Source organism: Salmo trutta, chromosome 14, assembly GCF_901001165.1.
Source record: "Salmo trutta chromosome 14, fSalTru1.1, whole genome shotgun sequence".
In the NCBI taxonomy this organism is placed as follows: Eukaryota; Metazoa; Chordata; class Actinopteri; order Salmoniformes; family Salmonidae; genus Salmo; species Salmo trutta.
The window spans coordinates 66,646,785-66,768,797 of record NC_042970.1 but is presented as its reverse complement, the minus strand read 5'-3'; the positions used below and the strand labels follow the sequence as shown (position 1 = coordinate 66,768,797).

Below are 122,013 nucleotides of genomic sequence, written 5' to 3'. Positions count from 1 at the left end.
ACTATGTAAAGAAAAAAGTATTTAATAAGATTATTTCATTCATTCAGATTTAGGATGTGTTATTTTAGTGTTCCCTTTATTTTTTTGAGCAGTGTAGATACTTTTGTACCTGTTTCCTCCAGCATCTTCACAAGGTCCTTTGCTGTTGTTCTGGGATTGATTTGCACTTTTCGCACCAAAGTATGTTCATCTCTAGGAGACAGAACGCGTCTCCTTTCTGAGCGGTATGACAGCTGTGTGGTCCCATTGTGTTTATACTTGCGTACTATTGTTTGTACAGATTAATGTGGTACCTTCAGGTGTTTGGAAATCGCTCCCAAGGATGAACCAGACTTGTGGAGTTCTACAATTGCTTTTCTGAGGTCTTTGCTGATTTATTTTGATTTTCCCATGATGTCAAGCAAAGAGGCACTGAGTTTGAAGGTAGGCCTTGAAATACATCCACAGGTACACCTCCAATTGACTCAAATTATGTCAATTAGCCTATCAGAAGCTTCTAAAGCCATGACATAATTTTCTGGAATTTTCCAAGCTGTTTAACCTGATATGGATAGGGGGCAGTATTTTCACGGCCGGATGAAAAAATTTACCCGATTTAAACTGGTTACTACTCTTGCCCAGAAATGAGAATATGCATATTATTAGTAGATTTGGATAGAAAACACTCTGAGGTTTCTAAAACTGCTTGAATGGTGTCTGTGAGTATAACAGAACTCATATGGCAGGCAAAAACCTGAGAAAATTCCAAGCAGGAAGTGGAAAGTCAGAATTGTAGTTCTTTTGATTCTCTATCGAAACTACAGTATCTGTGCTGTTACGTTGCACTTTCTAAGGCTTCCATTGGCTGTCTAAAGCCTTCAGAAAGCGGATTGAGCCTTCTCCTGTCTCTGGGCAGTGTATAGGAGCTCAGTTACTGAGTGGTCTGCCTGAGGACAAAGAGATTGGATATGCGCGTTCCCGCTGTTTTTTCTTTTCTTCCTTGAATGAATACACTATTGTCCGGTTGGAATATTATCGCAATTTTACGTTAAAAATACCATAAAAATTGATTTTAAACAGCGGTTGACATGCTTCTAAGTACGGTAATGGAACATTTTGACTTTTTGTGTCTCGAATTGCGCTCGTGCGTTACCCTTTGAAGAGTGACCTGAACGCACAAACAAAACGGAGGTATTTGGACCTAACTATGGATTATTTCGAACAAAAACAACATTTCTTGTGGAAGTAGTAGTCCTGGGAGTGCATTCTGACGAAGATCAGCAAAGGTAATAGAATATTTCTAATACTAATTCTGAGTTTAGGTTGCCCCGAACTTGGCGGGTATCTGAATAGCTCACCGTGATGGCGAGCTATGTACTCAGACTATTGAAAAATGTGCTTTCGCCGAAAAGCTATTTTAAAATCTGACACAGCGATTGCATAAAGGAGTTCTGTATTTATAATTCTTAAAATAATTGTTATGTATTTTGTCAACGTTTATGATGAGTATTTTTGTAAATTCACCGAAAGCTTTTGGTGGGAATACATTTTCTGAACATCACACGCCAATGTAAAAAGCTGTTTTTGGATATAAATATGAACTTGATTGAACAAAACATACATGTATTGTATAACATAATGTCCTAGGAGTGTCATCTGATGAAGATCAAAGGTTAGTGCTTCATTTAGCTGTGTTTTGGGTTTTATTGACATATATGCCTGCTTAGAAAATGGCTGTGTGTTTATTTTGGTCTATGTACTCTCCTAACATAATCTAATATTTGCTTTCGCTGTAAAGCCTTTTTGAAATTGGACAACGTGGTTGGATTCAGGAGAGGTTTATCTTTCAAATGGTGTAAAATAGTCGTATGTTTGAAAAAAATTTAATTATTGGATTTTTGAGCTGTTTGTAATTCGCACCATGCAATCCCATTGGCTGTTGGCTAGGGGTTCCGCTGGCGGAACGCCTAGATGTAAGAGGTTTTAAAGGCACGGTCAACTTAGTGTATGTAAACTTTTGACCCACTGGAATTGTGATACAGTGAATTATAAATTAAATAAATCTGTCTGTAAACAACTGTTGGAAAAATTACTTGTGTCATGCACAAAGTATATGTCCTAACCGACTTGCCAAAACTATAGTTTGTTAACAAGAAATTTGTGGAGTGGTTGAAAAACGAGTTTTAATGACTCCAACCTAAGTGTATGTAAACTTCCGACTTTAACTGTAAATTTACTGTTGCACGTCAGTTTCTACAGACTGAAATCGCCCGATCTGGAGAAGAAAAATGGACTAACTTTATGCAGAGCATTTTGAATAGATACTCAGGGCCTCTAACAGCTACAGTTGAAGTCGGAAAATGCGTGGCAAATGTGATTTTCTTTATTGGCGTTGCTGCCAAGTCTACTGCTTGATTTCTGTGATGTGATTGGATTGGAAATGTTTGGTTTATAATATAATCGGATTGTTTTTCATGTTTTATATAGTAGAAGAGGTGCTTTGCGTTACATTGATGAGGGTAGGCAGACTTTGACCAATGGTTGAGTAACAATGTAGCTATAGTGTTGCCATAAACAACTCGTTGCTATGGAATAGAAATGTCTGTTATCATACGCAGCATAGTACGGAACTCTTGTGGGAAGACAGCTTGGTACCTGCGTCCAAGCTCCATTGTACTGATAAATCGTGGTAGTTCATTGTACATTATTGTTTGCGGTTCGCGATTGGAAATACATTGTTTTGGCATAGAGAAGTGTTATTATGGTAATTAGCAACTGTTTTGCATTGCATTGATGGGTATTGTGCATGTAGCGTTGTCATAACTTGCAATTTCTACAGACGGTTTTTAATTGTCCATGTTTGTAAAGCGGTGCAGTAGCCTGTATTCTTGCGGCAAGACAGCCGTGCGTGGCTGCAAATACATTGTGTGTAATTGTACTATGGATAATTATACATCCTGTGTTATCAGCAAGCGAAAATAGTTGTGCTCCCTTAGTCATTTCTGATGCCCCCTTGCCGAGTTAATCCTGCCGACGTGCCTGTAAGCATCACTGTTAGCTGTAAATCCTTGACATGCATTTATCTTTCATCTCAACAAGAAATACCGAGGTAATGGCAGTTTCGAGTTGGATATTCGACGGATATTCGCGCTTTCAAACCTCGATAGCTTTCAAACCACTTGAGCCACAGACTCCAAATAAGTGTCATGATGTTGGAAAAATTGCGCACAACATTGCACAGGTCTTATTTTCACGATTTGGACATTAATTCGCTTTCCAAAGCTTATAAACGTGGAAATGTGATCAGCGTTTTGTATTCCAACTTGAATTAGTTAGGGAGCGTAAACAAAGTACAAACTGTTTTTATTTCAATAGCTCCTTTGTCATGTGACCTACTTGACTCAAACAAGGTTCAGAATGTACACTCAGTGGGCCTACACATTGCACACCCTTTAGTTTGTCAATTTTCATCTCACATGTTTTTACATTAATTTTTCAAACTTAAAAATGTCAATAGCTCCTTGGTCATGTGACCTACTGACTTCAAACAAGGTTCCTTTAGTTTGTCCATTTTCATCTCACTTGATTTTATGTGTATTTTTTTATAAAAAATTTCAATAGCTCCTTGGTCATGTGACCTAATGACTTCAAACAAGGTGCAGAATGTTCACTGACTACCCTTATATATTGCAAACCTTTTAGTTTGTCAATTTTCCTCTCACTCGATTTTACATGAATTTTTCAGAATTTAAAACTTCAATAGCTCCTTGGTCATGTGACCTACTGGACTCAAACAAACTTCAGAATGTCCACAGACTAGCCTTATATATTGCACACTCTTGTTTGTGTACTGAAAATCACGCAATGTAACATACATTTTTCATAGTTTTAAATTTCAATAGCTCCTTGTTCATGTCAATTACACACCTAATAAGCGTGCATTGGATATACACCCGTATTGCATAACCTCTAGTTATGTCTCTGTCACGTTCTGACTAGTAAAGGGGTTATTTGTTATTGTAGTTTGGTCAGGACGTGGCAGGGGGGTGTTTGTTTTATGTGGTTCGGGGTTGTTGATAATATTGTTTATGTAGAGGGGTGTTTGTTTAGAGTATTCCGGGGTTTTGGTCTATGTTCTATGTTAGTGTATTTCTATGTTCAGTCTAGTCTATCTATTTCTATGTTTAGTTAATTGGGATTGGGCCTTCAATTGGAGGCAGCTGTTCCTCGTTGCCTCTGATTGAAGGTCCTATGTATAGGGGTGTGTTTGTTATGGGAATTGTGGGAGGTTGTTTTTGCATTGTTATGTTTAGCCTGCAAGACTGTCTAGCTGTCGTTGTTTTTTTGTGTAATGTTCGTCATAAAATACATATGAGCATTCACGTACCCGCTGCATTTTGGTCCCCTTCCTACGACGGCCGTTACAGTCTCTTCTACATTGTTGTACATTAATATTAGTTTGACAATTAGGGGGTTCAGTCCAGTCCACCCTTTTCTTTAATATTTATCTATAATAATTGGTAGTTCTAAGTACTTATTTTCCCTGTTTTTTATTTTGCCACTATATTCAACAGCGGTACACAATAGGAGAGAGACAGATAATATCTCCTTTCATCGTTAATATCAACCATAAAGGAAAATGGCAAAGTACAAGAGTCATGTTATTAATTGTCCAAAGCAGGGATGGAGAGTGAGCTAGTGAGGTAGTCTGCAGTGGGTTTGCTGGTCAATACATATACTGAACATGGTGGCCAGAAAATCAATGAATAAAAATGTAATATTGACAAATTAAACAGAAATTGTAGACCTTAAATCTTTTCCAACATGTCAACAGACACTTTACTTCAAATAAGTACAAAACATTTCACAGTGTTAACTTTCTCTTTATCCCTGGTTGATGTACCACTCAGAATTCAGAATGGATATGACAATGTGGCCAGCACAGGACGTAATACACCCTTACAACAATCTACTTTTTGATCTTCTTAACTTCTTATCTGGTAAACTGCTACTGTGTGTCAAGAAAAGAGCCCCAATTAGGGGTTAGATTTGGGGTTAGTGAACTCCAGTAAAAAAAGGGCTGGTTTAGATTAAAAACTATTGCCCTGTGTCCCCGTTCATAGGGTCATGAGAGACTAGTCAGTGGTAGAATTGAGTTGGCACTTTATTGGGCCAAACACCCACAGACCCACAAGGTTGAGGTTACTCATGGACAGTAATTACTATTTATTTTTATTGTTTTGCATTGACGCATTGTGTCTTCTAACTGTCCAAGAATAGGATCCAAAGAGTTAGGAAATATTTGTTCCCATAAATACAAAGGAGGATGTCTCTCCACATACCAATGGCACTATAGTCAGACGGCCAGACTGTGTAAAAACTTTATAATGGGGCCGGCAACGGAGTTCCCATTGACTAAGCACCATGGAGACCAATCAAGAGAGAATACATACAGGTCATGGGTGGTAATTGAAAGTCTAGGGGTGTGTCTGTGCCTTTTGGATTACTCTTTCTTTACAGAGAACCCCTGTGGTTCAAGTCAAGAGCTACCCTTTCCCTTTCAGTCTGCTCTGCGCATGTCTGAAAGTGACAGAGCCAGCAGCCAAGAGTTTTTCACAGTATGTCATAAAAAATTATTATACTTATGAATGTATGTAAAATGCTAATATGAATTAGATCCAGTACAATGGAATAACTATAGTCGAATGACTATATAAGTGTGACGTCCTGACCAGTATAAGGGGTTATTTGTTATTGTAGTATGCTCAGGGCGTGGCAGGGGTGTGTTTGTTTTGTGTTGTCGGGGTTTTTGGGTATGGTTCTATGTTTTTGTATTTCTATGTTTTTTCTATGTTGTGTATTTCTTTGTGTTGGCCTTGTATGGCTCTCAATCAGGGACAGCTGTATTTCGTTGTTGCTGATTGGGAGTCATACTTAGGTAGCCCTTTTTTCCACCTGTCTTTTGTGGGAAGTTGTTTTTGCACTGCTGTGGTTAGCCTGCAAAACTGTTTAGCTGTCGTTCGTTCGTTTTTTTGTTTTGTGTAGTGTTCTAATAAAAGTAAATATAAGCATTCACATACCCGCTGCATTTTGGTCTACTCACTACGACGGCCGTGACAGAACTTCCCACCAACAACGGACCAAGCAGCGGAGGAAGGAGCAGCACCAGGAGAGGAGCTATCTGGAATCGTGGACATGGGCGGAAATTTTGGATGGGGCTGGACCATGGCACCAGGCTGGGGAATACCGTCGCCCTAAGGAGGAGCTGGAGGCAGCCAAGGCGGAGCGGCGCCGTTATGAGGCATTATACGCGCCGATTGGACAGTGTGAGAGGCAGCCCCCAAATTTGTTTGGGGGGGGGCACACGGGGAGTGTGGCTAGGTCAGGCAAGAGCCCTAAGCCAACTTTCCGTGCTCTTTATGGGGAGCAGTGGATCAGGAGAGCGCCGGTCTATGCGGAAGTGCGCACGATCCATACTTAGGTAGCCCTTTTTTCCACCTGTCTTTTGTGGGAAGTTGTTTTTGCACTGCTGTGGTTAGCCTGCAAAACTGTTTAGCTGTCGTTCGTTCGTTTTTTTGTTTTGTGTAGTGTTCTAATAAAAGTAAATATGAGCATTCACATACCTGCTGCATTTTGGTCTACTCACTATGACGGCCGTGACAATAAGGGTAGTCAGTGGACATTCTGAACCTTGTTTGACGTCAATAGGTCACATGACCAAGGAGCGGTTTAAATTTGGAAAAATTAATTTAAAAACGTGTGAGATGAAATTGACAAACTAAAGGGTGTGCGATGTGTAGGCCCACTGAGTGTACATTCTGAACCTTGTTTGAAGTCAGTAGGTCATATGATCAAAGAGCTATTGAAATTCAAAAATGTAAATAAATATTTGAAAATAGTGCGAGATGTAAATCGACAAAAACATGTGTGTGCAATGTGTGTCTATGCCATCGGGTTAGCTACAACCAGTTTTGAAAACTTTAGGAGTAATGGTTAAAGAGCTATGGAAATGTAAAAAAAATTATTTGTCACTATGTTGACGGTCCCTAACTGCTGTTGGTGGACGTAAGGAAAACTATTTATTTTTTATTTTATTTCACCTTTATTTAACCAGGTAGGCTAGTTGAGAACAAGTTCTCATTTACAACTGTTATCTGGCCAAGATAAAGCAAAGCAGTGCGACACAAACAAGAACACAGAGTTACACATGGAATAAACAAACATACAGTCAATAACACAATAGAGAAAAAGTGTATATACAGTGTGTGTAAATGAGGTAAGATAAGGGAGGTAAGGCAATAAATAGGCCATAGTGGCGAAATAATTACAATTTAGCAATTAAACACTGAAGTGATAGATGTGCAGAAATGAATGTGCAAGTAGAGATACTGGGGTGCAAAGGAGAAAAAAAATAACAGTATGGAGATGAGGTAGTTGGATGGGCTATTTACGGATGGGCTATGTGCAGTGATCTGTGAGCTGCTCTGACAGCTGGTGCTTAAAGTTAGTGAGGGAGATATGGGTCTCCAGCTTCAGTGATTTTTGCAATTAGTTTCGGTCATTGGCAGCAGAGAACTGGAAGGAAAGGCGGCTAAAGGACGAATTGGCTTTGGGGGTGCCTAGTGAAATATACCTGCTGGAGCGCATGCTACGGGTGGGTGCTGCTATGGTGACCAGTGAGCTGAGATAAGGCGGGGCTTTACCTAGCAAAGACTTATAGATGACCTGGAGCCAGTGGTGTTTGGCGATGAATATGAAGCGAGGGTCAGGCAACGAGAGCATACAGGTCGCAGTGGTGGGTAGTATATGGGGCTTTGGTGACAAAACGGATGGCACTGTGATAGAATGCATCCAATTTGCTGAATATCCCTGACAACCCTGAATATCTGTCAAATATTCTAATATTCAACCAACCTGAAACTGTCTTTACCTCGGTACCAGAAATCCAGCTATGTATCATTTTTCCTTGATAGACAAAGGCCTAAAAAGTATATGAAGCTCTTATTGGGGCGGCAGGTGGTTAGTGTGTTGGGCCAGTAACCGAAAGGTTGCTGAATCGAATCCCTGAGCTGACAAGGTAAAGATCTGTCATTTTATCCCTGAACAAAGCAGTTAACCCACTGTTCCCCGGTAGGCTGTCATTGTAAATAAGAATGTGTTCTTAACTGACTTGCCTAGTTAAATTTTAAAAAATGGACCATGTGCTACAATGTCATCACTATAGCCTGTACAACAATCCTACCAGTTTCAAAAGTTTTCCAAGGTGGGCATTTGATGTCACTTTCTCAAGGGTGCAATGAACAACATTCATTGTGAATTGCTTGTGTCAATTCTTTGTTGTTATGTTAAGTTTTACCACAAATCAGCAGTAGGAGGTGGCATTGATCAAGGTAGGCTGACATGTTTTTACCTGTCCTTTGATGTCCTGCGACTGGAGAGAGATTGGGTTGAGGTCAAGCACCCGATTAGCCACCAATCACCCCATTAAAAGGTGTAAAAATCTTACCAATCACAATATGGTATCCCACACGTGGCTAATCGGGTGCGCCAAGGTGTGACCTCCGCATGTTTCTTGTACTCAACTCAGACGGGACGGACATATAGTCCTTTTAGGATATATTTAGTTTAGTTAACTGCCTAATAATTGCTAGGATTTTCCCCTAGGGTAGGCATATATTCTACAGAAGTCTTTAGAATGACTTAGAATGAAATGAGGAAGCGGAGGTGCGTCGATTCGAATCAACTGTGAAGAAATACACCTCGGTGTCATTTCCTGCCGGAGAAACTGCGTCCAGTTACGTCAACGACCGATACTAGTCTGATAACACATTTTAGCTTTGCGGTTATGTCTTATAATTTAGGTTAAAGGTAGATTGCTGTTGTTTTTTTTTTAAATCTACGAATAAGTATCCAATTGTTATTTCGGTTCCTTAAATTTCGTGGATTTGTATTTGAAACGGCATGATGTTGGCTTCTTGTGTTTCACTGACATTCCTGATGATTTTGGTCACAGCGGTTTCCACACGGGGTAAGTTGGTTAACCTGAATGAAAACTTAGAAAACTGCATTGCTTTGATTGAAGAACAATGTGGGTTGTTATTATTCTGATTACAAATAGGAAGGGATGATTTGCGGAAATAGGCTTAGCTATGTAATAATACTGCAATAACAATTTTGTCTGTAGGTTATCTTTTTAAGTCATGGTGTTTTGCCCACTTGTAATAATTCGACACACTATGTACTAAATCAGCTCACATCATCTTTTGTCAGTATCCTAACCTCGAAATGTCAAAGGATGTTAGAAAAATACAAATGGGCAGTAATTCTGAGAAGTCTGCATGTGTTTGAACCTGCCCTTAGAATAAACCGACTCTACAGTCACACACACACCCCTCCCTATTACATTTACATTTACGTCATTTAGCAGACGATCTTATCCAGAGCGATTTACAAATTGGTGCATTCACCTTAAGATATCCAGTGGAACAACCACTTTACAATAGTACATCTATATTTTTTTTTTTTTTGGGGGGGGGGGTAAGAAGGATTACTTTATCCTATCCCAGGTATTCCTTAAAGAGGTGGGGTTTCAGGTGTATTATGTCTCATCCGCTGTGTTTGAACCTGTCCTTAGAATAAACTCCCCATTATGTCTCATCCACTCCTCAATCCTAACTATTAAAACCACAGTTTGTCAAATGAGTCTTGTATTGAATTCAAGTAATTAAAGAGAAGCAGTAAAATAACAATAGCGAGACTATATACAGGGGGGTACCGATACAGAGTCGATGTGCGGGGGCACCGGTGCGGGGGCACCGCAATGAAAATGGTCTGGGTAGCCCTTCGATTAGATGTTCAGGAGTTTTTTGGCTTGGGGGTAGAAGCTGTTTAGAAGCCGCTTGATTTAACAAGGGTGGTTTAACATGGGTGTGGTGTGTGGTAAATCCCTGGACTGGTTATCTTCTTGAGTGCTTGCTTAGACTGTTAAAACACTCTTGACCTAACGAAGAAACGTTGTCAATAAAAGTGGTAATTCAGTGTGCAGACCTTTCTGTTCTTTTCAAGTAGGCTCATAAAATAAACATCAGTACTTTACTGTGATAAGCATGAGCAGGACAATGCTTAGGTATTTTCTGCAATTCATTGTGGGTAAGGCACTGTTGCAAAATGGGTTTAATAGTTTATGAGAAGGAATTTTGAATGAATGCAGATGGGCAACAATGTAGCCCAACTCACCTGGACAAAGTAACACTCTTATTTGCTTCCTCATTGCTGTCAATATTTACCTGGCATTTCAAGGAGGACAAAAACAGTGCTTTTGCATACATTACAATTGGCTCATTCATCCCCCCTCCTCTCCCCTGTAACTATTCCTCAGGTCGTTGCAGTAAATGAGAACGTGTTCTCAGTCAACTTACCTGGTAAAATAATGGTAAAAATAAAAATAAAATAAGTCAATGGAGATCTCTGGTTGAGATGAGAGTTGTGACGTGTCGTTTGGTTGAACATATAGCTGTCTAACAGAAATTGCCCAAGGTGCTGACATGAGGAAGTTCATGTTGCTCAATCACACTTTGATTAACAAATTAATTCATTTGATTTAGTGTGTATAGAGGGGTTGGTTATTTAGCAGCAAAACCGACGCTTGCAACAACTATGGGGCAAAAACAGACAGGGTTGGCTTAGATTGTTGACAACAAACTATATTCATCCTTCAAATGTTTCTTGAAAACAAACAAAATCCTATCAAAGCGCTTTCGCCTCCGTCGGTGGAAGTGCATCATTTTCGTGATGCGATTGATTGGGGCAGAAATCTGTGTGTTGTTGTGATACTGGATAGCCAGATAGTTAGCAACAATTACAAAAAGCTGCCATATGGGGATTCGTAGGTGGCTCGTTTTATCTTGTTATTGATACCATCCCTTAGAAAAAAGATTGCAGTTCTGAAACTGCAGGAAAAGTGCAGTAACTGCAGTCAACTGTGGTATTTTGGACACAGTAGTTGCAGAATAATTGCAGTGTACTGCAGTTACACTGAAAAATTACTGCAGTAAAAAAACTGTTATTTTGGAAGTAGTGTTTGCAGCATACTGCATTTATACTGCACTCTAACTGCAATTATAAATTGGGTGGTTCGAGCCCTGAATGCTGTTTGGCTGAGCCCTGAATACTGATTGGCTGACAGCCGTGGTATATCAGAATGCATACCACAGGTATTACAAAAAATGTATTTTTACTGCTTTAATTACATTGGTAACCAGTTTATAATAGCAATAAGGCACCTTGGGGGTTTGTGACATATGGCCAATATACCACGGCTAAGGTCTGTGTTCAGGAACTCTGCGTTGCGTCGTGCGTAAGAACAGCCCTTAGCCGTGGTATTTTGGCCATATACCACACCTCCTCAAGCCTTATTGCTTAATTATACCACAGTGTACTGCAGTTATAGTTATAGTGCACTCTGACTGCAATCTTTTTTTTCATAAGGGATGTTTTGAGGTGTTTTGACTGTCATGTCTATGCTAAAATGTGCTAGCTAGTTAACCATCAAGTGTAATGATGTATTTGAGAGACAAGTGCTCATTGTGGTTGCATCATCTCAGGGGCATCAACAAGCAGATACTGCATACATTCAATCTTCAAAGTTTAGATCACATATTGATTTGAAATTATACCTATGATTGAATACGTAACTTTACCAAGACAGGTGGAACTGTTTTGCCTTTGCTCCAAAGCTATTGCCATGAACAACCAGTCTACTCAATGTACTCTGGTGAAGGTTCCCTTGGTACTAACCCTCATGAGCAAAGCCTCAAGATGTTAACACTGAGACTACCTGCATGGCAGGTTCTTCACCTTGCCTGCATAAGCCCACTAACTAAATGTAATGTCTCTTTTCCTGGACAGTTCCACCTCCAGAAAATGTGACAGTGAGCTGCACCAACTTTAAGACAACTGTTTATTGGAACTACAGTGAACTGCTTAATCAAACTCTCTCCAAATTGATACTACATGGGGATCTCAAGTGAGTTCGGCTGGTATTCTAATGAGTAGTAGCTACTACAGGCTACTGCTGACTTGGTTTTGGATGACTTCATAATGGCTTACATATGACATATACACCATGGTAGGAGGCTGGTGGGAGGAACTATAGGAAGATGGGCACATTGTAATGGCTTGAATGGAATGGTACCAAACACACATAAAGAACATGTTTGACTCCGTTCCAGAATTCCATTCCAGCTATTACGATGAGCCCGTCCTCCTATAGCTCCTCCCAATAAGTTCCTCTGATATACACTATGAAAGAACAATGAGGGACAGTGTCCCAGACACAGATTAAACCTAGTCATGAACTAAGAAGCATGTTACAATGGAGATTCAAATATATTTTAGTCCAGGACTAGGCTTAGTATGTGTCTGGGAAACCGGCCCTGAATGTTTATTCATGATTGTAATATCATGCTTTAATTGTTGATGAAATATGAGTTTGTCTAACTATACTGAACAGAAATATAAACACAACCTGTAAAGTGTTGGTCCCATGTTTCATGAGCTGAAATAAAATATCCCTTTAATGTTCCATACGCACTAAAGAAAGTTTATTTCTCGCAAATTTTGTGCACAAATTTGTTAACGTCGCTGTTAGTGAGCAAGATAATCCATCCACCTGACAGTTGTATCATATAAAGAAGCGGATTAAACAAAATTATCATTACACATGTGCACCTTGTGCTGTGGACAATAAAAGGCCACTCTAGAATGTGTAGTTTTGTCACACAACACAATGCCACAGATGTCTCAAGTTCTGAAGGAGCATGCAATTGGAATGCTGACTGCAGGAATGCCCAACAGAGCTGTTGCTAGATAATTTAATGTTAATTTCTCCACCATAAGCCGCCTCCGACGTAGTTTTAGAGAATTTGGCAGTACTTCCAACCGGCCTCACAACCGCAGACCACGTGTAACCACGCCAGCCCAGGACCTCCACATCGGACTTCATCACCTGCGGGATCGTCTGAGACCAGACACCTGGACAGCTGATGAAACAGTGGATTTGCACAACTGAAGAATTTCTGCACAAACTGTCAGAAAACGTCTCAAGGAAGATCATCTGCGTGCTCGTCGTCCTCACCAGGGTCTTGACATTTTATCGATATATACTGTTACGAGATCCTGAGGCCCATTGTCGTGACATTCATCCGCTGCAATCACCTCATGTTTCAGCATGAAAATGCACGGGCCCTATGTCATAAGGATCTGTACACAATTCCTAGAAGCTGAAAATGTGCCAGTTCTTCCATGGCCTGCATACTCACCAGACATGTCACCCATTGTGCATTTTTTTGGGTGCTCTGGATTGACGTATATGACAGCATGTTCCAGTTCCTACCAATATCCAGCAACTCCACACAGCCATTGAAGAGGAGTGGGACAACATTCCACAGGCCACAATAAACAGCCTGATCAATTCTGTACAAAGGAGATGTGACGAGCTGCATGAAGCAAATGGTGGTCACACCAGATACTGACTGGTTTTCTGATCCACGCCCCTATGTTAAAAAAAAAGTTGTGACCATATCTCTATTCCCAGTCATGTGAAATCTATAGATTAGAGCCTAAAGAATGTATTATATGAACTGTAACTCAGTAAATTCCAGTGATTTCCTTATATGAACTGTAACACAGTAAAATCTTTGAAATTGTTGCATGTTACGTTTATATTTTTTTCAGTGTATATAATTTGATTGAAAAGAATAGGATGCATATGTTATGGGCATCAGATACCTTAACCACAGCCTGTTACCTGAAACGATATCCTAACAGAGCTATCTGCTTATTCAACTATGACACATGATCTATTAACAGTTTCTAACTCTGTTTGTTGGTTGAGTGCCGTCTTTCTGTTAAATGTATCTAACGCTCCCTGTTTTTAGTGATCATAGTTTTCTGCTGGATTCCACTAAACCGCATCATTATGACCTCCCCCCCTTCATATGGAATGCTAAATATTTGGATCGCTACTTTGTGACTGTAACGGCCAGTGATGGAACGGAGGAATCGGCATCTCTGGAGTCCTCGATATTCACATTTAGTAAAGACCTTACAGCTAACATCACGTGTAAGTACAATGTTTTCAAAAGTGGGTTTTCAAAGTGAGCATTGAAAACATACCTAGATTTTTCCTCCTTGTAAGAAATGTGATTTCTTTGTGACATAAAAATGACATCCATCCAAGCAACAGAGAGGTACAGTACCAGTCAAAAGTTTTGACACACCTACTCCTTCAAGAGTGTGCAAACTGTCATCAAGGCAAAGGGTGGCTACTTTGAAGAATCTCAAATATAAAATATATTTTGATATGTTTAACACTTTTTTGGTGTTATTTCATAGTTTTTATGTCTTCACTATTATTCTACAATGTAGAAAATTGTACAAATAAAGACAAACCCTTTCATGAGTAGTGTGTCCAAACTTTTGACTGGTACTGTCTATATATGACAAAATCGAGGTACTGTAGTCATCCTCCAGGTCAGTATATTCAGGTAGTCCTCCTCCAGGTCAGTATATTCAGGTAGTCATCCTCCAGGTCAGTATATTCAGGTAGTCCTCCTCCAGGTCAGTATATTCAGGTAGTCCTCCTCCAGGTCAGTATATTGAGGTAGTCCTCCTCCAGGTCTGTATATTGAGGTAGTCCTCCTCCAGGTCAGTATATTGAGGTAGTCCTCCAGGTCAGTATTTTGAGGTAGTCCTCCTCCAGGTCAGTATATTGAGGTAGTCCTCCTCCAGGTCAGTATTTTGAGGTAGTCCTCCTCCAGGTCAGTATATTGAGGTAGTCCTCCTCCAGGTCAGTATATTGAGGTAGTCCTCCTCCAGGTCAGTATTTTGAGGTAGTCCTCCTCCAGGTCAGTATATTGAGGTAGTCCTCCTCCAGGTCAGTATATTGAGGTAGTCCTCCTCCAGGTCAGTATATTGAGTCGAGTCCTCTTCCAGGTCAGTATATTGAGGTAGTCCTTCTCCAGGTCAGTATATTGAAGTAGTCCTCCTCCAGGTCAGTATATTGAAGTAGTCCTCCTCCAGGTCAGTATATTGAAGGAGTCCTCCTCCAAGTCAGTATATTGAAGGAGTCCTCCTCCAGGTCAGTATATTGAGGTAGTCCTCCTCCAGGTCAGTATATTGAGGTAGTCCTCCTCCAGGTCAGTATATTGAAGGAGTCCTCCTCCAGGTCAGTATATTGAAGGAGTCCTCTTCCAGGTCAGTATATTGAGGTAGTCCTCCTCCAGGTCAGTATATTGAGGTAGTCCTCCTCCAGGTCAGTATATTGAGGTAGTCTTCCTCCAGGTCAGTATATTGAGGTAGTCCTCCTCCAGGTCAGGATATTGAAGTAGTCTTCCTCCAGGTCAGTATATTGAGGTAGTCTTCCTCCAGGTCAGTATATTGAGGTAGTCCTCCAGGTCAGTATATTGAGGTAGTCCTCCTCCAGGTCAGTATATTGAGGTAGTCCTCCTCCAGGTCAGTATATTGAGGTAGTCCTCCTCCAGGTCAGTATATTGAGGTAGTCCTCCTCCAGGTCAGTATAATGAGGTAGTCCTCCTCCAGGTCAGTATATTGAGGTAGTCCTCCTCCAGGTCAGTATATTGAGGTAGTCCTCCTCCAGGTCAGTATATTGAGGTAGTCCTCCTCTAGGTCAGTATTTTGAGGTAGTCCTCCTCCAGGTCAGTATATTGAGGTAGTCCTCCTCCAGGTCAGTATATTGAGGTAGTCCTCCTCCAGGTCAGTATATTGAGGTAGTCCTCCTCCAGGTCAGTATATTGAGGTAGTCCTCCTCCAGGTCAGTATTTTGAGGTAGTCTTCCTCCAGGTCAGTATATTGAGGTAGTCCTCCTCCAGGTCAGTATATTGAGGTAGTCCTCCTCCAGGTCAGTATTTTGAGGTAGTCCTCCTCCAGGTCAGTATATTGAGGTAGTCCTCCTCCAGGTCAGTATATTGAGGTAGTCCTCCTCCAGGTCAGTATATTCATTACTGCAGGCTTTTTCTCTAACTCTACTCTAATACCCTTTTCATTTTATCTCAGGCAAGTTGGATTTCCCTGCTGTAAAAGTGTCAATGAAGGATATGGAGGTCACAGTTAGCTTCGACAACCCTTACCACCTGTACACAGAACTGAAAGAGTCTCGCATACGTGTAGATGACAAAAGCTTACTTTACCATGTAACCTATGAAAATGTAAGTATGATGAAAATTGCCCATAATTGGTTACAATCTACAGTATACATACAGAGGGTACACACTGGTCATATCCATTTAATTACTTTGCTCAGTGCATTAGTAATGAGGACTAATGGATACTTAACAATGGTGTTGACATTAGCTGATTTACTGGTTGCATATTCTTTCTTCTGTCTGCAGACTGATGGCCCTTTTGAGTGTCAGATAAAAGACAAAGTCTGCCGTCATCACTTCACAGTCCGGCAGAAGAAGGAGCAGTACTGTGTTAGTCTGGAGGGGGTTGCAAAGAGCCACAAAGTTATGTTCAGCAGAATAGGACCCATCTGTGGCTATGAACACAGTAAGTACACTACCTTTGTTGACGTTAGATTTTTTTGTTATATCTGGTCCAAGTAGGCGTTATTTAATTCTAGCGTTTTGTTTGTATGAATTATTGCAGTTTTGATGAATTATTATCGTCAAAATGAATAGTGGCTATGGAAAGTTATCTTACAATAACCTAGTATGCTAGTTAAATGATTCAGTGACTGATATGTTTATCTATCTGCAGAAACAATTTCACTGGAATCATCTTTGCTCATTATTTTGTCATTGAGCATCATTGGCATTGTGGCCTTTGTAGTCTTTGTGATAATAAGGCTCTGCAAGAGAAGCATACGGAAAAAAAACTTGTCCAATTTTCCAAATACTTTGGTAAGCGCATAATGTATATGGTGGGTAACATGCAATGTATGTATTATGTAGAATGTGTAAATATATAGTGTATATTATGTATACAGCAGTGTCGTATACTATTTTCCCCTCTGGGACAAGTTCATCCTATCCGATGCTTTTGCTTGTTGCTAGAACAGTATATGTTATCACTTTCTTTTCTGGTCCAAAACAGTAACCATACACCCTCTGAGCTGACTTATCTCAATTTAGCTATGTATTAATTGTTTCACAGGCTTCAAACCTATCAAACCCACATGACAAGAATATAATGGACCTGCAATGCGAGATCATAGCGCACATCAGTGGCATAGAACCAGCTACCACCACATCCCAGAGCACGTTGGAAACTTCAGAAGAGGAAGAGGAGGAAGCGACCACTAGCGTTGGATTTCCGGCTTACCTTCAACACGCCATTCGTTCTAGGCAGGTGGGAGAGGGCTTATTGGACAGTAGAAGCCAATTACAGTCTGAGCTTCTGGAGGTGACACAGCTATGCTCTGTGCTGCTGTGTGGAGATGACTCAGAGGAATCAGACTCGAGGACATTGGAGGTGGAGGACATGGATTTCACAGCCTCTGGCTATGACAGACAACACATCCCTCTACTGGAGGTGGAGATGAGTGCAGGAGATGTAGTGGTGGGCTATGGCCCCAGCTGAGCACCTCTGAACTCAGGCCTCTGTAAATCACACCTTTTACTGGATAGATGAAAGACAATGACTTCACAGATCTGGTTTACCGAGGTACACTGATACTGTCGTGCCTCACTGATTTTCAATCATGTCTTCAGTGGTGTAGCTCTTCATTCAAAGACTCAATCATGGACACGCTTACTGACAGTTGCGGCTGCTTCGCGTGATGTATTGTTGTCTCTACCTGCTTGTCCTTTGTGCTGTTGTCTGTGCCCAATAATGTTTGTACCATGTTTTGCTGCTCCCATGTTGCTACCATGCTGTGTTTTCATGTGTTGCTGCCACACTATGTTGTCATCTTAGGTCTCTCTTTATGTAGTGCTGCGGTGTCTCTCTTGTCGTGAGTTGTCTTATATTTGTAAATAACGATTGACACTTTGTATAATGTTATTTTCTGTTGTTGTATTTCTGTTTTTATGGTCCCTGTGAGATTTCTGGAAATCTATCGCCAGTCCAAATCTGTGGGCTTAACTAGTCTTCAGTAAACTTTACTCAGGCTGTAAAAAACATTTGGGTTGTTGGGCATTGAAATATAATTGAATGACACAATACTCCAAATCAAACAGACTCAGTATTTACTAAAGATATCCAAAGACTTTGATTTTCTGAAATTCTTCTCAATAAAAACCCCCCAGGAAGAATCTTTAGCTTTATTGTATAAGGTAGAATGGTTTGTGAACTGCACTCTGATGATTGACATGCTACCTTCAGAACAGTTGATCTATAAAAAAAAAAAACATCTGAATTGCCCTGGTCCCAGATCTGTTTGTGCAGTCTTGCAGACTCTCACAACCATAGGAGTTGGGGAGAGCACAAACAGATCTGGGACCAGGCTACATCAATCTCTGAACACTTTACAAAAAAATGTCACACGGCCCATAGTCCTCTTGTGTTGGGGTCCTCTGCAAAATGGCAGTTGCAGGGTTGTTGTCCATCAGTAATCCAGTTAAGAGGATGAGTACAAAGTCAGTCCCAATTCATCTTCCATCTGGGCAGCTAAGACAGCTTTAGACCCTGGATGTTGGAACGCAGGTTCAACATTTGTTTTTCTTGATAGACCTTTTCCTGTTTGAACGCCTCTTTGTTGGCCTTCTTTTCTGTTCTTCGCTCCTGTAGAAACATTCAAGCAATATGGTGTCAATGGTGAAGGACAAAAAGCTTTCTACAAGATATCTAAATACTTGAACCGTATTCATAGATGACACTTACACATTTTTTTTAATTTATAGAATGTGATATATATATTAGTGATATTTAAATGAAGCACAGTATTCCAACCTCTGACCATTGTTCCAGGAGCTTTTTCAACAATTTAGTTACCAAGCCAATAATAAATGAATTCTCCACATGAACACCCAGTAGGGAGGGCCAGACAGAACTATTAGTCGTGAGTATAGTAACCTACCGTGCGCTCCTCTTTGATGGCCTGTTTCCTGGCTTTCCGCTCCTCCTTGCTCTCCTCGCGAGGTCGGGGCTGTGTGGCGACGCGGGGCAGGTCTGAGTCGTTGATACGCTCCATGCGCTCAGCCTGCTTGGCTGTCAGGCCCCTCCCGGGAAGGACGTCCAGAGGAATGCCTGTCCTGGTGGATACTCGGATGGGCTTGGCCTGATTAGAGAACACAGAAATACACCACTATCGGTAAGTACTGTGTAGCATCTCATATCAACAGCAACAATGGCCCTGAGCTGATGCCTTGAATTCACAACTTATTAGCTAATGTTGGGTAGGAAGACGAGCTAAAAGCCTCTCAAAATGTTGAACGTTAGACATGCAACTTAATACGTGACAATGTATTTCTTTCTGTTATTGTCGCTCAAACAACCGACAGAGGAAAACATTTCTTACCTTTGGTGGATCTTTGATGATTTTTGGATGGTTATAAAAATTCGAATAGGTACCTTGGATAGTAAAGAAAAACAGAAAGGATTTAAATATTCATAAAAAAAGAAAAAATGTAATTATGGTAATAAACATCTAGCCAATTCGTATGTCATCAGAATAGAATTATGTCATCAGGCATGTACTACAATGACAATCTTAAAGTGTTAGTTACTGAACAGACAGAGGTAATAGCAACACGGTTAGTAGACTCACTTACTGATAATGGTTTCACAGTCCCATTTCTCTGCTGGTGCCGTCAGGACAATGGTCTCCATCTCCTGTTCCTCTTCGTCCTCATCTTCCTCCTCCTCCCTCACCACTGGCAGCTCTTTAGGACCCAGGGCGTCAGGCCTCTGGTAGCTGAAAGAATGCAGTTGATTCAATTACTGTCATTATCTATTGTTAAACACACATACACAAAGACTTATGGTAATCCATTGTGTCCAATGAGGACTTCCACTTCTGTCTTTATCTAAGAGTATTGCTATGGCTATAGAGTTACACACACACTCACTCTAACTCCTTCTGTTTGAAGTAGTCTTTGATGACCTCCTCCAGGCGAGCACTGTCTGGCTCGATATGCCCTTCCAGCTCAGCGTTGTCCAGGGCCCCAATCTCATCCTCGTCAAACTGCTCGAAAAACTATGGGAGACAGAAAGAAACAAGTTTTGAAAACAATACAATGATATTAATTGAAATAATTGTTTGAATTAAATGAATATCATTAGTTGAAATCAGCACCTGCGTGTAGGGCTGCTGCGGGTGACCATATTACCGCCACACCGGTGGTCACGAGTCATGAAGGCAGTCAAATTCCACATGACTGTTTAGTCACGGTAATTAGGCTTCTCCAAGCAGCTGCTGGTCATTAGTAGCCTAACAAACTGTCTGGTACTCAGCACTCTATTTTCCCTCTAATCACTCTGACATCAATGCAAATATATTCGAAAATGTAATCAAACACTTCATGAGAGCCCATGAGCTCATGTTGCAGCACATTTCTATAGGCTATGCAATTGGGGGAGAAAACAGCGTGATAGCCACTAATAAAAATAGGATCCCATCAGCATTCTATAGGCAAGGCCTACGATATTTATTTCTCAACTTTCCTAATATTAAGCACATTGCTTCTCTTTACAACAGGAGTATAGCCTACCTGGCTGGCATGAAAATTAACCACGGGAAAAGCATCCCCCATTCGTTATTTAAGTGCACAGATGACATGTATTTTTCCCGCTGCCCGTGTTGACACATGATAATGGTCAAATCTAAATAAAATAAAAATTCACACGTGTTATTTAGTATATGTAAAGACAAGATTAAATCAAGAATAGTCTGATGGGTGACAATATTAGCCTATCACTTGTGAACCTTTTTTGCGTGACTTGTTCGAATCATAGTCACACACCTCATGTAGCCTAGCCCATTGGCCTATATGTTGTAATAAGGTTTGTATCGCAACTAAAGTGGCCAAATAACTTCTTAAAATTAAGCACATTAATCCACTTTACAAGGGGTGTAGAGCCTAACTGGCATACATAAGCAGCGCGTGAGTTTCACGTTTGGGGAAGATAATTGACACCATAAGTATGCACCTTAACAATAAAAGCATTACATACATAATCACATTTGCGGTCACTTTTGATAAAAGGTGTTTTCCGCTAATGGAACATTTGCGCTTATAATGTGAAGAAATAGCTGAATAGTTTATCAACATTTTAAGCTAAACGTTCTGATCTGTTGCATCAGCCACATTGCATAAAACAGTTTTTGTTGATGCTAGTGGTTGTATTCATTTGGGATCTATCCCATCCCACAACTGTCCCAGAATATGTTTGGAATATTTATTGCACAAAATAGAATAGGTCAACTTTTGTACTATGGGGGATAGTAGATTGACATAGGCCAGTGCTTTTGCTGTTCTTTAGTCCTACTAATCTTGTTGGCTGACAAAAAGTAAATGTGGACAGCTCTCCCAAGATCTTCAATATGCACCTCGGAATTGGATAAGGACGCCCGCAGTTGCGTCTGTCTTAATTTGTAGCCTGTGAACAAGACCCGGTCACGTGACGGAGAGCCGTGTGAGTTAGAGACGCTTCGGATTGTACAGTGCACTCAGGGAGAAGGGCACAACGCAGCACTCCGGGCCGCAAAAGGCATGGATTTTTTTAGGGTGCATTACGGCCACAAAGGGGATGCTGCCGTGAAATTCGAGGCATTATCAAGTGCTTGTCGAATTGTCAATGAGAGGCTATTGGAGTGTGTACAGGTTGTGGGAAAAAACTAAGCAGAGCTCATGCATTTTCAAGCAACTTATTTAAAATCATCCTTAGAGTCTCATCATGCAGCCGTACAATGTATTAAAAATCAAAACATAAAACCCAACGTGTACTAGACTTCTTCAAATGTGGAAGCCAGGAGAGGCCAAATGTGTTTATGTCAATTACCATGAGACCAACAGTTATTTGCTTGACAATCAACAGCTGACTAAATTGTGATCGCCACAGCCCTACCAGAGTGTTTATGCTGTTAGATCAGCCAGTCACTCACAGTTTCTCTTTTACCAAAGGTCACAAAACGCAACCCAGGTCCAAACCCCAAAAGGATGTCCAGGGTTCACTGACCTTCTCAAAGCGGTCGTCCAGCAGCGTGAGCTGTTCGTTCCTCCTCATGACTGACGAGGTCATGGAGTATTCTGTGAAGCGAGTTTTCGTCTCCTCGTCCATGAACATGAACTCCCTGGGGTGCCCCTCGCCATCCTCATCACCAGAGACACCGCCCTCAGAGTCAACGCCCCCCTCAGAGTCGCTCTCCTCTTCCTCTGTATCCTCCCACTCTTCATCATCGTCACTGCAATGACAGAGACAGAGAGAGGTTTCCAACAGCACAAAGAGACTTGGGAGAGCACAGCCTTATTGTGACAGGACTTCAATTAGCAGATGTTAACCAGCTCTCAGTAAGAAACTGAAACCACAAAAAGCAATCCTCGCTCTCAACAATTGTAACTTGATTGGTATAGCCCAAATGAATGGGACTAAGGGCTGGTAAAAACAAATGAAACTGATATAAAGTATATATTCTTACCCCACGCCAACAGCTCCATTGACATTGTTGGCCTTCAAAATGAAATCGTCATCCAGCATGTTGTCTGGGTCTTCAAAGTCAAAGTCCTCATCGAGAGCAGCTACAATGTCTGGGTCCATGTCCAGCCTGGGTCCTTTGAGACAAAACATGAGGGACAAGAGTTAAAAACTTGAAGAATTCACTGATTTAGAATAATAACCTGGCCATAAAACAAAGAACCCAAAATGGCATCTTTCTGGAGTTCGATTTTGTTACTGACAGAGGCCTCTTACCTGAGATGGGGGCAGCTTTGTTCAACATTCCCACCTCCTCCTCAAACTCTGACGCAAACACAGAGGAGGGCAAGTTGAAGGAGACGGTCTGCTGAAGTTACAAAAGCATGTTTAATACTTTCATTTATCACAATTACTTAAAAATAAACTGCCTACCCTACTCACTGTGGCTATAAAATGCAAAGTGGTTATTCACAGAAATGTACTCATGATAGCTAATGTTGCCCCCTCACCCCATCCTACAGTCACTCCTACCACAACCTATACAATATGATTTTTGTTTTAATTGAACCTTTATTTACCTAAGGCAAGTCAGTTAAGAACAAATTCTTATTTACAATGACAGCCTACCGGGGAACAGTGGGTTAACTGCCTTGTTCAGGGGCAGAACGACAGATTTTTACCTTGCAACTCTCGGATTTGATCCAGCAAACTTTGTTACTGGCCCAACGCTCTAACCACAAGGCTACCTGCCACCCCATCATGAAAGCCACTGTCATGTGTTGACATGTCACAACTGGGGAAATGTGATCTCACAAATGCCAACCTTTAAAAACTACTCCAGCTAGCTACATTGTTAACAAAGGACCAGATTACTTCACCTTGTATTTACACCATAAGCGGTTTGGTCCAATATATACCCCAAACATTTACACAACCGTTCCACTCAGGAACAACCACTGGACCTCCTGCTAAACTTACAGGAGTAACCTTTTCCTCCTCCTCCTCATCTTCCTCATCGTCATCCCCATCCTGGAGGTCATGGGTACGTTTGCCTCTCTGTGATTTGCCAGATGAAGCCCACTCTACGGGCCGAGCCGTTTCTCTCAGGTGCTGCAGATAGTTGTAGTCATCGTCGAAAAACACCCCAAACTCCCTCTGCTCCTCTTGCCGCTTCTCCACCTCCACCTGAACACAGACAGTAGAGTAAGTGGTTACAGACTGACACAAAACATACAATTGTGCATATAAAGCAGGATTATATGCACCAAATATCTTGGTTGTCCTTGGCCAATTAATATCTTCAACAAATATGTTTTTGACTTGAAGTTTAACTCTTCTACTAGGATAAGCAGCCTAAATATTGTAACCAATGGATGTCTTTTGATGAAAACTGTGAGCATTTCTTCCATTGCAACACTAAATACCTTAGTAAAGCCTGGTACATGTACTAACACAGTGGTTCCCAATCAGGGGTACTAGAACCCCTGGGGGTACTTGATAAGACTCTCAATCAAATGTATTTATAAAGCCCGTCCTACATCAGTAGATGTCACAAAGTGCTATACAGAAACCCAGCCTAAAACCCCAAACAGCAAGCAATGCAGATGTTGAAGCACGAGACTCAAGATTCATGAGACCATAGGCCTACTGGTAAAATGCACACGAATGGGTACTTCAGCAGTACTCAGGGCAGAGCAAAATTCAGTTGATGGTACAGTGAGTACATTTTCTATGCAATACTCATGTAAACACCTTACTCTGTTTATCTTAATCGACATAAGGTCATAATCGATGTAAACATACGCCGATTAAAACACATGCTTTTCTGAGTAATCTTTCAAATTAGTTGGGCATGTAAAACAACTTAATCGGCGTTCCAGCGGTGTATTTGATCTGCGCATGTGCAAGCACCAGCGGAGCGAGCCTCCTTTAGCACGAATGAAGTGAGTTAGGTACAATTTAACGTATGCGTCTTAGAAGTAGTTTTCACATACAAACTTTACATGTCCAAACTCAGAATTAAATATGCTTCTCGAAAATAACATGTTCACTGTGGTAGAACGTTTATTTTGAATCGCGATTTTCGGCATTTATCAGAGCGCCAACAGGTAGCCTTTTCAGACGTGTCCATGTAAACGGGATTATTAGGGGAATTGTTCATCTTGCAAAACATGTATATGTTTTAATCAAATTTATATTAATCTTACTATCCACAATCTCATTATTTTGTGCATGTAACCATACGCAGTAACCACTGTACTAACACGTTACCTTTTGTGCGGGTAGGAGGACATGCTGCGGTGCTTTCTCGTCAGCAGCGAGGGGGTCCCTCTGACTTCTGTGGACCAGGTGGAAGGTCACCGCTTTTTTCTTGTCAATAAATGCCTTCTTCCTTTTATTAGGCTAGAAAAGAAAGGCATGTAGATAATGTAACTTTTTACATAGTCTTAGGGTCAACTGTATCAGGCTCAGATGCAGCAATATGTCAGTGACCTGTGTTGAGTGGTCACTGTTCATCACAAGCCCGTTGTACATGAGGGTAAGGCAGTACACAAAGAACTGTTTTGAAATGTAAATGTTGTTGATGGACTAGCTAGTTAGCTAACGACAAACACCAACACACAAGCTAGTTGGTTGGCTATTGCTAAAGCTATCAATCTCACCCACATTTGAAAGAACAGATATTAGCTAACTAACACATTTGGTTTAATTGTCATTGACAATCACAACAGTTGGTATTATATATGTAACGTTAGTAAGTTAGCTACCTATCCGTCGACATATATATAGCATGCTAAGCTAGCAAAGCTAAAACAACGATGGCAGCTGAAAGTGTGCTTACCATAGTTCAATTGGACCGCTGTGAACACACTTTAAAATAATTTTTACAAAAACGTTTGTTAGTTTATCTCGCGCTAAAATTCTAATTTACGGGGATTTAAATAGAAAAAATGGTCAATGTTGTTTATCCACGCCGACTCCTTCCTCACACGCTGCTTCTACCATTTTTGGAACAAACCATTTCACAGGACAAAAGGGGTGTAGTTTGTTCACTTCATACATTATATCAGATTGCTATACATTCTTGAGTTTGTATTAATATATTATGTTGTCAAAGTATGTATTCTCTGTATGAAATAATTGAAAACCAAGCAACTGGAATGTAAGTAGCCTGACGGGTAGGAGCGTTGGTCCAGTAACCGAAATGTTGCTCGATCGAATCCCCGAGCTGACAAGGTAAAAATCTGTCGTTCTGCGCAAGGCAGTTATTTTTTGTACATATATTATTATTATAATTGAGTTTTATTAACAACAAATCAATATAGAAAGTACATGGGGGAACACGAGTATATATATAAATAATATACACAGGACAATTGGGCTAGGGGGTACAATATCACATTACAGGACCTTATTAAGGGACAGACATACATTTATAATTCTAACAGCTTTTTTGTTAATAGAGTATTTAATTGTCTTAAAATATAGTTCAATTTCTTTTGTAAGGTAAGAAAATGTTTTGTTTATACATTTACATTTGTGAATATGAAATTTGGCCAAAAGAATAATGAAATGAATTACATAAAATTGTTTCAAATGATTTCTATCGTAGGTAAAGAATCCTATCAGTACATCTCTCAACAATAGTGTAAAATCTTCATAAATGTGTTCAATTATAAATATACTGATGTCTTGCCACAGTTTCTTCACATGAATACAATGCCAAATGCAACGGTTTCTGGGTGGTCATTACAAAAGGTACAATCTGAGTTTTTCTTAAACTTCTTCATATAATGGTTAACAGGATAGTATTTATTAATGAATTCATTTTAAAGGAAACTTCCTTAATTTAGTTAAGTAGGTATGTGTGTGGCAACATCCAAACTTTTTTCCGACAGATATTATCAATAAAAGCGTTCCAATAAGGCATGGCATAAGGTATAGATACAACATCCTGCTGAAACAAGGTTAAAATCGCTCTGTTGTTGAATGGACCAAATGACAAACAAATCTTTCCTACAGATGAGTCAACAGGGAAGGTAGGTTCTGAGGGTCAGGTCTTGACACGTTCCTGAATAATAAAGCAACACCTGAGCACCGTTCCCCGGGCGCCGATGACGTGGATGTTGATTAAGGCAGCCCGCCGCACCTCTCTGATTCAGAGGGGTTGGGTGAAATGCATTCAGTTGTACAACTGACTAGGTATCCCACTTTCCCTAATACATGTGTTCCCCATCTTCCGTTGGTATAGCCCAGACGACCAAACTAATCGTTAATGAACAACAGGAATCGATGCAAGCCAGTTAAGAACAAATTCTTATTTACAATGACGGCCTACACTGGCCAAACCCGGACGACGCTGGGCCAATTGTACGCCGCCCTATGGGACTCCCAATCACGGCCGGTTGTGATATAGCCCGTTTTATTTTATTGGCACAAAATCTACAAAGCTTTTGTAGTGTGAGATGAGCAATAGCCAATGAGAGCTCGCCAGTGAAGAATCCAGTGAGATGACTTTATTTCGCATCACCAACAACGTGTAGACTCTAGAGAAGAAGCGATGATTATGTTGTACTTGCCTTTAATCAAAGCCACATTGTCAAATCGCAACATCTCTGAAGTTCACAAGCAATGCTATTCAATTCTAAATGTTGGCTAGATATTTCAACTCTGGCAAGCGTGAATGTCTGACTGAAAATATTTGAGGCTGCTTTGAGCCACAGCTCCTTCTAGCTACATTAAATCTCATAGTTTTCTCGAGACAGCGTGGTACCGACAATCCTCAACACCAAGTGAAGAATCTTGCAGCGTGTGATATCCAATGGCGGTTCTAGACCATTTCAACTGGTGGGGCCAAGCTGGGGCCAGTTGTACTGTTAGAGGGGCCAGTTACATTAGACGTTATTGTTGTCATATCATTTTCTTCACTGCATTGCAGGCATTAGCAGGCAAAAGACCATGTTCATAATCACCATCGTTGCCACTGTCTAATAACAGATGTAAAAAATAAAAAATATAAAAAAAAGAATGATAGCAAAAATGTATGTTAAAATTATTTCATACTCCACATTTAGGGGGGGCCCCAGAACAGCTAGTGGTGATATCAGAGCCCAAAATCAATATCGACTCATTGGAGCGCCACCATAAATATTTGGTTATTTAAGTAGGGCAATTTGTTTAATTCCCTCTTACGCGTGCTGAGATACAGTATTCTACATGTTAATATTTACGGAGAAATCTAAAGCTCAGACACAAACAGCAGATATTACATTTTCATAATATATTTTAATTTTGTTTCATCCCAAACTGAGAAATCAACTGATAACAGGGTGTCAACATGATGAAACTTTAAAAACCTGATCAGTGCATCATTTCTTTTTGGAGCATCTCTGTAAACGGAATTTAACACAAATTCTCCTGATTGTCAAATACAATGGGCATAAGATCCAAACTGTGGCACAAGTATGTTGGTTTTGTTTTAAAACAAGAGTGAATTCAAGAGAGACAAAGGCATACAACATTAAAACGTAGCTCTGTTTTATGCATGGTTTATAACTAGTGTATTCGCTAACCGCGTTCCCAGCAGGAACGACTCGAGATCAGTGTATTTGCAAGCAACACATATTGCATCCCAAGCCTGTTATTTTACTTTGTTCTTCTGCTGGATCCTCTTCAGACGTTCATGGAAAGAAGGAGGAACTGAAAAGAGAAAAGTTGTTTCATAATCAAAAGCAAATCATGTCTTGGTGGGCACATCACACCGGATGGACTTTACAGTGGAAACATATACACATATTATACAAAATGTAATGTTCATATTATACACATTTTTATTATACCTGCAGTATGTTCATGTTGACCTGTCCTGTCTTGCTTTTGTCCAATGCTTGGAACACCCCTGGGGGAGGACAAATATATATTTTTTGTCAACAACCAATATAACATTGGGTATGTCCAACAACTCCAAAGCATTAAACATCTCTGAGTGTTTACTTGTTCCACGAAAATACAAGTTATTTGAGCAGCTACATCCCATAAGGTGTTACAGTCCCTTGGTACTCACTGAACATATTTTCCAGGCGGACGATGCAGGTGAGGTAGTCATCAAAGTCGATGTCGTAGTTCTCATCAGCGAACCTCAAGCCAAGCAGCTGGAGGAGCTTGGTGTTCAGATGCATGCCTTGGATGGTGGAGACAGAATGTTACTAGTTAGGCTCTGATTCACACCTGAAGTCACAGCTTTGCCTTTGTCCTTCTGGCCCCCTGAAATGTCTCCTTGAGAAAGCGAGGGAGTACTCACAGAGAACGAGACCTTCAAGATCAAAGACAGGATTCAACAGTAGCATTCTACCATTGAGATATGACCTTCTATGCAGGCATTCTGTTCTAACCCTATTTTTATTTTTTATTTCACCTTTTTTTAACCAGGTAGGCTAGTTGAGAACAAGTTCTCATTTACAACTGCGACCTGGCCAAGATAAAGCAAAGCAGTTCGACACATACAACAACACAGAGTTACACATGGAATAAACAAACATACAATCAATAATACAGTAGAAAAATCTATATACAGCATGTGCAAATGAGGTAGGATAAGAGAGGTAAGGCAATAAATAGGCCATGGTGGCAAAGTAATTACAATATAGCAATTAATCACTGGAATGGTAAGATGTGCAGAAGATGAATGTGCAAGTAGAGATACTGGGGTGCAAAGGAGCAAGATAAATAAATACAGTATGGGGATGAGGTAGATTGAATGGGCTATTTACAGATCGGCTATGTACAGGTGCAGTGATCTGTGAGCTGCTCTGACAGCTGGTGCTTAAAGCTAGTGAGGGAGGTAAGAGTCTCCAGCTTCAGAGATGTTTGCAGTTTGTTCCAGTCATTGGCAGCAGAGAACTGTAAGGAGAGGCGGCCAAAGGAAGAATTGGCTTTGGGGGTGACCAGTGAGATATACCTGCTGGAGCGCGTGCTATGGGTGGGTGCTGCTATGGTGACCAGTGAGCTGAGATAAGGCGGGCCTTTACCTAGCAGAGACTTGTAGATGACCTGGAGCCAGTGGGTTTGGCGACGAGTATGAAGCGAGGGCCAGCCAACGAGATCATACAGGTCGTAGTGGTGGGTAGTATATGGGGCTTTGGTGACAAAACGGATGGCACTGTGATAGACTGCATCCAATTTTCTGAGTAGAGTGTTGGAGGCTATTTTGTTAATGACATCACCGAAGTCGAGGATTGGTAGGATGGTCAGTTTTACGAGGGTATGTTTGGCAGCATGAGTGAAGGATGCTTTGTTGCGAAATAGGAAGCCAATTCAAGATTTAATTTTGGATTGGAGATGTTTAACATGAGTCTGGAAGGAGAGTTTACAGTCTAACTAGACACCTAGGTATTTGTAGTTGTCCACATATTCTAAGTCAGAACCGTCCAGAGTAGAGATGCTGGACGGGCGGGCAGGTGCGGGCAGCGAACGGTTGAAGGGCATGCATTTAGTTTTACTTGCATTTAAGAGCAGTTGGAGGCCACAGAAGGAGAGTTGTATGGCATTGAAGCTCGTCTGGAGGTTAGTTAACACAGTGTCCAAAGAAGGGCCAGAGGTATACAGAATGGTGTCATCTGCGTAAAGGTGGATCAAAGAATCACCAGCAGCGAGAGCGACATCATTGATGTATACAGAGAAGAGAGTCGGCCCGAGAATTGAACCCTGTGGCACCCCCATAGAGACTGCCAGAGGTCCGGACAACAGGCCCTCTGATTTGACATACTGAACTCTATCAGAGAAGTAGTTGGTGAACCAAGCGAGGCAATCATTTGAGAAACCAAGGCTGTTGTGTCTGCCAATAAGAATGTTGTGATTGACAGAGTCGAAAGCCTTAGCCATGTCGATGAATACGGCTGCACAGTAATGTCTCTTATCGATGGCGGTTATGATATCGTTTAGGACCTTGAGCGTGGTTGAGGTGCACCCATGACCTGCTCTGAAACCAGATTGCATAGCGGACAAGGTACGGTGAGATTCAAAATGTACCAAGCGGTAGTCTCTCACCTGCTGCTTTGAGAGCTATGCGGAGCTCATAGGAGGACATCTTCCCTGACCGGTCCGTGTCATAAGAAATGAAGAGCATCTGCAACCAACACCATAGACATCGTTATCACCTCCAATCCACACACGTTCAATATTAAATTGCCATCATAGGCTATTGTATAACAATGTATATGATATTGTAACTGACAGCAACATGTAGTCATGCTGTACTTACAATCCATTTCTTCATCTTTTCCCAGAAGACCTTAAACTCCTGAAACTCAAGCTGCCCTGAATTGTCAACCTGGATTGATCTGTCAAGGCAAATAACCTACATGACCAAAAGTATGTGGACACATGCTCGTCAAACATCTCATTCCAAAATCATGGGCATTAATATTGAGTTGGTCCCCACTTTGCTGCTATAACAGCTTCCACTCTTCTGGGAAGGCTTTCCACTAGATGTTGTAACATTGCTGTGGGGACTTGCTTACATTCAACTACAAGAGCATTAGTGAGGACGGACACTGATGTTGGGCGATAAGGCCTGGCTCGCAGTCGGCGTTCCAATTCTTCCCAAAGGTGTTCGATGGGGTTGAGGTCAGGGTTCTGTGCAAGCCAGTCAAGTTCTTCCACACACCAAAACATTTCTGTATGGACCTTGCTTTGTGCACAGGGCAGGAAAGGTCCTTCCCCAAACTGTTGCCACAAAGTTGGAAACACAGAATTGTCTAAAATGTCATTGTAGACTGTAGTGCTAATATTTCCCTTCACTGGAACTAAGAGGCCTAGCCCAAACCATGAAAAACAGCCCCAGACCATTATTCCTCTTCCACCAAACTTTACAGTCGGCACTATGCATTCCGTCAGGTAGTTCTTGCATCTGCCAAACCAGATTCATCCATCAGACTTGCCAGATGGTGAAGCATGATTCATCATTCTAGAAAACGCCTTTCCACCGCTCCAGAGTCCAATGGCGGCGAGCTTTACATCACTTCAGCCAATGCTTGGCATTGCGCATGGTGATCTTTGGCTGCTCAACCATGGAAATTAATTAAATGAAGCTCCCGATGAACAGTTATTGTGCTGACGTTGCTTCCAGAGGCAGTTTGGAACTCGGTAGTGAGTGTTACAACCGAGGACAGAATTTTTACACGCTTCAGCACTCGGCGATCCCGTTCTGTGAGCTTGTGGGCTACCACTTCACGGCTGAGCCGTTGTTGCTCCTAGACGTTTCCACTTCACAATAACAGCACTTACAGTTGACCAAGGCAGCTCTAACAGGGCAGAAATTTGACGAACTGACTTGCTGGAAACGTGGCATCCTATGACAGTGAAAGTCACTGAGCTCTTCAGTAAGGCCATTCTACTTCCAATGTTTGTCTATGGAGATTGCATGACTGTGTGCTTGATTTTATACACCTGTCAGCAACTGTGTGGCTGAAATAGCCAAATCCCCTAATTTGAAGGAGTGTCCACATACTTTTGTAAATATAGTGTATATTGTAAAAGCATGAATCCAATATTGATCACAGTAATTCATTTTCCAAAGCCTCGTTATAGGCATTTAGGACAGGTAAAGGATACATCCATCAGGTTGATGATGCTGTGACAGGTGTTGAGACTCAAACCGTTAAACTTGATCTCTCTCCCTGAAGGAAAAGAGAGGAACATCATAACAAATCCCTAAAATAATAATGATAATATTCTAAAATCTGTAATCCATGAAAGTATAACCTCAGAGTGTGCAAGTTTCTTTTTTTTTTTTAGCTTTAAAGAGTCAAGAGTCAACCTATGTGCGTGTGGATGTGTATTCAAATGACATTCGTTGAATTGCTCTTTATGCTAACGTCTGAGTTGTAATAAAACATGGGACTTTTAAGAGGAGGGCTGCTTACTCCTGCTAAGTACTCCATTCAACACCTGCTGAAGCTCCTTGGCAGAGATGGCCTGGTCCTAGGGAGAAGACACAATAGACAAAATATTACCTTCTGGTTATGACCAATAGGGGGTGCACACGTTTCAAAGTTTATTCGCCACAGGACACAACAGGTGTAAAACAGTACAGTGAAATTCTTACTTTGAGAGCTCTTTCAGTGACAGTACCTTATTCAATGCAGGGGTACTGGAGTGGTTGAGGTGGGTTTATACATAAAAAGTGACTGGTAGTAGGATATACATGTAAACAGGGCTGAAAAGTGACTGGTAGCAGGAATATATAAATACAGTACAGTACAGTATACAGTACTAATGGTAATATATACATGTATAGAGGAGTAACAGTGACCAGTAGCAGAGATAGATAGATACTAATGGAAATCAATAATCAATGAATCACAGCGTAAATGGTAGTAATAAATCTAATCATGAATCATTTTAGCAGCAGCGTAGGTGTGAGGGGGTGTGTGGGTGCAAGTGTGTGGCGTCAATAATGAGTGTGTGAGTAAGGCTGTATGCGAGTGTGTGCGCGTGTGAGTAAGAGTGACAGTGAAGGTGTGTGTGTCAGAGTGGGTAGCTAGTGTGGATCGTCTGTGGAAGTGGGATATTATAAGAGGGAGAGCAGTAGTTGTTAGCCATTTAACAGTCTTATGACCAGGGGATACGATATTACTGTATTCCTTTCGACATTCTCATAGTATCTGAATCAGTGACATTGCCAGTTTAGCAGAAACAGCTCTCCTCATTTCTTATAATATTTTTACTTTCTTACCGAACCAGCAATCTTTTCAAACATTCTCCTCAGTCCCTTCTCCTCATCCGTCTCCTCCTCTGGTAGACTGGGCATTGGGGGCTGAGAGATACATCACAATACATCATCAACAGGAAGTAAAGAGCATTGCAGTTTTGTGGTATTCAATAGCAGAGTACTTACATCGGGCAAATCAGCATCTACTGTGTTTCCCATCTCCCTGTTGATGTCAACATCCTGTGATTAGCTTTCTATCACATACATTAACTTGTCCAGTAACTCTTACATTGAATGACAATTTAAGCTACATGCAATATTAAAAGTCAAATAAATCTTAGTGTAGATTGGCTACAGCCATCAAGGGCTTTCATTCAACCTATCTGCTTGAAACTAATACTGATTCACAGACAATACTCCCAAACGTAAATATCCTACATGGTTCCAGCTGCCTTCTCAGAGAAGATGCGTATGAGGAAGTCGGCCTCGTCGTGGGGCTGGAAGGTGGTGGGCACCAGCAGGTAGTTCCCTGGGGGCAAGGTGAAGCGCTCGGAGATCTCCCTCACGTTGATGTAGGTCTTACTGCGAGCCTTGGACCCATTGTACCGGAAGAAGTCTTTCCCCAGGTGGTCCTCATCTGCAGGGGCCTGAGGGAGAAGAGAGAGGGAGGGACATGTTTTTAGAGACCCTTCAAATTCTAATGAGGAAATTTGTGATGAACCACAATAACTGTAACTATAGGTAGCATGTACTAGGAAATTGAAAACCAATGTATTCCTATTGTTTGTGCATATGGCCTCTTTGCCTGTTGTCTCTCTAACCTCGTAAAGAGCAAAGCCGATGGTTTGCAGGTCCAGTCCCTCTTTCCTCAGCGCACGGCGGTTCTTCTGCATCAGAGCGATGACCACGCTGCACTTATCATTATTATCGTCAGCATGCTTCAGGATCAGCTTGAACTGAGGGTTGGTCCAAAATGTATCTGGGGAAAACAGGTTTAAATGGTTGTATTGTTGCTGGGCTGGAACAAAAGCCTGCATACACTATCTGGCATTCCAGAATCAGGGTTGGTCACTTCTGGCATAGTGGATTCATCATAAAGATACAATTGGCATTCCTTTTATCTGGGTCATCAAATTTGTATGAACCAAGCTGTCACATTACAAAGCTCAGATGGAAATGTACTGTGTAGAACATATATGTTCATCTCTCATGTAGAATAGGGAATCAAGTCAAGTCTATTTATTACATTTCTGTCTGCAACCTTGTCCTCTCACCTATGAAGTTCCTGCAGCCGCCTGCGGTGGAGCCACGGATCCAGTTGCCCTCGAACATGTTCACCTCCCACTTCCGCTTGGTGTCGTCCGTCAGAGAGTCCGGCGTCAGGTTGCAGATCTCTATCTTGTCGTAGTTGGCCTTGAAGTCCTCAAACTCCATCCTGAAACAAGCAACCTTTTTGATTCAGAAAAGTCTTCACTGTATACACGAGTGGTCCCCAGACCTTGTCCGGTAACTGTTCAGGGCCACTGGAAAGCCTATTGCTGTTGAACATGCGGGAAACTTTGATGTAGTGCCAGATGTAAAATTATTACAATCACTGTTGTTACTAACCAGAATTCACCATCATCCATGGAGTTCTGAAGAATGCGTTTCTTCTCAGAACTGTCGATCACATTCCACTCCCTGGACCTGTAAAAGAGAAAACATGACTGAATAACCCACTCTCCCATAATGCATAGTGTATGCTGGTTTTTATTCCTACTCATCTCAGCAACACCTAATGGAAATGAACTGGACTCACTCGTCACTCCAGGCACCGTTCCATTCCACCTGTCCCCAAGGGTTCCTGATCCGGATCAGCTTGACCTTTTTTCCTCTGCAGTTAACCTCCTCAAGGCCTGTGATGGAGTAGGCGTGTCCCTTCACCAGTCCTGAAGCTGTCTGGGCCTCTGACTCAGCAGAGCTGGTGATCTGGAGAGAGAAAAAACCATAAACTGTATCAGCCACCAAAGACCAGGACTATGTCTCTCAAACCTGGACCCATATTCACAAAGTGTCTCATAGTAGTAGAAGTGCAGATCTAGGATCAGGTCCATCCTGTCTATATTATCTTATTCATTGTAATCTAAAAGACAAAAACTGATCCTATATCTGACCAGCACTCCTATTCTGAGACGCTTTGGAAATACGGGACCTGGTGTCTAAGGACCCCATGTGGCTCAGTTGGTAGAGCATGGTGTTTGCAACGCCAGCATGGTGTTTGCAACGCCAGGGTTGTGGGTTCGATTCCCACGGGGGGCCAGTACAAAAAATAAAAAAAAGAAGAAATGTATGCACTCACTACTGTAAGTCGCTCTGGATAAGAGCGTCTGCTAAGTGACTAAAATGTTAAAATAATGGTCTTCCATTGAAACTGGTTTGGAGGCCCTTACGTCGATAGAGCAGCCCATCATTGAGCCTCTGTCGTAGGCCTTCTTCATGATGTTGAAGAGGTCGGTTGGAGCACTTTTGGTCTCGTACGTCTCCCCCACGCCGCCGGTGAAGTCCTCCATGGCCTCCAGGGTAGAGCCTCCCTTCAGGGACTCATAGCTCCCGTTCAACCTGGCAGGACAAGGAATGGGAAGGAATGGGTTAACTAGGGATATAACGGGCATCAAATAGCAGGCATCTGAAAATTAACCCAAGCTTTGCGGAGTGTCTGCACGCATTTGGTGAAAAATTGGTTACAATCATCCAATACTCATGTTTTACATGAACTACACACTATCAAGCAAACGTGACGATAAGAACCGACAATAGTTGTACAAAACACCTATTTTAGTTTGCGTAAATGTTATCTGTACTTTTCAAAGTTTACAAGTTACACATACTTGGCATAGGCCTTCTCCAGCAGTGCGCTCCAAAACTCGTTGTTGGAAGCAGAGTGGAGCAGCACCAGGCGATTCCTCACAGCAGGCAGTCGGTCATCCACCACCACGTCCAGCCATCTGTTGTGCTGCCAGAACTGGAGGAGAGAGACTATACTTAAGCAATAAGGCCCGAGGCGGTGTGGTGTAAGGCCAATATACCACGGCTAAGGGCTGTTCTTATGCACGACGCAACGCGGAGTGCCTGGATACAGCCCTTAGCCGTGGTATATTGGCAATATACCACAAACCCTGAGGTTCCTTATTGCTATTATAAACTGGTTACCAACGTAGTTAGAGCAGTAAAAATAAATATTTTGTCATATCCATGGTATATGGTCTGATATACCATGGCTGTCAGCCAAATCAGAATTCAGGGCTCGAACCACCCAGTTTATAATTACGGATGACTTCCTTTAACTAAAGAATTGTGTAATCACTGATGTCAATACAGTAAGTACTATGTGCAGTGGGAAGAAAAGGTATGTGAACCCTTTGGAATTACCTGGATTTCTGCAGAAATTGGTCATAACATTTTATCTGATCTTCATCCAAGTCACAACAATAGACAAACAGTCTCAAACTAATAACAGGCAAACAATTAATTGTTCATGTCTTTATTGAACACACCGTGTAAACATTCACAGTGCAGGTTGGGAAAAGTATGTGAACCCTTGGATTTAATAACAGGTTCACCCTCCTTTGGCAGCAATAACCTCAACCAAACGTTTTCTGTAGTTGCGGATCCGACCTGCACAACGGTCAGGAGGAATTTTGGACCATTCCTCTTTACAAAACTGTTTCAGTTCCACACTATTCTTGGGATGTCTAGTGTGAACCGCTCGAGGTCATGCCACAGCATCTCAATCGGGTTGAGGTCAGGACTGACTGGGCCACTCCAGAAGGCGTATTTTCTTCTGGTCAAGCCATTCTGTTGTTGATTTACCTCTGTCTTTTGGGTTGTTGTCCTGACCTCTGTTGAGCTTTAATTGGCAGACAGATAGCCTTACATTCCCCTGCAAAATGTCTTGATAAAAAATGTCATTTTTCTGTTGATGATAGCAATGCTCCCTCCACCATAGTTTACAGTTGGGATGAGGTTTTGATGTTGGTGTGCTGTGCCTTTTCTTCTCCGCACATAGTGTTGTGTATTCCTTCCAAACAACAAAACTTTAGTTTCATCTGTCCACAGAATATTTTGCCAGTAGCACTGGAATATCCAGGTGCTCTTTTGCGAACTTCAGACGTGCAGCAATGTTTTTTTTTGGACAGCCGTGGCTTTTCCATGGTGTCCTCCCATGAACACCATTCTTGTTTAGTGTTTTACGTATTGTAGACTCATCAACACAGATGTTAGCATCTTCCAGAGATTTCTGTAAGTCTTTTGCTGACACTCTAGGATTCTTCTTAACCTCATTGAGCATTCTGCGCTGTGCTCTTGCAGTCATCTTTGCAGGACGGCCACTCCTAGGGAGAGTAGCAACAGTGATGAAATTTCTCCATTTATAGACAATTTGTCTTACTGTGGACTGATTTTTAGAGATACTTTTGTAACCCTTTCCAACTTCATGCAAGGCAACAATTCTTAATCTTAGGTCTTCTGAGATCTCTTTTGTTCGTGGCATGGTTCACATCCGGAAACGCTTCTTGTGAATAGCAAACTCAAATTTTGAGAGTGTTTTTTTACTGGGCAGGGCAGCTCTAATCAAAATCTCCAATCTCGCCTCATTGATTCAACTCCAGGTTAGTTGATGCCTGATTCCAATTAGCTTTTGGAGAAGTCATTAGCCTAGGGGTTCACATACTTTTTCCAACCTACACAGTGAATGTTTAAATGGTGTATTCAATACAGACAAGAAAAATACAATCATTTGTGTGTTATTAGTTTAAGCAGACTGTGTTTGTCTATTGTTGTGACTTAGATGAAGATCAGGTCAAATTGTATGTCAAATTAATTCAGAAATCCAGGTAATTCCAAAGGGTTCACATACTTTTTCTTGCCACTGTAACAATTAACATCTAAGACTCAAACATTCTGTGAATAATGTAATATTGTCATATAGATAAAATGCAATGTTCTGTCAACAAATGTGATGGGCAGTTGATAGCTTTGTAGTGGGCGAGTCTACCTGGAAGTGGAAGATGCCAGCGTAGCTGCGGTCAAAGCCCTGGTCGTTGGGCACCACTCTGGCCAGGGTCTCCTTATGGAGGGTCAGAGAGGCAATGGCTGCCAGGAGCCAGCAGTCCCCTGGGTGACACAGACAGTGACAGAGAAAGAGATTTAATGAGTCAGGACCTACACACTGAAATCCAAATCTTAGCTGTCGTATGTAATGCTATAGAGTCGAAGTCTTCAATTCAAGGCCCGGGGGCCACATCAGGCCCGCAATCTGCTTTCTTGTGGTCCCCAGACAAATATCTCATTGTTATTTCTAGTGTTTGGATACGGATGTATGATATACGATTCGTATCGTATAAGAAGCACTATGTATACAAACCTAGTGCTCCTTGACATATGTCTGTCCTGTCAGCCCCACCGACTATGAATTCGGGATTCTCGCAAAGTTCCTGTAAAAGAATAGGAGCAGGTGTAAGAGGCTTAGTGACAGTGGAGAAACAGGTTTAAATGGAGATGGGGTTAGGAGTGACTCTGCCGCCTCGGGTAGGTGTGTTCACATTCCTGGCGTCTTAATCAGTCAAAGTCCCCAGTCACTGGAACGCAGAAACACAGAGTGGTACAGGTATTCATTCACAAGGGTCACCCAAGAGAAAATGTGTAAGGATCATAAATAGGATCTTAGTTGGATCTTTCCCATTTTAGTCTCTAATGTTACAGGGAGAGATGGTTTTCTTGGAGGTTTGAGGTATGCTAGTTTTAATGGTTGATCACAGATCTTATTAGTTACACATTGCTGTGTCAACCTTGGCAAGGCACTCACTCTCAATGGCAGTGTGTGGTCAGCGGTATGTATTGAAATGCAGTGTGAATGCTGTTGTGGATATACAATGAGTGAAAACTGGCTAGCGTAAACTCTTAAGATTAGCTAACCTCTCTGAGCACATAACCTGTCAACCACCACTCCCAGCAAAGTCAACAGAGAGAAAACATTCAATGCATGCTTCAAGGCTACATTCCAGAAGACTGTGCCCTACACGTGAGACAGGCATGTACAATATCTCCAGCTTAATTTGTGTACATAGGACATTTTATAGTTCCAAGTTTCAAGACATGAACACTTCAGAAAGGGAATTAGATATTAGCCAGATAAAAGTATTGGCTAATACATTCCTTTCTTGCAGTACTGGTTTTAAAGGGATGGTTGGATAAAAGCTCGTCATCAACAGAGAGAGAACTGGCCAGGTCTTGAGGTTTGATATAATGTGAATAAGGTAAATATAAGGATTACAGTCTTCTATACTTTAACATTGTATAGTGTCTTGCCTTCAGATCAAATTCGCACAATCTACCTACGACAGAGACCCCAATCCAGACCATTCCTTCTCAACGATCAACTACAAATATTCTAATTACGCTGTAATTACCACTAATTACAGTATTTGTCACATTAGCGCCCTCGTAGTAGACCATTTGTACTATAGCTTACATACCCCAGGCCTCTTCCATTCAAAGTTGATGGGCACGCTCTGGCTGTAGTAGAGGGATGAGTCGCAGGCAGGGAAGTCTGGGTCCTCAAACAGTTTCTTCTTCTGTAGACACTCCTGCCTCAGCTGCTCAAATGTCTTCCCATCCCCTTGGGTGCTGATCGACTTGGCGGACATCTTGAGGGCTCAGACTAAAGGGGAAACTAGGGAGAGATGGAGAAGGACGGTGTGTGTGTGTGGGAGAGATGTCCCTTGTTTGTGAGCAGTGACAGAGACTGGGAGAGAGAGAGAGGGGCGTTGGTGTTTTGCCTGTCCTGTTTCTTTGATATGTGGTTTGGACGGAGTGACAAGCTTGTCAAGCAGGTGGGTAGATAGGTACACACCCTCCAGACATAAACTGGTTTGTCCACTCCCATGGCAACACACCTGACCTCGCCCACTTTCCCTGCCCAACTGGCTGTTACTGCTCGCCCTCTGATATGAGAGTTCACTATAGAATGTGTTCTAGAATGTCAGGTTTTAGGTAGTGACAGATTTGAAGTCACTGCTAACATGTTATGTATATTTGAAGTGGAACAGCACAAGATTTAGATCTTAAAGATCAGGATCAATTTGTGGAGAAATAGTTGATTCTATGACGTTATTAAAAGGCCATTTAAAAAGAAACGATCGTTTACAAATAAAAGGCTGATATGAACAGAAAATGTATGTCAACTGACTAGAGTGTCCATTTGTTTTATCTTTACCATTATAGATATGAAACAATATAAACACTCCAAGTCCAAATCTTTCTCTTAACTTTCTCAATTCATTTTCACCCACAAAGAAAAACATGCAACAGGGTGCCATCTCTCTTGAAAAAGAACAACCAGGTACAGCCAGTCAGAGATTACAAAAATATATTTACACTTCTCAGCATATTACAAATAATGCCACTAACAGAATGGTAAGAAACAAAGTACAGCTGTCATTCACCTGTGACTACTCTCATATTGATCACAGTTCAGCATTTCATAGCATGCCAACATTCTCAATTAGCGGTGATGATGTTTAACAACTGTATGAGGACAAATTCTGGGGAGATGCTGATTTTAAACAACTCAAGTAATCGAATAGCCAGAGACCCATTTTTTAGATCAATGTGAATTTTGTGCGTGACCGAATAAAACAGGTGTTGACCATCAAGGCACTAGACCCAAAATGCAATCCTCATCCGTAATCATGCCAAGCTAACATTCTACTTTGATGTACATTTATTGGAAACATTTCGGAAGCCTGAACAGTTGAGGTCTCACTAGTAGGACCCATCAAGTAGTTCTCAGTGAAAATGCCATAAATCATAAGTCCTTTCCTATGAATCTACCCTCTTCCATGTAACTTCTCATTTTGGCATTGTGGATATAAGCGTCAAAATAAAACCAAGTCATTTTTTGCAGTATGTTCAGATTAACAGCTCGTATTCTACTCAGAGATCTTGTCAAAAACAACCTTGAGTGGGCAATTTTAGCAAGTGACCTTTTGACCTGAAATTAAGCCTCTCTGTGATTGGCTTAGGGAAGAAAACATGTATGTCTCCATGGTGAACATGTTTGAGATGGACATAACAGTCTTTTAAACAAAACTAAACAGACAGGCCAAACGGCTACTGTCCATGTTTCTCCTGCGCTGTTCCCGTCACCAGGAGCAAGTTACAGGCCATGAACTGGACGTTGAGCACGTTGCTGGTGTTGCCTGTGTAGAGCCCCACCAGCTCGCTGGATGAGCCATCGACGTGGGTCGTCCCGTGGGAGTTTCGGATGTCCCACACCCTGACTGAGTTGTCCATGGAAGAGGAGGCCACCAGGCTGCTGTCGGGGCTGAACGACAGGCTGGTGACACTGTCCGTGTGGCCCCTCAGGTCCTTGACCAGAGCCCCTGAGGCCAGGTCCCACAGCTTCACCCGTTGGTCCTCGCCCGCCGACGCCAGGTACTTCCCGTTGGGCGCGAAGGCTACAGACAACACAGGGCCGCGGTGGCCTGTGAACAGGCGCACTGACGCCCCCTGCTGGGTACTCCAGAGGCGGACGGTTTTATCCGTTGAGCCTGTGGCCAGGTAGTTTGAGTTGGGGTGGAACTTGACGCAGTCCACGTCCGCTAGGTGGCCGGCGTAGAGCCTCAGGGGGTAGGTCCTGGAGAAGGTCCAGAGGCGGGCGGTGCGGTCGTGAGAGCCGCTGGCAAAGTAGAGGCTGCAGGGGCTGACGTCCACGTCCCAGACGGGGTAGGCGTGGCCCTGGTAGAGGGCCGTGTTGGTGAAGCTGCCCAGGTCCCAGTAGCGAATGGACGTGTCCTCCGAGCAGGATAGCAGGCCCGAGCTGTCTGTCAGGAAGGCTGTGCGGAACACCGGACCGCTGTGGCCACGCAGGGTCTTGATCTCGCTGCCCGAGCCGTCCTCTTCATCTGCCTGAATACAAGGGGAAAAGAGCGCATTGACATTTTCAGAGGAAACACCATTGTACTGCCTAGATATGTAAAAGTTTCCCATACTTGGCGGCAGAGATACTAACAACCGCCATGTCATTTATCTAACAACTGACTATTTCTGTAAAAATCGTAACCAAAGAAAATCCTCTCACCTCCTCTTCCAGCACGTCGCATGCTAGGCGGATGTGTGACACGTCAGTCCGGTGTGGCCTGGCCTTCAGTTTCCTGGCCCTAAGACTCCATAGCTTGACGACCGAGCTGTCGAACCCGGCGGCCAGCAGCTTGCTGTCGGCCGACACCTCTGCCGTGTTCAGTAGCTGCTCCGTGTGCTGGAAGGCGTAGAAGCACACGGTGGTGAGTGACGGCGGCCCCTCACGCACCTTCTTAATGCAGTCCTGCAGTGCCTCCAGGGCCGCCTCGCTCTGCGGGATCCCTGTGGGGACCTCCACCCCCGCCGCCTCTCCTCGCTCAGGGCCATCCGTGCCCGACCACGAGGAGGTAGAGTTGGGGGCCGTGGTGGCGGCCCCGGTAGCTCCCACACCCGTCGTCCCGTACAGCTGGTAGTCAGTGCGTGGTGAGGAGGTGACCTCTACCTGGACGTGGGTGCTGAGGGCCCTGCAGACGGTACTGTTGTCTTCGCTCTGCAGGTAGCGTAACAAGTAACTGTAGGCCGGCTCCGTCAGGTTCACCACGTACTTGTGGTCGAGGAAGGCCAGGAGCTTGGGGTTGGCGGTGACATCCTGCTGGGTGAGGACATGGCGAAGCTGCTCCACGGTGGAGCGCTGCTCGGCGTCCCCCAGGAAGAGGCCGTGGAAGCGGCTGTAGAAGCCATCCACCGCCCCCTTCAGGCTGCAGCGCACCATGTCCAGGTGGAGGTAAACGAAGAGCGGGTACAGGATGCAGCTCACCTCCTGGCCCCATGGCAACACCGCTTCTGGACCAGAGAAAATAAACAAAGAGTAAGGCCACGATCTTATGCCAACAATAACTAGCATAGCATTTACAATACATTGCTTCATACTAAGTGGTAAGCTAGTATGGACACTGGAACATAGCCCAATGTTGCATAGCAGCGTACATATCATCAGTCTCCATTCTCTATGCAATTGTTAAGTACCTGAGAGAAAATTGCGAAGTCTGGAAAATTGGGTCTCGTACTGTTGAGGGTCAGCTTGGCAAGGGGCAGCAGAGACAATGTTTGCACACCCCGACTCTGTCTGCACTGCTCAAAGAAAGAGACAATAAGATTAGGTATATGTCCATGAGTAATCACCTGGTACTACTCATCCTAAACTAAAAGATAATGCTTGAGCTTCTCCATAAGTGAGATTTGCTGAATCATGTCTGCAAAAAAATAGTTGGCATCATTCACCTATTACATCTGTGATACTAGTTTAACTTGATTTGGTCATAAATCTTAGCACCAGATACCGGCTAGCTGCCACTTCAAAGCCTCACCTGTGAGGTTGGCAGCCATCTCCTCTGCGGAATGGGACAGTTTAGTCCCCTTCAGGGAACTTTCAGTGTCCACATACTGCCTCCGCTTCAGGTACTGAGCTACAGTGTACTGGATCTGCTCCGTGCGTACCCGCTTCATAACCTGGGAAAATATTAAAACAGTATAACACCATGGGCAAAAGCAAATGCTTTACCTGCGCTAAGACGTTGTTTAGCTGCTGTAACTCACTGCATTGCATTTCCATAAATTAGTTAACTCCTTACAAACACTGCTAGAAATTAGATAGCTATATTAATAACTTGCTGGAATAACATAGACCCATGAGTAACTCACTTCAGCGCTGTTGAAGATTAAGATGTGTTATATGGCTAGCTAGCTTGGCTAGCTAACACTTTCCAACAACAACCATTAAATAAAACTGCTAGCCAGTGTTAGCAAGGGTCACCATGCAAACTTGGGAGAATCATAAATGACATGTCCGTACAAGTGAGCAACAAATGCACTGGTAAAATGATGCACCAAACAGTTTAAGTAAAGAGTATTGCAGTCCTGTCATTAGCAAACTAGCCAGCAGCTAACGTTAGCTAAGCTAGCTAATCGATAGAAGGGCCACACGGACCTTTCGGGAACTTTAAGCGGGTTTAACGAAAAACATCTCATCAACAACAACTTGGCCACTCACTGCATATCGTGCTGATATTCTTCGTTGTCAGTTACAGCTATTAAGGAGATTATATTTATGCAGTGTGATTGTTTTTTATCACAAATATCCCGTTGCCTATCGTAGCAACCCCATCATGTATGTCCACCCCTTCCATCAAATAGCAGCTCGCTCTCATCTTGCAGTCATCGATCGATTGACTCATCTTGCCTGAATGTGATGGCAAGAAATCAATTTTGTGTTCTGTTTACTGACACCCAAAACACTACAACTAGCTACTTGCAAAAGCCAATCAATCCACAATCAGTAATAGTGTAATACAATTTTAATTGAAGGGATTATTCATCAATGACAATGTTATTCGTAAAAATGTGTGTGCAAAGAAACGTTTTCAATGGCACGATCTAGTGGATCAACTATGTACTGCGAATTTGATTTTGTATTTCATGACGTATATTTCATGCGCCTGAAGTTTCATATTGTGCGCGCAAAATAAGAAGAGCTGTCTGAAGTTGAATTAATATTGAGCATTTTGGGACATAGCTACGATGTTTAGCCCTCGTCCCACCCCTTGTTCAGGCCGCAGGCAGTCCTCAAGGGTCACCGGTAGAAAGAGTCTCGCCGGTACACCTACAGGGCTTCTCTTTTCCCCACGTAGGACGTCGTTAGCAGCGAGGTGAGTGTCCATGTTCCATCATGCCATTGTCAACAGTGTCTCTTCAGGCACAGTCAATCTTGGAGTGTTTTTAAACAACTGCTGGCCCTCTCATTTCCAGATCAACTCCCACGCGTGTGCAGAGCTACTCAACTTCAGAAGCACTCCACTTCGATGTCCAGACGTTTGGCTCTTCTCTACCTGTCAAAGTCATGGAGGCTTTGACTATGGCTGATGGTGGGTCATTGACTCTTTCCAGTCATTATCTCTCTGCGAGTTCTACAGGCTGTAGAATGCATTGTACAGGTCATCCCGATCAATGCTCTCCTCTCCCACGGGTTCTGTGTTTTGTGTCCCACAGATGATGACCAGATCTCTGTGAAGGTGGATGAGAGTGGCTGGGCATGGATGGTGTGTGGAGAGAGACTGATCATCTGGAAGATCTGCCAGACTGCTGTTGCAAAGGTACAGATCAGTAGGTCACACCGTAGCAAAACGCTTTGAAACGGAACACAAAATGAGCCCTCCTTATTGGGCAAGTCCAGGTAGAACCCTACCACTTTGTGTCACTCCGTTTCAACACTGGATACACAACCCTGGTTGATAATGATGAGATATGCAACGCATTGATACAGTGTGTCCTATAATAAAAAAACATGCAGTGCCAATGCGTGAACCTTCTCTGTTGTGTTTCCTAGTTGTCAGTATGTAAGGGCCTCCAGCTGCCCACTAGTGAGTTTGTCTACTATGCTGATCTCATCTCGATATCATCTCCCAGCCCTCTGGAGACTGCCACTGTTCAGGTAATCAATGACTATATCACTAATCAGGAAACTAAACTATTCAACCTCCGAATGTGTGACGAGTTCCCACCTGTCTGCCTAATGACTTAACTGTTAGCTGTTGAGCAGCTAATCTGAGTGTCAGTCTCTTTCTGCTTTAGCCTACTTGTTGTTGTCTTTGACAAGGCATTCCTGACTGAATAAGCTGACACCCAGGCTAATAATCAGGAACAAATTAACTGAAATTCCAATCAACTCACCATCAGTCATGGTTGTTTACTGTTGTGGGACTTTGTCTTGAATGCTCAGTCTATCTCTGTCATGGCGGTGGCTCCGGAGGGAACAGCCCGGTTCTGGCCCAGTTTGGCCCACGAGGGGAATTACGCTGAAACTGTGGTCGACATGGGCAAAAACCTCTGCAACTTTGTTGTGGCTGTTAGGGTAAGTTGGTATGTTGTGGATGCATTGTTCTTCAAATCAAATTTTATTTGTCACATACATATGGTTAGTAGATGTTAATGCGAGTGTAGCGAAATGCTTGTGCTTCAAGTTCCGACAGTGCAGTAATATCTAACAATTCCCCAACAACAACCTAATACACACAAATCTAAAGGGGTGAATGAGAATATGTACATATAAGTATATGGATGAGCGATGGCCGAGCGGCATAGGCAAGGTGCAATAGATGGTATAAAATACAGTATATACATGTGATATGAGTAATGTAAGATATGTAAACATTATAAAAGTGGCATTATTTAGTCTTGCATTGTATAAAGTGACTAGTGAGCCATTTATTAAATTGGGCAGTGATTGGGTCTCAATGTAGGCAGCTGCCTCTGGTTAGTGATTGCTGTTTAGCAGTCTGATGGCCTTGAGATAAAAGCTGTTTATCAGTCTCTCGGCCCCAGCTTTGATGCACCTGTACTGACTTCGCCTTCTGGATGATAGCGGTGTGAACAGGCAGTGGCTCGGGTGGTTGATGTCCTTGATGATCGTTTTGGCCTTCCTGTGACATCGGGTGCTGAAGGTGTCATGGAGGGCAGGTAGTTTTCCCTCGGTGATGCGTGGAGAGCCTTGCGGTTGAGGGCGGTGCTATTGCCGAACCAGGCTGTGATACAGGATGCTCTTGATTGTGCATCAAAAAAGTTTGTCAGGGTTTTGGGTGACAAGCCAAATTTCTTCATTCTCCTGAGGTTGAAGAGGCGCTGTTGTGCCTTCTTCACCACACTGTCTGTGTGGCTGGACCATTTCAGTTTGTCTGTGATGTTTACGCCCAGGAACTTAAAACTTTCCATCTTCTCCACTGCTGTCCCTTCCATGTGGATAGGGGGCTGCTCCTTCTGCTGTTTCCTGAAGTCCACGATTATCTCCTTTGTTTTGTTAGCGTTGAGTGAGAGGTTGTTTTCCTGACACCACACTCCGAGTGCCCTCACCTCCTCCCTGTAGGGTGTCTCGTTGTTGTTGGTAATCAAGCCACTACTGTTGTGTCGTCTGCAAACTTGATGATTGAGTTAGAGGCGTGCATGGCCACGCAGTCGTGGGTGAACAGGGAGTACAGGAGGGGGCTGAGCACGCACCCTTGTGGGGCCCCATTGTTGAGGGTCAGCGAAGTGGAGATGTTGTTTCCTACCTTCACCACCTGGGGGCGTCCCGTCAGAAAGACCAGGACCCAATTGCACAGGGCAGGGTTGAGACCCAGGGCCTCCAGCTTGATGATGAGCTTGGAGGGTACTATTGTGGTGAATGCTGAGCTGTAGTCAGTGAACAGCATTCTTACATAGGTATTCCTTTTGTCCAGATGGGATAGGGCAGTGTGATGGCGATTGCGTCGTCTGTGGACCTGTTGGGGTGGTATGCAAAGCAGTCCTTGTTAGCAGTTAGCAGCAGTCCTTGTTAGCGGGCCGCTACACTGGCACTGTGTTATCCTCAAAGCGGGCAAAGAAGGTGTTTAGTTTGTCTGGAAACGTGACGTCGGTGGCTGGTTTTCTTATTGTGGTCCGTGATTTGAAGTAGACCCTGCCACATATGTCTCGTATCCGTTGAATTGCGACTCCACCATGTCCCTGTACTGGCATTTCGCTTGTTTGATTACCTTGCGGAGGGAATAACTACACTGTTTATATTCAGCCATATTTCCAGACCTCTTTCCATGGTTAAATGCGGTGGATCGCGCTTTCAGTTTTGCGAGAATGCCACCATCCAGCCACGGTTTCTGGTTAGGGTAGGTTTTAATAGGCACAGTGGGTACAACATCTCCAATGCACTTGAATACAGCGCTGCTCCGCAATCACAGATAAAGGGTGTATAGAGCAGGTTCTCATTATTAGTGGATTGAGAATTACCAACAAATTCTGTCTAAAATGGTAGCACACAGATGCATATTTATCTGATTAAACATTATGTGCTGTTGATTTCATCCCCTTTCCTCTCCTCCCTCATCCCACCATCCCTCTCTTCCCTCAGGGGGGTAGTTTCATCGTGTCATCCTATAAGGGCCAGTTGATGCGTCTCGGGGCAGACCCCTCCGGAAAGCCGCTGCAGAGGGCGCTACAGCAGGGCCAGGGGGTGCTTTCCGGCATCGGACGCCGCGTCTCCAGCCTCTTTGGCATGCTCGCCCCGCTTACCAACAACAATGCACGTTTCTTCTAGTGGAGTCCTAGGAATCCCCAAAATATAGTCATTAGTGGGTAATATGATAACAGCTCACATACCCTCTTCTCCCTCTATAGCTCCACAGTGTTCTGTGGGTGGGAGAGACGGGCTGCCTATATACTCTGACCTCCTGTGGGCTCAGTAAATGGGAGGTGGATGAGGTCACAGAGCACCAGGTCCTCAGCTGGGACTCCAGCCGCGCTCTGACGGAGAGTGTCGCCGACGCCATCTGGGTAAGCAGAACAACACTTTACATGAATGTCGTGTTGCGTTACTTTGTCAGGTTGCGTTAAATCAGGGTGCGTTACTTTGTCAGGTTGCGTTAAATCATGGTGCGTTACTTTGTCAGGTTGCGTTAATCAGGGTGCGTTACTTTGTCAGGTTGCGTTAAATCATGGTGCGTTACTTTGTCAAGTTGCGTTAAATCATGGTGCGTTACTTTGTCAGGTTGCGTTAAATCATGGTGTGTTACATTGTCAAGTTGCGTTAAATCAGGGTGCGTTACTTTGTCAGGTTGCGTTAAATCATGGTGCGTTACTTTGTCAGGTTGCGTTAAATCATGGTGCGTTACTTTGTCAGGTTGCGTTAAATCAGGGTGCGTTACTTTGAGGTGAACTGTCCCCTTGGTTGTACAGGTCTCTGCAACAATAAAGGAAACACTTGAGTAAATGAGGGACACAAAGCATGTGCTTCCTGAGTTAATTAATAAATGAACATATCATCGTGCTTAGCCATCATGGCAACCATGGCTAGAAGAGATCTCAGTTACTTTGAAAGAGGGGTCTCAAAGGAGTATAGGGGGTTTACAGCGTGTGTGTGTCTGTCACCAGATCTCCACCCAATTGAACACTTATGTAAGATCCTGGAGCGACGCCTGAGACACCACCACCATCAACAAAACACCAAATTATGCAATTTATTGTGGAACAATTGTATTGCATCCCTCCAATAGCGTTCCAGACACTTGTAGAATCTATGCCAAGGTGCATCAACGCTTTTCCGGCGGCTCGTGGTGGCCCAACACCCTATTAAGACACTTACGTTGGTGTTTCCTTTATTTTGGTAGTAACCAGTAGATTGGATGATTGTCCTGAAGGCATGACCTGTTTTTTTTTCTCTCGCCAATAATCAGGGGTCAGAGAGCAACTATGAGGAAATCAAGGAGGGAGTGAACGTTACCTACATGGACATGCAGCTGAGCCAGTAAGTCGAGCTCTCATCTAGGTTTCTGGATGTGTATTAATCTCACTACGTGATTTGATGTAATAGTCAGCTGGAGAGTGTGACTTTTTATGATTCTACATACTTCTGACTATAATTTTGTGTTCCAGGGATGGCCTGGTAGTGTTGGCAGCAGCCTGGCACCCCTCAGACTCCCCCTGCCTGGCCTACTTCTGCCTGGTCACCCTGCTGGACAATGGCAACAACATCTCTGAGGAGCTCTCTGTGGAGGTCACCAAGTACAACCCCCCCTTTCAGGTCAGTTTTCACTCAACCCTGGTCACTGTTGGGCTTCAACTGAAATGGTGTATTATGGTTCATTTTTGTTTTGTTTATGAGTTTGAAAGTGGCAATAGGTTCCCTAAGTAGACTTGCTATGAATACGCTCAAGGCTTCATGGCTTTCTACATTTTCATGAATTTCATGCATTTCGACAAAATAGAATGCTATTTTTCGGACATGAAAATGATCAACCATATTGGTCTTCCTTCAGTTTAAATGTCGATGTTTATTTGTCTAATGGTTGATATGTTGTGTTATTCCCCTCAGAGTGAGGATGCCCTCCAGGCCATGAGGCTGGTGTTACCACGGGCCTCCAGCCCTGCTGCCTTCCTGTACAACGAGGAGCTGGTGTTTGCCTGCTCCACCGGTACTGGCAGAGGAGGTCTACCTGAGGAGAAGATCCCCTTCAACACACCTGGTAAGAGACATGGATAATGGACTCAAGGTTAGAGGACATTGGGTGCCTCTCAATAGTTTAAAATTGTCCCTTTTTCCTCATCTCCTTTTCTTAATGGGAAAAAAAAAAAATTGACAAGAAGAGGAAGCCTTTAGAGACTGTTGACATGCACCCAATGTTTTAAACTGAATGGTATTGATGAGTGAATGGTGTATTTGGCTACAACAACAGCTCTCAGTATTTCATAGTTATCATAATAATATCAACAACCTTTTGTCTTTTTAGATCATTATCCATTTTCATGAATGGTCAATTTGACTTGACTCGCCTCCCATGTTCCCATTCTCACCGTCCTCCTTCATCTCTCCAGGTGACCGTCTGCGTGGTGGGGGCTGCTGTGCCAACCTGCCAGTGTTCTTCTCCCAGAACAGTGGTCTGGTGGCCGTGGTGGCCAGGGAGAGTGCCTCCATGCTGCCGGAGACTATGGAGGACTCCCTCTGCTTCTCCTTGGCTGGGGCCGGCCCTGAGGTAGGGAGTAGAGTCAGATTAAATAAAGCAGTGCTAGGTCTCTGATATGGAACTGGGTCACCAATTGGGTCATTTGACTTGTATGAATAATGAGATGACATTCAATTGGTGGACTAGCAATGTTTTTATTTTTTCATTTTCATTATTTTTACATAATTGGTGAGTTCACATTGTTTTATGACGTACGTTATTTATGAATTCACACTTTTTGGTTTCAAGGCAACTCCTATGGAGACTCCGACTAGGATGGAGTCTGTAGCGCAAGAGGACAAAACCAAACTCCTAAAAGCAGCGTTCCTGCAGTTTTGCAGGTAAGTCTGCAGAAAGATTGTGTGACGTTGGCCCCAATTGCTCAAGTTTGAGTTTTATTGACAGTGACACAGACCCCCTTTGTAAAACAAGGGAATTTGTTTGTTTCTCCCGTGACAAAAATGTCCCTGTGTTGAGGACGATGTGTATTTCGGTCTGTGTAATTACTTGCTCTCTGTGATTGCATCTGCCCTGTTGTTGGTAAGCTCGAGCAGCTGTTACTGCCAAATGAGGATGCAGAGCTCTGTGAGAGTTTTTTTACAGAAAGAGGGAGGGAGTGTTTGTGAGTGACTGTGTGAGAGAGTACATGTACACATCGAGTGAATGGGGTGTGTAGACTTTAAATGAGTAATTCTGTGAAAATATTTGATGTGTTTTCAGGAATGACCTGGTTAAATGATCTAAGCAATAAACATGGTTACTATTGAGTTTACCTTACAATGTTGTGAGTAGAACGTAACTGTTGTGTTTGTCAGGAATGACCTGGTGGGGGCCCAGACCATGACAGATGAGCTGTTCCCCCCGAAGGGGGACGGGGAGCTGGGCGGGGAGCTGGATCTGGTGGTGACCCGGATCAACCTGGACCTGGTGGACGACTACCCAGCCTCAGACCCCCGCTGGGCCGAGTCTGTCCCTGACGGTGGGAGGGAGGGAGGGAGGGAGGGAGGGAGGGAGGGAGGGAGGGAAAGAGAACAGGAAAAGAGGGAGAGAAATGTAGACAGGCGAAGACATGGAAACCTGTAGTTCTTTTCTATCAAAATGATTGAATATATTGTTCCACATAGAAGTGACCTTGTTTCTGTGTTGTCGTGTCCAGAGAGTGCTGGCTTCCCCCTGACCTCCCTCATCATCCTCCACCAGCTGGAGGACAAGATGAAGGCCCATGGCTGCTTCATGGACTTCCTGCTACAGGTGGGTCACCTGCATAGAAATCTATTTCAGTCCCGAATAATTCTAATCCTGTGGGCCACCTGCATAGAAATGCATTTCAATCCCGTTTAATCCAGAATAATTCTAATCATATGGGTCACCGTGGGATCGGACTTCACTACAGGGCTCCTCACAGATTTCTGAATAAAGATCGATATGTCATGACTGAGTTCAACAACCTTATCTCGTTACTCCACACCCCGATTTCCAAACGAGCTTCAATGCCATACAACACTCCTTCCATGGCCTCCAACTGCTCTTAAACGCTAGTAAAACTAAATGCATCCTCTTCCACATATTCTAAGTCAGAACCGTCCAATGTAGTGATGGTAGGCGGGCGGGCGGGTGCGGGCAGCGATCGGTATCGCTGCCCGCACCCGCCCGTTACCTCTTTGCTAGGTGACACTCCGCCTTATCTCAGCTCACTGGTCACCATAGCAGCACCCACCCGTAGCACGCACTCCAGCAGGTATCTCACTGGTCATCTCCAAAGCCAATTCCTCCTTTGGCTGCCTTTCCTTCCAGTTCTCTGCTGCCAATGACTGGAACGAATTGCAAAAATACGTCTCCAAATTCAGCGATATCTCCCTCACTAACTTTAAACATCAGCTATCTGAGCAGCTTACTGATCGCTGCAGCTGTACACAGCCCATCTGTAAATAGCCCATCCAACTACCTACCTCATCCCCATATTGTTTTTATTTACTTTTCTGCTCTTTTGCTCACCAGTATTTCTACTTGCACATCATCATCTGCACATCTATCACTCCAGTGTTAATTTGCTAAATTGTAATTACTTTGCTACTATTGGCCTATTTATTGCCTTACCTCCTTACTCCATTTGCACACACTGTACATAGATTTTTCTACTGTGTTATTGACTGTACGTTTATTTATGTGTAACACTGTTGTTGTTTTTGTCGCACTGCTTTGCTTTAACTTGGCCAGGTCGCAGTTGTAAATGAGAACTTATTCTCATACTGGTACACCTCCCTTCTCCCACAGGTGGGTCTCCTGGACCGGCTGGGCCAGACCGCTGTGCGCTCGTCTCCCATGGCGACGCGCCTGTTGCTGTGTGAGCACGCCGAGAAGCTACAGGCGGCCATGACGCTGAAGAACCACCACGCCAAGCACGGCGAGCTGGTCAATCGCGCCATCCTCATTGCCTTGAGGAAGAGCAACGCAACCGTGTCCACCAGCCTCACGGCCGCCGACGTTTTCTTCAGAGAGGTGACAATGACAGAGATAATATCCCCAGCAGGGCTGGGGTCTAGTGACAATGACAGAATAATATCCCCAGCAGAGTTGGGGTCTGGTGACAATGACAGAGATAATAGTTGGGGTCTTCACACAATTTAGATGATTTGAGATTCCAATTTAAATCATAAAATCATGTTTTCAATGTCAAAACATTATCTTTGGGATTGTGGGAAGCTTCTGTCTTATGCCTCAGGTGAGGTTATTATTAAGAGGGGTGTGTGTGTGTGTGTGTAGGTGTCTCAGATCTCCTCAGTCTTTGAGTGTCTACTAGAAGAGGAGGAGAGGACTCTGAAGGAGAACCCTGTGGACTCTGTGAAGTGGGCTGAAGTGGTGCTCAGTGTCAACACCATCATCAAGGTACACAACACAGTCAGTGCGGGCTCTCAGTATCCACATCCATATTGTTAGTCACGTATCTCCCATGCATGTGTATGGTTGCCTTTTGATCATATGGTGTGCTTATATATACTGTGTATCTACAGTGCATTCGTAAAGTATTCAGACCCCTTGACAATCTACACACACTACCCCATAATGACAAAGCAAAAATGGGTTTTTAGACATTTTTGCAAATATATGCAAAAAAATATCACATTTACATAAGTATTCAGACCCTTTACTCAGTACTTTGTTGAAGCACCTTTGGCAGCGATTACAGACTTGAGTCTTCTTGATATGACGCTACAAGCTTGGCACACCTGTATTTGGGGAGTTTTTCCCATTCTTCTCTGCAGATCCTCTCAAGCTCTGTCAGGTTGTATGGGGAGCGTCACTGCACAGCTATTTTCAGGTCTCTCCAGAGATGGTGGATCGGGTTCAAGTCCAGGCTCTGGCTGGGCCACTCAAGGACATTCAGAGACTTGTCCCGAAGCCACACCTGCATTGTCTTGGCTGTGTGCTTAGGGTCATTGTCCTGTTGGAAGGTGAACCTTCGCCCCATTCTGAGGTCCTGGACGCTCTGGAGAAGGTTTTCATCAAGGATCTCTCTGTACTTTGCTCCGTTCATCTTTCCTTCGATCCTGACTAGTCTCCCAGTCCCTGCCGCAGAAAACATCCCCACAGCATGATACTGCCACCACCATGCTTCACCGTAGGGGTGGTGCCAGGTTTCCTCCAGATGTGACGTTTGGCATTCAGGCCAAAGAGTTCAATCTTGGTTTCATCAGACCAGAGAATTTTGTTTCTCATGGTCTGAGAGTCCTTTAGGTGCCTTTTGGCAAACTCCATGTGGGCTGTCATGTGCCTTTTACTGAGGAATGGCTTCAGTCTAGCCACTCTACCATAAAGGCCTGATAGGTGGAGTGCTACAGAGATGGTTGTCCTTCTGGAAGGTTCTCCCATCGCCACAGAGGAACTCTGGAGCTCTGTCAGAGTGACCATCGGGTTCTTGGTCACCTCCCCTCACCTCCGCCGATTGCTCAGTTTGGCTGGGCGGCCAGCTCTAGGAAGAGTCTTGGTGGTTCCAAACTGATTGAGGCCACTGGGTTCTTGGGGATCTTCAATGTTGCAGACATTTTTTGGTACTCTTCCCTAGATCTATGCCTTGACACAATCCTGTCTCGGAGCGCTACGGACAATTCCTTCGACCTCATGGCTGGGTTTTGCTCTGACATGCACTGTCAACTGTGAGACCTTTTATATAGACAGGTGTGTGCCTTTCCAAATCATGTCCTATCAATTGAATTTACCACAGGTGGACTCCAATCAAGTTGTAGAAACATCTCAAGGATGGTAAATGGAAACAGGGTGCACCTGAGCTCAATTTCGAATCTCATAGGAAAGGGTCTGAGTACTTATGTAAATAAGGTATTTTATTTTTCATACATTTGCTAAAATGTCTTAACCTGTTTTCGCTTTGTCATTATGGGGTATTGTGTGTGGATTTAATGAGGAACAATAATGTATTTTAATACATTTTTGAATAAGGCCGTAACCTTACAAAGTGTGGAAAAGGTCAAGGAGTCTGAATACTTTCCGAATGCACTGTATATATGCTGAGCAACAATATAAGTGCAACGTTTAAAGTGTTGGTCCATGAGCTGAAATAAAAGATCCCAGAAATGTTCCATATGCACAAAAAATGTATTTCTCTCTAATTTGTTTACCTTTCCTGTTAGTGAGCATTTGTTCTTTGCCCAGATAATCCATCCACCTGACAGGTGTGGCATATCAAAAAGCTGATTAAACAGCATGATCATTACACAGGTGCACCTCGTGCTGGGCCTGGCTCCCAAGTGGGTGGGCCTATGCCCACCCATGGCTGTACCCCTGCCCAGTCATGTGAAATCCATAGACTAGGGCCTAATGAATTTATTTCAATTGACTGATTTCCTTATATGAACTGTAACTCAGTAAAATCATTGAAATTGTTGCCTGTTGCGTTTATATTTTTGTTCATATACGTACAGTTGAAGTCGGAAGTTTACATACACCTTAGCCAAATACATTTAAACTCAGTTCTTCACAATTCCTGACATTTAATCCAAGTAAAAATTCCCTGTCTTAGGTCAGTTAGGATCACCAGTTTATTTTAAGAATGTGAAATGTCAGAATAATAGTAGAGTGAATGATTTATTTCAGCTTTTATTTCTTTGATCACATTTTCAGTGGGTCAGAAGTTTACATACACTCAATTAGTATTTGGAAGCATTGCCTTTAAATTGTTTAACTTGGTTCAAATGTTTCAGGTAGCCTTCCACAAGCTTCCCACAATAAGTTGGGTGAATTTTAGCCCATTCCACCTGACAGAGCTGGTGTAAATGAGTCAGGTTTGTTGGCCTCCTTGCTCGCACATGCTTTTTCAGTTCTGCCCACAACTTTTTCTATAGGATTCGGGTCAGGGCTTTGTGATGGCCACTCCAATACCTTGACTTTGTTGTCCTTAAGCCATTTTGCCACAACTTTGGAAGTATGCTTGGGGGCATTATCCATTTTAGAAGACCCATTTGCGACCAAGCTTTAACATCCTGACTGATGTCTTGAGATGTTGCTTCAATATATCCACATAATTTCCTCCCTCATGATGCCATCTATTTTGTGAGGTGCACCAGTCCCTCCTGCAGCAAAGCACCCCCACAACATGATGCTGCCACCCCCGTGCTTCACGGTTGGGATGGTGTTCTTCGGGCTTGCAAGCCTCCCCCTATTTCCTCCAAACATAACGATGGTCATTATGGCCAAACAGTTCTATTTTTGTTTCATCAGACCAGAGGACATTTCTCCAAAAAGTACGATCTTTGTCCCTATGTACAGTTGCAAATCGTAGTCTGGCTTTTTTATGGCGGTTTTGGAGCAGTGGCTTCTTCCTTGCTGAGTGGCCTGTCAGGTTATGTCGATATAGGACTCGTTTTACTGTGGATATAGATACTTTTGTACCGGTTTCCTCCAGCATCTTCACAAGGTCCTTTGCTGTTCTTCTGGGATTGATTTGCACTTTTCGCACAAAGGTACGTTCATCTCTAGGAGACAGAACGCGTCTCCTTCCTGAGCGGTATGACAGCTGCGTGGTCCCATGGTGTTTATACTTGTGTACTATTGTTTGTACAGATGAACGTGGTGCCTTCAGGCGTTTGGAAATTGCTCCTAAGGATGAACCAGACTTGTGGAGGTCTGCAATTTTTTTTCTGGGGTCTTAGCTGATTTCTTTTGATTTTCCCATGATGTCAAGCAAAGAGGCGTTGAGTTCGAAGGTAGGCCTTGAAATACATCCACAGGTAGACCTCCAATTGACTCAAATTATGTCAATTAGCCTATCAGAAGCTTCTAAAGCCATGACATCGTTTTCTGGCATTTTCCAAGCTGTTTAAAGGCACAGTCAACTTAGTGTATGTAAACTTCTGACCCACTGGAATTGTGATACAGTAAGTTATAAAAGTTAAATAATATGTCTGTAAACAATTGTTGGAAAAAGTACTTGTGTCATGCACAAAGTAGATGTCCTAACAGACTTGCCAAAACTATAGTTTGTTAACAAGAAATTTGTGGAGTGGTTGAAAAACAAGTTTTAATGACTCCAACCAAAGTGTATGTTAACTTCTGACTTCATCTGTATGTCATGTTGTATTTCTTGTAATGGCAGAGTCAGTAATTTGTGTACGTTTGTGTGTTGTATTCCAGGACATGCTGCAGGCTGCTGGTCAGTACAGAGACACCAAGGCCTCACTGTACAGAGCCTCAGAGAGCACCCCTGCTGAGCCAGAATACATCCCATGGACCGGTACGTTCCCTGTTGAACACACATAGTCGTCTAAAGTAACTTCTTGTAACGCCTTGTCTCCTTTTGTTAATGTCAACTGATCTGAAAAGACAGGATAGGTGAAAGTGATACGCTAGATCCCTTTCACTGCGATGAAGGAGAAGAATTTAGAGTCTCCCAAATGTAAGACAATTGAGATGCACCCTTAATCCCTAAACCTGTCTCTTTCTCTCCCCACAGCCTCTAGCGGTCTGGGCGGGGTGCGCACCGTCATCGCCCGCCAGCACGAGGTGATCCTGCGTGACGTGTACCCTCACGCCGACTCGGAGCTGCGCAATGGCCTGAACGAGCAGCTGGCAGCGCTGCTGGACGTTCTCCTGGGAGGCTACGTTTCCCAGCTGACCTCACTGAGACCGGGCCGGCCGGGCCAGCAGGACCGCTACAACACCCTGGAGATGGAGTACACGCAGCGCCGCTCTGAGCTGCTCGCACCACTGTGTGAGTGGAGATTGAACGCAAAATACCGGGCGGACATTTTGGCTTGAGTGTTTGGTTACCGGGTCAAGCCATTTTGGAATACAAAATAAGTGGAATTACAGTTGAATTACACATTTTATAGCTAAATGTAGCTGATATTTTTCATAAATTATAAGCCTGACTGCTTATTGCATCCATTATAAAGGTATTATGTACACTTAAATAATATTAAGGGTGTTAACTTTTCTTTATGTTCCAGTGGAGCTGGGTCAGTACCAGTGGGTGGCGGCACTGGCAGAGAAGTACTGTGACTTTGACATCTTGGTCCAGATGTGTGAGCAGACTGACAACCAGAATAGACTGCAGCACTACATGGCCAAGTTCGCCGACCAGGTTAGACACTAATCCTCTAAAACCAGGGTGGTGTTCATTAGTTGGAGAAATTTTGAAATGGGGAGGTACTACTTGAACTGGTCCAATAAGAACACAGATTTTTGTTGTTTGTAAAATGTTTTGCTACTGTGTGCCGTACTGAACACGGCCAAATTTTATCATTGGTGTTTTATCAAATCTGTCACGAACAAGGGATATTTGCATGTTACATTTTTATTTATTTAGCATACACTCTTATCCAGAGCGACTTACAGGAGCAATTAGGGTTAAGTGCCTTGCTCAAGGACACATCAACAGATTTTCACCTAGTCGGCTCGGGGATTCGAACCAACAATCTTTTGGTTACTGGCCTAACGCGCTTAACCGCTAGCCTACCTGCCGTTACTAAGACTGCACACGTAAATCATACATTGATAACCATTATGGGATAAAAATGTTGTTATTTCTCAAGCTAGGACTAGATTAGGATTCCAAAGATGCTGCGTGTTTCATTTAATTTCCATGTCACTTCCTGTAGAACTTTGCGGACTTCCTGTTCCGCTGGTACATGGAGAAGGGAAAGCGGGGCAAGCTGCTCTCCCAGCCCATCGCCCAGCACCGGCAGCTGGCCAGCTTCCTGCAGTCCCACGAACACCTCAGCTGGCTGCACCACATCCACGTACATGACTTCAGCAGTGTAAGTGGAACACACACTCTCTCACACATACACACACACATCAGTTGACCTTAGTAGCTAACTTGTGAACATGCTGCTTCATATGAAAAGACATACAGTAGACATAGTTTAGTTTCCCATGTTAATATAAACAGTGTTGCATTTGTGATATTTATTTGACCATCTCTTTCACTCCCCAGGCCCACAAAACCCTGTATGGGCAGGCCAACATGGAGATGCGTTACTTTGTGAAGAAGAAGACCCTGCTGGCTCTCAGTAAACTGACTGCCCTGGCATCAGACATGCCTGAGGCTGTGATGAAGAAACAAGTAGACAGTATGGGGCTACTTGAGATACTGCTGCTTAATTTTCACTTAAATCATACATTATTGTCAATGGGAGTTATGAACATGTATTTTAAACTGTGTTAGTATTTAGCCCTAAGACTGTTTGATGCAAAAGAAGCAAGGAAACCTCTGTTCACTGTGGAGTGTCTAATTGGTGAGTTCTGCAGGGATATCACCAGTGTTTTCTTTGTCATCCTACAGACATGGTAGAGCAGGAGAGGTTCCTGCTGCACCAGGAGACTCTGCCCAAACAGCTGCTGGAGGAGAAACAACAGAACCCAGACACCATGCCCCTGCTCAGCGCTCACAACCTTATTCATGTAAGAACACACATCAGTGGACCCTTCACATTACCACATAACCCAACACAGACAACCTTATCAATGCACCATTATAAACTGGGTGGTTCGAGCCCTGAATGCTGATTGGCTGACAGCCATGGTATATCAGACCGTATACGGGTATGACAATGTTTTTATACTGCTCTAATTTCGTTGGTAACCAGTTTATAATAGCAATAAGGCACCTCAGGGGTTTGTGATATATGGCCAATATACCACACCTAAGGATTGTATCCAAGCACTCCGCGTTGTGTCATGCTTATGAACAGCCGTTAGCTGTGGTATATTGGCCATATACCACACCCCCTCATGCCTTATAGCTTATGTAGACCACACACGCACAGTCGCACAACCAGTAACTCTACATAAATCCACATACCTGCCACCACACAGACACACGATGACAATACAACACACACATCTATCCTCCTGTCACCAACTGAACCCCAAAATACAACTCCCACAAATACCAATGGACTGACCTCATTTTTCGCTTTTCTCACCAGCTGTATATTTGTGATGACAATCGACGAGCCAATGAGTATGACTTCAAGAAGGCTCTGGATCTACTGGAGTACATAGACGAGGTAGTCCTACTGTCGCTAGCATGAATCATTAGCTCAGGGTTGATTAATCAGGTCTGTCAGGGTTCACTGATATGGGCCATATTCTTGTTGCAGGAGGACGCTGTGGACATTGAGGGACTCAAGTGTGAGATCTTCTGCAAGGCCCTCAAGAAAGACGAGTAAGTACCGCTCAATGGCCCTAATCCTTCTAATATCTCACTCTTACTCCCTTTCTTGCTAATTTCCTCATTCTAAATTTGAAAGGTGTAAATACGCTGTTTGACACTTATCTTATATTTTTGTTATTTCTTTACGCTGTCAATGAATTAATAAGCATTATTGTTATTACTGTAAGTTTGCATTGAGCTTCCTTTCCGCTGTGTTGCTCACAGCTGGTCGTCTGCTGATGGGAACGATGACCCTCTGGAGGCAGCCAAGGACAGCATCTTTGTCAAGATCCTCCTCAAGCTCATACAAGAAGGTAAGCACTGCAGTAGCCATTTATGCTCGGTGTCTGACCAAAGGATTTCACTGTATTCTCATCAGTTAATTTGTTTGTTAACAACACATTTCAAGAGTTACTTAAGAGATATTTAGGAGATTGTTGAATTGTTGTAATATGTTTGTTATTAATTACAAAGTATTGAGTGTCACTGCTCTGTTTATGTACCTCTTTATGACCATTCCAACCTATTCAGAATGTCTTCTCTTGTTGTTTTCCAGGTGTTTCTCTACAGACCTACCTTCCTGACTTCAAAGACCTTCTTCAACTGGACGAGATGGAGGCTTTGAAATCAAAGCCCACTTTTGAGTTTGTACTGCGGGCCAACTATGAACATTACCTGCAAGCACAGATCTGATGACCCCTGACCCCTTTCACAACTGTGTCTCCCAGGTTGCACTTGGTTTGTTCCTTACTTTCCATTTTTACTGTTTGTTTGACAAAAAGATAACGTGTTGCATTTTCTAAATAAAAGTCATATTTCTGTAAATGTTCTTTTCTTTTGATTTTGGCATTCACAAGACTCCTTTAAGTTTTTGAAAAACAAAATATATTGTTTTATTTCCTTACCTCAATAACCTGGGAAAAAGCAACATATGTAGTTACAAATCCTGAATCTCCAATACACCTATATCTCCTGTGATAATTGCTTGAGTAAAAGTCAGGAGAGTAAATGTCATGGATTCAACTGGAGCCGTTAGGCTAGGACCAGATAGATGAAACAGTACACACCTCGTGGAAAATATACCTATACTAGCTGCTCAAAATTAACACAACATCCAACTCAACAACAAGCCACACTCATTGACAAACATGCCATAATAGGCTATTGGATTTCTGCAGCAAGCCATTGGGTGCTGTAGCCTACATTGCCAACTGTATTGGGTTCTTGTTTAAATAGCGGGGCCTGACTCCTCAAGTGTCTCCTCCAACCCTTCGAGGAGTCTGCAACTGATCCACTTTCACCGATGGCAGAAGCAGATGGCCACTGTGTCTTGTCCTAAAAATAGAAAATAGAGGTTAAATTAGGGACATACACAATAAATTACCACCACTGTCATTATGGGGGAGGGGGATTGAAAGTTCAGTAGCCCTATATGGGGGGATTGAAAGAACTCCCTCAGAGAAAGTGTGCTTTTGATAGGCTTCTAAGCATACTCTTTCAAACCTTATCAATAGTCTTGATTGACTATTTTGAGTAGTTGTCATATGGATGCTGACACTACTTAGTAGAGACTTTCACTGATCTTTGACAGATTGTTTGTGTGGGAGCTCTAGGTTTGGAATATTTTATTACAGGACTTCCTGTCTGGTTTGTAGAATGCCTCCGTGGATGGTGGTGTTGTGTATGGTTGGTATGGAGATTACATTTACGAGCCTGAGCATTGGTCCCGCATGGCGCTTGCAACGCCAGGGTTGTGGGTTTGATTCCCACGGGAGACCAGTACGATAATGTATGCACTCACTACTGTAAGTCGCTCTGGATAAGAGCGTCCGTGACAAATGTAAAAAATGTTAATATTGGTATATGAAGTAGGCTATCCCATCAATAACATTCCTATCAAAGCTAAAAATAAATTATAGGGACCAATGGAAGTTGGATAATGCAATTTTAAACATTTCGTTTTCTTGTACTAAAATACCTTTCCACAAGTATGTTTAGTTGGATACCTTGGCAGTAATGAGTTAGCAGTTGGACAAACATATCAGTTTATAAAGATGCTTTTTTTAAACGCTGGGGCTACAAAAAAGGAATTGTCCATGCCTTGGTGGCTGGCTGCAGCTGTTGGACTGTGCATGGCTAGGGTCCTATCTGCTTTCACCTACCCCCCGTTCAGAGCTACCCCCTGTTCAGAGAAACTAGACCATGGCAACTGTAGTAAATGCGGAAGTTACAAGTGACCAGCTACCACAAACGCCCTCATCTCAAACTTGACACACCCCCCCCCCCCCCCTCTATTTGCTGTTGTTGATGCTGCAGAATAAAGTCAATGTTAAATCATGACCCTTGTGAAAAGTTTGAGAGAGATTTTTATTTTTATTTTAAATGGGTTTTCAAACTTTTTGTAAAAAAGATATTACTAGACTAACAGCTACACATAAACACACATTTGAAAGACCATTTGAGAGACAATTCCCGCCCCCCAAAAATGCTATACTTGACATGTTCTTATCAATTAAAATAACATGCATCTGACAAAGAACCGGGAAAATACACGGGGATATTAACTGTTTAATAACTTGTAGTGTTCCATTAAACAACCCTTATAAAGTCGCACCTGCTCTAGCTGTAAAGGAATCAACATAAACCAATAAAATAACATGAATAGAACATGGGCTACCTTGACGAGGTGCGCTCGGAAAGCAAGTCATTTGCAAAGAGATGAAAAAAATAAAGCAACAATCAATATCCTTGCATCATTGAATGATTTGGCATTGCATGCTGTCATAGCACGAGGAGTATGGACGTGTGTAGTCCTGCGTCGAAGCGCGCCTGTGTTCAAAATGCCATGCAGGAGTCCGACGGATTACACCCCTCGGCTCTCCATACACGGGCCGAGCGCTACAGTTTGGATTCGGGACTACCTCTCCATATATGGACCGTCCTGCGCATTACGAAGTGCGACCCTGAGCTCTTTCGCGCTCGTCTACGGGAGTGTCCAGTGCGCACCCGTCCCAAGAACCAAATATGGATGAAGGGGTCGGGAGAATTCCTGTGGAATAGATGGACATTCCTAATGGTTGTCAGGAGACGAAAAAAGGTGGATGGCGTCGGGTATATAAGGTTGACGGCAGTTGCTATCAGTCCTTAGCTGGAACCAGCAGTGGTAAAGTTCTGCAACTGAGCTTCTTCTAAAAGAAAACCAGGTAAGTGAACGGGTCCGTGGAATATTACACCACGCTGCTGCACGAGGAGGTCAATACGAGGAGTGGATTTTTTTCTCTTTCTGGGACATTACATCATGGACTCTGAATAAGGAATTAAACAAATCAAAGATAATCTACACAGTATTGTGACAGTCAGTGAAACTTGGCAGCCAATCACCGGCTCAGTTTAACTTTTAGCCTACTATCGTAAACTAAACAGATTTCACCTCTGTCAAATTATTATTATAATAATAGAAGAGATTGGATTAAAATTAATTTGATTTGATACCTTAGTCTACCTGCATAATATAGGCTAATGCGTCTATGTAAAAAAATATGTTGATTTAATTAATAAATGATAATTGGTCTTTGAGATTAAAAAAAATAGAATTATATTTTGGTAGATCATTTGATTTATTAAGATAATGTCAGACAGAATATTGAATAGGTCTACTGGATATTGGAAAACCTGTTATGTCAGCAGGTGCGAGCAAGAAGAGAAAGAGATCCACAACTTTGTATTGAATCAAAAATTCCTGGAACGACTGCATTACATGCTTATAGCTACCCTATAAGATAGGTTACCCAATATGTGTATTGATTATCAATCTATTTAACCAGATGATGTGCATTATCTGAAATACTTATTAATATAAAACGTATATGTAATGTAAAATTACTCCGTGAAACGATCTTTGAAATGTTTGTGGTCAATGTGTAATGTGTAGCCTAACGTTATCATGATCACTTTGGTAAAATTACCGAGACCACCGTGTCAGACTACGGTGTCATTAAGCCTTAAGGCATGAAGGGTGGGGTATATGGCCAATATACCATTGCTAAGGACTGTTCTTATGCACAATGCAACGTGGAGTGCCTGGACACAGCTCTTAGATGTGGTATATCGGCTATATACCACACACCCCCGAGGTGCCTTATTGCTATTATAAACTAGTTAACAACGTAATTAGAACACTAAAACGTTATTTTTGTCATACTCGTGAACACAACTCTTACTTTTGAGTGCGATAAAATGGCATACAAGCAAGTTTACTATGACTTCTGCAGTGCATTGGCACGGGTGAAATAATTCTGCAGTATGAAGCTTAAATATTGCATTTATGTTCCAAACAACATTTTTGGAGAAAACAACATTTTTTGTGAATACAATAATAATTTTGTGAAAAATGGATCATTGATGGAGTACTGTGGATACCAATATCCCTGTGAGCATCCCAGGCTCATGTAGTGCATCTAAGGTAGGAGGGCCTAGTGTCTGCAGGTTTTGTTTTTTCCTTTCAATTAAGACCTAGACAACCAGGTGAGGGGAGTTATTTACTAATGAGTTACCTTGATTCATCAATCAAGTACAAGGGAGGTTTGAAAACCCGCAGACACTCGGCCCTCCGTAGAATGAGTTTGACACCTGTGATCTAATGGTTAAGAAAATACATTGTGGATCCCACTTTGGGAACCACTGATGTAGGCAACCTAATATGCATTCTTGGTCAACTCTCAGTGTAATGTGATTCATTCTGTTTGATCATTTGTTACGAGTGGATAATCTTCAGTGAGTATACATGATGCATCAGCAATACACCCGAAAGTATCGTTTTTACGCACAGAATGTTGTTTTTACGCATAGAATGTAGTTGCGTAATGTCAGTGAGAGATCTTGCAGTAAGTAGGCTACTTACAGTATACTGTATGATAAATGTGTGTTCCTTTTGCACCTTGTCTCAGAACCCACCAAGATGTGTGACGACGACGAGACTACCGCTCTTGTGTGCGACAATGGCTCCGGCCTGGTCAAGGCTGGCTTCGCCGGCGACGACGCCCCCAGGGCTGTCTTCCCATCCATTGTCGGTCGCCCTCGTCACCAGGTACGTAAAAACACCACTCCTAGCTATGGCTAGTCATGTGAATTAAGGCATCATACCTTGTCTCATGATATAGCCTACTATGATATCCAAAGTACAGATATGCGTAAAAGCATATTGGCAAATATATACGAATTCAAGTAAAAAAAAAAAATGCATTTAGGGATAGTGTACTAGTGCTAACGTGTAATGTGTTAGGTGCGACGTGCCGTTTTAGTGTCCAAGGTGTAGTGTACCGTTAGATGATAATGTGTAGTTAGGCATGTGCGCCATGTCCTTGCAGGTGTCTCAATGGGCTTGTTCTGTCTCTTCCAGGGTGTGATGGTGGGTATGGGTCAGAAGGACTCCTACGTAGGAGATGAAGCTCAGAGCAAGAGGGGTATCCTGACCCTGAAGTACCCCATCGAGCATGGTATCATCACTAACTGGGACGACATGGAGAAGATCTGGCACCACACCTTCTACAACGAGCTGCGCGTTGCCCCCGAGGAGCACCCCACCCTGCTCACTGAGGCCCCCCTGAACCCCAAGGCCAACAGAGAGAAGATGACACAGATCATGTTCGAGACCTTCAACGTTCCCGCCATGTATGTGGCCATCCAGGCTGTTCTGTCCCTGTACGCTTCTGGTCGTACCACCGGTAAGAACTTTTCCCCCTCGCGCCTTTTTTCGCACACAACTCGTTATTTGTATTTCAAGTTGTTGATGGTTGGGTTGTCTGCTTTACTGAATTGTGGTGTTTTCTGTGTTTAGGTATTGTGCTGGACTCCGGTGATGGTGTGACCCACAACGTCCCCATCTATGAGGGTTACGCTCTCCCCCACGCCATCATGCGTCTGGATCTGGCTGGTCGCGATCTGACTGACTACCTCATGAAGATCCTGACCGAGCGTGGCTACTCTTTCGTCACAACCGGTGAGCATGAACTTTGTGTTTTTGCATAGAAATGCTTGTTTGATCAATTCCAAGTATTATAACGTGGGGGGATATACGGGGATATACTTTTACGCATTAACGGAAATGTCTCATTTCAGCCGAGCGTGAGATCGTGCGTGACATTAAGGAGAAGCTGTGCTATGTCGCCCTGGACTTCGAGAATGAAATGGCCACCGCCGCCTCCTCCTCCTCCCTGGAGAAGAGCTACGAGCTTCCCGACGGTCAGGTCATCACCATCGGTAACGAGCGTTTCCGTTGCCCAGAGACCCTCTTCCAGCCTTCCTTCATTGGTGCGTATTTACCGTTATAGGCCTATAATATAATCCAACATAAAATCTTCGGCCTAAAGAGTGGCTGAATATTCATATTGATCTTTGTATAACTGCACAGGTATGGAGTCCGCTGGTATTCATGAGACTGCCTACAACAGCATCATGAAGTGCGACATTGACATCCGTAAGGACCTGTACGCCAACAATGTGCTTTCCGGCGGTACCACGATGTACCCTGGTATTGCTGACCGTATGCAGAAGGAGATCACTGCCCTGGCCCCCAGCACCATGAAGATCAAGGTAATTACAAATAAACAATACTTTTACGCACAGTAAAATAGTTAAAAGTGATGACATAGGGCTGCATAATTGTTTCATTGTCATTGTGTTACCTGTGCTACCTATGGTACCCAGTATCTAATACTCCTTTTCTCACTTGGCATAGATCATTGCCCCACCTGAGCGTAAATACTCCGTCTGGATCGGTGGCTCCATCCTGGCTTCCCTGTCCACTTTCCAGGCCATGTGGATCACCAAGCAGGAATACGACGAGGCAGGTCCCAGCATTGTCCATCGCAAGTGCTTCTAAATGCATTGTCAACATCTCGCTCAGGATCCAAGCAACAACGGCACACCGACTTGCGATCAAGGGACAACTTTATACAACTGTTACATTGTAACAGCGAAAGCTCAGCAAACGGAGAGAATGACGTCAATATCACGACGTGTGAGGAAAAAAATACCAACATGTGAATGTAAAATGTACATAAATGTTATTTATTGATCGTCCATCATTTGGTATTTTTTGGTGAGCACAGTCTGTTTTGGGGACAAGCAAGAGGGACAGAGGGTGACCACAACGTTGTTTTCTCTGGTTACCCGATAATGGCTCAGAAGTACGTGCTATCTGTACTCGAGCCAAACATTATCAACTACTAACCATCAAGAGATCCACATAGGAAATAAAAACCATCTATTTTCAAACGTGTTTCTGTTATTTTGTTCTTTTTGAGGTGCATTACAACACAACCAACACTTAAAATAGGCCTTGGTGTGCGTTTTATGATGCGCAACCATTAAATACCCATTTGGGCAAAGATTAATTCATTTCTGGCACATAGCAACATAAATATCCTAAACATTATGAGACACTTTCAATTTGGATGCCTTTCAATGTTTTGAAGAACATGACTACCTGGAACTGGAAGGACAAACAATGAGCTCAAGTAGGCCGCCAAGTGTTTAAGGAAATTGTTCTAAAGGTCCCTGACAAGACAAACAATGTCATGGATATAAGGTTATAAATCATTGAGCAGACCTCCTTTGTGATATTAACTCTATTTTACAATAATATTATCAATGTGCCTAAAATACGAATTGTTCTCCATAACTATTTATTCAACAAACATTTGCCCATATTTTATTGAACTGGGAGGGAATTAATGTATTTTCTGTGTTAGATTCATACTAAACAATGACATAGCATTCTTTCACCAAGGAGGTAGTCACAGCAAATCCATGCTCACAGCAGATCGTATTTGTCATCAAATTTGGCCATTCGACTACAATACCAATACTGATATTGATTTTAAATCACATGAGCAAGCTAATCATTTGATATTTCACAACTGAAAAAAATACATTTGAGGCTGAAAACCCCCCCACAGAATTTGCATTACCATGTGTACTCGTTTCTCAACAAAAAAAGAATACACACTTGTTGAAGCAATTACACGCTGTAGAATAAAATACGTCCTAGGAAGAGACGCGCGCCAGTACCATGCAGTTCTGGGCATGCGCATTGCACTTCCTATAGCTTTTAATGGAGAAACATCTTTAATGCCAGGTTTGAGATGGCTATATTCTGACGACGATTCAATGCCAAGATATGCGCAACAACAGACTGTTATAATGGCGGAATACTTGAAGTGAAAATGATGTTGTTCTGTAATTCTCCATAATGAAGTCCGGGTGAGGGGTAAGCTTATATGCACCGGTAATAACCTGTTCTGGTCGTGTTTACAACCACTATAGTGCGCAAGTAGAAGCAAACGTCGACGCCACCAGCTGTGCATGTTTTCGTCACCCTATTACCTTTAAGTATTTACATTTAATAAATAACTTTTGGTATGTGGACTAACAATAACATTTCTGTATTGATAGACCCATGCACAGTGTTTTGATAAAGACGGCCGTATTGGCGTCAGCAATGTCTGCCTCAATCAAATAGCGGGCTCGGCTGCGCCATATTTGGGCAACAGAAACAGCAGATAAACCACAAAACGGATTTTTGTCGTGGAAACTATTTAGGCCATGGCTGGTTTATGAATGGAAATGCTCTTAATAAACTATATAACTAGGCTACATAGGGCCTACACTATCCCCATCTATTCTGTTATAGTATGCTAGGTATAAATAACATTGTAATAACGATGCTATTACTACATATAGATTATGTGTATATTTCTAGCGTCAGATGGGCGTTATGGAGCACAGTGTATAGATAGCCATCAGACGGCATGGGTTACTGTATTCGAGGGAGGGAAACGCCGACAGGTAATTCTAGAAGGCCCAGGTGCACTGGATTGCTCTGGGTTGCTACAGGCTTTAGATCTGTGGCGGAACTGTCACCAACACATTCCACACCAAATATAGAAACGTAGGCCTAGTTACTGTTGCATTGTAGGGCTATGTATGTGATAACACTTCTCTTTTCTCCTCTCCTCCATAGTTTGTGAGCTAATCAAAATTGGACCTAAGCAATAACAGGAATCATGGTGACTAAGAAAATCCGTACGGAGTACATGAAGAAATTCAAAGAGCCGAAATGGGAGACGTTTTCCAAGTGCTACGAGGACTCAGTGAAGTACAGGTTGACTAGGCGGGTGATGGAGCACGCTCACAAACCTCTGTGGTTCTGGGAGGGGTGGGATACCTCGACCGGGTCAGACTCCAGCGCCAGTGGGCGGTCGACCCCCAAGGTGAGGAATAAAGTGGCGCCTTTAGACATCAAACTTCAGACACCACCAGTGAAGTCAGAATCAAGGGAGAGCCCGGAACCGAAGCCTCCTTCTGTGAATGGGGAACCAGAATTGGAGGCCAAGGAGTTTACCCTCTTGGATGCACTACCACCCACAGGTATCTATCTATCTTCTACTATTGCAAATACTTTTATACACCTGCATGTTGATCCTATTGTAATAAGACTATGCTTTTGAGCTTCAAACATAAAGTTAAAAGGTCTTAATTTGTTAGGTCTATACACTGAGTGTACAGAACATTAGGAACACCTGCTCTTCCCATGACAGACTGACCAGGTGAATCCAGGTGAAAGCTACAGTAGGATCCCTTATTGATGTCACTTGTTAAATCCACTTCAATCAGTGTAGATGAAGACAGGTTAAAGAAGGATTTTAAGTCTTGAGACAATTGAGCCATGGATTGTGTATGTGTGCCATTCAGAGGGTGAAAGGGCAAGACAAAAGATTTAAGTGCCTTTGAACGAGCCAGCATCCCTGTGAACGCTTTCGACACCTTGTAGAGTCCATGCCCCGATGATTTGAGGCTGTTCTGAGGGCAAAAGGGGTGCAACTCAATATTAGGAAGGTGTTCCTAATGTTTGGTATTGTGTATAATTCAAAATTCAAAAGGCACTCGCATACATCTGAGCTATCTTTTTTGCAGGTGCATGGTAACAGTTGAATAAAATGAGACAAAAGAAGAAACCCGCACACTGTTCTTGATAGTGTCACTGCTCTTTAATAAGCTTTACGTGTCGGCCTCACGGCCTTCATCAGAGCTTTTGACAAAAGAGCAGTGACACTATCAAGAGCAGTGTGCGGGTTTCTTCTTTTGTCTCATTTTATTCAACTGTTACCATGCACCTGCAAAAAAGATAGCTCAGATGTGTGAGTGCCTTTTGAATTTTGTCAGAGCTTTTCATTAAAGCTCCGACGAAGGCCGTGAGGCCGATACGTTAAGCTTATTAAAGAGCAGTGATACTATCAAGAGCAGTGAGCAGGTTTCTTGTTTTTTCTCAGTATAGTGTATAATAAAACTACATCACTTTCTGCTCATTCAAAGAGTCTGTAATAGAGAACGGGGGCCTAAACGAACCAGATGAGGGGACAGTTAACGGGTCAGTAGTACAAAATGGTCCAGCGGCTGCAACGTCAACAGATGAGGGACCAGCAGACAAGGCGTCATCAGACGAGGAGCCGGTGAAGACTGAGCCTAAGCGTCGCCACCGCAATTGTGTCCCTCACCCAGAACCATGTCAAAGGGACTGTTCCTGTGACGACATCAAGCCTGCGCCTGTCAGGAAGCCCTCCAGAGCAAAGAGCCAGCCCCCAGCCATCACCACAGAGAAGGAGAACAGACAACCTTCGTCCCGGCTCGACTGGGCAGAGAGACACGCGTCATCTGCTAGGAGGTCTACAAATGAGGTACGAGTGTGTGTGTGTGTGTGTGTGTGTGTGTGTGTGTGTGTGTGTGACTGTGTGTGTGAGAGAGGCTGGGCATATGTGAGGTTATTAAAATGTTTGATATTTATTCCATTTGATGTTATTTCAGTACCAGACTTGCATTTATTATCACTCAGTGCCTGGGCTTACCTCCACTGTACCTGCACCCCACCATACCCCTGTCTGCACATTATGCTCTGAATCTATTCTACCACACCCAGGAATCTGCTCCTTTTATTCTCTGTCCCCAACGCACCAGACGGCCAGTTTTGCTAGCCTTTAGCTGTGCCCTCATCCTACTCCTCCTGTGTTCCTCGGGTGATGTGGAGGCTAACCCAGGCCCTGCGTGTCCCCAGGCACCCTCATTTGTTGACTTCTGTGATCGGAAAAGCCTTGGTTTTATGCATGTTAACATCAGAAGCCTCCTCCATAAGTTTGTTTTACTCACTGCTTTAGCACACTCCGCCAACCCTTGCCATGTCCTTGCCGTGTCTGAATCCTGGTTTAGGAAGGCCACCAAGAATTCTGAGATTTCCATACCCAACTACAACATTTTCCGTCAAGATAGAACTGCCAAAGGGGGAGGAGTTGCAATCTACTGCAGAGATAGCTTGCAAAGTTCTGTCATACTATCCAGGTCTATGCCCAAACAGTTCGAGCTTCTAATTTTAAAAATTAATCTCTCCAGAAATAAGTCTCTCACTGTTGCCGCCTGTTATAGACCCCCCTAAGCTCCCAGCTGTGCCCTGGACACCATATGTGAATTGATTGCCCCCATCTATCTTCAGAGTTCATTCTGTTAGGTGACCAAAACTGGGATATGCTTAACACCCCAGCAGTCCTACAATATAAGCTAGATGCCCTCAGTCTCACACAAATTATCAAGGAAACCACCAGGTACAACCCTAAATCCATAAACATGGGCACCCTCATAGATATTATCCTGACCAACTTGCCCTCCAAATACATCTCTGCTGTTTTCAATCAGGATCTCAGCGATCACTGCCTCATTGCCTGCATCCGCTATGGGTCCGCGGTCAAACGACCACCCCTCATCACTGTCAAACGCTCCCTAAAACACTTCTGCGAGCAAGCCTTTCTAATTGACCTGGCCCAGGTATCCTGGAAGGATATTGACCTCATCCCGTCAGTCGAGGATGCCTGGTCGTTCTTTAAAAGTAATTTCCTCACCATCTTAATAAATAAGCATGCCCCTTTCAAAAAATGTAGAACTAAGAACAGACATAGCCCTTGGTTCCAGACCTGACTGCCCTTGACCAGCATAAAAACATCCTGTGGCGGACTGCAATAAGCATCGAATAGTTCCCGCGATATGCAGCTGTTTAGGGAAGTCAGGAACCAATACACACAGTCAGGAAAGCAAAGGCTAGCTTTTTCAAACAGAAATGTGCATCCTTTAGCTCTAACTCCAAAATGTTTTGGGACACTGTAAAGTCCATGGAGAACAAGAGCACCTCCTCCCAGCTGCCCACTGCACTGAGGCTAGGTGACACGGTCACCACCGATAAATCCATGATAATCGAAAATTTCAATAAGCATTTCTCTACGGCTGGCCATGCTTTCCTCCTGGCTACCCCAATCCCGTCCAACAGCTCCGCACCCCTCGCAGCTACTTGCCCGAGCCTTCCCAGCTTCTCCTTCACCCAAATCCAGATCGCAGATGTTCTGAAAGAGCTGGAAAACCTGGATCCATTCAAATCAGCTGGGCTAGACAATCTGGACCCTCTCTTTCTAAAATTATCCGCCGCCATTGTTGCAACCCCTATTACCAGTCTGTTCAACCTCTCTTTCATTTCATCCGAGATCCCTAAAGATTGGAAAGCTGCCGCGGTCATCCCCCTCTTCAAAGGGGGTGACACTCTAGACCCAAACTGTTACAGACCTATATCCATCCTGCCCTGCCTTTCTAAAGTCTTTGAAAGCCAAGTTAATAAACCGATCACTGACCATTTCGAATCCCACCCATCTCTGTCTCTATAGGGGTACCACAGGGTTCAATTCTCGGGCCGACTCTTTTCTCTATATATATCAACGATGTCGCTCTTACTGCGGGTGATTCCCTGATCCACCTTTACGCAGACAACACCATTCTGTATACATCTGGCCCTTCTTTGGACACTGTGTTAACTAACCTCCAAACGAGCTTCAATGCCATACAACACTCCTTCCGTGGCCTCCAACTGCTCTTAAATGCTAGCAAAACCAAATGCATGCTTTTCAACCGTTCGTTGCCCGCACCCGCCCGCCCGACTAGCATCACTACTCTGGACGGTTCTGACCTAGAATACGTGGACAACTACAAATACCTAGGTGTCTGGCTAGACTGTAAACTCTCCTTCCAGACTCATATCAAACATCTCCAATCCAAAATCAAATCTAGAATCGGCTTTCTATTTCGCAACAAAGCCTCCTTCACTCACTCCGCCAAACTTACCCTAGTAAAACTGACTATCCTACCGATCCTCGACATCGGCGATGTCATCTACAAAATAGCTTCCAATACTCTACTCAGCAAATTGGATGCGGTCTATCACAAGTGCCATCTGTTTTGTTACCAAAGCACCTTATAGCACCCAACACTGCGACCTGTATGCTCTAGTCGGCTGGCCCTCGCTACTTATTCGGCGCCAGATCCACTGGCTCCAGGTCATCTACAAGTCTTTGCTAGGTAAAGCTCCGCCTTATCTCAGCTCACTGGTCACGATAACAACACCCACCCGTAGCACACGCTCCAGCAGGTATATCTCTCTGGTCATCCCCAAAGCCAACAGCTCCTTTGGCCGCCTTTCCTTCCAGTTCTATGCTGCCAGTGACTGGAACGAATTGCAAAAATCGCTGAAGCTGGAGACTTACATTTCCCTCACTAACTTTAAACATCAGCTATCTGAGCATCTAACCGATCGCTGCAGCTGTACATGGTCCATCTGTAAATAGCCCACCCAATCTACCTACCTCATCCCCATATTGTTTTTATTTACTTTACTGCTCTTTTGCACACCAGTATCACTACTTACACACCATCATCTGCTCATCATCATCTGCTCATCTATCACTCCAATGTTAATCTGCTAAATTGTAATTACTTTGCTACTATGGCCTATTTATTGCCATACCTCCTCATGCCATTTGCACACACTGTATATAGACTTTCTTTTTTTCTATTGTGTTATTGACTGTACGCTTGTTTATTCTATGTAACTCTGTGTTGTTGTTTCTGTCGCACTGCTTTGTTTTATCTTGGCCAGGTCGCAGTTGTAAATGAGAACTTGTTCTCAACTAGCTTACCTGGTTAAATACAGGTGAAATAAAAAATATTATTATTTGTTTTTGTTTGTTTCTTAGGCCACAGTATAATGATCAAAAGCTAACATTATAGGAATACTGGTTGAAAGCTGTGTTGCTTATGAAATGCAGGCTTACTGTGCGTCAAACATCTATTCTGCAAATAAGATTGAGTTATTTCAGGGAAAATAGATAGGAGGGCATTGTGAGTCTTTTGGCACATTTTCATGGAAAGGATACCAGAGAAACGTATCTCATCATCCAACACTCCCCCCAGAAACTATCAATAATAGAAGAGTGGTATGTATTTCGGAAGTGAGCGCCAAGTGCCTATCCTGTCTCATTGCCCTAACCTCCCGGGCACCTCTCGCTCTCTACAGAGTCGCACATCCGACGCATGCGTCCAGACCAGACGGGAGTCGGATAAACGCTGTTGGAACGTGGACCGCAGGAGGGCACGGTCTGCCGACCTGGAGAAGATACGGCGGTCGGAGTTGGCCGTGGTGGATGACCGTTGGATGACCGAGTACATGCGCTGCTTCTCTGCCCGGTTGAGGTAGAGCACAAGGATCATGGGTATTCCACCACCACCCGTCGACCATTCTATTTTTAACACCATGTTTCCTTATTGAGGATTGGTTAACAGAACAAAATTATTGGATTGGTTTAGACACCAATTAGGGCCCTGAGGCCACGTAACCTGACTAGGAAGAACTCAGGGCCCTAATCATAAGGTATGGTTGATTTGTTAAGTTGATCGCTGAGTTGGCGATATGCCACTTTTCTTCCACAAGGGATGACACAATCATTGTAGAATATTGCAAGATATGTAGTTATGCCTCTAGAAATTGGACTGGTTTGTACATTTTTATGCTGCTGACCACAGAGTATGATTTGTACTGTATTATTAGACATTCCAAGCATGATGATGGTCTTTACACTTCGCTTTATTTTGGTGGCATCTTTGACATTCTGTGTTGCTTATGTCATTTCAGGCTATATCACAAAGGCAGCTGCATGAAATCCAAAAGTTAGATCAGGGGTATTCAACCGGGAGTACTGCAGGGGGTCCGCAATAATATATATACAAAAAGCTACAGTAGAAAATAGGAGAATAGGGGGCCTCCCGGGTGGCGCAGTGGTCTAAGGCACTGCATCGCAGTGCTAGCTGTGCCACCAGAGACTCTAGGTTTGAGCCCAGGGTCTGTCGCAGCCGGCTGTGACTGGGAGGCCCATGGGGCGGTGCACAATTGGCCTAGCGTTGTCCGGGTTAAGGAGGGTTTGGCCAGCAGGGATATCCTTGTCTCATTGCGCACTAGCAACTCCTGTGGCGGGCTGGGCGCACTGACCAGGTTGCTAGGTGTACGGTGTTTCCTCCAACACATTGGTGTGGCTGGCTTCCGGGTTGGATGCGCGCTGTGTTAAGAAGCAGTGTGGCTTGGTTGGGTTGGGTTGCGTTTCGGAGGACACATGGCTCTCGTCCTTCGCCTTTCCCAAGTCCGTGCGGGAGTTGTAGCGATGAGACAAGACAGTAACTACTAACAATTGTATTTTTAACTTTATTTCTCTATTCCTAATATTGAGCTAGTTACACTCATTCGATCTAATTACACTCATTGGAGCTAATTACACTCACTGGAGTATCTGCTGGTAAGCTTTCTTGTCTTGGACATTTAATTTTGTGAACACATTCATCCCAATTTTTGGGGGAGTTACCTTTCTAGCTAATAGGCTATGTTACACTTCCTCTTCCAATTTAAATGGGGGGAGGTCAAAATAATGAAAAACTATCTACCAAATCTATTCATTTAAAAATGTTGATTAATTCTCCTTGCCATTCACCTGATGATAAGACAAGACAAGCGGGGGGGAAAAGAAAGCGTATGATGGGGGTCCCTGGGTCGCCGGTTTACCTGGGCGGGGGTCCCTGGGGAAGAATTTAAATGTTTTATTTAACCTTTATTTAACTAGGCAAGTCAGTTAAGAACAAATTCTTATTTACAATGACAGCCTACCCCGCCAAACCCGGACGACACTGGGCCAATTGTGCGCCGCCCTATGGGACTCCCAATCACGGCCGGATGTGATACAGCCTGGATTTCAACCAGGGAATGTAGTGACGCCTCTTGCATTGAGATGCAGTGCCTTAGACTGCTGCTCCACTCGGGAGCAAGGTTGAAAACCCCTGAGTTAGATGAAAGGACCAAACAATTATTGTTTTAGATATTACAGTATTTTCAAACTACTAAAAGCCATAGCCAAGGAGTTGTGACATAGAGCTGCAGAGAAAGAAACTGTTAGCGGGCTAATATCCTACATTAGCTTTATTGTATTTTGCACTAGAATGCATTCCAGAGGATGGTTTTATTAATATTTTAATTAAAGCTCTTATCAACAGTACCATGGAAATTGTTGTAAAGTTGGAGAACCATACTGTTAGACATTGTATGACATAGTTATTGCGCTCACACCTGTATGTTTTTTCTTTACATCTTGGCTAGCCTCGTACGAACCATCCTGATCTCGCAAGCTCACATTCTGTTTCGCTACAAGGATACAGAATGTGAGCTTGCGAGATCAGGATGGTTCGTACGAGGCCACATCTTGGCAGCTTCGCCCTCTAATTTAGGGTCGTCTTATATTTTACAATCACAAACACTCACCGCCTCAGTATTGTAGTGGGCAGAATGAAATTGCAATGTAATGTGGTAAAGAAATGCCCTTCCTTATGTGCTACATTACCAAATACACTTTTTAGAGTATGTCACTCACCATCACATTTGTCTTTGACAGGGTTTCGTGGATTGACTTATTTGATAGTTATTCATACTGAATTGTGATGTCAGTACCAAGTTCTGTATCTGTAATTTAAATTGAGGGCTATTTTGACAGAAATGAAGTGTTATATTTGAAAGCTTGGTTGTTTGTCGGTTGTGAATAATGCTCAGTTTACATACCTTTCCTATTTTTTACAATGCTTATTCATCGTGCTATTCACTCAGAATGTTTTTACTCACCAAATCATTCACTTTCACCTCTGTCTTAGCTTAGGAATGGTTCCTTGAGAGAACGTTGGAACGACGTTTCCAGACCGTCTCACGGGGAACCTTGTAGGACACCAGCAGTTTTTTGGAGTGTTGAAATGGGCGTGGCTTTATTTGACTAATGCGTGTACAATCTGATGAGACTTCCCTTGTGTCTGCCAGAGGGGAGTCTTTAGTGTGTGTGATTGGTTGTGGTTGTATGGGCAGAGAGAGCTCACTGTTAAGAAGATTAGACTGGCATTATCTTACGGTCATCTTTATTCAGAGTGGTCAAAGATCCATTGCTGGTCATGTGACACTTCCCTCCTATGTCATCATGGATTGGCAAAACATCTGAGTCATTCTTTACTTGAACATTGCATTATTTATAAGAAGTTATAGGAGTTAATGTCAGGTTATGGCCTAGTCATGAAAACTGAAGTGGCTGCTTATATCACACACAGGTTTGACTAGTGTCTGTGTATTCATTGTCCTCGGCAACATTCCTTTATGAATATGTTCATTCCAAGAACCATCTCTCAGGAAGGAATAAGAGACACTAATGATTTGTCTATAGTCTTACTGTAACTACAATGTGAGGAAATGCGATGTACTGTTTCATGGGTTTGGAACACACTGATTCAAAACTAAATTGATTGTTTTATATAGGATATTAATTGTTTGAGCTCTCTGAACAACGATTTGAGTTATTTTTATGTGTGGATTTGATTTGCATAAGATATTATTTGACCAAAAGTGATATGTGTATCATACCATGGTACATATAACCATGTTTGTGTTTTATTTCAACAGATGTTTACATTTTTGATCACTGTATTTGTATTTGAAAACATGCACAATTATATATATTTTCCACTTTGAAACATTGCTGTGAATTAAAATCATATTTGCATAGTTGAGTTGTTTGCTTTTGTTTATATGGGCATTTTAATAAACAACAACACTGTTTTTGCATGACCCCTAAGGACACCATTTGATCAATTAATACCAGTGATATTATACATGATTGGTTTTAATTAGATTTCACTCCTAACTTAGGATATTTCAACCTACAGCCCTTTCTACACTGCTGCTCTGAGGTCTATCTGATGTCACTGTCCAGCATTGGCACCAGGGTTAAGGGTAGAGTACAGTAATCTATGGATAGTATCCAGCTACTGTGGATAATATATGGATAGTATCCTGCTGCTATGGATAATCTATGTATAGTATCCTGCTACTATGGGTAATCTATGTATAGTATCCTGCTACTATGGGTAATCTATGTATAGTATCCTGCTGCTATGGATAATCTATGTATAGTATCCTGCTGCTATGGATAACCTATGTATAGTATCCTGCTGCTATGGATAACCTATGTATAGTATCCTGCTGCTATGGATAATCTATGTATAGTATCCTGCTGCTATGGATAACCTATGTATAGTATCCTGCTGCTATGGGTAATCTATGGATAGTATCCTGCTGCTATGGGTAATCTATGGATAGTATCCTGCTGCTATGGGTAATCTATGGATAGTATCCTGCTGCTATGGGTAATCTATGTATAGTATCCTGCTACTATGGGTAATCTATGTATAGTATCCTGCTGCTATGGGTAATCTATGTATAGTTCCTGCTGCTATGGGTAATCTATGGATAGTATCCTGCTGCTATGGGTAATCTATGTATAGTTCCTGCTGCTATGGGTAATCTATGGATAGTCCCACCAAACTCCATCAATGTGAGAAATATATAACTACTTGTTTTAGTCAAAACAAGTACTCTAATTTACTACAATATTGATTCATTAGTGAGGTATGGTGATATTCAGAGACACTCCATTATGTCACATTTGTCTTTTAGTTAAATGACTTCTTGTTCGGTAAGGTCATCTGCGCTCTATGGTAATGGAAAGGTTCAGTGAAACGTTAGAATCACATACCAGATCATATTCTCCCTCTAGAATACTTCTGACGTTATCGTCCTCTATGACCCATGTGTCCCAGTGTAAGATACGGAGTACTGTATGATCCCAGTGAGGTGACCACCACAGCGCTCACAAGGCTTTTGTATTAAGTCGTCAGCCTGACACAATGACAGACTAGACAGGACATTTCAGATGTTATGTATGATGAGTGAATTCTGGTACATAATACATCATTAGGTTCAGACAAAGGGCCTCTTAGTATGCAGATCTCCTGACAAAGGGTTTAGCACTGGCTATAAATACCAACCTGACACATACCCACCTCCAGCAGCTGATGGAGAGAGACAGAGTGTGTGTGTGTGTGTGTGTGTGTGTGCTCGCACATGGGTGTTTAAAAGAGACAAACAAATTGAATTTGCTGGTTTTGGGAGAGTGAGATGGTTCTCTTCTGATTGTTTAAAAGAGACAAACACTTCCTTTAATCTTTATGAGTGTGGCTATCCTTTCCTGTATGTGCGCGTGAGTGTCCGAAGTCAATAAAATCCAATCCCCGTTAACACAGTAATATGTGAATTACAAAGTAATAGTGACAAGCAACTGCATACAGTGAGTCCTTCAATCAGAGCCAAGCACATTCTACTTGAGAATTCCACCCTCCAGACATCTTCCCACTCTATTTAAAGCCACCTGGCATTTCAAACCGCAATAGGGACAAAATAGGTGCCTTCAGGAACACCACCAGCCGCTTGGGACTGAAACGGAGGGGGGGGGGCTTTGGGTGTTAAATATAGCCCCCCCCACATATTCCTTTGCCAGCAGAGAAGGACCCCTCCCTAATTGACAGTGTCTGAAAAATGTGTCTTGGGAAAAGGGGTGGGCTCTGGGATATTGCATGGGGGAGTGGGAGTGGTGCAGCAGTATGAAATAGCTTGAATGGTCAAAGCTGGGTAAATTAGAGAGAATTGCTGCGTCAACAACAGTGAGTTGTGTCTGTCCATAAATGCAGTGGTTGCTTGAAATGGAGCCGCTGATCCACAGGAGGGCAGAACAGAGCTGTGGTCTTTGACTTAGGTCTTTAATGCTAGTCAGAGCTATATGCCAAGTTGAAGACCACAGCTAAGAGGGGGGATGGAAATATCCCCCTTTCGCCAGAGCAGCCAGGTCCTCTAAAAACAGCCTGTTGCGTCTAGGCAGAGGCACTCAATAGTACATCTACAATACTATAAAGCCTGCTGTTTGGAGCCACTATGTAGTTGTGCTACATAGTTGAAGAATAGGTGTGTCGACCTACAGTACAGTGCCGTAAATATCTATATTATACGGATTAGGCAACTGAATGATGAATTGATGTCTTGAAATTCAGATAATATGAAGATCTGAGACACTGTGTAATGTATTCTCTAAACTCAGACCTGTAAACAGAATAAAGAGATCTCTGCCACTAATAAGATATGTGAGGTGATAGAGATGCGCTGACCTTAGGCAACTTGAGGCTTTGTGGAGCATGAACTACAGCTCAGCATTTGTAATGCTTTAGGGACCTCTAGTGGCAGCAAATGTCAGTCACAACAACAGAAGATGGCAGGGTTTTCTCTCCACAAACTCCCTCAAAATTGAACAGGTTTTACATTATGGACATATATGATTGTCTTATAACTTAGAAAACAAAGAATATTTGATATATTTGGAACAGAGTACACGTTGGAACAGACAACTAATGGATGAGTGAATATGAATTTGAAGCTGCCAGCTGTCCCTGCCAAATGCCGCAAAAGTTAACCACACCAGCATGTCAACTTTCTCAAGCTGTTCAACTCTTGGTGACGGGATTAAGTGAGTTCATGCACCTGTCCTCTCCTCCGCCAGTAAGTCAATAGGGACAGTACAATAATAAAACATCAAGAGTACTACAGAATATTGGAGGCATTAACTATGTAAAACATTAGAAATAAACATTTAATTTATAACAAAAAAATAAGATAGCAATCACTAGGGCCGGACAAAATCAGTATTCTTATCATTAACTTTATATCAATAATCACTAAAAGCTTTCATGTTTTCTATCATTATCATACTTTATTTTAAATCCTTTAAATTCTTTCAGTGTGCTTCAGAAATACCTCCACTTGCAGATAGTATTTACCAATTAACAATAATAAATAACTTATCTCGCTTCTTTGGAATGCATCTCTAGTGATATAAACCCCGTTCCCCAGTGAGCTCTGTTCTCTTTATGGTAAAGCTCCAGCAGCAGGGTGACAGGGTCTGAGTCTTGCTTAGTCTTCCTAGGCAGACGGTCTTGGTTGACATCAGAGCAGGGCTAAGGTGTGATGGGATTCAGGGGACTGGGTCAGCCACCATATGCCCAGCTAATCCAATCCAGGTGGTCCTGTCTCGTCCTATTAGAAAGCTGCGTACAGCCTCCACCGGAGAACCACTACGATTCATCACCACGACAGACCTGACCAGGGATCAGGGGGGAAAGCCATACCAATTGATCTGCAGATTAGTCAGATTAGAGTCAATCTGACTGGGAAACTACAGTATCCTTTAGCTGTGTTTGGTTGGGATGTCCAGCAATGTCAACAACTGATACAGGAACTACTTGAACTTGAAAGAGCGATCATTGTACATGATCCGATATAGGTTAGTAAATAACATTGAGAGACTTTGTCAAAATGGCGGACACAAAGTAAGTTTATGGTTTGGCGTTACAGTTTCTACTGGCTGGTTTCTTGTAATCCTCCACAACGTTCTCCAATGGTGACCTTCGACCCTTGATGGGGGTTACACAGAATGACACAGAGGTCATTGTGAAGTCAGTCATTTCATTAGTAGTCTCCCCAGCTACTGGATTTGCTAACTCAAATCAATTCAGACTTGTTGTGCCCTCGTCAAGGCCTTGGAACACAAAACCTTGTCCTACCCGTAGTTAACATAAGGTATCACTAATGCTGAAACTCCGCATTTCATTATCTTGCCAGCATTGATAATTCTTTCTAGTGCTTCTCCTTTTTAGATATTAAATAATTCCATGAGTCTTTGGATAATACATTTACATTTTCCAACATATTATTGATCCAGGTCTGTTTTCCTGAGTGATATTATATATGGAGTGAAATATACTAAAGACTAAACACAAGCTTAGAAAAATGTCAAATCCTAAAGAGCTGCTTCGGGGTTCAAACAAACTCTCCTCCCACACACTCTCCTGCCACAACAACACAGCTCAGCTTCTTCCACCAAGTCTCAGAGAGACTCTTGATCTTATCCGGGGTCTTCTTCCTCAGGCTCTGCCTCTGCTGGAGCTGCTGAACGTTCTCCGCTTGCTGGATGCTGGCCAAGATGGCCTGGTCAAACACCTCCTTCAGGTTCTTCTGGGTCAGACCCGAGCACTCTACGAAGGACACGGCCCCGATATCCTTCGCCAGCTGCTGGGCCTCCTCGGTGCCCACGGGCCGCTCCCGATTCCTGGCCAGCTGGACCAGCACCTGGACGTCTTCCCTCAGGTCCAGCTGGGTCCCCACCAGGACCATGGGTGCCCTGGGGCAGTGATGGCGGATCTCGGGCACCCAGCGATCGGTGGCATTGCGGAAGGAGGAGGGGCGCACCACGCTGTAGCAGAGCAGGAAGACATCGGCATTGTGGTAGCATAGAGGGCGGATCCGGTCCAGCTCGTCCTATAGGAGACAGGAATGGAAAAGTCTCAAGTTGAGGAAGTGGAAGGGTCAGAGATACCAATCCCAAATTGATTCTTAGCCCTGACCTTATGGCATACCATGTAGATCTGATTCTGAAAAGACTACTGGATGGTTAGCAATATGGTCCACTGATACGTCCATTTCCCTCTCTGAGTTGAGGGCATATTGATTATTACACCTATCCAATCCTTTCAGATCTACAAAGGTGCCTATTAAGGAGTAGGGAAGAGTTGACTTGGAATTGGGCACGAGTCAGGAAGTGCAAGGTCTGTGAGAGTCATCCAAAAGGGGGCGATAAAGCACAGAGAGCCAGAGGGGACAAAAGAAGGTATCGATTCTGGGGGCCCGGACAGGAACCTCCTACAGGGGGCGATATAAGTCTGAGGATCAAGGGGGAGGCAACGACTATGAGAGATATTCTGCCAGGGGGTGATAACTACTGACACAGGATCAGAGAGGGGAGGGTGTGCAGGGGAATCCCTACAGGGGGAAACCAAGACACGGGGTAGAATGTGGAGGCAACCTATGTTGGGATAAGTGAAGCTGTGGAATCTAAACAAACTACTGACCACTGATAGAGAACGGCTTACATTAATAGTGTCATCCTCCATCCCCCATTTCTATCATTTTGAGCAGAGCATGTGAAGAAAGAATAATGTGTTAGCTCTACCACTACAATAGGATATCCTTGTTAATGTGTCTATAGGTTACTAACACTCATTTAGTGTTGGATTCAAAAACAAAACTTTGAATCACCTGGCCAGCCATATCACAGAGTTGCAGTCTCACAGGTTTCCCGTCCACCACAACCATAGCTGAGAAGAAGAAGAGTGTACACAGGTTTGTTATTGATGGTGACAGCATTTAGACAGACACCTGTTCAATGCCTACCTGTCATAGCGCTATGCATCAGTGACGTTTACTTTGCACCCAGGGGCGGTTCTGGTGCCCCATGTGACAACAATTTTGGACCCCCTTGTGGCCCCCCTAAATGTGGAGTATGAAATCATTTTTACATAACAAATTTTTGCTATTGTTCTTTTTTTACATCCATTATTGCTAATGCCTGCAATGCAGTGAAGAAAACGATATGACAACAATAACGTCTAATGTAACTGGCCCCTCTAACAGTACAACTGGCCCCAGCTTGGCCCCCCCAGTTGAAATGGTCTTGAACCGCCACTGTTTGCACCATCAAATTATATCAAATAGTAACCTATCATTGATTCAGAGAGATCTAAAAGAATACACACACACAAAAGCAACAAACAAAAACAAGAACACATTTATAAAATGCAACATGTGGAGAAATCAATTCATGAGTAAAATCTGTGACAAAAGCGGTCAAATTAACAATAAATTACGTTTTCGGGTTTTCTGATTTATCTCACAAATTACCTGCAAAGTTATCGAAAGCTGTTGGAATGTATTCTGTCGGATAACCATTTGTGGTGTAGCTAACGATAAGACTTGTCTTCCCCACTGCTCCATCTCCGACGAGGACGCAGTTCACGTTCCGCTCAGGTACGGAGCCCGACCACCCACGCGTTGAAAGAGGAGCGTCTCTGTTCTTGCCACGCCGTGGTGGTACCGGTGGAGCCGAATCCGAGATCCGACGGGGTTTCTGCACTCTTATATCTTGTGGAAGCATTTTGCCGTCGAATAACTGGCTTAATCCACGGGGAATAACGCTTAAATAATGCCAGAGCCGCCTGGGTCTCTGCACCTTGATATCCCATATGTTGGTTCCCTTCCCAAAGTTGATAGAACCAGCACGCACCTGACTGTCCGTTTCTGTCAGTAAGTCATATACATTTTGAGAAATAATAATTCAGGTAAACTACAGTTGAACTCGTGCAGCATACAGTAAACACAAGACTGCCGTTAAATGTCTCCACGCCGCATGGTCTATTGATTGGCATCCTCTGCATCTGGTGTGTTAATAGTTGTAAGAGGATTACTGCGCGCCACATGAGAGATGCGGTGCGTGTCCAAGGGCTTTCAAAGTGAAACAAACTAAGATCATTTGAAACTCTGATCCCCTGTCGTAAATAATGTGATCCACTTTGTCATTTACACAAGTAAATATGTTGAATATCTAGACCAATGTAGGTCTACACATTTTTGTTTATCTATTTTTTAAGGATACGGTCCACTGAATATTAATTTGTTTGATTTTTTTTCGTTCAATTTTAGCAACAACATAAGAAGATTTTGTAGCCCATCAAACCAAACACGTTTTTATCTCGAACAAAGTTGCTTTATCCTTACATGAAGTCAATGAGGACTCCCACATCAGTTTTAACCCTGACACAGGCATACTATAACATAGTGCCTCTTGGTAGACCTTAGGCCTAGCAGAATGGCAGGGATGTGAAATCATGACTGGAGTATTAGCTGTAGAATTGATAGAAAAATTGGATTTCTATCACTAGACTATTTATATGCTATTCAAAGTTGAACATATTTCTTAATTAACAGAAAACTTGCATGTAGAGCCACAGCAGAAGTGAGTGGGAGTGAGAGTATGCACAGAGCAACAGCGAAACAGGGTGTACAGTGAGGAGTGAGACCAAGTGGGAGTACAGGGAATGATATACTGCTTTACAAAATCCTGTAACGTAGATAGAAAATCCATTCTCAATCTATTATATTATAGTTGTAGAGGAAGCCCTTGTTATTCATTTCCACAATATACGTATATGGTGACGGGCATCTCAGGGCTTCATTGTCTACCAGTGCCAGTGATATTTAAACTTTTTATTCAAAGAAGATTCCTAAAATATGCAAATCAGAGACGTGGGATCTTTAACCAGGCATTGACTTCGTTTCATTAATAGGATTAACGAAGAGTCATGGTGAAAAGACAAAAGGTAGCATCACACAATGAGGACTGACGACCAGCCAGCACCCCAGTTCTACTAGATGGTACTATAAACATATCCTCTGTGAACACCATCATCATACAAAGCCACTATTCTACCCATGGACAAACAATCTTCCCAAAGACCCACAAGCTGATAGACTAGACACCTAATCAGAACCTTTAGGGAGCGCCAGGCGCCCTTTTAAGGTTTGCAGAGCTGGCAAATATATTTACTCAATTTTAGGGATTGGGATTAAGGGGCTCTGGGACTCTTCCCCCCACCCCCACTCTCCCTCCTTCCTGCCTTCCTTCCCTATTTTTATCCCTCCCTCTTGCTCTACCCTCTCTCTCTCTCTTTTTGATGGGATCAGCTGAGCGACGCATTCTCTCCCTCTCTCCTTTTCGCTCTCTCTCTCTCTCTGTATCCCTCGGGGACCGGGCGCTCGGACTCTATAGTTATGGGCTGCGGCCATCTGTCAGCGTGAGGCATTCACGCAGCCACCAGAAGGCCACAACATGTGCTGATTTAAATGGAAAATCCAACTTTCCCAGGACAGGACTGACCCCGGCAGCCGTAAAACCCTCTGTACCCCCCCACCAGCACCATCTCCATCCCCATCAAACCAACCTGCCCCATCTCCATCCTCAGCCAGCTATCCCGGCCCCACCCTCCCAAGAAATACTGTCTGCATGCGAATCAGTGAATTAAAGCCCCACCCCTCCTCCTCCCCTGTATGGTGTATGGTAATGACTGTGCAATGTGCAGAGGGGGAACCTTCTTACACACAATGATGGATTTCCACCTTAGCAGCTGATGTTCCCAGGGTCGGTCGGGTAGGGTGGGGTCCGGTGGGGTGGGCTACTAGAATAGGTGGCGGGGGGGGAGAGAAAAAGGAGGAGGAGGATGGAGGGTGTGTCTTAAAATTCCTGGTGGTGTGAGAGCTAGGGATCAGCTGATTGGTAAAATTGATTCTAAAGGAAGAGGGGGTATGGGTTTAGGATAGAGGGTAAGGTGGGGGGTAGGTTGTCTGTGCCTGTGCTGCGGGACCCTGGGGGACAATGGGGCCAGGGCGGGGGTTGGGGAGAGGGTTGGGGCGGTGAGTGTCACACGCTTTTGCTTTGTGGCTCGGTCAACAGGCGTGTGCCACGGTGTTGTCTCGACTACCGCGCCTGCTGTCCACCCAGCTCCGGGGACGGGGAGAGGGCCATGAGAACCAGCCCTGGGTCTTTAATGAGGGGCGTGCTGTTTTTTATCAAAGATGGACAAGGCATCATTAGAATCACCATTAGAGCTCCATACAATGGGGGGACAAACTCCCTGAGCTATGGATGGGAATATCATACACAAATGCCTAAATGCTTATATGAGCATGATTGGAGATCTGCTGTACTTTATATCACGTTCACTTTTGGGCTATATAACCTCTAATATTGTAGTGAGGAAGACTTATGGTACACTCAATGTCATCTTATAATTTAGTGGATGCGATACGCTTTATTACTTTTGTTTTCAGTGTTTCTTCACCAGCTGTTAGTCTCAAAGTCTCAAATCAGAGGATGCTTTTTGGGATACACACCGTCCTTCCAAAATATAGTTTTGACTGTAAGTAAATGTTCTGTGCTTTTCTCATGTGTTGTTATGTTTACTTTACAAACTTAAATGTTGTCCTTGATCATTTAACTCCATTCAATTCAATTAAAGAAATAAGACAACAGTCAATACAGCCCTATAGTTCAGTACAGCTTCCAGAAACCACTTTATAGCATTGTTTTATTGATTATCTCATGATGTAATAACATCCAAATCGTGACTCGTCTGTCTTTACAGACACTCCATTTTATTCACCACAGAGAGAGAATCGATATCACTAGAGGTTATTATTTCATACACCATATCCCACATGGTAGTTTGTCATCCTTAACGTTTAGCCAAAAAACATGTTGTGGCCCTGCAGCCCTTCTAGGAGTTCCTACAAGTCCTTTATTTAATGGGCTCTGCTGGCCTGGCCAGTGTGACCAGTGAGAGAAGCATTGTCATAGTGGAGACTGTGACGCTACAGAGGTGGCAGCTGGCATCCCAGCTTGCAGGCCCATCTCCTCACAAAGGAGGGCCTTTCCCCTAGGGGCAGTGATTTAGGACAGGGGTCTCTGGACAGACCCTGGAGGGAACCCCTTATGAAGAGGACACTGCTTCTAAACTGGCCCCCCTCACCATACACCCTTCTATAGCCACCCTGCTGGTTTCCGCACCATGTAGCCTAGCTTACTCTCACCCCCCTCCACCTTCCACCCAAGCTCCCCTCCTTCCTCTTGGGACAGAGGCTAATGGTCGTGGTGCAGCAGGGAAGGGGCTGGAGCATTCCTGAGGTGTAGTGCTAACGCTAGCTAGCGATCCACACACAATGGGGACGACAAGACAACAGGTGTGTTTGGATCCTCTGTCCAGTAGCAGCTGAGGGATAGGGACAGGGCTATTATCGCTATTATCTAGGGCTGCCAGTGGGCTTTCAGGCTACTTTTCCCGCTCATCCTCATAGAACAAAACCCTCCTCTGTCTTTAACCTGCCCCCCCCCACCCCATTCCTTGTTGTTCCCATCAGCCTCCTCTACTGAACCTCAACTAACACCTGCCTGCTGCTGCCACTGGCTTGGCCACTCCAGAATTACCCAAACGGCCACTTAGGAGATCAGCATGATAAACTAGGCTGAATAAAGCTCCATTGCTTCTCTATGCTTTTCTATTCAAGTCTCTAAAACACGTAAGAAAATCAAACGCCTTGGTGTTACTACTTCAACTTCCAACAACAACAAGAAACTCTATATAGCCCATTTATTACATAGCTACAAACCCCATCTCTCAAATGAACAGTCTTAGAACAGATTGTTTGGCCTGGCCACCTGATATTTCTTGTGACAATGCCTCTAACAGAGCGTGTGTCCTGGGGGGATAGGGAGTATTTGGTTACCACACCCTTGGTCTATCCCATTGTGATTGGTCCGGGTCCCAGAGAGGTTGAAAGGGACATGTGTGCATATGTGGGCCGACAACGCAGGTGCCTACATCTGTTCATGGCTTGGCAGATGTCGTGGAGAGAGATAGAGAGTGACGGGAGAAATAGAGAGAGAGAGAGAGAGAGAGAGAGAGAGAGAGAGAGAGAGAGAGAGAGAGAGAGAGGTGTCACTTTCCCATTCACAAGGTCTCTCTATTCATAGATTGTGGCAGACAATTTCATCCAGATTGCACTGGTTCAGAATTGAGAAAGACTGAAAAAATCTCTGAGGTACTACAAATGATCATCTTTACAAAAACTACGGCCATACTCACTAGCGGTTCTGGGGGGGGGGTATGTGGAGTATGAAATAATTTTTACACAACTATTTTTTGCTATCATTCTTTTTTAACATCCATTATTAGACAGTGGCAACGATGATGATTATGAACATGGTCTTTTGCCTGCTAATGCCTGCAATGCAGTGAAGAAAACGATATGACAACAATAATGTCTAATGTAACTGGCCCCTCTAACAGTACAACTGGCCCAGCTTGGGCCCCCCAGTTGAAATGGTCTAGAACCGCCACTGGCCATACTATCCACACAGTTTTTCATAAGCAATAAAGATCATGCATGGGGTAATTCCTATTAGAACTAAACTAGAATGATACAATAATTAATCAGCCCCTATTTCCATGTCATGGTTGGAGTTATCAACACTAAAGAGTTGGGGGGTATCAAAAACTACTTTCTACTCCATATACTTCCCTTCACTATATCTGCATTGATTATGCACTGATTCTATCACATATCACCATGAGTATTTGTTGTGTGCGGAAATGTGTCATACAAATGATCAGATGTTGAATTATCGATTTATGCATAGGGACCGCATATCCTCTAATGCGCCAACGCATGGGCGTTACCCGGGGGAACGTGGCAGATGTGTTTTTATAAACATTGGCACGCGACAGGCCACTGCTCCTTGAAAACCTTCGACGCCTTCTCCTCCTCCCCCCTCCCTCCTCTGTCCCTCTCCCTCTTTCTCTCTCTGTCCCACACACTCCCACACATCCCACTCGCGCCACACACACGCGCGGGCGCGTCTTCAGGGGCCACCGCGTAATTATTGCGGCACTCTTCCCCAAACTTAAGCCCAGCACGTCCTCAGCCACAACATATGCAAATGTGACAGCAGCACGACTAGGGGGCACCCATGGATTGGCCTGTGCCCCCCTTCAAGCAGCTGGCCATAGTAATCTGATCTGGACACAAAGGCCGCGCTGCTCCTGCAGAGTCCAAGGATTTCAGCAGGTAAACAGGCGGGTCAGAAATGATGGAAATGGAGAGAACCCCGACCTGAGAAGATGAGTTGCTGGTATTAGGCCTATCTCAGCCCTGATAAGACATATAAAGTTGCCCTTCAGTCGCCAATCTTCTTTGTGCTGAAAAATGACCATACAACGTTTTCTTTTCATGAGACAGAAGCTATAGCCTGGATGAGAGTTTGGAAAAGAAAATAGACGATTTTGGTCGAACCAATATAAGTAGCCGAGGTGAGTGTGCCAACAGTCTGAATGCTCAGAAATAATCAATAGTATGTCGATTGATCACTTGGTAACAGTCACCAACCCCCCATTCCAGCTAATCATCTTCTCCACACCACTTAATATGATCGATATCGTGTGATGCGCGCCGTGTTTACGTTCCCATGAGCTACCATGTGGTGTCTACTCGTCGGGGACGAAAACTTCTGGCTTCCCCTCGCCATATGGCCCAGCATAGCCATACCGTTACAGGTTCTTTAACATGCTTCCAGTTCAATGTAGACAGAGCCAGACAGTGGACAGTGGCATATAGACCCGTGCGCTTGAGGGAAGATGGGGAGGAGGGAGGGGGGAGAGGAAAAAACGACGTTTGGGTAGTGGCAGATGGCTTGTAAGGGTCTGGCCGCGTCTGAAGGCGTGTCGTGGCCCTTCACGGAGAATCCCCAAGGGCTACCCGTGCATTCAGAATCAATGAAAATTGAAGCACAGAGAATGGATGAATAGTCAGACCTCGAGTCACCCTTTTTGTTAGCAGCAGCTACTGGTGGGCAGGAGTTAAACTACAACAGCCCCCTACAGTAGCACTTTAGTTAAACAGTCACCCCCGTAGCCATCATTTTTGGAAAGGAATTAAGGTAGGAAAGTAGAGAAGGGGGCATTTTGCCAAACTCAAGTCTGAGTGGGTTGGCAGCACGAATTTAAAGATGTATGCGGAGGGAAGTTCTTATGGGTGCCTATAGGGGTGGGTTTTGTGCAATGGAGAAAACAGTTTCTCATGTATAACTACTGCTGCAGTTTATTTGCCCAAAGTGTTCCATATGGAAAAATGTTGGGCAATGGTTAGACGCATCATGCTGTTTCTGGGCCATTGGCACCGAGAAGAAAAGACAAACCAAAACTAAATGAACTCTACTAGAAAAGTTATTCAGAGACCTTAATGCAAAAACAACGGCCTTTCTACTGTGAAATAAATGGGAATGATTTGCGTAATCACAGCACAGCTCATCACAAACAACACCGATGTATTCGTTCTGTCTATAGGCTGTTTGTGTTGTCAATAGGGCTAGAAAACAGGTACAACAACTCTGGCTGTTCGATAAAAGGGAATTTAAACCACCCCGACTTGCATATCTTAGCGGTGACGCAATGTATCTGTGTATGGTAACTAAGGACCTCAGGCCATGGCTATTATCCAAAAGAAAATCACACTTATAATGAACGACCTAATTAAGGGAGACCCCTATACCCCACCCCCACTCTGCTTCCCGTTACACAAAAGTAGGCCTACTTGAATAATAGTCTGCCCTAAGTTTGGTTCAATAAAAAACACATCGTGGACACAGAAAGAGAGTATTCATTGCATATGCGAGCAAAGAGGGAAAACCCAAATATATATTTGACCTACTGTTTGAGTTTTGTTCAGGAGGGGGCTCGTTCTTCTAAATCTTGGGTACATTGTAATTGTGTGAGGATAGCGCCGCGCGCCCAAGGAAGCTCACTCACTGTATATTAAGGGGAGAGCAGGTGTTGCGGAATTACCATACAGCTGAGTGCACAGAGAGAGGGAGAGCAAACTTATTCCTTCAGCACACAATAACAAAGTGCCCTCAGGACGGCCACGCGGATGTCTCTCTCCTTCTCTCTCTCTCTCTCTCTCGCACACACACACACACACACACACACACACACACACACACACACACACACACACACACACACAAACACAAACACACACACATTTTCTTCACTCCACAGAATGAAAAAGGAAAAGCGAATGAAAAACTCTGTGCCTCATACAAATGTTTTTTTCTACTTTACCTCACCACACACCCTTGCCAGAGAATGTTTTCATTACTCAAGCCTTAATTCAAAGTATTCGATTTTCCCACAACTAGAAATGCCAAAACGTTTGAAGAGGGTGGAGTTATGCTGCACAATCAACTGAGTCAGGGTTTGACAAATACACTACGCATGGCACGCCACATATTTTGGCTTTTTCAGAGCTCTCCCTGAAAATGTTTTTTAACATAAATGTTGTTTTCTTTCCTAACATAAAAATATACAAGTTAACTACCCCATCTACATGTATAAATACGCTTAAACACCAAGTGTAGGCAGACGTGTACAATACATTACTGTGAAATACTGCTTTATAGTTATAACTGAAATCTGGTTTAAACTGGAATAAATAAATTGGCCATTCTGTTTTGTTATTATGTGCTACATTTTTCGATCTCAAATGTTGTGGAAAGTGAGTCATTCCAGGACAGGTTGCTGAGACAGTCCCATACAGTTTGCTGGAATACTTTGACATTCCTCCATTTTCAATTTTCTGACCCAATACTAGCTTGTGATTCGAGACGATGGGTCTTGGAGAGGTATCCATTGTGATCCCCTGAGCCAGATTGGGGGGGGTAGCTCATTTGCATCTTATTACCCTAGCATGCGCCGGCCCGTATAAAACTGGCGGCAGGCGGCCTTCACTCAAGACAGACGCACAATTCATGTTGAGGAAAGAAGGAAGAAGGTGGCGGGGAAGTATGTTGGATCAGTGACAACTCTTTCCTTGGGATAGACCACGTCACACAAAAGCAATTTCGAACATTTGTTGCCCTCTTCGTTTCAACAGGGAACGAACTGTGTCAATTGTTTTTGTTGTATTTTTTTTTTTTTACATTTTTGGAGTGGGATTATCGCATTGTAACGGAATTTTGAGGACAGTTCAGGGCAGTTCCAATATCTATTTTGGATTATCTTTTTGTTTCTTGGACATGACTGAAATCGGCGTGGCTGACACCAGAAACTGATGAGAAGACCTCCTAAGAGAAGAAGCGTGCTCAATGATTCATTCACAGAACATGATTTGAAAGGAGGCATATTGAGCTTAAATTGAGCTGAGTCGCTCCAAGACTTTTTCCTATTTATTTATTTGTATTTATTGAATATGGGGCGCGCTATTCTTCTGACAGTTGCGGTTATGCTCGTCTTGATATGCAAGGTAAGACAACTACATAACACAGTTAGCGTACTATTCATTTGATAACAATTTCAAGATTTTACATCACATAGCCTATGTTAAATATTGTGTAATAAATACAATTATTTCAACAGGGTTTTTGTTCAGGAGTTTTCGAACTGAAGTTGCAGGAGTTTTTGAACAAGAAAGGGGTTCAGGGCAACATGAACTGCTGCAAGGGAGGGTTGACGTCGGTTTATCAGCAACAGTGTGAATGTAAAACGTTTTTCAGAATCTGTCTGAAACATTATCAGCCAAACGCATCACCAGAGCCACCTTGCAACTACGGCGGTGCTATAACGCCTGTTCTTGGGTCAAACTCTTTCCAAGTTCCAGAAGCCATGTCTGACAGTTCATTCACCAATCCCATCAGAATTAACTTCGGTTTCACATGGCCGGTGAGTACTCTGCCTTGGGTTAATTCATAAACAAGTCATTCATATCAACCTCTAGTCACGAGGTCTTTAAAAATCCGTGCGTACAAGTTGGTTCATTTATATAGAGTGGTCTATTAAAGACTAAACGTATACATAAACATGTTAGTCGTGTATATGTTTGTATTATCGTCTCGAAATGTTATTTTATCTTCTAGTATAGAGAACATGTTAGATGTGCCTATCTCGTTCCCCATCTCCGTTGGCCACCTGTCTTATGATGCTATTTGTTTATGTCCTCAGGGGACGTTCTCGCTGATCATTGAAGCTCTGCACACCGACTCCAAAGACGATCTTTCGATAGGTAGGATCAAAATACACTGTCCTACAGCTGTTTGGCTTTACGTGGTGTGATCTAGTCGAGGATAACTTACATTTACACACATGTTGCTAAAGTTCCGTTCTTATTTCCATCTGTAGAAAACCCAGACCGTGTTATCAGCACAATGACCACCCAGAGACATCTGACGGTGGGAGATGACTGGTCTCAGGACCTGCATACTGGAGGAAGAACCGAGTTGAAGTACTCCTACCGCTTTGTCTGTGATGAGCACTACTATGGCGATGGCTGCTCCGTCTTCTGCCGCCCACGAGACGATGCCTTCGGCCACTTCACCTGTGGAGAGCGCGGAGAGATTGTCTGTGACGCCGGGTGGAAAGGCCATTACTGCACAGAACGTAAGTGAAACTTGATGTTCAGGTGTTTTGGGGGAAATATTTGATTAAATATGATATAACATTGTTATTGATGTTTCACGTATAGGCACTTTTGTCATGTCAAATAACATTATTATGGTAGTTACGTTACTTTTTATGTTAGGTGGCGTGGCTATAGACATTTTAAAATTGAGGCAACTTGTACAAAAACACCACGCTCCCACACACACGACCACTTTATTTATTCAATTCGGGCGGAGGAAAGTTTTCGGAATAATCTCACGCGTGCCATAAGTTTACATGCTACGTCCGATTCGTTACTCTTGGAGTGGGTTGGCCGCTGATTGGCTTAGGCGGGTGAGGTATTGTTTGAAGTGGGCAGCTGCGGGGAGAGAGTAGACAATGGAGCAGCTGTCGCGCACTGGCAACATACTCACCAGCTGTCCACTCTTATCTGCCCCAATCCGAGACATTAGGGGGAGTTGTGTGCACAGAATGAATAAAAGAGTTTTGACCCACAGCGATGAAAAAGGGGCCTATACTGAAAGAGGGAGAGCGAGAGACAGAGTTTGCTGTGTGCACCCTCCCATTGTCTCTATGCACTATGTTAAACGGAATATTCTTCCACCGTGATAAGGAGATTGTTTTTTTTTGTAAAACAGCTAATGGGTTTAGTTGCCCCCCCTTTAATGAATTTGTTCAGATTTAAGCAATACTTTTTTTTTGTTGCTCAAAGCCAAACTTAACAAAGAGCATATGTGTAAGAAGTGTTTTTATTTTGCCATGGTTCTTACCCCGTGTTTGTCTCCTTTGTAGCTCTCTGCCTTCCAGGATGTGACGACGAACACGGCTTTTGTGAGAAGCCTGGGGAGTGCAAGTAAGTTAGAGAAAAGACAACTATGATTTTCATGTATTAAAACACTTCCTCAGTTAATATTTTCAGAAATAATCTGTGACATAAAGAGAAACTTGAGCGGGTTTCTAACCAATGTGTTGTAATTATTGTGTGACAGGTGCAGAGTGGGTTTCAAAGGGCGGTACTGTGATGAGTGCATCCGTTACCCAGGCTGCCTCCACGGGACCTGCCAGCAGCCGTGGCAGTGCAACTGTCAGGAGGGGTGGGGAGGCCTCTTCTGTAACCAAGGTGAGTCCTACTGGAGAGAGAGAGGGAGGGGAAAGAGAGGGAGGGAGAGAGAGAAGGGGGGTGGGAGGGGGATTTAGAGAGATGACACAAACAGAGACAAAGAGATAGTGTTGGGAGAGAAAATGTGAAAATAAATGTAAGAAAAAAGTGTGAGAGTGACAGAAAGACATTAGCTGGGCTGCTGCTGTTGTTGTTCTGCCATATGTTGCAATGGGACTAATGGACTAATCCACATGTGCTGCTTGTCCTCCTCCAGATCTGAACTACTGCACTCACCACAAGCCCTGTATGAATGGAGCCACTTGTAGCAACACTGGCCAGGGGAGCTACACCTGTTCCTGCAGACCGGGCTTCACTGGGGATGCTTGTGAGATTGAAGTCAACGAATGCACCCTGAACCCCTGTCGAAATGGAGGAAGCTGCACTGTAACTACTGTACAATTACATAATTGTGTTAAAATGTACACTCAATTACAACTAGGATTAGGAAGATGTGGGCAATCATGAATAGCACTGTTGTTGTGATGGTGATCTAATGCATTTTGGAGGAATGTATTTGTTAAGCTTATGCTTCAATCTTTTTCTCAAAGGATATGGAGAACACGCATGCCTGTGCTTGCCCTCCTGGTTTCTACGGCAACACCTGCGAGCTGAGCGCCATGACTTGCGCCGATGGTCCCTGCTTCAACGGAGGCCGCTGTGCCGACAACCCTGATGGCGGATACTTCTGCCAGTGCCCCACTGGCTACGCTGGCTTCAACTGTGAGAAGAAGATTGACCACTGCACCTCCAGCCCATGCTCCAATGGTAAGGGCTAATTGAACAACTTACACAGATGTGTTTTCAGATCTCAGTTTATGTACTTTTTAAATTTAAACAGGTACCTTTCAGACTACAGCCTGCCCCCACATTATTGACCACCCATTGATTCCCAATCGCTCTGCCTCTCACACTAGGTGCCCGCTGTGTGGATCTCGTCAACTCCTACCTGTGCCAGTGTCCCGATGGCTTCACAGGCATGAACTGCGACCACACTGGCAACGAGTGCTCCATCTACCCCTGCCAAAATGGTGGTACATGCCAGGAGGGTCTTGACGGCTACACCTGCACCTGCCCCCCGGGCTACACGGGCCGCAACTGCAGTTCTCCCATTAGCCGCTGCGAGCACAACCCTTGCCTCAACAGCGCCACCTGCCACGAGAGGAACAACCGCTATGTGTGCGCCTGCGTGCCTGGTTACGGTGGCCGCAACTGCCAGTTCCTGCTCCCGGACCATGCAGCTATTCGAGGCTCGGAGATCCCCTGGATGGCGGTGGGGTCTGGGACAGCTCTGGTGCTGCTTCTGCTAGCAGGGTGTGCAGTGCTTGTTGGCTGCGTCCGCAACAAGGTGCTGCGTGGTAGCCAGGGCGACGCCACCGTCGGCGAAGGCGAGACCATAAACAACCTGACTAATAACTGTCACCGGAGTGATAAGGACCTGTCGGTAAGCGTCGTAGGGCTCGGGCCACAGCCAGGTGTCAAGAACATCAACAAGAAAATGGACTTCGGAAGCGATGCCGACATGGACGGACCATCGCCGTTGTGTCGGAGCAGCTACAAGAGCCGCCACCCGCCGGTGGACTATAACCTTGTGCATGAGGTGAAGTACGAGCAGGCGGCCAAAGAGTCGATGCTGAGCCTGGAGGCCTCAGCTTGCGAAGAGAAATGCCAAGCTCTGGACTCGGGTTTTGAGTATGAGGAGTGCAGAAATAAACGCAGCAAACATTTAAAAAGGTAAAGAACACTCAATAAGATAATAGATGTAATCATATAACATGAAAAAATAAAAAATATAATTTGAATGTCAGATGAGTAATATGGATCTTTGTCTATCTTCCAACAGTGACACTTCAGAAACTTCAAGAAATGAAATTAAACTTCCAGAAATGTCTGCATGTGCAGACACCAAGTACAAATCCGTGTTTGTCATGTTGGAGGAGAAGGACGAATGTATAATTGCAACTGAGGTGAGTTTGGATACTTCTCTTCACTTTTCCTCATTTATAATTGTTTGATTAAGTCACTGCATTTCCCTAAGAGCTTTGTAAACAACAAGTAATGTCCATTTTGTTTCTCTCTTGTCTCCATAGGTGTAACGCAAGCCACCAATAGGCTGTCCGTTGCTCATTTGCTCTATGGGAGAGTTTTTATACTCCTTTAAATGCTGCTCTAACCCTTGGGGGAGGTGTCCCGCCTTGAGACTGCTGCTGATACTGAGACGTTTAACTGATATTCAGAGTGAGCTGGTTCTCTACTGGAAAATAAGTGCAGGCCTGTGGGTTAGGAATCGGTGGGGCAAAACTTTTTTACCTTTCAAAGCGACCTCAAGCGAAGATTTTTATGACGAGATCAAAAAATGGACAAACCGTCACGATAGAGGTGATGTACGATATCTTCGGTTTCGGTTGTAACAGAAACGTAGGTTTGAAGTTTTTGCAACATTTGCACCCAGCCCTTTTCTTTAGCCCCACAAGCCGTTGCTGAGCACATGAACTGCATCAAACGGTGGATGTTTGGCCATACTGGCCTGTCCTTCACAAGGCTGTTAACATGGATTCTGATCCAATCTCTAGACCTGTGAGGACTGTACTACGTATACTATATCACTGTGTAAAACTGAAGTGTGTTGTTTCAAAGCCCTCCGAACCATTTATGACATTGTATTGATTGTTTTTGGAGATGAAAACTTTGGGTTCAAATCTTTTTTTGCTTCGATACAGATTTTGTCCATTTGTAAAAAATAAAAAATAAAAATAAGTTGTATGATTAAAAAAAGACGTATGATTTAAAGTTGTATGATTTAATTTAATTTAATTTAAGGATTTTGTATTATTATTATTTTTTAATTATATTGTATATTTGCTATGTTTGTTATGAATATTTAAGTACATTTTTTAATGCTGATATTTGCAAAGGCACTTCAGGTCAAGGAATTTGTTTTAAAGAAATGTTATTTAAAGTAAGAGGGATTGTACAACATTTTATTATTGTTACTGCCTCTGCTATTGTTTTTTAATGAATAAATATAATTGAAAGTACAACTTTTTTGTGTGTGACTGTGGTTTGTCAGCCCATGCCTAGCCGTTCTTTGGGTTCTGTGAGGAAGTTAATCAGTAACATCTGTTGTCTTTCCCTGGCTACCCCATGGTGGGCTATTCAATGCCGATGCTGTATGTCACTGCCAGGAGTTGAAAGTGTTTCCGTGGAGACCAACGGGGGCTATTCATAAAAAACAATGTCCCCACGCTAGATGTACTAGTCCGATTTCTACTCCGATGGAAAAATGTGATAAATGCAAACTAATGCTTTTTTAAAAACATCCTTATATGAAGCAAGAAACAATGAAAACTATTGATGAATGTTCAGTTCAGAACACTGACAAACACCCAGTCAATGTAACTTATCCAAATGTTTTTCTTGATGAATATGCTTTATAATACATCTACAATAATATTTGATGATATCTGTAGTCAAATTCTTAAAAAATCTGATTTTTTTATTTCCCCCATTGATGATTCTTTAACATTTTTCTATTTTCTACACATTTGATTCCTTAGTTGCCCAGAAATCATATTTGTTTTAAGCCCAAAAAAGTTGGGACACAATAAAGTAACTGTAAATTGTCACCCCTAAGGTTGGCCTCTAAAGGCGGGTATACTACTATAGCCTGCCTCGTGGCATCATGGGAACAGACTTCAGCAGTAGACAATGATGGAATTGACAATGGGGCCACACAAAAGGCCACCCTTGGGAGAGCCTGTGTGTCCCTTGGCATGCTGGGAAAAAAAGAGAGTAACAGGAACAGATGTTGTTGAGTAACAGATGCCTTCTGGCCAGAGTTCCGGCACTACCAGCCAGACCTTCAAAGGCTCAATCTGGAAAGAAAAAGATTAATCTATAGTGTTTAAGAAAAGCAAGCATTTTATATTGTCTTTCATAAAAATTGGTTAGGATCGAGGGGATCTAGACTTAACAGAAAACTGTGAAATTGGTCAACAGCAAAATGTATTACTTGTTTTTAGTATGGGATAAAACCAAACCTAAAACAAACAAGATATTCAAAAGTATTTTGATAAGAATACATACGCTTGTTTTACCCCCCTATACCCTTTGGTCAAATAATCAACTGCAGGCTTGGCTTGTAGCCATACTTTATTTGGAGAAAGAAATGTTTGAAATGTTTAAAATCATGTTTTAAAATTCAATAAAGTCATTGAAGTACGTACATGTAATTTCTCATAAAAAGTTATATCATGCCTTTTAGCTTTTTCATACATAAAACATGTGGTATACATAGCATGATTGGTGCTTTATAAAATTACTTATTTTTTATGACATATTTGACTTGCAGTTATATTCAAATTTGCAAAAGAAAATAAAAAATTACATTTATCATCCCCTTCACTCAAAGAAAGCTAAATAAAAAAGAGGCAAAACACAGTACATCATTACAATAATGGTTGCGTTCTTCTGACATGGCTTTAAGCACACATAATACAGTACTGTACACAGGTCCACCTCAGACAAAATTTACAGAAACATTCGGGTTGCTGAGGATATAAAAATCTCTGGAACAGCCTAATCACCTGTTTGTTCGCAAGGGTTGGCCTGAACTATATGCAGAACAGATTTAACTGATCTATAAATCATGTCAACTTCCTATTAACAGGGCTTTAACAGATTCCCATTAGAGAGATTAGTGAATCATCAGAACAGTGTGTAGCTCAAGGAGATCATCCTGATCAAGCAGAATGTTTCTTCGTTGTCGTCGTTTATAGTGAGGACTAGAAGGGTTTTGCTGGTCTCACTGGCTCAGTTGCCCTTTATGTCTAGTAGGGTCTATTTACTGCATATCTAAAATCACCTTTAAGGTGGGAAGTTGGAAACAAAAAACTAAACATTTTATGTTCTCCATGATATACATTGGTAATCTTAGGGCAAATATATTTTTCTAATGTCAAATATCTAGGGTAGGACAACATATAAAGCTGAATTAAATTACACAATGTGCAAAAATGTATTGTGCATAGTAATCATTGTCAAATTGTAATAAATATTAACGTGGTAATCAAATCCACTCTGGGTGATTGTATTTCCTCATGATTTATTTAGTTACAATTAAAAACATTTTAAAGTATTAAATGAAGCCGTTGGAGAACATTTTTATAGTTCTCAGCAACAAACCTTCCCATTCATTGGAGAGTGCCCCAAAAGCACCACATAACCCCACATACACATGGATTAAAAAGCCTGATAAAAGTAGATTTTCTCATTTATCCCAAAAAGTGTCACTTATAGTTGAAAGATCCTTTTTCATCTTTTTTAATTCATTGCCTTATTGTTTTCGTCTTCATCAATAAATCACAAATGAGCGACAAATACACTCATATTGACAATGTAAAGGAATATTATGTCAATTTTTTTTAATAAGGTTTTAAAAGGAAGGGATTTCAGGTAGCTTTAGTTCCCACTGTTTTGCTGTTTGAAGTAGCTATTAAACATGTGTAGCATAATGCCTGTCTTTGGACCGCCGAGGTATTCTTTGAGGTGTGTAAAACATGCTGAAACGTTTGTCACATTTCAAAATAAAAGTTGTGTCCTTAATTCATTTCCTGTCTCTTCCTGTTTAGAGGTATATGATCCTGGGTCGTCCAGTGCCTCCTGCATGTAATAGTGTTCCTATGTCATCTTGATGTATGATGGTAACTCTCATTGATTCATTCGCTCTCTTCTTCATTGGTTCATCACCCTGCACTCTTTTTCTAGCTGTGGCTTGTTCTCCTTTTTTGCTTTCTCTCTCCCTTCCCCTTTTCTGTCTCTCTCTTTCTCACCCCTCCTACATTTCCTCCCTTCAATGTCCAGCAATTAGTCTCCAACAGATTTCTGCCTCTCTCTCCCTTTACCTCTCCTTTTCTTCCCCAATCCCAAAACAATTATCTCCCTCTTTTTCCATCATTGGCAACTCCCTCTTGCATATCTGCAAGGGCTTCATAGGTATGAGAAATATGGCACAAACTCCATCCAGCCTCCGATAGGTCTAGATGGAGCATCAACCATGTTGCTCATACCTAGCAATCCTCTCGGATCAGAAAAGGGCTCCAGGATGGGGTGATGGATCAGTTTGAGATTGGGCCCTCCTCCCCCTCTCTCTCCCTCTAGGAGGGCGGCCCGTGGCTGGGCATGTTGGCCATGGTGCCGCCCATCCCAGCTGGGCCGCACATGCCCGAGGGCCCTGCCAGGGCTGGAGGGCTGTGTTTGGGGGTCTGCTGGAGGCCCTGTCCCTGCCCTTGGCCCTGGGTGGCCCCGTGGTGGGCGTGTTGCAGGGCGTGGCGCTCCAGCAGGGTGCGGTGGGTGAAGGCCCGGTGGCACACGGTGCACTGGAAGGTGCGCTCGGCCCGGTGCGTGCGCATATGCACGTTGAGTGAGCTCTTCTGTGTGAAGCGCTTGCCGCACACAGAGCACTGGAAGGCACGCACGCCCGTGTGCACCACCATGTGCTTGAGGAGGTAGTCGCGCAAGGAGAAGGAGCGCCAGCAGATGCTGCACTGATGAGGCTTTTGACCTGAGGCACACACAACAGAAAATAGGATCTGTTAGTATGACATGTGTATCAGAGTAGGACTATCTGTTATGTGGAGTTTTAACATGTGTATACAACAATCATGAACAGTAAATGTTTTAAAGGAAGTGATAGTAACTAGTATATATAGAAAGTGGTGGCCTACCGGAGTGTATGAACATGTGCTTGCTGTAGTTCTTCCTGGAACGTAACGATTTCCCACAGTGAGTGCAGTCGAAGGACGTCTCAGATCCCTGGGAGGAAGGGGAGGGGCCTGGCGTGCCACAGGTTGACAGAGCAGGGGTCATTGGTGCCGGGGGCGGAGCCTGTTGGCTGTGCTCCGTTCCTGCCATGCTGTCAATCACCATCGGTCCGCCCACAAAGAATGAGGCTGATGGCTGTGATTGGCTGACTGGGTACTGAAAAAGTAGCTGAAAGGGAAACAGGAATTTAAATAATGGCCACCAACGACTTTCATGATTAAAGTTTCCAAATTGTTGCAATGATTATTTTAAAACTATGTTTACATTTGTAACTGACCTGGTTGTTGATGGCCTGTGAGGAGGTAGGGGGAGACAGTAGCTTGTTTCCTCTTCCTCTGGGGTTGAAGGACATGGCCTGAGCCGGCTCGTTCTGGGGCCAGAAAGCCTCGGGGGAGAAAACTCCAGCCTCATCATAGAACACACCCTCCTGTAAGACAGAGAGACAAAATTCACTTATGAGTATTACCTAACTTAATTAACCCTAATACATAACCTTGAAAAGTCTCCAAAACTGTGATAATGATAAAATAATGAGTATAGACACTTTTATCCAAAGCAATTTACAGATTCCGAACATGCAGCCCATACGAGTTTTGAACCCACAACCCTGGTGTTTTTTGCCAGCACCATGCTCCAACAACAAGTTGCTGTCTAGGACAAGACAAGACTCACCTGGCTGAAGGTTGCCATGGATTCCTGCGTGCCTTCCTGCCCTTCAACACGTCTTCCCTCCTCCAAGCCGAAGACCCCTCCATCCGGCTCCTGCACTCCTTCATCCTTCACCACCACTTCCTCTCCTACAAGAACCTAAGAGAAGGTAAAGAAAAATATATAGTCAATTAGAGTATAGAGTCTAAAATTGGTGTTTCAAACTGTGGTGTATGGTCAGGAATGTGAAGACAGTAAAAAGACAATTATAAACCGGGTCGTTCGAGCCCTGAATGCTGATTGGCTGAAAGCCGTGGTATATCAGACCGTATACCATGGGTATGACAAAAAAATACTTGTTTAATGTTCTAATTATGTTGGAAACCAGTTTATAATAGCAATAAGGCACATTGGGGGTTTGTAGTATATGGCCAATATACCATGGCTAAGTGCTGTATCCAGGCACTACGTGTTACATTGTGCATAAGAACAGCCCTTAGCTGTAGAATATTGGCCATATACCACACGCCCTTATTGCTTAGATATCAATTTCTGAATGGACAAATTAAGAAAAAAGGTGCTATTTAGAACCTAAAAGGGTTTGAAGAACCCTTTTGGGTTACATGTTCTACATTGAACCCAAAAGGGTTCTACCTGGAACCAAAAAGGGCTCTCTTATGTGGACAGCCGAAGAACCCTTTTGGAACCGTTTTTTTTCTAAGAGTATACATAATTGGCTTAGGTACAATGTAACAACAACTAAAAAGAGGTGCTAGCTGGCACTCCATCCAAGACTTAACATGTTTAATGACCCATAGAAGGGGTGTTCACTGTTTAATCAGTCCATGGAACATTAACTAGGAGGATAGCCTAATATAAGACTTCTGGACAGCAACTTCCTTTCAATTATGTTTATTGCTGACACGTACAGATCTATAGCTTAATTCCCAGCAATGACACAATGAGGGGAATTGCCGTCTAGAAGTCCTGCTTTATTCACTTTATGATGTCTGGCTGCATATCTGCCTGCCTTACAACTGTAACCATGGGGAACTTACCTGAAGCCTGAGTGGCTGCCTCTGCTTGCGGCTGTGTCCTCCTGCCCCTCTGTCCCTGTCCAAGTCTCTCCCTCTGTGATGTCCATCCATCTCCTCCTCCTCGCAGTATCTGTCCATCCCCACGAGCTCCTCCGAGAGGTCAGCCACGTTGCTGCGGATACTGTCCCGGCCAATGCTGTCCACACTGCTGACACCAGAGCTGCAGCCGACCGAGAGATTTCCTGAGCTTCCAGCATTGGCGCCGTTAGTGGTTGCCGCTAGCAGGTCTCTCAGCTTGTACCTCACATCCTGGGTGCAATTTGAGTTCTTCATGAGGACTCCAGCGGCCCCTGAGCTTAGCCCGTCAGCCCCACACAGGGCCCCGGGGCTGCCCATGTCAGCTAGAGCCATCAGCCCCGCTGGGTTAGCCTGCTCCAGGGCGCCTCCTGGGCCGCTCTCACTAACATTAACGCTCAAGTTTGCGCCGCCCAGGCCTGTGACCATGTTGCTCGCCCCGCAGTCCCCCAAGGCGAAGTTCGAGAAGCTCTGGTAACCCCCACCACCACTGACTGCGCCACCACCACCAATACAACCACCACCGCTGTCCCTCCCTTTACCCACTCCCCGCTCCTCCTGCTTGGGCAGGACCCCAGCTGTCATCCCCCCTCCTCCTCCACCTCCACTTGCTGCGGCCGCCGCAGCAGCAGCCACCTTCCTCTGGGAGATGATCTGGGTGCACTCGTCGATGACCGTCTTAATCTGCAGGATGCTGGCGGCGGTGAGGATGCAGAGGGCCTGCGACTGCACCACCACCAGCGAGCCGCTGTACATAAAATCCACCAGCTGCTTCACCGTCTCAGCGGGGACCAGCGGCGGCACCGAGATCTCAGAGTGGCCCAGCAGCAGCTTGTCCTGGAAGAAGGGGCTGCCAGCGGCCAGCACGCAGGCATGGGCACGCAGCGAGGCATCGTGGATGCGCACCGTCACGTCGCAGAAGAGGCCCTCACGCCGCTGCGTCCGTAAAGCCTCCAGAACAGACTGGCTGGAGTTGTGCAGGTGGATGTAGTGCACCGTCTCCGTGCCCGCAGCCATGGCCTAAGGATGAGGGACGGGATGGGTTGGGATGTGGTACTGGGAGAGTGTCTGTCGGCTCTGAATCAGCTTGAAGGGGAGGGAAGGCAGGGAGGGAAGGGGGTACGGAGCATGGGCCACTGCGGGGCCAGGTGCCTCCCCTTAAACACTCATCGGGCTGCTTAGAGGTAATGAAGTTGTATCCACTGTGTCAGCATGTATAATAGGATGTGTGAGGTTACCTGAGTGATGCACCTGCTTTGGTGGAGTGGGTTTCCTTGGCAGTCTTGCAAGGCTCCCCTAACCATGCAGTCTGTCACCTCAAGCTCTCAGTGCAAACCTGCTGGAAGCAAAGATAAAATTGTGTTCAACAGAGTATTGTATGTGCTGTAACATAATATAACTGATCTAGCTAAATCCTTACAATATTTTGTTTTATCCCACAGGTACAAAATTACAATTGATAGCAAATAATTAGCAGGTGGCAGTGGCCTGTACTAAATGGGGCAGGTAGCCTAGTGGTTAGTGTTGGCCCAGTAACCGAAAGGTTGCTAGCTCGAATCCCGAAGGTAAAAATGTGTCATTCTGTCCCTGAACAAGGCACTGTTCCAAGGCCATCATTGTAAATAAGAATTTGTTCTTAACTGATTTGCCTAGTTAAATAAAGGTTACACACAAATGACCACAGGTAACATGCCTGATTGGACAAGACAAGTTATTTATAAGGGCGGGAATAAGTGGGCGCGTGGGACAGACAACAGCGCATGATAATAATTTTCTTAAAGAATTATCTGCATAGCTAGCTAAAGCCCTTTTTGTGTGGTTGAGTGACAGTGGAAAGAGCGGTATGTGTGAATTGCAATAATGTCGATGATATAAATGTAATGCATCATGATATTATATTTCGTACGACATAGCTATGTCAATAGGCCTATCTCAGAGAAAAATATCTATGCAACCAGACAGGCAAATAACTGTCAAATTGTCACAGTAAATGCTACCATATGCTAGCTAGCCATCAAGCGAATGTTATGTACGTTGACATTCTCCTTTACGAATTCAGTTTCGTGAGCACACAAACATCTTCGGTGTGCATTTGCATGAACAACTACAAGCATGTGGTTTGTAGAAATTTATTGACATTACAATAAATTCTAATAACCAAAGCTGACACCTACCACGGTCCAATTAGCATGGCTAACTTGACTAGCTGGCCACTGGTTGAAAATGGCAAGCTAGCTACAAACTAACGTTAGCTAGCTAGCTAGCTAGCTTCCTGGCTAGCACAGCCTTCTTGCATTGGTCTTCGACCTATTTCGTCTATCGACAATTATTCTACCTTATTTACATATCTGCAGTGTACAGCGATAATAATACGAGTATATTAATATGCATGCATTTCTGTAAACAAATATCTAACAGTTAGAATTAGCGCGTATTCCTCCAATATTTCTGCTGCAAACACAGTACCAGTGACTGCACAGACTTTGTGCAGAATCACACACAGATCTGTATGCATATGGATGGTTAGCAACATGTAGTGCATAATTGTAATGCTTTAGCTTAGCGATTCTCAACTGGTTGGTCGCGACCGAGGTGTTGAATGGTTCGCGAGTGTCTGAGTAAAGAAAAATATAATTGTATTATTTGTAAATTAAGAATACTGCAGTCTGAACTTAAACTACTAAAACCAGGTAGAACGTGTGTATAAATTATAATGAACCTATATGTTTTAATAATTTAACATCTGAACTATTTTTCAATCACAGTATTTTCAATATAGTTATTAACAGCGCTATTTAGAGACTTCGCTGATTTAGAGGTCTCAAATCAGTGAGCTTAACATTCTTCATCAAGAATATGGGCAACATGTAATGATTGACAATGAAAAAAGGTGCGACTGTTGTTCCCAGGTGATAATTGGTACATTTACTATCAATATAGCACTACAAATAGTTTTCCAGATTGCATTTTGGCGATGCTAGTATTGGATCGCAACTGAGACAACCTTGTTCAATTTGTGTCCCGAGGCAAAACCATTCGAGAACCACTGCTTTACCTAAACTAAGTTTTATATGAAATTTTAAATATCATGTCTAACTTTAATGAATTCTGCTTTTTCTTTGGTGATAGACAACAAGGAATAACCCTTGAGTTGAAGAATTCTGTCTATTTAGGTTTAAAATAGCCCATCCATCATTGGAGTTGTCTTTTGTCATATCTTGAAGCTTATTGTAGAATCAGCTCCACCTGTACAGTGACATTCTAAGAAAGAGACATCTCCACAGTATTTACTGCACAACAAAATATAATTTAATGAATTCACTTGTCACAGTTTGAAACACAAATCTATTTTCATATATAAAATAAAAGGATCCAGGACCCTACATTTGTCTCAGAATAAGGCATGCAGTCTTCATAGAGCTTTGGACATGTAAAGCTACAGGTCATGTTACAGTAGGACTCACAGAGACATTCAGGTCATGTTAAAGTAGGACTCACAGAGACATTCAGGTCATGTTACAGTAGGACTCACAGAGACATTCAGCCACAAGTACACACAGAAGCGCTCGGAGTAGCCACTCTTGTCTTGGGGCCCAATGAACATTTATTCTTTGTGCACACAATGCGTAGGTATAGGTGGGAATGAACACAAAACACAACACCTAAGGTATAGTAGTAATTCACATTTATGTAGCAACAAGGTAGAACACTTTAACTGTGTGTGTGTGTGGGGGGGGGGGGGGGGGGGGGCATTCAGCTCTCCAAGCTCCTCAGAAAAAGTGGTTAGGTGAAGGTGGAATACTGTATTATGTGACTTACTTTTGACATACATTTACACAAAAAATTATTAGTAGTAGACTAGTACATTGTGTGAAAATAGTATGTAGGTGGTGCGTAAAATTATTACTTTTTTCAGCCGTGACTCTTGCTTTCCACCCTATAAGCAGAGGCCTTTTTGGAAAAGATATATAAAGAGTGTAATCACTATAAAGGAGTTGTTGTATCATTCATTGGATTAAATGTTCAATGGTTCAATTGAGAGTTCCACCAAAATACTACTACTCTTGTAACTCGCATATCCAGTAGAAAGTACAGAGAACTTTTTGTTTAGTGCAAAATATCTAACTTTTGTTATACAATACACACATTTTGCACTATATTTACCAGATACTTAAGACAACATGCTATCGAGGAAAATGTACAAACATTTAAATGATAAACCCTTCTGGTGCATTATAAATAAATAAAGGTGAAATATTCTAGTATTTTTACTTCCCTATGCATGCGGACATGTCTCCGGCTGTGAGAGTGGCCAGGTGGGGCAGAGGTGGAGTCACGGCTGTTGGGGCTATGGGGAGATGGAGAGAAGAGCTGTGCGGTGGGTGGAAGAAAAGTTGGAGTAGCAGGGCGTTGTCAAGGTGATGGGAGGGGCGGCTCATTACGCTTGCTGAGCCGCTTGCTGCGCCTCTTGCACTCTCTGGCGACAGCCCACGGCTGTGATGAGGGCTGCACCCTTGCCGCTCCCATCCTCCGACAACAGGAAGTTGACGTTACACTTGGGGGCGAGCTCCTTCACTGTCTGGTGGAAGATCCGGGAAAAGCTGGAGAGACAGGGAGACAGGCACACGTAGTCAGATGAGTATAAGGATAATTGTCTCTCATAGGACATATCACTGAATTGATGATGCGGATTCATTACAGTTGTACTCAGAGTTCTATTTCTATGATATCTAAGTAGACAAGATGTAGCAGATGTGAAATGTCCTTATCCTCTGACACTAATATCACACGTCATTATGGACATGCTTCTAATTTCCACCTTTTAACATTTTAAGGAAGCTTTGGATTTAGTTTACTATGAGCTAACACTGGCTCTCCTTTTTTCCCTCTCCTTTCTTTCCTCTCTCTCTATCCCTCCATCACTCACTGTGGGTGCAGTTTGTAGAGTGTTCCGTCCACCCCCACAGTGACGTCTAGGTGGTCCAGCCCTCTGTTCTCACGAATCTTGTCCACCACGCCGGCCATTCCGGCTCCGCAGATCTGAGCCGCACGGCGGGACACGGTGCTGCATACCTCCTTGACGATGATACTGTCGTCACATGTGCTGTCCAGACCCAGCTGCTGTAGGATGGCCCTGACCTGCAGCAAGGCCAGGCGATCGCTGGGGAAAGAAAGGGTTAAAGGTCAATCAAGAGCCATTGGATCACTGGATACTGAATAGTTACTTGTGCATACAGGTAGGCCTAATATTGGTTACAGTCTCATAAAGGTGTCTATCATATTCTTATGTGTTTGTAACAATGTAGATGCCATTGTGGTGAACAATTTCTAATTGTATTAAGTGTTGGTTCTCAACAGCGTAGATCATCTCTGTACATCCCAAATTACAACAGGATACTTATGCACACCCCCAGGCACATATCCTTAGTTAATAGGGTCAAATTTGAGTACAGATTTTTTAGTTTAATCACATGTTCTCTACCTCTCTATCTGGGACAGGAACTTTGTCTCAAAGATGCCTCTGGTCTTCAGCGTCTCAGAGATCTTTCCACGGAACAGGAAGCCGCGCTTGGTCAGGTCAATCAGGATGTTCCTCACAATTTCTCCCAGGTACATGCCGCTACACATCTTCTCATACCTGAGACATGGAGTGAAACATACCCAACATTTGAGGCAGATAACTTAGTTATTTAGTTAGGCCCATCTTTCCTCAGGGAGCATAGTACAGTAGACCATCGATGACTCTTAGTCTAACATACCAACAATCAAAACCAAGCACCATTTTATTATGGATAACATGAAAGTATTTTAGAGTCAATAAAGGATTCTGGTTCAAATACGATAAAGTACAGATGCATACTCAGGCCATTAACAAAACACTTAGGCCAAAAAACCAACAACCAAAAAAACACATTTCAACCTATCCTTAGCTCAGAGAGCCATTTACTAGTTTGGCTGTTCAATTGTCACCTCTGTTTGCCCTCATTGAGTGAGTTCTCGTCCACGGCGCAGTCGTACTGCGTCCTGATATCGTCCAGGCACCCATTGTCCCCGAAGGCACCCCACTCCATGTTGACACACATGCGTCCCTCGTTCCCCTCCACCGTCTCTATGTTCCTCATCTCCTCCATGTAACACGCATTACTGCCCGTCCCTGTTAGAATGCACGTGACATCCCAGGTCTATAAATCTGTACAGTATTATATGTATTGTGGATATACTGCTTATTACAATGGACATTACAGTAAATTATATACCATTTGGTATAAAAGTTTTAGCCATTAGCTTTGTATCCAATTTCATCAACTTATTTTGCATTTGATAGAAAAACAATGTTGTACTGTAAGTGTTGATTAAATTAAGTAGTGGCCTGTATACCTGCAATAAGTCCAACCTCACAGGTGGGCTCTTCGTATGCACACGTCATCATTGTTCCAACAGTGTCGTTCACCACAGCTACCACATCCAGATCAAACTCCTACACATACACACAACACACAAACAACATTATGAGTTGAACAGTACATTTGAGTGAGTTGAACTAAACATTTTCTGTTCACCCAATGCTTTAAATAGTAACCTCATTCGTCACCTTAATTTACTGTCACAACCAGAAAACAAACCTCCAGTTAGAGTTATGCATCATGTCGTAAAACAAAAAACATGATATTATTTTCAAATCAAATCACATTTTATTTGTCACATACACATGGTTAGCATATGTTAATGCAAGTGTAGCGAAATGCTTGTGCTTCTAGTTCCGACCATGCAGTAACATCTAACAAGTAATTTAACCTAACAATTTCACAACAACTACCTTATACACACAAGTGTAATGGAATTAATAAGAATATGTACATAAAATATATGAATGAGTGATGGTCAAACAGCATAGGCAAGATGCAGTAGATGGTATAGAGTACAGTATATACATATGAGATGAGTAATGTAGGGTATGTAAACATTATATAAAGTGCCATTGTTTAAAGTGGCTAGTGATACATTTATTACATCAAGATGCAGTAGATGGTATAGAGTACAGTATATACATATGAGATGAGTAATGTAGGGTATGTAAACATTAGTGGCATTGTTTAAAGTGGCTAGTGATACATTTATTACATCAATTTTTCCATTATTAAAGTGGCTAGAGTTGAGTCAGTATGTTGGCAGCAGCCACTCAATGTTAGTGTTGGCTGTTTAACAGTCTGATGGCCTTGAGAAAGAAGCTGTTTTTCAGTCTCTCGGTCCCAGCTTTGATGCACCTGTACTGATCTCGCCTTCTGGATGATAGCGGGGTGAACAGGCAGTGGCTCGGGTGGTTGTTGTACTTGATGATCTTTTTGGCCTTCCTGTGACATCGGTTGGTGTAGGTGTCCTGGAGGGCAGGTAGTTTGCCCCCGGTGATGCGTTGTGCAGACCTCACTACCCTCTGGAGAGCCTTACGGTTATGGGCAGAGCAGTTGCCGTACCAGGCGCTGATACAGCCCGACAGGATGCTCTCGATTGTGCATCTGTAAAAGTTTGTGAGTGTTTTTAGTGACAAGCCGAATTTCTTCAGCCTCCTGAGGTTGAAGAGGTGCTGCTGCGCCTTCTTCACCACGCTGTCTGTGTGGGTGGACCATTTCAGTTTGTCCGTGATGTGTACGCCGAGGAACTTAAAACTTTTCACCCTCTCCACTACTGTCCCGTCAATGTGGATAGGGGGCTGCTTCCTCTGCTGTTTCCTGAAGTCGATGATCATCTCCTTTGTTTTGTTGACATTGAGTGTGAGGTTATTTTCCTGACACCACACTCCGAGGGCCCTCACCTCCTCCCTGTAGGCCGTCTCGTCGTTGTTGGTAATCAAGCCTACCACTGTAGTGTCGTCTGCAAACTTGATGATTGAGTTGGAGGCGTGCATGGCCACGCAGTCGTGGGTGAACAGGGAGTACAGGAGAGAGCTGAGAACGCACCCTTGTGGGGCCCCAGGGTTGAGGATCAGCGGGCTGGAGATGTTGTTACCTACCCTCACCACCTGGGGGCGGCCCGTCAGGAAGTCCAGGACCAAGTTGCACAGGGCGGGGTCGAGACCCAGGGTCTCGAGCTTAATGACGAGTTTGGGGGGTACTATGGTGTTAAATGCTGAGCTGTAATCGATGAACAGCATTCTTACATAGGTATTCCTCTTGTCCAGATGGGTTAGGGCAGTGTGATTGCGTTTGCGTCGTCTGTGGACCTATTGGGGCGGTAAGCAAATTGGAGTGGGTCTAGGGTGTCAGGTAGGGTGGAGGTGATATGGTCCTTGACTAGTCTCTCAAAGCACTTCATGATGACGGAAGTGAGTGCTACGGGGCGGTAGTCATTTAGCTCAGTTACCTTAGCTTTCTTGGGAACAGGAACAATGATGGCCCTCTTGAAGCATGTGGGAACAGCAGACTGGGATAAGGATTGATTGAATATGTCCGTAAACAGACCATTCAATCAATCCAGCCAGCTGGTCTGCGCATGCTCTGAGGACGCGGTCGGGGATGCCGTCTGGGCCTGCAGCCTTGCGAGGGTTAACATGTTTAAATGTTTTACTCACGTTGGCTGCAGTGAAGGAGAAGCCCACATGTTTTGGTTGCGGGCCGTGTCAGTGGCACTGTATTGTCCTCAAAGCGAGCAAAGAAGTTGTTTAGTCGGTTTGGGAGCAAGACATCATGGTCCGCGACGGGGCTGGTATTTCTTTTGTAGTCCGTGATTGACTGTAGACCCTGCCCCATACCTCTCGTGTCTGAGCCGTTGAATTGCGACTCCACTTTGTCTCTATACTGACGCTTAGCTTGTTTGATTGCCTACCACTGTGAGTGTTGGTGAATGTTGGTGTGTACAAATGGTTGTTTCTCAATGAATTAACCACTTTCCCCCCCTGGAAATGTTAGTGAATGGCTGGTTCAACTGAAAGATGATATCAGACATGGCAACCTTTCAAATAGCACTCCAAGAACAATGCCACCCACTGACCCTCCACACACTCATTATTATGCAGAAGCTCAGACAGGAGACAGACAGGCATACACACACATACACACACACGATTGACAAAGAGATATATTCCCATTCCCATTTGTAAAGATCCTGATTTTTTTGTTGTTGTTGCTAGAAATATAAACTCGCAATTTGGTCACAACAATGGTCACAACAAACACTCTCAAGTTAATTTGTCTTATACTTTTCCTGTAACGATTTACAGTCATTTTTGCATTCTTGTTTATTACAATTTTCCCATGTTAATAACATGCTATTTAAACAATTTCCACACCTCTGCATTGCGGTAGTCCTGGAAATCCAACCCTAGGCAACACAGTGACTAGGGACTGGTTTCAGTAATTGACTCTTTATGTTATAGATGAACTACGTCACTACCTACAGTACGTTGATTAAAAAAAAAGCTATTATCTTGGCTCTCCCACAAATCATGAGGCAGTCATGCCAGAACGTCGCGATTCAAAACCAAAGCTTGCAGGATAAACCTTTGCAGTGGTTTTAGTTAAAGTAGTTGATGCAAACTAGCCACTTGCGAAATGCACTCATTAAAAATAACCAAAGTGATCTCCATCTTGCTAGCCAATATTTAGTATTTATTTATTTTGCCAATATTTAGTATTTTATTCAAGCCAATAAAGTAGTGATGTAGGTAGTTACATACTTCCTCTATGCCAAAATAGGCCATAATTGAAACCGGGTTCTAGTCACTGTGTTGCCTAGGGACAGGTTTTCGAGACTAGCATTGCGGCTCCGTTTTACCTGTTTTTTTTCCCCGAATCAATTTGCTCATTGACATTCAACTAATACTTACTCCATCCTCCATCTAAAAGGGTGAAATTGATAAAGAAAAGATACTGAGAAACATGTTGGTGTGTGATTTGGGCTGAGAACCCCTCAGAACAACAAGTCCAGAATGACTGAAGCACATTGAGTATAACTGAGTTACTGCAGCACGGCTGAAAGTTGCCAATGGTGACATTGCATATGCTACTAGCATATGCTCCTAATGGTAACTTAGCATGATATGCTATTGTTTTTTTTAAATATTGTGGTCTGGCATTTTGCATTGTTGAATAAATTGAAACATTGTTACTTGGGATGGTATCAGTATTTCCAACCGTATAGAGTGATTTATTGTTGATAAATGGTGTTATGAATGAGATCAGCCTTTACCTGGGGTGTTAATGTTGATGGTGACTGAGACAGTGTAGTGGCAGTTCAGTTATGGCGCATGAGTGTAATGACAGTTCCACACAGTATTGCCAATTTAGCGATTTTGTTACTATATGTAGCGAGTTTTCAGACCCCTCCAGCGACTTTTATTGGTAAAAGAGCCTAGCAACAAATTCAGCTACTTTTCAGGCTGCCTTTGAGGAGTTTTGCCACAAAGGATTTCTATGGTTTTGATAGCATTTAGTAGAGGTCGACCAATTATGATTTTTCAACGCCGATACCGATTATTGGAGGGCCAAAGGATGCCGATTAATCGGCCGATCTTTTTTTGCTTTATTTGTAATAATGACAATTACAACAATACTGAATGAACACTTATTTTAACTTAATATAATACATCAATAAAATCAATTTAGCCTCAAATAAATAATGAAACATGTTCAATTTGGTTTAAATAATGCAAAAACAAAGTGTTGGAGAAGAAAGTAAAAGTGCAATATGTGCCATGTAAGAAAGCTAACGTTTAAGTTCCTTGCTCAGAACATGAGAACATATGAAAGCTGGTGGTTCCTTTTAACATGAGTCTTCAATATTCCCAGGTAAGAAGTTTTAGGTTGTAGTTATTATAGGATTTATAGGACTATTTCTCTATATACGATTTGTATTTCATATACCTTTGACTATTGGATGTTCTTATGGGCACTCTAGTATTGCCAGTGTAACAGTATAGCTTCCGTCCCTCTCCTCGCTCCTACCTGGGCTTGAACCAGGAACACATCGACAACAGCCACCCTCGAAGCAGCGTTACCCATGCAGAGCAAGGGGAACAACTACTCCAAGTCTCAGAGCGAGTGACGTTTGAAACGCTATTAGCGTGCACCCCGCTAACTAGCTAGCCATTTCACATCGGTTACACCAGCCTAATCTTGGGAGTTGATAGGCTTGAAGTCATAAACAGCGCAATGCTTGAAGCACAGCGAAGAGCTGCTGGCAAAACGCACGAAAGTGCTGTTTGAATGAATGCTTACGAGCCTGCTACTGCCTACCACCGCTCAGTCAGACTGCTCTATCATATCATAGACTTAATTATAATATAATAAACACACAGAAATACGAGCCTTAGGTCATTAATATGGTCGAATCCATAAACTATCATCTCGAAAACAAAACGTTTTTCCTTTCAGTGAAATACGGAACCGTTACGTATTTTATCTAACGGGTGGCATCCCTAAGTCTAAATATTCCTGTTACATTGCACAACCTTCAATGTTATGTCATAATTAGGTAAAATTCTGGCAAATTAGTTCGCAATGAGACAGGCGGCCCAAACTGTTGCATATACCCTGACTCTGCGTGCAATGAACGCAAGAGAAGTGACACAATTTCACCTGGTTAATATTGCCTGCTAACCTGGATTTCTTTTAGTTAAATATGCAGGTTTAAAATATATACTTCTGTGTATTGATTTTAAGAAAGGCATTGATGTTTATGGTTAGGTACACGTTGGAGCAACGTGTACCTAAGCGATTATATGCAACACGGGACAGGCTAGATCAACTAGTAATATCATCAACCATGTGTAGTTAACTAGTGATTATGATTGATTGATTGTTTTTTATAAGATAAGTTTAATGCTAGCTAGCAACTTACCTTGGCTTCTTACTGCATTCGCGTAACAGGCAGGCTCCTCATGGAGTGCAATGTAAAGCAGGTGGTTAGAGCGTTGGACTAGTTAACCGTAAGGTTGCAAGATTGAATCCCCGAGCTGACAAGGTAAAAATCTGTCGTTCTGCCCCTGAACAAGGCAGTTAACCCACCGTTCCTAGGCCGTCATTGAAAATAAGAATGTGTTCTTAACTGACTTGCCTAGTTAAATAAAGGTGTAAAAAATAAATGAAAAAATCGGCCAAATCGGCATCCAAAAATACAGATTTCCGATTGTTATGAAAACTTGAAATCGGCCCTAATTAATCGGCCATTCCGATTAATCAGTCGACCTCTAGCATTTAGCGACTTTTCCCACTCAAACTTTTCTGCCGCAAAACATGGTAGAAGCTATTTCGGGGACCGCAGCTCTGCAGGGCAAATTGGTGCTGTGACTTCGTCATGGCAACGGCAAAACGTCACCCAGCGACTTCTAGCGACAAGTCAATGAGCCAAAAGTGATTCTCACCTCTTTCCTCTTGATTCCCTCCCGGAGAAGCTCCACCACGTCTTCACCCTCACAGTCTGTGCATTTGAAGCCTTTGGTCCAGTTCACAAGGATACCCTAAAAAACAGAAAAGGCACTTTTTGGTTACCTAGAGCTGGACGATATGGGCAAAAATCCATATTGCGATAAATTGCGTCAATTTATGCGATAACGCTATATAGAACGATACATTTATAACAATGTACACCATTTTTTTTTATTACAAAAAAAATGTATTGTTGTAGTGTCAATTGTCCCATTAACAATCACCCATATTAGCAAACTTATAGAATTTCAAACTTCACATTTCTCTAGTATAGGCTACTTATCGCAATGAACGATATCAGCAAAATGCCTTCGGTGTCAATAATTTTCGGTTTATCGTCCCAGCTCTACGATCACCTTAATACATTGACTTGATTTTCGGTGCATCCACATATTTTATAGTTACAGCAGACACGACTGTCACTCTGAGAACGATCAATGAAATATACTGTGAAATGCGAATGTTGATCATAATTGTCAGTGAGAGTGATTCCATTTTTGGAGGATCTTGCATGACAGGATATATTTTGGGTTCTCATCCAGGGTAGATGTTAGCCAGCAGATAAACTACTCACTGCATCCAGGCTCTTCTGGTAGCAGGGGAAGGAAAAGGTGAAGCCCAGAGGCAGACGGGCGCTCTTCATGCCCATGTAGTCCAGGAAGTCAGAGATGCAGTGCACAATGTGGTCAAAGAGCTGGAGAAAACGGTGGAAAAAAACAGCTTTAATCATATGCTGACTGCATTCATTTAATTATGAATGTAATGATAAATTGGCTTGATGATGTGCTGGCTGTATTTATTTCAGTACAGACAGAAATAAATCAGACTCAATTTATGGATGGAAAAACTACTGAAGTATGGTATTTGGACATTTGAAAACGGATTAATCATAGTTCATGAATTGAGACCGAATCTAATGGCTTTTGGCTAATGACATTTAGTAATTTCAGCCATTGCTGTACCTCCTCTCCCGTGCCCTGCATGACCTCGGTGGGAATGGCGTAGATTTTGTTGTGCATCTCCACTGTACGCCTTTTCCCACTACGGATCTTAACCAGCAGCACCCGGAAGTTTGTCCCTCCCAGATCCAGAGCCAGAAAATCCCCATTTTCTGTAACATGAGGGCTGGCTTATTAGCTAATGATATTACAATACCATACAAACTACCACTATTTCCATAAGATATTCTCATGCTTCAAATGTTGATTCTCATAGTTCTACCTGTATGAATTGCTTGAGGTCAGTGACATTCATCTGCTGTTCAGATTAGGCAGGGATATTGGGTGACAGTTCAGTAAAAATGAAGGGATTCTAACATGCAAATGCCCAAGGATTATACAAAAAGTACAAAAAGTAGACCAATTATGAAAGCACTGAAGCTTTTAAACTTTTGCGGGGGTCAGTCCCAATTTATTCCCTAACGGTTGAATAAGGAATTCCTCTATGGAGGTGTAATTGAATTCCTGAATCGACTACAATTCAGATGGAACTGATTCCTGCCAACTCTGAATAGTGGTGAGAAGATATATTAATTCCTCCTTTAAATCCTTCCTGCCATCCATCCATCCATCCATCCATCCATCCATCCATCCATCCATCCATCCATCCATCCATCCATCCATCCATCCATCCATCCTTCCACAACCCCCTCCTGTTGGTCACCTGTTCCGTCAGGCGTGCTGCGCACGTAGGTGGGCAGCATCTTGACGGTGGCCGAGTCGTGGGTCTTTTTCCCCAGGCCGTTCTCAATCTCTGTCCTCATCCTCTTCTTTACCTCCAGCAGCTGGGCTTTGCTCAGACGGAACTCGGCCAGTGTCTGGGCAATCTGGCGCGTCTGGTCGGCCAGACGGTACGCCACCGCCGTCACCATGGCAGCACCCTTGGCACTTCCGCTTTCGGACAGCAGGAAACGGACGTCAGAGTCGGGCACCAAACGCCGTACCGTCTTGTGGAGACGCCGGGCATATCTGCAGAGAGAGGAGAAGGGCGGATGGATGGAAGAGATTACAAGCTGTTTGGATTTTTGTATCAAAGCCTAGTACTTGTCAGAGAAATGTCAATCTTGATATGTTATTGCATCATCACTTGTGGTAGAGACCAGCATATTCTTTGACACCTGTGGCTATTTTGAAATTCCCTCCGGTTCTCTTGCTGTGTTCTTGCACAGAGGAGGTCCTATCGACCTCAAGTAGGATTGAGTACTCACTGAGGGTGCATCTTGTACATCGACCCATCAATGCCCACAGTGGTGCGCAGGCGGGCGACTCCCTTGTTGTCCTTCAGCCGAGTAAGGATACCTCCCAGTGTAGCTGCGATGAGGTTCGCAGAGCGGAAGGATACAATAGTGCACACGTGTTGTACGGCAACACAGTCCTCTTGAGAAGGCTCCACCCCAAGCCTCGTTAGAACCTCTTTGCATTTGGTCAGGCCTTCCTTGCTCCTGTCATGGGGAGAGAGAGGTCAATGGCAAGAATTTATGTAGTGCATGAGCTCTACAGCTCACTTAGCCTCAAATAACTTTTCATTGTATGTAATGAAGGTCATATAGTCCACAAAAACAATGGAGTTGTGTATATTTTCCTTGGAAGAAATTGTCCATGGTTGACCTCTTACTTCTCAATGGCTGAAACATGCTTCGTTTCGATCTTCCCTTTTGTCAGAAGCTCAGGGGTTATCCGACCCTCGAACAGCAGTCCCTCCTTGGCCATCTTGACCAGGATGAGGCGGACCAGCTCTCCCATAAACATCCCGCTGGCCATCTTCTCAAACCTTCCCAGACAGACACAACAGAGACAGTGTCAGTTGATTTTTAGGGCTTGTAAACAAATACACAGCTTTACGTTCTCTGAGGAGTTATTGTTATGTGACATGACTCTTCCCAGAGATTTTGTAAATATCTGCTTGGGTTGAACAATGTCTACACTGTTTTCTGTTTTATCTTGGCGGTGAGAGTGGCAAGCCCCAGGCCTGGAGCCCTAGATATTTATCACTTGTAGTGATTTTTTGAAGCTTTTGAGGCTGCAAAAAGTGCCTGATTAAATGGACGCTTAACTGACAAATTGTACTGTAATTAGCTTTAGGTTATAACTCCGTTATGGCAACAACTATCAACATATATTCCACATAGCAGTACCATGAGTACCATGCAGGCCCTGCTGTCTTGACTTACAGCTGTTTCCCAGGGTTGAGGGAGCCTCGGTCGATCTCCCGGTCAAATTCTGTACGGAGGTCCTCCAGGGACCCGTCGTCCCCGAACGCCCCCCACTCTGTGTTGATGCACATCCTGCCCTCGTCTCCCTCCACCAGGTCAATGTGCCGCAGCTCCTCCATGTAGCAGGCATTAGTACCAGTACCTGAAAGTACACCCAGCCTTGTAAATAACCTGTCTGGAGCACTACGGCAAGCCACAGGAGAATGCTGTGCCGCAAAATGGACATCTGCTTAATTTTCACTTAATTTTAGAATTAACGAGTCTACAATGCCACAACCATTATTTGCCATTGGCAAGCTGCACAGTTCTTTTACCACCTTTTATCAATAACCCTTTTGAGTGTATGCGATCATACATGTCTTGAATGCTGTGTATCCTCACCTATGATGATGCCAACTTCACATCGTTGATCGTCGAACCCACAGGTCATCATTGTTCCGGTTGTGTCATTGACCACTGCCATGATGTCAGCTTCATAGTCCTGACAAATACAATATGTTTTCTAATTCTCTTCCAGTGGCACACATGGTAATTCAATTATGGTTAAGAAATAAGAAAACTCACCCCTCGTTTCTTGATGGCCTTGTTCAGAAGCTTCACAACATCCATGCCTTCTACACCACTCACTTTAAACTTCTTTGTCCAAGTCACTAAGACGGCCTGTAACAGACATCACTTTCTTTAATAAATCTGTCCTATGACCACCTAGTGTTAGTCTTAGCTAGTATTAGCTGGTGTTGACTGGTGTTGGCTAGTGTTAGCTAGTATTGGCTAGAGTTGGCTAGTCTTAGCTAGTATTAGCTGGTGTTAGCTGGTGTTGACTGGTGTTGGCTAGTGTTAGCTAGTATTGGCTAGAGTTGGCTAGTCTTAGCTAGTATTAGCTGGTGTTAGCTGGTGTTGACTGGTGTTGGCTAGTGTTGGCTAGTGTTAGCTAGAGTTGGCTAGTCTTAGCTAGTGTTAGCTGGTGTTGGCTAGTGTTAGCTAGTCTTAGCTAGTTTTAGCTGGTGTTAACTGGTGTTGGCTAGTCTTAGCTAGTGTTGGCTTTTTAAATGGCATTTAAAATGAGGATTTTGTCCCCCAGGCAGGTACCACCCCTGCAGTTATATACTCTACAACAGAACTGTGCAAACTCAAACCCTAAAAGTTGTCTTATACTTAAATATATATATTTTTTAAATATGCCATTTATTATGGTTTCTCAACATCTCAAATAAAGCATTTAAAACATTATAAAAGCATACATTATTGGAACCTCTTACCTCGTCCAGTTTGGTTTGTGCACATGGGAAGGAGAATGTGAATCCTACAGGGAGTTTTTTATCCTTGATATTTTGCTTCTCCATGAAGTCACCAAGGCATTCTGCGACATGGTCAAAGAGCTACAGACATAAAAATAACTTGCATTGAGGAGTTAGACGGAAGCACGTTGTTATACAATTACACATAATAACAGTAGCAGCAACCCAACCCTATTGGCTTATCAAACCCCTAATTAACAATTAAACTGGTTTGAATTGGTGAATCATGATGGTGGCCAGCAGTTCTTCAAGTCAGTCCTCTACTACGACCACTCTGTAGGCCTATAGGTTACAGCTTGGAATGTTTTTTTTGTTTCAACCAATCACAATTGATCTCTCTCGTTACAGAATTGTTGTGGGTATCACGTTACTGTTGCCAACTGCCCTCTCTCTGGGAGTTTCAACAGTCAACATATTTACATTTACATTTAAGTCATTTAGCAGACGCTCTTATCCAGAGCGACTTACAACAGATGTCAACAGTGTAGTGATGGGGGTCTTGATGTCACACCCACTTCATAGGACAAACAGATCCATACAACAATATTGAGTGACTGCTTTTAT

General features: G+C 43.3%; 11 protein-coding genes across 18 annotated transcripts in view; 5 read left to right on the top strand and 6 right to left on the bottom strand.

Moving 5' to 3' along the window:
* The first annotated feature begins 8,496 nt into the window (after positions 1-8,496).
* On the top strand, positions 8,497-18,171 carry LOC115208721 (interferon gamma receptor 1). Its single transcript, XM_029777037.1, has 7 exons — positions 8,497-9,007; positions 11,887-12,004; positions 13,917-14,101; positions 16,054-16,205; positions 16,389-16,548; positions 16,759-16,901; positions 17,155-18,171. Exons 1-7 carry the CDS (start codon positions 8,941-8,943, stop codon positions 17,578-17,580), a joined length of 1,251 nt encoding a protein of 416 aa, XP_029632897.1. The 5' UTR covers positions 8,497-8,940; the 3' UTR covers positions 17,581-18,171.
* Positions 18,172-18,249: 78 nt separating this feature from the next.
* LOC115208720 (protein LTV1 homolog) lies at positions 18,250-25,626 on the bottom strand. 2 transcript variants are annotated; one of them, XM_029777034.1, is made up of 11 exons: positions 25,418-25,626; positions 24,847-24,978; positions 23,554-23,760; positions 22,852-22,942; positions 22,580-22,712; positions 22,120-22,345; positions 20,010-20,137; positions 19,713-19,855; positions 19,460-19,512; positions 19,019-19,219; positions 18,250-18,723 (listed from the first exon to the last, which is right to left on the bottom strand). In XM_029777034.1, exons 1-11 carry the CDS (start codon positions 25,418-25,420, stop codon positions 18,610-18,612), a joined length of 1,431 nt encoding a protein of 476 aa, XP_029632894.1. In that variant the 5' UTR covers positions 25,421-25,626; the 3' UTR covers positions 18,250-18,609. The 2 variants fall into 2 exon arrangements, with proteins under 2 accessions (XP_029632894.1, XP_029632895.1); XM_029777035.1 differs by having other exon boundaries at positions 22,852-22,939.
* Positions 25,627-27,839: 2,213 nt separating this feature from the next.
* LOC115208718 (calpain-9) lies at positions 27,840-40,100 on the bottom strand. The gene is made up of 19 exons (XM_029777032.1): positions 39,799-40,100; positions 38,688-38,757; positions 38,319-38,437; positions 36,154-36,287; positions 35,716-35,884; positions 35,085-35,254; positions 34,895-34,972; positions 34,561-34,721; positions 34,108-34,265; positions 33,725-33,933; positions 33,473-33,509; positions 33,311-33,391; positions 32,499-32,556; positions 32,188-32,252; positions 30,836-30,904; positions 30,622-30,700; positions 28,640-28,756; positions 28,416-28,474; positions 27,840-28,275 (listed from the first exon to the last, which is right to left on the bottom strand). Exons 1-19 carry the CDS (start codon positions 39,967-39,969, stop codon positions 28,249-28,251), a joined length of 2,031 nt encoding a protein of 676 aa, XP_029632892.1. The 5' UTR covers positions 39,970-40,100; the 3' UTR covers positions 27,840-28,248.
* Positions 40,101-40,674: 574 nt separating this feature from the next.
* On the bottom strand, positions 40,675-44,838 carry LOC115208719 (TAF5-like RNA polymerase II p300/CBP-associated factor-associated factor 65 kDa subunit 5L). The gene is made up of 5 exons (XM_029777033.1): positions 44,394-44,838; positions 43,711-43,852; positions 43,370-43,474; positions 42,405-43,186; positions 40,675-42,232 (listed from the first exon to the last, which is right to left on the bottom strand). Exons 2-5 carry the CDS (start codon positions 43,847-43,849, stop codon positions 41,435-41,437), a joined length of 1,824 nt encoding a protein of 607 aa, XP_029632893.1. The 5' UTR covers positions 43,850-43,852; positions 44,394-44,838; the 3' UTR covers positions 40,675-41,434.
* Positions 44,838-61,357, top strand: LOC115208712 (nuclear pore complex protein Nup133). Of its 2 annotated transcripts, none has more exons than XM_029777023.1 (26): positions 44,838-45,048; positions 45,149-45,264; positions 45,389-45,492; positions 45,726-45,830; positions 46,119-46,250; positions 48,276-48,446; positions 48,542-48,697; positions 49,597-49,667; positions 49,796-49,943; positions 50,235-50,385; positions 50,735-50,892; positions 51,112-51,203; positions 51,678-51,841; positions 52,019-52,113; positions 53,137-53,361; positions 53,626-53,748; positions 57,508-57,607; positions 57,827-58,084; positions 58,323-58,456; positions 58,974-59,132; positions 59,312-59,387; positions 59,660-59,778; positions 60,306-60,386; positions 60,480-60,544; positions 60,758-60,846; positions 61,089-61,357. In XM_029777023.1, exons 1-26 carry the CDS (start codon positions 44,921-44,923, stop codon positions 61,223-61,225), a joined length of 3,357 nt encoding a protein of 1,118 aa, XP_029632883.1. In that variant the 5' UTR covers positions 44,838-44,920; the 3' UTR covers positions 61,226-61,357. The 2 variants fall into 2 exon arrangements, with proteins under 2 accessions (XP_029632883.1, XP_029632882.1); XM_029777022.1 differs by having other exon boundaries at positions 59,312-59,447.
* A 2,222-nt stretch (positions 61,358-63,579) lies between these two features.
* LOC115208722 (actin, alpha skeletal muscle 2) lies at positions 63,580-67,807 on the top strand. The gene is made up of 7 exons (XM_029777038.1): positions 63,580-63,735; positions 65,479-65,618; positions 65,931-66,255; positions 66,369-66,530; positions 66,650-66,841; positions 66,942-67,123; positions 67,269-67,807. The coding sequence occupies exons 2-7, from the start codon at positions 65,490-65,492 to the stop codon at positions 67,410-67,412; spliced, it is 1,134 nt and encodes a 377-aa protein (XP_029632898.1). The 5' UTR covers positions 63,580-63,735; positions 65,479-65,489; the 3' UTR covers positions 67,413-67,807.
* Positions 67,808-68,646: 839 nt separating this feature from the next.
* On the top strand, positions 68,647-75,696 carry LOC115208723 (centriole, cilia and spindle-associated protein-like). Of its 2 annotated transcripts, none has more exons than XM_029777039.1 (4): positions 68,647-68,801; positions 69,555-69,961; positions 70,907-71,268; positions 74,970-75,696. In XM_029777039.1, the coding sequence occupies exons 2-4, from the start codon at positions 69,598-69,600 to the stop codon at positions 75,147-75,149; spliced, it is 906 nt and encodes a 301-aa protein (XP_029632899.1). In that variant the 5' UTR covers positions 68,647-68,801; positions 69,555-69,597; the 3' UTR covers positions 75,150-75,696. The 2 variants fall into 2 exon arrangements, with proteins under 2 accessions (XP_029632899.1, XP_029632900.1); XM_029777040.1 differs by having other exon boundaries at positions 68,800-68,819.
* Positions 75,697-81,480: 5,784 nt separating this feature from the next.
* Positions 81,481-85,297, bottom strand: LOC115208724 (rho-related GTP-binding protein RhoU). 2 transcript variants are annotated; one of them, XM_029777041.1, is made up of 4 exons: positions 84,642-85,297; positions 84,000-84,058; positions 83,834-83,863; positions 81,481-83,222 (listed from the first exon to the last, which is right to left on the bottom strand). In XM_029777041.1, the coding sequence occupies exons 1-4, from the start codon at positions 84,892-84,894 to the stop codon at positions 82,725-82,727; spliced, it is 840 nt and encodes a 279-aa protein (XP_029632901.1). In that variant the 5' UTR covers positions 84,895-85,297; the 3' UTR covers positions 81,481-82,724. The 2 variants fall into 2 exon arrangements, with proteins under 2 accessions (XP_029632901.1, XP_029632902.1); XM_029777042.1 differs by lacking the exon at positions 83,834-83,863 and having other exon boundaries at positions 84,642-85,293.
* Positions 85,298-93,141: 7,844 nt separating this feature from the next.
* On the top strand, positions 93,142-98,296 carry LOC115208715 (delta-like protein A). The gene is made up of 11 exons (XM_029777025.1): positions 93,142-93,647; positions 93,761-94,063; positions 94,343-94,403; positions 94,520-94,777; positions 95,573-95,633; positions 95,770-95,900; positions 96,157-96,326; positions 96,491-96,707; positions 96,857-97,673; positions 97,783-97,906; positions 98,030-98,296. The coding sequence occupies exons 1-11, from the start codon at positions 93,594-93,596 to the stop codon at positions 98,033-98,035; spliced, it is 2,202 nt and encodes a 733-aa protein (XP_029632885.1). The 5' UTR covers positions 93,142-93,593; the 3' UTR covers positions 98,036-98,296.
* A 1,777-nt stretch (positions 98,297-100,073) lies between these two features.
* LOC115208716 (zinc finger and BTB domain-containing protein 45-like) lies at positions 100,074-108,517 on the bottom strand. 4 transcript variants are annotated; one of them, XM_029777026.1, is made up of 7 exons: positions 108,429-108,517; positions 105,760-105,860; positions 104,468-105,541; positions 103,434-103,568; positions 103,039-103,188; positions 102,665-102,929; positions 100,074-102,501 (listed from the first exon to the last, which is right to left on the bottom strand). In XM_029777026.1, exons 2-7 carry the CDS (start codon positions 105,823-105,825, stop codon positions 102,095-102,097), a joined length of 2,097 nt encoding a protein of 698 aa, XP_029632886.1. In that variant the 5' UTR covers positions 105,826-105,860; positions 108,429-108,517; the 3' UTR covers positions 100,074-102,094. The 4 variants fall into 4 exon arrangements, with proteins under 4 accessions (XP_029632886.1, XP_029632888.1, XP_029632890.1 ...); XM_029777028.1 differs by having other exon boundaries at positions 105,760-105,857; positions 108,429-108,514; XM_029777030.1 differs by lacking the exon at positions 108,429-108,517 and adding an exon at positions 106,696-107,114.
* The window catches only part of LOC115208714 (hexokinase-1-like), a 19,030-nt gene continuing 4,824 nt past the window's right edge, over positions 107,808-122,013 (bottom strand). Inside the window, exons 4-18 of the mRNA XM_029777024.1 lie at positions 121,411-121,530; positions 120,716-120,811; positions 120,533-120,632; positions 120,110-120,293; positions 119,554-119,709; positions 119,147-119,380; positions 118,603-118,907; positions 117,903-118,051; positions 117,515-117,634; positions 116,877-116,972; positions 110,900-110,999; positions 110,492-110,675; positions 110,004-110,159; positions 109,449-109,682; positions 107,808-109,122 (exon numbers count right to left, since the gene is read on the bottom strand). Of these exons, the coding sequence (XP_029632884.1) occupies positions 108,960-109,122; positions 109,449-109,682; positions 110,004-110,159; positions 110,492-110,675; positions 110,900-110,999; positions 116,877-116,972; positions 117,515-117,634; positions 117,903-118,051; positions 118,603-118,907; positions 119,147-119,380; positions 119,554-119,709; positions 120,110-120,293; positions 120,533-120,632; positions 120,716-120,811; positions 121,411-121,530 (2,397 nt within the window). The 3' untranslated portion in view covers positions 107,808-108,959. The remainder of the gene's footprint in view (positions 109,123-109,448; positions 109,683-110,003; positions 110,160-110,491; positions 110,676-110,899; positions 111,000-116,876; positions 116,973-117,514; positions 117,635-117,902; positions 118,052-118,602; positions 118,908-119,146; positions 119,381-119,553; positions 119,710-120,109; positions 120,294-120,532; positions 120,633-120,715; positions 120,812-121,410; positions 121,531-122,013) is intronic.

What these genes read in the sequence shown, in the direction of transcription:
- LOC115208721 (XM_029777037.1), top strand. Translation starts at nt 8,941, where the DNA reads ATGATGTTGGCTTCTTGTGTTTCACTGACATTCCTGATGATTTTGGTC. An exon ending in ACCATGTAACCTATGAAAAT is followed by an intron (nt 16,206 to 16,388) that starts GTAAGTATGATG and finishes TTCTGTCTGCAG; the next exon opens with ACTGATGGCCCTTTTGAGTG. An exon ending in CCAATTTTCCAAATACTTTG is followed by an intron (nt 16,902 to 17,154) that starts GTAAGCGCATAA and finishes ATTGTTTCACAG; the next exon opens with GCTTCAAACCTATCAAACCC.
- LOC115208720 (XM_029777034.1), bottom strand. An exon ending in AATGGAGCTGTTGGCGTGGG is followed by an intron (nt 22,346 to 22,579) that starts GTAAGAATATAT and finishes CTGTCATTGCAG; the next exon opens with TGACGATGATGAAGAGTGGG. An exon ending in TTCAAACAGAAGGAGTTAGA is followed by an intron (nt 19,856 to 20,009) that starts GTGAGTGTGTGT and finishes GCATTCTTTCAG; the next exon opens with CTACCAGAGGCCTGACGCCC.
- LOC115208718 (XM_029777032.1), bottom strand. Translation starts at nt 39,969, where the DNA reads ATGTCCGCCAAGTCGATCAGCACCCAAGGGGATGGGAAGACATTTGAG. An exon ending in TTGAATGGAAGAGGCCTGGG is followed by an intron (nt 38,758 to 39,798) that starts GTATGTAAGCTA and finishes ATTCTTTTACAG; the next exon opens with GAACTTTGCGAGAATCCCGA. An exon ending in TAGATGCTGATTTGCCCGAT is followed by an intron (nt 33,392 to 33,472) that starts GTAAGTACTCTG and finishes TGTATCTCTCAG; the next exon opens with CCCCCAATGCCCAGTCTACC.
- LOC115208719 (XM_029777033.1), bottom strand. Translation starts at nt 43,849, where the DNA reads ATGAAGCGGGTACGCACGGAGCAGATCCAGTACACTGTAGCTCAGTAC. An exon ending in GATGGCTGCCAACCTCACAG is followed by an intron (nt 43,475 to 43,710) that starts GTGAGGCTTTGA and finishes TTCTTTGAGCAG; the next exon opens with TGCAGACAGAGTCGGGGTGT. An exon ending in GCGACGTGCTGGAAGAGGAG is followed by an intron (nt 42,233 to 42,404) that starts GTGAGAGGATTT and finishes CCTTGTATTCAG; the next exon opens with GCAGATGAAGAGGACGGCTC.
- LOC115208712 (XM_029777022.1), top strand. Translation starts at nt 44,921, where the DNA reads ATGTTTAGCCCTCGTCCCACCCCTTGTTCAGGCCGCAGGCAGTCCTCA. An exon ending in GCCAGACTGCTGTTGCAAAG is followed by an intron (nt 45,493 to 45,725) that starts GTACAGATCAGT and finishes TGTGTTTCCTAG; the next exon opens with TTGTCAGTATGTAAGGGCCT. An exon ending in GTGTCAACACCATCATCAAG is followed by an intron (nt 53,749 to 57,507) that starts GTACACAACACA and finishes GTTGTATTCCAG; the next exon opens with GACATGCTGCAGGCTGCTGG.
- LOC115208722 (XM_029777038.1), top strand. Translation starts at nt 65,490, where the DNA reads ATGTGTGACGACGACGAGACTACCGCTCTTGTGTGCGACAATGGCTCC. An exon ending in CGCTTCTGGTCGTACCACCG is followed by an intron (nt 66,256 to 66,368) that starts GTAAGAACTTTT and finishes TTCTGTGTTTAG; the next exon opens with GTATTGTGCTGGACTCCGGT. An exon ending in CTACTCTTTCGTCACAACCG is followed by an intron (nt 66,531 to 66,649) that starts GTGAGCATGAAC and finishes GTCTCATTTCAG; the next exon opens with CCGAGCGTGAGATCGTGCGT.
- LOC115208723 (XM_029777039.1), top strand. Translation starts at nt 69,598, where the DNA reads ATGGTGACTAAGAAAATCCGTACGGAGTACATGAAGAAATTCAAAGAG. An exon ending in GGATGCACTACCACCCACAG is followed by an intron (nt 69,962 to 70,906) that starts GTATCTATCTAT and finishes GCTCATTCAAAG; the next exon opens with AGTCTGTAATAGAGAACGGG. An exon ending in CTAGGAGGTCTACAAATGAG is followed by an intron (nt 71,269 to 74,969) that starts GTACGAGTGTGT and finishes CGCTCTCTACAG; the next exon opens with AGTCGCACATCCGACGCATG.
- LOC115208724 (XM_029777041.1), bottom strand. Translation starts at nt 84,894, where the DNA reads ATGCTTCCACAAGATATAAGAGTGCAGAAACCCCGTCGGATCTCGGAT. An exon ending in AGCTTTCGATAACTTTGCAG is followed by an intron (nt 84,059 to 84,641) that starts GTAATTTGTGAG and finishes TCTTCTTCTCAG; the next exon opens with CTATGGTTGTGGTGGACGGG. An exon ending in TGGAGGATGACACTATTAAT is followed by an intron (nt 83,223 to 83,833) that starts GTAAGCCGTTCT and finishes TGTCTCCTATAG; the next exon opens with GACGAGCTGGACCGGATCCG.
- LOC115208715 (XM_029777025.1), top strand. Translation starts at nt 93,594, where the DNA reads ATGGGGCGCGCTATTCTTCTGACAGTTGCGGTTATGCTCGTCTTGATA. An exon ending in CAAAGACGATCTTTCGATAG is followed by an intron (nt 94,404 to 94,519) that starts GTAGGATCAAAA and finishes TTCCATCTGTAG; the next exon opens with AAAACCCAGACCGTGTTATC. An exon ending in AGGCCTCTTCTGTAACCAAG is followed by an intron (nt 95,901 to 96,156) that starts GTGAGTCCTACT and finishes GTCCTCCTCCAG; the next exon opens with ATCTGAACTACTGCACTCAC.
- LOC115208716 (XM_029777026.1), bottom strand. Translation starts at nt 105,825, where the DNA reads ATGGTTAGGGGAGCCTTGCAAGACTGCCAAGGAAACCCACTCCACCAA. An exon ending in GGCAGCCACTCAGGCTTCAG is followed by an intron (nt 103,569 to 104,467) that starts GTAAGTTCCCCA and finishes ACCTTCTCTTAG; the next exon opens with GTTCTTGTAGGAGAGGAAGT. An exon ending in GCACATGTTCATACACTCCG is followed by an intron (nt 102,502 to 102,664) that starts GTAGGCCACCAC and finishes TGTGTGCCTCAG; the next exon opens with GTCAAAAGCCTCATCAGTGC.